Here is a 144,179-nt window from a genome sequence, read left to right on the forward strand (position 1 = left end):
TGGAACTCCAGATCCTCCTTTTGCTCTTCACATGTGGCATTAGTTCTACAGCAGAGTCTAAAATGCATGATGTTTTTGGTGCTGCTAGACAGCCAGTCAGTACATTTAACAAAAGTGCAGCTGCAGCCTCTAAGTAGCTCCGACTACCCACCCTTCTTTCGCACCATTCTCCAATGTGTCGGCCCTGAGAAATAGGTTGGTTTCATACCAAGAGCTCTCTATTGCACAAAATCAAGACCAACCTGGAAGTTACTGCAAAGATGGCTCAACACAGGCGGCAAAAAAACTGTTTTGTTCTGTTCCTGTGTGCTTTGTTCTTAAAGTAGAAAATCAACTCGACTGAGAATTCCTGCAATGCTTGAGTGCAAAAACTGTTGTGCAACAGTAGGTTTCCTTTCCTTTTTTAAAGAGATACATGAGACTGCAGAGTTTGTGTTTTGTTCAATCTACTGTCTTTATGAGAGATGTAAGTACTGAATCTGGGAAGGAAATCTGCCAAAGTCCTAAAAGCAGTGAAGATAAGATGAATTTACCAAGAGATTTTCAATAAAGGCAGGTAGTGAACAAAGACAAAACAAAACTTAAAGCAAACAAAACAGGAGGTGAAAATTAAGTTAATTCAAGTGTCATGCTCAATGATAAAGGCAGAATATGTTGAACTAAACAAGCAGTGTGCTCATGATGTGATATTTTCCAGAACCAATTTTTCCACTTAATATAATGGGGCATATCAAGAAATAAGATTTATAGATAGTGTAAAATAAGCTGCATGGGAATGTGGTGAGATGTTTTAGAAAACAATAGACCAGCAAGCAGCTTTATTTGGTGAGTAGTTTAATTGCTATCAATATTCTAATGACAAAGCTTGGATCATCTTTAAGACTGGCTGCAGTTTGACCTGGATTCTACATTCCTGAATTCTATATTCTAGTTGGTTGCAAATTCCAAATTGTAACTATGATGAAAAAAAAACCTTGGAAGTTGATTTTACAACTGCACCAATTTGGATACATAGCAGAGTACTCTGACAAGAATCTATATTGGCCCTTTTTGCTGACTACATCCCTCCCTATGCAACATGTTACTGTCAGCTTCCTGCCTGTCAACCTTATAGGCAATTAATGCTGGCCTAGCCAGTGACGTTCACATCCTATGTATGAATTTTAAAAAAGCCTCTTCCATTAAATCTAAACAAGTTTAAAATAGTTTACTCATGAGATGTATGAAGTATACATAACATCAGGTAGTTAGAGGAGCTCCGCAAAACCATCTGTATAGATTCAATTTATTAGTTCCGCCCTTTCACTGGCATCCAAGCATACTTCATGTTCCAGTCATTACTGAACAGTATTTCCCAATGATTTGCTGTTGTAACAAAGAACAATGGGTCTTTCAATTTTGTTCCTACTTTAAGTTCTAATGATCTTATCTTACCCCTCAGCATGTCCTGTGACTGATAGAAGAATCCAGTGGAATAAAGCGTCATCATGTCGTTGGGAGATGAGAGCGCCTGCAAACCATTTGCTGGAAATTACTATTCAAAAATATTTTATGAATGATGATTGTGGCCTGAATTACATTGCACTTTATGACTCATTGGTACCTGGAAAAAAGAAACTAATCATAAGGTAAGGAAAGGCGGGTCATTGGGTAGGAAATCTACTTCACAGAAACTGTTTGATTTATGTAGCTGGAGATGTGGGTACCAGAAATTATATACCAGAAACATAAGCAAATAAGGGCATTAGGATGCAAGCCTTGATTTTCCTGTGAAGGTTCTGCCCAGTGTTGCTCTCCCATTTAAAGTGGGTAGTAAAGAGCAATATGGTTATCACCTGGATGGAAGGAAATTCTTGAAGATACAGTGACAGATTTGAAAATGATCATGCTTTTTCAAGATACAGTAGTTACTTTCAAAGTGCCCCTATTACAGGATTTTGTGTAAGAGGATGAAGAATATCAAAAGAGGTGTGTCAGGGAGATCAAGCCGGACTGCGTGGACCTGCTGTTCAGTTACATATATGTGGCATCTGTTACTAGCAATCCTCCATCCCATTGTGATCACAACACTGGCAGTTGCAGTCATGGTCATTCCCTCTCTCACCATTTTTGCCTCATTCCAGATGGCTAGTGAAATCATCTGCAATGTCATCAAGTTTGCTGCTTAACAAATGGCTGGGCAGTACTTCCACCACCTTTCCCACTAACGTGTCATATGGATCCCCAATTTCAGTAGAATGTTTGACTTTGCAAAATAGAAGGAGCCATTGATGGCATTCATGTAGCCATTTGGCCTCTCTTGCGCACTTGTGACCTGCGCTATTTGCATCTTTTGGTCTTGATTGCAACTTTGCTGAGAGTGGTGAGAAATAGAACTTGCATTTATATAGCACATTTCACAAACTCAGGACATCCCATAGTGTTCTACACATAATGAATATGCTGGCTGTAACCCCACATTATTGAGTACTGGTGTGAACCTTTATCTACTTCCTTTCTATGCACATGAAATTGTGGTCGGTGACTTGAATTTCAATATATTTATTTTTAATCAAAGTATTTTATTTGTACGGTGTTAGTCACAGCAAGTATCTCAGCTTTAAGAATAGCAGTGAGCTGTCACAAAGAAAAAAATATAGTAGTTAAATCCAAGAGGTCAAATCATCAGGAATCGAGACAAAATTTGGATGATGTGTCCACTAGTTAAGGTAGGCATCTTGCAAATGAACAGGCACAGCATGTGTCATAGTTCACCTGGGGATGAATTCTGCTCAAAAGATGGACAAGCAGTTTGAAGAAATCTGCTCACTGATCCCAAACATTCTGCACTTGTGGATTTTTTTTTTCAAGGTTAGAGTTGAGCTTTTGTTTTGGTAAATTTTGTACTGATCAAGATAGGGATGTTAATACATTTCCATTTCAGTGCATTAAGTATTCTCATGTCAGATATAGCATGATTGATCTCTGTTACAAACTGCACCCACTAGCCGCTGACTCCTTTCCCCAGCAACTGACGTTTTTGACCCCAAGATGAGCTTCCAATCACATTTCTACTCCATCAGTCAGACTGCCTATTTCCACCTCTGTAACATTGCACCAATTCCAGCTCATCTGCTGCAGAAAACCATCATCCATACCTTTGCTACTGCTGGACCATGACTGTCCCAATGCAATCCTCCCCACATTCTACCTCTTTAAATTGAAGCTATCAAACTGCAGCCTGTGTCCTAACTTGCATCAAGTCTTGTTCACCCAAGAGCTCTCTGCTAGCTGACCCACATTTGTTCCGGGTTAAGCAACACCTCAATTGTTTTCAAATTCCTCCAAGGCCTTGCCCCTCTTTGTTTCTGTAATCTGCACCCTCTATCTCTGTAATTTCTTCCAGCCCCACAACTGTCCAAGATATCTACATTGCCCTAGTTCAAGATTCTTGAGCATCCTGATTTTAATCGCTTCATCATTGGTGGTCACATCTTCAGTTGCCTAGGTATTAAACTGTGGAATTCCCGCTTTAAAACTTTCTGCCTCTCTGCCTCTCTACCTCTCATTCCTCCTTTAAGATGCTTCCTAAAACCTGCTTCTTTGACCAAGCTTTTGGCCATCTGCTCTATATCATTTTATGTGGCTTAATGTCACATTTATTTTACTTTGTAATCCTCCTGATAAATGCCTTGACATGTTTTCTTACATTGAAGATGCCATATAAATACATGTTGTTGTTGTGATTAGTAATGATTCCTCTTTATTCTTCCTCAACAATGTATCCCAGCCCCAAGTCAGAGCACCCTTCACTGCAGTATGCCATTTTTTTTTCCATTCACAGCATCAGTTACCCTGTGGCCTGAGTGAGATTGTCAGTTTAGTGCCAATCAGTGGTAGTGTTGAGCTGTCGACCTATGCCTATTAGGAATTAGATTGAGACTGCCCCCAGCCACATTTCTTGTAGGTTCCTGAAAGCTACAACACAGAGTACAATGCCAACAATCAGTCTGGGCTCATCTGGTTGTGCCATAGGTAAACTAGTAGGTTCTGACATTCACAGAATCACAGATTCACACAGTGCAGAAGAGACCCTTCGGCCCATCGAGTCTGCACCGATACGTGAGAAACACCTGACCTACCTACCTAATCCCATTTACCAGCACTTGGCCCATAGCCTTGAATGTTATGACGTGCCAAGTGCTCATCCAGGTACCTTTTAAAGGATGTGAGGCAACCCGCCTCCACCACCTTCCCAGGCAGCGCATTCCAGTCCGTCACCACCCTCTGGGTAAAAAAGCTTTTCCTCACATCCCCCCTAAACCTCCTGCCCCTCACCTTGAACTTATGTCCCCTCTTGACTGACCCTTCAACTAAGGGGAAAGCTGCTCCCTATCCACCCTGTCCATGCCCCTCATAATCTTGTACACCTCGATCAGGTCACCCCCTCAGTCTTCTCTGCTCCAACGAAAACAACCCAAGTCTATCCAACCTCTCTTCATAACTTAAATGTTTCATCCCAGGCAACATCCTGGTGAATCTCCTCTGCACCCCCTCCAGTGCAATCACATCCTTCCTATAATGTGGTGACCAGAACTGCATACAGTACTCCAGCTGTGGCCTCACCAAGGTTCTATACAACTCCAACATGACCTCCCTACTTTTGTAATCTATGCCTCGATTGATAAAGGCAAGTGTCCCATATGCCTTTTTCACCACCCTACTAACATGCCCCTCCGCCTTCAGAGATCTATGGGCATACATGCCAAGGTCCCTTTGTTCCTCAGAACTTCCTAGTGCCATGCTGTTCATTGAATACTTCCTTGTCAAATTACTCCTTCCAAAGTGTATCACCTCTCGCTTTACAGGGTTAAATTCCATCTGCCACTTATCTGCCCATTTGACCATCCCGTCTATATCTTCCTGTAGCCCAAGACACTCAACCTCACTGTTAACCACCCGGCCAATCTTTGTGTCATCCGCAAACTTACTAATCCTACCCCCCACGTAGTCACCTATGTCCTTTATATAAATGACGAATAATAGGGGACCCAGCACAGATCCCGGTGCTACGCCACTGGACACTGGCTTCCAGTCACTAAAACATCCTTCTGTCATCACCCTCTGTATCCTCTAATTAAGCCAATTTTGAATCCACCCCATTATGGTATCCTGTATCCCATGTGCATTTGCCTTCTTTATAAGTCTCCCATGTGGGACCTTGTCAAAGGCTTTGCTGAAATCCATATAAACTACATCAACTGCACTACCCTCATCTACACACCTGGTCACCTCCTCAAAAAATTTAATCAAATTTGTTAAGCATGACCTCCCTCTGACAAAGCCAAGCTGTCTATCCCTGATCAAACCTTGCCTCTCCAAGTGGAGATAGATTCTCTCCTTTAGAATTTTCTCCAAAAGTTTCCCTACCACTGACGTGAGACTCACTGGCCTGTAGTTCCCTGGCTTCTCTCTACAACCCTTCTTAAATAGCGGAACCACATTAGCTGTTCTCCAGTCCTCTGGCACCTCCCCTGTGGCCAGAGAGGAATTAAAAATTTGTGTCAGAGCTCCTGTGATCTCCTCCCTTGCATTCCTCGGCAGCCTGGGACACAAGTCATCCGGACTTGGAGATTTGTCCACTTTTAAGCCTGCCAGCACCTCCAATACCTTGTCACTCCCTATATCAATTTGCTCAAAAACCTCGCAGTCTCTCTCCCCGAGTTCTATACCTTCATCCTCATTCTCTTGGGTGAAGATGGAAGTGAAGTATTCGATCAACACTCTACCGATGTCCTCTGGCTCCACCCTTAGATTGCCCCCTTGGTCCCTCATGGGCCCTACTCTTTCCCTGGTTATCCTCTTCCCATTGATATACTTATAGAATATCTTGGGATTTTCCCTACTTTTACCAGCCAGAGCATTCTCATATCCCCTCTTTGCTCTCCTAATTGCTTTCTTAAGCTCCACCCTGCACTTTCTGTACTTCACTAATGCCTCCGCTGATTTGCTCACCTTGTACCTGCTAAAAGTCTCTCTTTTCCTTCTCATCGTATCCTGAATATCTCTGGTCATCCATGGTTCTCTGGGCTTGTTACTCCTTCCTATCACCCTAGAGGGAACATGTTGAGCCTGTACCGTCCCCATTTCCTTTTTGAACGGCCCCCACTGCTCCTCTGTAGATTCCCCCACAAGTAGCCGTTCCCAGTCTACTTTGGCCAGATCCTGCCTTATCTTACTAAAATCCGCTCTCCTCCAATCCAAAACATTTTTTTGCAACTTGTCTATTTCTTTGTCCATAACAAGCTTAAATTGTACCATGTTGTGGTCACTATCACTAAAATGCTCCCCCACCACCACTTCAGTCACCTGTCCGGCTTCATTCCCCAGAATTAGGTCCAGCACTGCGCTGTCCCTTGTTGGACTCTCTACATGTTGACCTAAAAAGTTCTCCCGTACACATTTCAAGAAATTTCAACATTGGATGCAAAGAGTGGACAGATAATCTATTTCTCAGCACCTCACCTCAAACCTCGCACTGATGTGTATAAAATAAACTAAAATTGACGCTTAATTGAAATGAGAGGAAGATGACAGCATCATGTGTAAATAAAGGAAGGACTGATGCATTGTTTATGAGAGTTTTGCAAGTTGTTGTTAATAATGTTTTTTCTTCATTATAAGTAGAGTGCTGGCACCAAAGCTCACAGATATGTGATTGATGCCTGTGAATATGTGTTAGTTACACAGGCAAGCTATTTGGGTGAAATAAAAATGAATTGTATTTTGTTAATGGCCTAATACTTTCTGCAGTGATGTAAGTATGTGATAAGAATTGTTCTGGAACAGCTTGTCTATAACCCAAAGCAATTCCATTTTTATTAAACAAATCGAATCCAACAAAATAAAAGAAGCTCAGAGCAACATAGCTATGTTCAGGATACTATTTTAACCCGCAACTATTTTCAGTGTTTAACATAAATTTTGTGTCTTAAAATACATGCTGATAAATGCACAGGTCCTCATTCAGTATTTGACCTACCTGAATGTAGACTTATAAGTCTCAAAAGTCAGGAAGTCTTTTTATGTTGTTGAACCGAAAAAACATCAGTGATTTTTAACTTTACATAAAATTAGTAAAAATGCCCATACGGTAGCTGTACAGCCTCACCATTCTGATTTTAATAGCAGTGAAATTATTGTACTTTGCTCTAATATTGAGGAGAATTTATCAAAGTCTATGAGTCTGAAAGTGTCTAATGGTTTTGTACATTAAATGGGTAAAAGGGCACCTGCAAAAAGTGTTTAACAAACCATTTTTATTCACTGCTGATGTGAAGTAAATCTTGTTGAATTGTCGGTTACAAATGCAAAATAAGCTGTTTTAACAGAAATTAATGTGAAAGGACAGCTATGTTGCATCAAAATACAAGAATACATGACATGTATGTATATATATATATCAAACATGAGTGGTGCACTAGTGACAAAAATGATGTATGCCTTTTTTAGCTTCTTGCCTCTCAAGTAAACAAGCGCCTGGAAAAATCCCCCTTTAAATGTAGAGATAAAAACAAAAAACTACTACAGATGCTGGAAATCCAAAACAAAAACAGAATTACCTGGAAAAACTCAGCAGGTCTGGCAGCATCAGTGGAGAAGAAAAGAGTCAACGTTTCTACAACCACCCCACCCTCAACTTCTCTCCCCCCGCCCCCCCCCACCTTAAACCAGCTTATATTTCACCCCTCTCCTAACTATACTTCAGTTCTGTTGAAGGGTCGTGTGGACCTGAAACGTCGACTCTTTTCTTCTGCACCGATGCTGCCAGACCTGCTGAGTTTTTCCAGGTAATTCTGTTCCCCTTTAAATGTTACAGGTCATAATCTGAGAATACCTACTGGGTGTAGGCAGACCATGTTCATTGACCATGAAAGCATTAGCCTGTGGGCTCATTCAGCAGTAGGTTATTCAAAAACTAGATTTGACTGGTTTTTCATTCTTCTTCTGTGGAAATAGAAGCAATTATTAAGGCTTACTTAATGAACTTCACCTGACCTTTTGTATAGTCTTTCCAAATCCAAATCTTGTTAACATACAAGTCTAGTTTTTTTCTCTATCGCTCAGTAAAGACTGCAGATTTCTTGCAGTTTTGACTGTATGTATTTGAGCAGTTGGAAAAGTAGTTTTTTTTTTTAAACAAGAGCTTTTATTGCAATGGAGTTTATAAGCAATCATAGCTGCAGAAACATCGCATTCTGAGAACTTTAACAGTGGCCCTAAAGTTCTTGCATTGAGAAGTGTTCTAAGTACCCCTTGCTGCTGGGAGGAGGGATGGGGGAGGGGCTGGCAATATGCACCTGAACTCTCCTCTTCTGGGATTCTGCCCCAATTAAATCCAATCTTCAAATTCTGGTCAGGGAGGCTGTGTCCTGCCCCCACCCTCTATGCCAAACCAGCTTGTGGAGGAGGTGGTTAGGTTGCTGGGGGTGGGGGAGGTGGGTTGAAAGTCCATGTATATCCCCAAGAATCCACACACCCCCCAGCCCCAATCACACGCTGAAGGGATTTGGTGGAACCCAAGACATGAATCGACTTGAAGCCTCCCAAAGTCCCTGAACCTTTTTCAGAATAACATTTCCAAACAAAAGGGGATGGATTGCCTTCAGGCATATTGGTTCTTGTGGAAGCTGAAATATTTAACCAAACAAAAATTGGTCTGGCCTACCTGGGTCTCAGTGGGAATTCAGGTGGAGTGGAAAGGCACTGCTCTGCCTTTGAAGAATGCATTTGGGTGGGAGTCATTGATGCTTCCTTTGTAGGCATTCACCCCACGTGAATTCCCACTGAGACCCAGCAGCAAGGGGTACTCAGAACACCTCTCAGCGCAAGAACTTTAGGGCCACTGTTACAGTTCTCAGGATGCGACATTTCTACAGCTATGATTGCTTATAAACTCCACTGAAATAAAAGCTCTTGTTTTAAAAAAAAAAGATTTAGAACAGCATTGGACAAGTGCACCTGGAGCTTCTGGCCCGCCATGGTTATGCTAGTGGAGCAAGGCCCAAAGAATTTCTAGATCAGTATGTCTGCACTCTAGTGGAATTAGGTATAGAAAATGTTTATACTTCAGAGGATGAACTCTTGTTTATCAATATGAGGGGAAACAATTCCCATATCTGCTTTGCAAGGGTAGCATCAAATACAGCATGATTTTTTTCTTTGTTCATGGGAGGTGAGTGTTGCTAGCAAGGCCAGCATTTGTTGCCCATCCCTAACTGCCCTGGAAAAGGTGGAAGTGAGCCGCCGCCTTGAACCACTGCAGGCCAAGTGCTACAGGTGCACCCATAGCGTGGTTAAGCAGAGAATCCCAGATTTTGACTCAGCGACAGTGAAGGAACAGCAATATAGTCCCAAGTCAGGATGGTATGTGATTTGGAAAGAAAATTGCTGGTGGTGGTGTTCCCAGACACCTGCTGCCCTGCTCTTCTAAGTGGTAGAGGTCATGGGTTTGGAAGGCATTGTCGAAGAGCCTTCATGAGTTATTTCAGTACATCTTGTAGATGGTACACACTGCTGCAGTGGTGCATAGGTAATGGAGGGAGTGAATGTTTAAAATGATGGATGGGACCCTAATTATGCGGCCTGCTGCTTCCTAGATGATGTCAAGTTCCTTGAGTGTTGAGGAATGAATTTTCATACTGAAGTGGTGGTTGGCTGGGAGATTGCCATGATGGGAAAATCATGCTGCTGAGTGGCATGCCTGTTTCCTGACATGTTCTCGCCTCCCAGCAATTTTGGTGGAGTTGTCTTCTTGGGGGGTTGCGACAAGTGGGTAACCAACTGAAGTGGTCAATGAGCCATTGAAGAGCTCGCATTGCATGGTTGATTTAGATTTTTGAGGCGATGCATGGGAAACACGCTGGGTCGGTAGCATGTCCAAGGAGGTGAGATGGTTGCGCAGCGGGCCGCCATTCAGGGAAGAGGAGGCCATTCCTGAATCTGCATAAATAGTTGAAAAGTGAAAGGAGCTCATGCATTGGAACACAGTGGCTGTTGCATCTCCTGTTGCTGCTCCTAAAGACCTGCCTTATGTGTAACCCACAAGGCTTTGCATCTCTGCCCAGCTGAGCTTCCTGGAGCTGCCCTCCATTCTCTGAGGGGCACTGCACACAGCTGTGTCTGCTTCTGTAACCTCCTCCTGTTCAGTGTGAGGTACTGATCACCTTGTGCTACCTGTTCTAAACTCATTTGAGGCTCCACCAAGGTGAGTGTATCTGCACTGGTGGAGGGTGCACTTGACTGCTGTGATGGTGATGCCTCAGATGAATCTCCCTCCTCTGACGTTGCTGTGACAGACCTTTCCTTTTGTTCTCACTACCCCCCACCCCACTCACCATTGTTGAGAACCTATTGCATTTCTAACTTTTCCCAGTTCTGATCAAAGGTCATCAACCTGAAACGTTAACCCTGTTTCTCTCTCCACAGATGTGGAGAGTGCCAGACAATGACCATCTCCAACAAGAGAGAATCCAGCCATCTCCCCTTGACATTCAAAGGCATTACCATCACTGAATCCCCCATTATTACCATCCTTGGGGGTTACCAATGACCAGAAACTGAACTGGACCAGCCATATATATACTGTGGCTACAAAAGCAGGTCAGAGGCTGGTAATTCTGTGGTGAGTAACTCACCTCCTGACTCCCCAAAGCTGGTCCACCATCTAAAAGGCACAAGTCAGAAGCATGTTGGGATATTGTCCACTTGCCTGGATGAGTGCAGCTCCCACAACACTCAAGAAGCTTAGCACCATCCAGGACAGAGCAGACCACTTGATTGGCACCCCATCCACCACCTTCAACATTCACTCCCTCCACCACCGCTGCACAGTAGCAGCAATGTGTACCATCTACAAGATGCACTGCAGCAACTCACCATCGATCCTTTGGCAGCACCTTCTAAACCTGCGACCTCCACCACCTAGAAGGGCAAGGGCAGCAGACACATGGGAACACCACCACCTGCAAATTCCCATCCAAGACACACACCATCCTGACTTCACTGTCACTGGGTCAAAATCCTGGAATTCCCTTCCCAGCAGCACTGTGGGTGTACCTACACCACATGGACTGTAGCGGTTCAAGAAGGCAGCTCACCACTACCTCTCAAGGGCAATTAGGGATGGGCAATAAATGCTGCCCTAGCCAGTGATGCTCACATCTTGTGAAAGAATTTTTAAAAACGCTCCTGCTTGACCTGCTGAGTACTTATAGCATTTTCTGTTTTTTTATTTCAGACTTTCAATAACCACAACATTTTCTTTAGGACATGTTTGTTATCCTGTCCATTGCAATGTAACTTAGCTCTTTACCCTTAAACTTCTGTTAAAACAGTTTGTCTTGCTTCCTTTTAAAATGGATTGTCAAGTAGATTCAAGCTTATGAAGCTATTATGCCTGTAGATATATATTCATGCGTTTTAAATAATTTTGATATTCTTATTTAAAACACTATTCATGGCTGAGAAGAAAGTTTTGTATCTTTGTCATCCATTTAATGAGATCTGGAAAATGTTCTTACTTATTTCAGTTGTTTTAAAAGAATTTATTCACCTATTTCATGCTCAAGGTGGAGAATTATCTTAATCCCTTATTACCAAGTGATGCATTCATATTCTGTTGCACAGATTCACAATAGACATTCAGATCTTTCCAAATGACTATGTCATTGAAGCAACATCAGATCCATACTAGCTGATCATTTAGTTGCATGACTATTGAAACAGGTAAATAGGATGCTTGAGAATAAATGGATCAATAAGGGATCAGAGGAGAATTAAATTTGGGGTGTGGGATCAGATAATCTGGATCTGTGATGTCAGACTGAACAGTAATGCAACTTAAACAAAATCAAAAATTGCTGGAAAAACTCAGCGGGTCTGATAGCATCTGTGGAGAGGAAGACGGAGTTAACATTTTGAGTCTGTATGACTCTTCATCAGAACTAAAGAGAAATAGAAATGTGGTGAAATATAAGCTGTTTAAGGGGGGTGGGACAGGTGGAGCTGGATAGAAGGCCAGTGATAGGTGGAGGCAAAGAAGAGATTGCCAAAGATGTCATAAACAAAAGGTCAAAGGAGTGTTGATGGTGGTGATACTGGCTAAAGGATGTGCTAATGGTGACATTAAGGGTAGAAAGCAGGATGAGCAAGTGACAGATAGCCCTAGTTGGGGTGGGGTGGGGGGAAGGGATCGAAATAGCCTAAAAGGTAGAGATAAAACAATGGATGGAAATAAATTTTAAAACTAAAAATAGAAATAGGTGGGTAAAGAAAAATATATTTATTTTTCTTTTTCCACCTATTTCTATTATAACTTTTAAAATTTATTCCCAACCATTGTTGTATCACCACCTTTTAGCCTATTTCAACCCCTTCCCCAGCCCCCACTAGGGCCATCTGTCACATCCTGCTTTCTACCCTTAATGTCACCATTAGCACATCCTTTAGCCAGTATCACCACCGTCAACACCCCTTTGACCTTTAGTATATGACATCTTTGGCAATCTCTCCTTTTCCTCTACCTATCACTGGCCTTCTATCCAGTTCCACCTGCCCCACCCCCCTTAAACAGCTTATATTTCACCACATTTCTATTTCTCTTTAGTTCTGATGAAGAGTCATACGGACTCGAAACATTAACTCTGTCTTCCTCTATACAGATGCTGTCAGACCTGCTGAGTTTTTCTAGCAATTTTTGTTTTTGTTTCAGATTTCCAGCATCTGCAGAATTTTGCTTTTATCTTAGTAATGCAACTTAATTTGCTTTATCTTATGCTGAGATCGTTTTGAAAATTTTGTACAATTGCTGCAGTGTTTTGCTTTGCTAAAATACAAAGCTGTCTTCCAATGCAAATGATTTGTTGGCCATAAAGACCAAAGCAATCAATTACTTTTGAAACAGAACATTGCTTTCTGCTGAAGCCTTAGGTATTTGCTGCCCCCATCTTTCATCAAAGGGTAGTATAAGTCTCAGTGTAACTTCTGAACATATTCTTTGTAGTATAGTTTTGAAATGACACTAGTTGACTATTCTCATGCATTGTAGGATTTGGTATATTGCCATTCCTGCTTAAGAAATGCCAATTGAATAAATTAGAATTATTTTGAAAAACCAGTTCTTAATTTTTAACTGTATATGAAACCAGCTTTACACAATATTCAAATAGCTGTATCTTCACTTGACAGGATATGCTCCAGCAGCCAACTCTTTCCTTTGCAGACCTTCACTGTGACATCATCAGGGAATGTAATGTTGGCCATATTCTTTTCACAATCCCAGCATATGAATCAGTTTGAAGCAACAGTGCAATACATCAAGACAATAAGTGAGTCTACCTTACAATGTTTCCAGCTGTTTAGTTTTATAAGAGATTTAAGCACATGAGCATGCCAATGAAGTGAGTAACCTTTCCCAGATATCTTTGATTTCATACATACATGAAAATGTATGTATACTTCATACAAAATTCTGGAGGCATTTGCAATCCTGCATGAATATAAAAAATATACCAGCAGACTGGTAGCTGGCTGATGCAACCTAATTAACAGAACAATAAGCTGAATAACTACAGACTAGTTAGTCTAATGTTAGTTGTACGTAAACTCTTACAACTCATAATTCTGGGTCAAATTAATAAGCATATGGAATGCAACAAAGGGCAAAGCATTACAGATTTGCTGTAAGCAAGCTGTGTTTGATAAATTCAGTGGAGTTTTTTTTTAAATAAATGAGTTTATCGATAAAAGAAATGCAGTGTGTTTGGATTTTAAGAAAGTGCTCAGTAAGATTTGTTACAGGAGCCTTATAAAAATTCAGGTACAAGATACAGGGCGGGATTTTCCTTTCTGGAGACTAAGGGCAGTGGTGGGCGGGAAACTCGGCGTGATTCCCGCTGGGCAGTGGGATGGATTTTTGCGCCCGATTTTCTGTTACTCAGCTCATTAAGTATGCATCAACAAGGAGCTCATTGAATCTCATGGTGCAGCAGGCAGTGAGTTGCCCGCCCTGCCATTCTTTTTTTTAAAATTAATTCCTGGGATCTTTTTTCATTCATTCATGGGATGTGGGCGTCACTGGTTTGTCCATCAAGGGATTAATTGGTTCTCAAGAGCAAATTATCTCTGATCCTCCACCAACTTTTGTTCTTTTTTAAAATTTATTCTTTCAAGGGATGTGGGCTCCGCTGTCTGGGCCAACATTTATTGCCCATCCCTAGTTGCCCTTGAGAAGGTGGCGGTGAGCTGCCTCCTTGAACCGCTGCAGTCCATGTGGTGTAGGTACACCCACAGTGCTGTTAGGGAGGGAGTTCCAGGATTTTGGCCCAGCGACAGTGAAGGAACGGCAATATATTTCCAAATCAGGATGGTGAGTGACTTGGAGGGGACTTCCAGGTGGTGGTGTTCCCATCTATCTGCTGCTCTTGTCCTTCTCGATGGTAATGGTTGTGGATTTAGAAGGTGCTGCCTAAGGACCTTTGGTGAGTTGCTGCAGTGCATCTTGTAGATGGTACTCACTGCTGCTACTGCTGGTGGAGGGAGTGAATGTTTGTGGATGGGGTGCCAATCAAGTGGGCTGCTTTGTCTCAAATGGTGTCAAGCTTGTTGAGTGTTGTTGGAGCTGCACTCATCCAGGCAAGTGGAGAATATTCCATCACACTGCTGACCTGTGCCTTGTAGATGGTGGACTTGCTTTGGGAAGTCAGGAAATGAGTTACTCACCGCAGGATTCCTAGCCTCTGACCTGATTTTGTAGCCACAGTTTTTATATGGCTGGTCTAGTTCAGTTTCTGGTTGATGGTTACCCCCAGGGATGTTCATAGTGGGTGATTCAGTGATGGTAATGCCATTGAATATCAAGGGTCGATAGTTAGATTCTCTCTTGTTGGAGATGGTCATTGCCTGGCACTTGTGTGGCGCGAATGTTACTTGCCTCTTGTCAGCCCAAGCCTGGATATTATCCAGATCTTGCTGCATTTGGACTTGGACTGCTTCATTATTTGAGGACTTGTGAACAGTGCTGAACATTATGCAATCATCAGTGAACATCCCCACTTCTGGCCTTATGAAGGAAGGAAGGTCATTGATGAAGCTCATGAAGATGGTTGGGCCTAGGACAATACTCTGAGAACTCCTGCAGTGATGTCCTGGAGCTGAGATGATGAACCTCCAATAACCAGAACCATCTTCCTTTGCATTAGGTATGACTCCAACCAGTGGAGAGTTTCCCCCATGATTTCTATTGACTCCAGTTTTGCTAGGGCTCCTTGATGCCACACTCAGTCAAATGCTGCCTTGGTGTCAAGGGCAGTCAATCTCACCCCACCTCTGGAGTTCAGCTCTTTTGTCAATGTTTGAACCAAGATTGTAATGAGGTCAGGTGCTGAGTGGCCCTGGTGGAACCCAAACTGGGCGTCAGTGAGCAGGTTATTGCTAAGCAAGTGCTGCTTGATAGCACTGTTGATGACCCCTTCCATTACTTTACTGATGATCGAGAGTAGACTGATGGGAGGTAATTGGCTGGGTTGGTTTTGTCCTGTTTTTGTGGACAGGACATATCTGGGCAATTTTCCACATTGCTAGGTAGATGCCAGTGCTGTAGCTGTACTGGAACAGCTTAGCGAGGGGCAAGGCAAGTTCTAGAGCACAAGTCTTCAGTACTATTGACAGAATATTGTCAGGGCCCATAGCTTTTGCACTATCCAGTGCCTTCAGCCATTTCTCGACATCATGTGGGGTGAATCTAATTGGCTGAAGACTGGCATCTGTGATGCTGGGGACCTCTGAAGGAGGCTGAGATGGGTCATCCATTCAGCACTCTTGGCTGAAAATTGTAGCAAATGCTTCAGCCTTATCTTTTGCACTGATATGCTGGTCTCCCCATCATTGAGGATGGGTATATTTGTGGAGCCTCCTCCTCCACTGAGTTGTTTAATTGTCCACCACCATTCCCGACTGGATGTGGCAGGATTGCAGAGTTAGATCTGATCCGTTGGACATATCATGGGGTTTGAAGATCCTGGCGCTATATTTAAATAGCACCCACTGTACAGCAGGTGTGGGCTGAATGCCTGCATTACCATGACTACCAAGCACAACAAACCCTCGGCTCCACAGTTCAGCAAGGCCTCCATTGTAATTCTCCTTCAGGCTGTCCAGGAAAGACAGGAGGTCCTCTTTCCTTAGGACGGGAGCTAAAGGTCCTCACACATGACCACACCGGCCTGGGAGGAGGTCACCAGGGAAGTTACTGCCTGTGGCCAACAGAAAAGGATCACCCCGCAGTGCAGGAAATAAATGAATGATCTGATTGACTCTGCCAGAGCAAATGAAACTTCTACTCACTTCAAACTCACACTCTCATAAGGGCATCAGGCAGCCTAAGAGTTAGAGTCCACAGGGATGTCACACTACCAGCAGATGGGACAGACATCAGCATTTAAGGTCTGCCAGCCACTTTAAGATCACCATCTCATGTAAAATCCTGCACAAATAATCCCTTCCTGGAGAAGGGTCAGCACACACAACAGGCGTCTGAAATGCTCTTTCATCCATAGCACACAGTTAATTCACCTGTCTTTATGCAGGACAAGATCGCCCACAACTGATGGGAGCAAGCAAAGACTGGAGGGCAGACCCCAGGGCTCAGGACACTCTCCTCTCATGAGCAACAAGCAGCAGAGCTCGCCGGAGAGGATAGAGATCATTCCTGCGCTGAAGGTGAGATCGGCCTCCCCCAACAAGCCAGTGTGGGCCCATCCAGTATACATTGGCCAAACGCAGACAATGAATGTGAGTTATAGTAGAGGAGAATGCCTAGTCAATCATTAATTGTCTATCCTGCCTATTCCAGACACCAGCAGGAAAAGTCAGAGGAAGATGCCATGCAAGTGCCTCAGCCCCAGACACCAGACCACCTCAGATGGGGATTCTGAGGAAGCATCTGATGAAGACCCGTCACTGCATTCACCGGCACCTCCACCAGCTCAGATACACACACCTCGGTGGGCCCTAGTTCTAGCGCAGGCTTGGGGTCACATTCTAGTGATCACCTCGTGTCCACAGGCAGAGGCAGTGACAACCGAGGTCTCTGACACTCGGAGAACTGCTACAGACCAGGCCCCTGCTGAGTCCAAATCTGATGACGAGCCTCTGCAATCGGCCCGGAGAGGAATGTTGGAGATGCAAAGAGAGGTGGGGGAACACCAGGCAGAGTTGTCAGGAGCCGTCACCAGACTGGAACGAAGGATGGAGGAGTCCGTCAATGTTCTGTCTGATGTTGTGGCTCTGGCCTGTGAATGCATTAAGCCTCCATGGGCAGGGTTGCAGTGGCTTTGGGAGAACCAGGCCCAGCAATTTCTGTTGAATTTGAATCAGAGCTGCACACCATCACTCTAGCCATGGGTGTGTTCTAGCAGTGGCTAGGCGAGAAGGGGACTGGACATGACCTCCCTTTAGGTTCCCCTTCTCCTCAAGGAGTTAGGTAGGTGCCCCTGGACACCCAATAGGAGGGGAATCCCCGCCAGACACTCCAGGGGCATCCACCCAGGACACTCCGAGGGCGGCCTACTGCTCCAAATCCCCGCTGCCTGTGCTCCGCTCTACTCCAGCAGGTCAGGCCGAGGGGGGTGCACCTGCCACAGAGCAGGAGGCCCTTAGTAAGCTGGGCTATGAAGGCTTCAGGCGTCCAAAGTCATCTCAGACAACAGGGCATAGCAGTCTGCCTCTACCACTGCTGTGGATGTCAGGGCTGCACCTAAATGTAGAGTTAGCAAATCTAAGTTTTGGATGGTGGCATGGGTGTTCGTTGACTGTACGTAATATGTACCGTTGTAAGTATATTTTGCGTTTATCCCGCTCCAAGTCTGAAGTTTTGAATGGCTAATCAATGTGATGAAAGGTTCTACGTTCATTCCACCCCCACAGTTATTTCCCATCTTGTCAGTTTCATTTGGTATCACCCAATCTCATCATGGTGCCTTTAGTTCCACAGCTGTGACATGAACAAAGGCATTTTCTATATCAAAATGATGGCTGGACAAGACACATGTAACCCTTGCATCTTAGGCAGGCATTAAGTGACCTCATGGGAATTGTTCATCAAGGTTAGTGATTATCCTGATACTGCCACACTGAAGTGTGCAGTCTGTGGATGTTATATGTATTTGTTGTGACCAACATTGAAGTTTTTTCACCCAAATGGAATGCAATGGTATTTATTTTATGACTGTGAAGTTTTGGTATTATTCATCATCGAGCACCACAGCCTTTCATGCCTCCCTGCAGTGTAATTTTGTCTCAGTGTTTAAGCTGCCATACCTGCAGATTATTTCCAGAATCTTCTGTTTTTATTTCATATTGCCAGCATATGTAGCATTTTGCTTTAGTGTAGGAAATGTTGCAGCATGGATAGAAAATTGAAAACAATGGGCAGAAATGGCATTGAGCGGGCGGCCGTGTGCCAGACCCGCTCGAGCATAAAATGACACGCGATGATGTCGGGCGAGCGTCCTGACGTCATCACGCGATATTTCGGTTGGCGGGCGCACGCGGGAGTCGGTGTATGCACCACCAACAATTAACAGGCCTATTAAGCCCATTAACGTTCTAATTGAATGAAATTGTTCGCTGCCCGTCCAACCTTACGGTTGGCGGGATGAGGTTTCCAGCAACAATTAAAAATTAAACAAAAATTTTTCAAATTCATTCATAACATGTCCCTGCTCGTGTGACAGAGTTACATGAGGGGGCATGTTGTTAACATTGCTAACTTTTTTATTTTTAATGTTATAAATCTTCAGCTCCCCGAGGCAGCTCTGTGCCTCAGGAAGCTTGCGCGCGCTTGCGCGAACTTCTGTGCTCTCACTCCTCCCGCCCCCATCCCGACAGCGCTGAGCGTTGCAGCGTGCAGTTCACACTGGCCGTTAATTAACCAGCCAGCATGAAATCAGTGTTGGGGCCCGATCGCGGGCAGTGGTCAGCTTCGTGATCGTTCCTGGGCCTGCCCGCCACGCCCACCCGACAAGGTAATAATGCTGGCCAGTGGATTTGGACTTTAACTTTTTGATCAGCTGGCAGTGAGGGAGCCTGGCAACATGTGGAGAACCCAGATGTTTCAGCAGCATCTTGTTCAGCAGCTTTTTAACCCAGCCACTGCATTTGCATCTGACTTGCGGGATCCCTGACTAATTAGTGTGAGTGGGTGTGATGCCGAACTGCGTCAGCCTATTTCATCTCAACTATTTAAAGGGGCCTTGCTTGAATGAGATTTGAAGCATCGTGCAAGGGTTTCTGCAGGTGCAGAAAATGCAACAATAGACTCTTAGAATCTTGCTTCGCAGATGCCTCCCTAGAGATGACACTGCAGGCTGCCGGTCCACAGAGAGATTCTATCCTTTGCTAATGGGAGGAAGAGGCCTGCCACAGAGAACAAAAAGGCATGATTGGAAATGGCTGAAGTGGTCAGCAGCAGGATTGTGCTGCCACACTCCTGGATACAATACTGGAAGAAGTTTAATGATCTAATCTGGGCAGGAAAGGTGAGTGGCATTAGCACATACAACTATATCCTGATATGGGTCTAACCCCAAACCCCTTACTCTGTCTTCCCAAGCCTACTCCTGCACATCACTCCTCATTCCAGCTTATCTTACAGTGCACACATCCCCCTCTGTCTAGGACCTCCTCACATTCCCATCTGACCATCTACCACAGACGGTCCCCGTTATCTTAATGCAATATCATGTCTTTATTCATGGTCACCCTCCACAGATGTTGTTCATCCATTCACACTCATCAGCCTCTTCTTTCCCTTCTTGCAGGAGAAGAGAGCACAGAGCGCAGGGAGAGGCAGAGCATCAGAGGTGGCCCCACAGCCATTTCCATACAGACAGCTGCAGAGGAGGAGGTGTTAAGTGGAATATCGACATATCTGGCCACCAGAGATGAAGAAATGGGAGTCTCTCATCTGCCTGCTGATAGAATTAAATATCACACGGATACGTAGCACTGAAGAAGTCATACGGCCTCGAAACATTAACTCTGTTTCTCTCTTCACAGATGCTGCCAAACATGCTGAGTTTTTCTAGCATTTTTTGTTTTTATTTCAGATTTCCAGCACCTGCAGCATTTTGCTTTTATCTTACATGGCATACAAAACTGACTCTTGTTGACTTGATGTCAGTGGCCATTGAAATATGATTGTGCACAATGATGACTTAGCACCTTCTCATCTTGACTGTTCTAATTCATGCCTTTCAGCTCCCACAGGCCTTTGAAGCCTCCAGCAGGGGGTGGTGCAGGAGGGATCCTCAGGGGAAGTCACTCATTTTGAGAACGTACTGTCACAGGACTCATGCACATTTTTCACCAGTTCAGATACGCACACCTAGGTGGGACTAGCAAGTTGTCATGTGGTGTCTCCTGCATCATAAGTGAGCAGGAGCAGCTGTTGGGGATAGGGAGAGCGGTGGAGAGTCCCTGTCAAGGCTCAGAATGCTCAGAGCTCTGAATGCACAACAAAATAAATCAAATCTGAAGCAACAGCAGAAAATGTTAGATTCTGTCAGCCTCCATGCACACTGCATTGGAACGGGATTGGAGAAGATTGTCTCTAACATAAATGCCATGATGATGTAGGCCTTCAAGGCTGATATCTATGTTTATGGAAAAAATGACCACCTTTATGGTTGACCAAGTGCATGCTGGCCCCCAGCAATTGCCTTCACTCTCAGAATGTTACCTTAAACGGGATTGATAAAAACCTTGACCTTTCAGAGCCTCACTGATTTGCAGCAAATCAGCCTCTCCAACCTGTTGCTAGCAGGAAGGTGTGGATGACCCATGAGAGGGAAGATGGAGAAAAGGGACATGGAAGTGGGGACTCTGCTCAAAGGGCTTCCATTTCTGTTTCTCCCACCTCCCTTAGTCAGAGATCCACATGTTGCTCGCTGTCCTGATGGCTGAGTCAACCCCTGCACAGATTCAGGCGGAGCATTCTTTGGTGGGGCTCTCGCAGGTTCCAAAGCCCAGAAGATATCAGCCAAGAGCATCAGAGCAGTCAGTGCATGGACCTGATTAGCCTGCCTCCAGCTCTGTTGAAGCATAGTTGGAGAAAGGAGAGTAAGGGAATGTGGTTGCATAAGGATATGCACATGGGTGTTTAATACAGTGTTAGATTGTTAAATATCTGTTTAATTTTACTATATGATTAAAATCGTTTGCTTCACTTTCTATATTGCCCATTTTTACCTGCTGTCTGCCAAGTGGCCTTCTCACTTGTGATGAATTGTAAGACAAGAGTTAATGATGAGCAATTGGTGTCTGTTAATTGTATGTATATATGATTGTGGGATTACTTTGTGCTCAGGGTTAGATGGACCAAATGGGTTCTGAATTTGGCTGTTAGGTGGATGCGCTGCCTCATTCAGTGAGTGAACTCTGCCAGGATCAGGCTAACCTAGGCATCCTGGGCACTTAGGTGCGTGCCTATCAGTGCACGTGCCACATTATGTTCCTGCTTCTCCTGTTGCTCTTCACCCTCCTCCCACCCCTCCAAAGAGACAATGCTCTCAGTACCTTCTTCCTCCTGGAGCTGTAGACTGCATTGCTGCTGTATGTTGTAGGATGCAGCAAACCACTATAGTTTTAGATACCAAGTTCGTGCATACTGAAGGGTACCCCCTAGATCTGCCCAATTACCTGAATCGCATTGTTAGCATCTTGATTACTTGCTTCATTGGCAGCTTTAGTGATCCGTTGGCTTCTTTTGTATCTCCTTGGGCATTGTTTGGTCTCCTAATGGATGTTATCAGCCAGGTTTTTAGTGGATAGCCCTTGTCTCTCAAGAAGGCAGCCACCAACTCTGCTTTTAGGTGTGAAGATCAAAGAGGCTTGACTGGCACAGGATGAAAGTATTGTGACAGCTCCCTGGGAATCTTGCACAAACATGCATGCTGATCTTTTTGTAGTTATATATAAGCTGCACATTGTTAGAGTGGAAGCCTGTTGGGTTGATCAGGTGATCTGCCACGTGTGTGCTGTTGCTGACTCTCTGGACCTGTGAGAGGCCAGCCAGAGTGGTGAAGCCGAGCAGCTGCTCATTCTGACTGGCCTCATTGATTGAAAAGGACACCTAAGGCCTGGCCCTGGCAAACACGGCATTGGTCCTGCACCTGTGAGATGCACATGTGGGCAGTAGATTGCGAATTTCTGCAAATGTCTCTTGCAGATCCCCAGAAGGAGACAGAGGCAAATATATTAAGGGCTGTGTGACTTTGACCGCCAATAACAAAGCATGCCTTCTTGGCAGGAGGTCCACTTGGCACGAGGACTTTCTCCAGGTGCCTTCAAATGTCAGTGAACTTCTCACAAAATCCTCAGCCCCCTGAGAAACTACTGCTCAGCCATATACAGGATGCTTATTCTCTGTCTGAATACACTATGTTGGGTGTATCGCCCCCTGTGAACTGGACCTCTCCACAGCGCTTCACTCTTATGAAGATGAGAAGGCTGGTGTTGCTGCTGCAGCTGCTGCTGCCAGCGTTGTTGCTTCTGCTGCTGGTGTTGTTGCTGCTGGTGTTGTTGTTTCTGCTGCTGGCGTTGTTGCTTCTGCTGCTGGCGTTGTTGCTGCTGGCGTTGTTGCTGCTGCTGCCGGCGTTGTTGCTTCTGCTACTGGCGCGTTGCTTCTGCTGCTGGTGTTGCTGCCTCTGCTGCTGGCATTGTTGCTGCTGCTGCCGGTGTTGTTGCTTCTGCTGCTGGCATTATTGCTGCTGGCATTCTTGCTTCTGCTGCTGGCGTTGTTGCTTCTGCTGCTGGCGTTGCTGCTGCTGGTGTTGTTGCTTCTGCTGCTGGCGTTGTTGCTTCTGCTGCTGGCATTGTTGCTGCTGGCGTTGTTGCTGCTGCTGCCGGCGTTGTTGCTTCTGCTACTGGCGCGTTGCTTCTGCTGCTGGTGTTGCTGCCTCTGCTGCTGACGTTGTTGCTGCTGGTGTTGTTGCTGCTGGTGTTGTTGCTGCTGGTGTTGTTGCTGCTGGTGTTGTTGCTGCTGGTGTTGTTGCTGCTGACGTTGTTGCTGCTGGTGTTGTTGCTGCTGGTGTTGTTGCTGCTGGTGTTGTTGCTGCTGGTGTTTCTGCTGCTTGTGTTGCTGCTGCTGGTGTTGTTGCTGCTGGCATTGCTGCTTCTGCTGCTGGTGTTGTTGCTTCTGCTGCTGGGGTTGTTGCTGCTTCTGCTGCTGGTGTTGCTGCCTCTGCTGCAGGTGTTGCTGCTTCTGCTGCTGGTGGTGGTGTTGCTTCTGCTGCTGGTGTTGCTGCTTCTGCTGCTGGTGTTGCTGCCACTGCTGCTGGTGTTGCTGCTTCTGCTGCTGGTGATGGTGTTGCTTCTGCTGCTGGTGTTGCTGTTTCTGCTGCTGGTGTTGCAACTTCTGCTGCTGGTGTTGCTGCTTCTGCTGCTGCTGCCGGTGGTGTTGCTGCTGCAGCTGGTGGTGTTGTTGCTGCCGGTGTTGCTGCTGCTGCCTGTGTTGCTGCTGCTGCCGCTGGTGTTGCTGCTGCTGACTGTGTTGCTGCTGCTGTCTGTGTTGCTGCAGCTGCATGTGTTGCTGCTGCCGCTGGTGTTGCTGCTGCCTGTGTTGCTGCTGCTGTCTGTGTTGCTGCAGCTGCCTGTGTTGCTGCTGCTGCAGGTGTTGTTGCTGCTGGTGTTGTTGCTGCTGGTGTTGTTGTTGTTGGTGTTGCTGCTGGTGTGGTTGCTGCTGCTGGTGTTGTTGCTGCTGGCATTGCTGCTTCTGCTGCTGGTGGTGTTGCTTCTGCTGCTGGGGTTGTTGCTGCTTCTGCTACCGGTGTTCCTGCCTCTGCTGCTTGTGTTGCTGCCTCTGCTGCTGGTGGTGGTGTTGCTGCTGCTGCCGGTGTTGCTGCTGCTGCCGGTGTTGCTGCTGCTGCCTGTGTTTCTGCTGCTTCCTGTGTTTCTGCTTCTGCTGGTGTTGCTGCTGCTGCTGGTATTGCTGCTGCCGCCGGTGTTTCTGCTGCCAGTGTTGCTGCTGCTGCCGGTGGTGCTGCTGCTGCCGGTGGTGTTGCTGCTGTCGGTGTTGCTTCTGTTGCTGGTGGTGCTGCTGCCGGTGTTGCTACTGCCGGTGTTGCTGCTGCTGCCGGTGGTGTTGCAGCTGCCATTGTTGTTGCTGGTGGTGGTGGTGTTGCTGCTGCCGGTGTTGCTGCTGCCGCCGGTGTTGCTGCCGCCGGTGTTGCTGCCGCTGGTGTTGCTGCTGCTGGTGTTGCTGCTGCTGGTGTTTCTGCTGCCGGTGTTTCTGCTGTCGGTGTTTCTGCTGCCGGTGTTTCTGCTGCTGGTGTTGCTACTGTGGTGTTGCTGCTGGTGGTGTTGCTGCTGCTGGTGTTGCTGCTTCTGCTGGTGGTGCTGCTGCCGGTGTTGCTGCTGCCGCCGGTGTTGCTGCTGCCGCCGGTGGTGCTGCTGCTGGTGTTGCTGCTGCTGCCTGTGTTGCTGCTGCCGCTGGTATTACTGCTGCCGGTGTTGCTGCTGCTGCCGGTGGTGCTGTTGCTGCTGGTGTTCCTGCTGCTGCCGGTGTTGCTGCTGCCGCTGGTATTGCTGCTGCCGGTGTTGCTGCAGCTGCCGGTGGTGCTGCTGCTGCCGGTGTTGCTGCTGCTGCCGGTGTTGCTGCTGCTGCCGGTGTTGCTGCTGCTGCCGGTGGTGTTGCTGCTGTCGGTAGTGTTGCTGCTGCCGGTGTTGCTGCTGCTGTCGGTGTTGCTGCTGCTGTCGGTGTTGCTGCTGCTGCCGGTGTTGCTGCTGCTGCCGGTGTTGCTGCTGCTGCTGGTGTTGTTGCTGCTGCCAGTAGTGTTGCTGCTGCTGCCGATGGTGCTGTTGCTGCCGGTGTTGCTGCTGCTGCCGGTGTTGCTGCTGCTGCCGGTGTTGTTGCTGCTGCTGCTAGTGTTGCTGCTGCTGCCGATGGTGTTGCTGCTGGTGGTGTTGCTGCTGCTGGTGTTGCTGCTTCCGCCGGTGGTGCTGCTGCCGGTGTTGCTGCTGCTGCCGGTGTTGCTGCTGCCGCTGGTATTGCTGCTGCCAGTGTTGCTGCTGCTGCCGATGGTGCTGTTGCTGCCGGTGTTGCTGCTGCTGCCGGTGTTGCTGCTGCTGCCGGTGTTGTTGCTGCTGCCGGTGTTGCTGCTGCTGCCGGTGTTGCTGCTGCTGCCGGTGTTGTTGCTGCTGCCAGTAGTGTTGCTGCTGCTGCCGATGGTGCTGTTGCTGCCGGTGTTGCTGCTGCTGCCGGTGTTGCTGCTGCTGCCGATGGTGTTGCTGCTGGTGCCATTGGTGTTGTTGCTGCTGGTGTTGCTTCTGCTGCCATTGGCGTTGCTGCTGCTGCTGGTGTTACTGCTGCTACTGGGGTTGCTGCTGCTGCCGGTGACGCTGCTGCCGGTGACGCTGATGCTGGTGTTGCCGCTGCTGGTGTTGCTGTTGCCGCCGGTGTTGCTGCTGCTGCCGGTGGTGCTGCTGCTGCCTGTGTTGCTGCTGCTGCCTGTGTTGCTGCTGCTGCTGGTGTTGCTGCTGCTACCGGTGGTGTTGCTGCTACCGGTGGTGTTGCTGCTGCCGGTGGTGTTGCTGCTGCCGGTGGTGTTGCTGCTGCTGGTGGTGTTGCTGCTGCTGCCGGTGTTGCTGCTGCTGCCGGTGGTGTTGCTGCTGCAGCCGGTGGTGTTGTTGCTGCCTGTGGTGTTGCTGCTGCTGCTGCTGGTGTTGCTGCTGCCTGTGTTGCTGCTGCTGCCGATGGTGCTGTTGCTGCCGGTGTTGCTGCTGCTGCCGGTGTTGTTGCTGCTGCCGGTGTTGCTGCTGCTGCCGGTGTTGCTGCTGCTGCCGGTGTTGTTGCTGCTGCCAGTAGTGTTGCTGCTGCTGCCGATGGTGCTGTTGCTGCCGGTGTTGCTGCTGCTGCCGGTGTTGCTGCTGCTGCCGATGGTGTTGCTGCTGGTGCCGTTGGTGTTGTTGCTGCTGGTGTTGCTTCTGCTGCCATTGGCGTTGCTGCTGCTGCTGGTGTTACTGCTGCTACTGGGGTTGCTGCTGCTGCCGGTGACGCTGCTGCCGGTGACGCTGATGCTGGTGTTGCCGCTGCTGGTGTTGCTGTTGCCGCCGGTGTTGCTGCTGCTGCCGGTGGTGCTGCTGCTGCCTGTGTTGCTGCTGCTGCCTGTGTTGCTGCTGCTGCTGGTGTTGCTGCTGCTACCGGTGGTGTTGCTGCTACCGGTGGTGTTGCTGCTGCCGGTGGTGTTGCTGCTGCCGGTGGTGTTGCTGCTGCTGGTGGTGTTGCTGCTGCTGCCGGTGTTGCTGCTGCTGCCGGTGGTGTTGCTGCTGCAGCCGGTGGTGTTGTTGCTGCCTGTGGTGTTGCTGCTGCTGCTGCTGGTGTTGCTGCTGCCTGTGTTGCTGCTGCTGCCGGTGGTGTTGCTGCTGCCGGTGTTGCTGCTGTTGCCGGTGTTGCTGCTGTTGCCGGTGGTGTTGCTGCTGCCAGTGTTGCTACTGCTGCCAGTATCGTTGCTGCTGCCGGTGTTGCTGCTGCTGCCTGTGTTGCTGCTGCTGCAGGTGGTGTTGCTGCTGCCGGTGGTGTTGCTGCTGCTGCCGATGGTGCGGTTGCTGCCAGTGTTGCTTCTGCTGCCAGTGGTGTTGCTGCTGCCGGTGTCATTGCTGCTGCTGGTGGTGTTCCTGCTGCCTGTGTTGTTGCTGCTGCTGCCGGTGTTGGTACTGCTGCCAGTGTTGCTGCTGCTGGTGTTGCTGCTGCCGCCGGTGGTGCTGCTGCCGCCGGTGGTGCTGCTGCCGGTGGTGTTACTGCTGTCGGTGTTGTTGCTGCTGCTGGTGTTGCTGCTGCTGCTACCGGTGTTGCTGCTGCTGGTGTTGCTGCTGCTGCCGATGGTGTTCCTGCTGGTGCCGTTGGTGTTGCTGCTGGTGTTGTTGCTGCTGCCGGTGGTGTTGCTGCTGCTGCCGTTGGTGTTGCTGCTGCTGGTGTTGCTGCTGCCGGTGTTGCTGCTGCCCGTGTTGCTGCTGCTGCCGGTAGTTTTGCAGCTTCTGCTGCTGGTGTTGTTGCTGCTGGTGTTGTTGCTGCTGCTGGTGTTGCTGCTGCTGGTGTTGCTGCTGCTGCTACCGGTGTTGCTGCTGCTGCCGGTGGTGCTGCTGCCAGTGTTATTGCTGCTGCCAGTGTTGTTGCTGCTGCTGCTGGTGTTGTTGCTGCTGCCAGTGACGCTGCTGCTGCTGTTGTTGCTGCTGCTGGTGTTGCTGTTGCTGGTGTTACTGCTGCTGGTGTTGCTGCTGCTGCTACCGGCGTTGCTGCTGCTGCCGGTATTGCTGCTGCTGCCGATGGTGTTGCTGCTGGTGCCGTTGGTGTTGCTGCTGGTGTTGCTGCTGCTGGTGTTGCTGCTGCTGCCGGTGGTGTTGCTGCTGCTGCCGATGGTGTTGCTGCTGCTGCTGGTGTTGTTGCTGCTGCCGGTGTTGCTGCTGCCGGTGTTGCTGCTGCTGCCGGTGTTGCTGCTGCTGCCTGAGGTGCTGCTGCTGCCGGTGTTGCTGCTGCTGCCGGTGTTGCTGCTGCTGCCGGTGTTGCTGCTGCTGGTGGTGTTGCTGCTGCTGCCGGTGTTGCTGCTGCTGCCAGTGTTGTTGCTGCTGCCGGTGCTGCTGCTGCTGGTGGTGTTGCTGCTGCTGCCGGTGCTGCTGCTGCTGCCGGTGTTGCTGCTGCTGCCGGTGTTGCTGCTGCTGGTGGTGTTGCTGCTGCTGGTGGTGTTGCTGCTGCTGCCGGTGCTGCTGCTGCTGCCGGTGCTGCTGCTGCTGCCGGTGTTGCTGCTGCTGCCGGTGTTGCTGCTGCTGCCGGTGTTGCTGCTGCTGGTGGTGTTGCTGCTGCTGCCGGTGTTGCTGCTGCTGCCAGTGTTATTGCTGCTGCCGGTGTTGTCGCTGCTGCTGGTGTTGCTGCTGCTGACTGTGTTGTTGCTGCTGCCGGTGTTGCTGCTGCCGCCGGTTTTGCTGCTGCTGCCAGTGTTGCTGCTGCTGACTGTGTTGCTGCTGCTGCCGGTAGTGCTGCTGCTGACTGTGTTGCTGCTGCTGCCGGTGTTGTTGCTGCTGCTGCTGATGGTGCCGTTGCTGCCGGTGTTGCTTCTGCTGCCGGTGGTTTTGCTGGTGTTGCTGCTGCTGCTGGTGTTGTTGCTGCTGCCGTTGGTGTTGCTGCTGCCGGTGTTGTTGCTGCTGCTGCTGGTGGTGCTGCTGCCGGTGGTGTTGCTGCTGCCCGTGGTTTTGCTGCTTCTGCTGCTGGTGTTGCTGCTCCTGCTGCTGGTGTTGCTGCTTCTGCCGGTGTTACTACTGCTGGTGTTGATGCTGCTGCCGATGTTGCTGCTGGTGTTGCTGATCTTGTTCCTCATCTGAGGTCCAAGGTAAAACTCCATAAGTGACTCCCATGCTGATCTGAGGTTGATAGCTGGGAAGTTTGGATCAAATGCACTAAACTCTAAAAGTAGTAAAAGTGACCTCCAAAGTAATTTAAATCAATCCCAAAGCAGTGAAAGCACATTCTCAGAACAAGTGCCATGAGCAAAAGCTTTTCACCTAAGCAAGGAAGCAGCTGTGAGTGCTCAATATTTAGAGGAATTTGGGTGTTGATCAGATTAGAGAAAGATTGTAATTTGTGTGCCTCAGGCTAAGGCTGGATGTAGATTTTTTTTTGATATACATATTATAATAGTAGATACCTCATAGCAAATATTTTCTTTTACTATGAAGACATCAGGACTAGTCATTTACAGTCACTGAATGAGTTACATTTGTTTTTTGTTAAATGGCATTCTGGAAATTGTATTAGCGCTTTGGGATTTAAGTTCCACGAGTATTATTCTGTGAAAACCATAAATGCTTATCCTTTATTACCTTTTTTTTTATATTTCGATATTTAATTCTAGTTCCTTATCAGTTGTAAATTGGAGAATACACAGAAGATAATATACAAAATATACTAGTTGGAGCTAGATTCAGTCCAGGATAGAGGGAGTGGGGTTTGGTAGTGTGGGGGAAAGTTCCTTGCTTTTTCTCCAGTGTGAAAGACTTTAAAATTAGCAGCAGAAACTTGGATTGGAGTGTTGGAGGCAAACTGCTAATTAAACACCAAGGTGTCAGAGGAACAAGAACTAATCAGAATGCTTTCTGGGACAGACACGATCCAAAAAAATTGTTTGTTATTTTTAACTGACAGGTTTTTGTTTCTGGGGTTTTTCTAACATCTTGGAAATGCACCTTTTATCTTGAACTTATTTCCACACTGGGATGGTAGGGGGCAATTTCCTCTGTGCACTTCGCTATTGTGAATTTATAAACACCTTCTCCATAAATGGGTTTAAAATTTCACGGCCAAGGACACAGAAAATGTTGCGCCCCCCAGGCTTGTTCAGACTTTTAAGTTGTGTAGTTCAGAGAAGCTAGAATATCTTCAGTCAGTGACTTTTAATTGTAGTAAGATTTGGAAATTTGGATGTACTCTGCAAGAAATATCCATAAATCATTTTGCAAGTCAGTGTGATTGAAATGTATTTATTTATTCCTGTGCTTTTGATTTTCAGCCTGTGGTGGAACTATCACTGCTTATAATGGATCACTGGTCTCTCCATCTTATCCCAGGAACTACCCTCCAAATATCAATTGTCTTTGGACAATTACAGTAAGTAAAATAAAGATTACCAAATATCTATGTATAGGTTATACATAATTGGAACCTCACCATATGATGGTGTGGTTGTTTGCAGTTTATTTTGCTTCAACAGTAATGATGAGTGTCTTCACTGGCAGCGTGCCTATTTTATGTGGGTTTTTTTTCACATAATTCCTATCTTTCATTCTCCTGCTTTGTTATAATTGGATCAAAATATGAATTTGTTCTGTCTGCCTAACACTAGCTGTTTTCTTCATTGCCTAAAAGCTTTGCTGGATTTTCACCAAACTACCTCTCATCTAACTTTGTTCCTTTTAGTGTTGACAAACTGCAACATATACCCTTGTAGGTTCATGCGCCAAGAAACATGGAGTTGAAAACACAGCGGTTTTAACTTATCATTTACACCTATTCATTAGATAATTAATTTATTATATTTAAATGACTGTCCCTCAAGTGTTGTGTGGGTGCAGTCCACTCTGCATGGTTTGACCACTTTAACTCTTGAAATGTTGCAATGATTATGTGGCATGCCAAAAAATATCAAATGGCAGATTTTATGAATTAGCCCTCCCAGCACATGACATCAACAGAAAATTGTACAGGGTTTGCTGATCTCTACCCCAACCCAATTCAGAGCCATGCAATTAGGATCACCAAAGTGTTCATTGAGACAGATGTGAAATGTGCTGTAGTGCAAATGACCATGATTTTCAAATTTAACATTAAAATAATTAATTTACCGCAAGATTGGATTATGGCATGATGGTGTCAGTGCTTTATCAATCATTGTTACACAGGTTATTACAAACATAGGGGATTTGTTTTCTTTTAACAGAGTGTTGGTACCTCTTTAAAAATAGCGCCAAAAGCACAAATATATTTGTCAAAAAAGTTAAAATCATTTTTTCCATTACTCTCGTTGAGGTAAAATGATCCCTGGTAACTACCAAGGTTGTTCTCAATAGGTTAATGACACTTACTGTTTAGATTTGTGTTGAACCTAACCACTTAGCCAAAGTACCAATGAGACATGGATCAGAGAAAATTGACAGAGCAATCAAATTGAAGCATCTTCTGTTTGACAAACTCATTTGCTTGTAAACACACAACCCATTGCTATAAGTGGTGTTGAAAAACATTCCCTAAGGAAAAAACGATTGGTTCAGTTGTTTAATTATTGGTCTTTCTCCCAGAGGGGTGAGGTTCAAAACCAATCTAGGCTACTAGGATAAATGTCTTCTGGTTAGTGGTATATGTAAGAGTTCTTTCTATCTAAAGTTAGCTTTTGCTCTCTAAATCAGTTTTTCTTTTATTCATTCATGGGATGTGAGCATTGCTGGCAAAGTCAGCATTTATTGCCCATCTGTAATTGCCCCTTGAGAAGGTGATGGGGACTGCCACCTTGAACTGCTACAGTCCATATGCTCTAGGTACACCCACAATGCTGTTAGGGATGGACTTCCAGGATTTAACCCAGTGACAATGAAGGAATGACATTATAATTCCAAGTCAGAATGGTGTGTGATTTTCAAGGTAACTTGCAGGTAGTGGTGTTCTCATACACCTGCTACCTTATTCTTTAAGTGGTAAAGCTTGTGGGTTTGGAAGGTGCTTTCAAAGGAGGCTAGGTGAATTGTAGGTTGCATATGTTGCTACCACTGTGCGCTGATGGTGGAAGGTGTGAATATTTAATATGATGGATTGGCTGATCAAGTGGGCTTTTTTGTCATGGATAAAGTTGAGAACTTTGGGTATTGTTGGAGCTGCACTCATCCAGGTAAATGAAGAGTATTCCATCACACTCCTGAATTGTGCCTTGTAAATGGTAGACAGACTTTGTGCGAGTCAGGAGATGAGTTACTTGCTGCAAAATTCCCATCCTCTGACCTCCTCTTGTAGCCACATTATTTATATGACTGGTCCAGTTCAGTTTCTGGTCAATGGTAACTCCCAGGATTCAGCGATGATAATGCAATTGAATGTCAAGGGGAGATAGTTAGTTTCTCTGTTGTTGGAGATGGTCATTTCCCGGCACTTGTGTGGCACGACTGTTATGTGTCACTTATCAGTCCAAGCCTGAATGTTGTCCAGGTCTTGTTGCATATGGACACTGACTGCTTCAGCATCTGAGGAGTCTCAGATACCCTAAACATTGTGCAATCATCAGTGAATAGCCCCACTTCTGACCTTATGATGGAGGGAAAGTTACTGATGAAGCAGCTGAAGATGGTTGGGCCTTGAACACTACCCAGAGGAACTCCTGCAGCACTATCCTAATGTGCGTGGATTTATGGAACAAAACTGCACTTAATTCAGAGCTAGTTAACAAATGTGAGGATTGATGCTGAGTATGCTCTTCTGCAGTAGGGGCTTGAAGAATGTCACTGGGCACAGTGGAAAGTTTATTCCTCTGCATCTGGCTGTTCCAAAGCACACCCTACCTGGGAATGCTTGATGCTATCACTGGAGTACGAAAGTATTCCATTCCACAATATGAACTTTTCCAACATTGCCAAGCTAAAGGAAATGGCAATATCAAGATTTTGGCACATGGCTCACTATGACGTGTGGGTCTTCTCTTCTCCTTCCCTGAACTGAAGACAATAGCTTTTTAAAAGGGGAAGCTAAATCTGAGGGTTAAAACCAGGGGCAGAATGATTCCATATTTGCAGAAAGTGCAGTGGTGGGCAAGAGAAAGGACATTTACCCGTTGGCTGCAAAGGTGGTTTTTTGCGCCGTATCATCCCCCTCCTGCCTTATTAATAACGCATTCCTGGGAACCCCGCTGGGTCGCTGGCGGGGCAGCCTCTGATTCACCGGCCCCACCGTCACCTCAGGCCTTCAGTAAACCAGGCGCCACATTTAATGGCTGCCCCTGCACAGAGCTAGCACTCTTGAAGGGATAGGAAGCTGCTGGCTGCCAAAAGGAGGAAATATGCTGCTCCCAAATTTTGTGACGCCTCCCTCAAACAACTACAGGATGCAGTGGAGGCCTGTTGCAAAGTCCTCGACCCCCGCTCTGGGTGAAGACCAGCAAGCAAGGTCACCAATCCAGCATGGGAGACGGTGTTAGCGGTGGTCAGTGCCAACGCCCTGCAAAAGAGAACAGCCATCCAGTGTTGAAAGAGGATGAATGATCTCCTCAGTTTGGCCAGGCTGAGACACTCTTCTCATCACTCTCAACTCACACATTCACAAACCCATCACACATCCACAGGAATCTCACTCACTGCCAGTTCAAGGGACATCACCATTCAGTCTCTCTCACACAATTTCGTCTGCCCTGCGGATCATGTCCTCAGCCCATCCACCGCTCACCACCCACACATGCCTAACATCCTTATTACCTGGCCTGGCAGGCGTCCTGCTCACATTCTCCATATGTATTCATGCAGGACAACCTGGTACACAACAAAAGGGAGAGGTCGCAGACCAGTGAAGGAATACCTGACATCATGGTCCTAACAGACTTTGAAAATAGAGTCATCCCGCTGGCCGACAACGATCTGGACCATTCCTGTGCTGAAGGTGCTCTACCAAGTGAGGATCCAGCAGTGCAACATCCACCAGACAACCATACTGTGAGCCAGTAATACACTAATTATCTCTCCTTGCTTTTGTAGGCATATCTGGGAAGCAGCCAAGGTCCACGACCTGAAGACATCTCGAAAGAAGAAAGTGATGACACCCTCATTGAAGATCCACCACAGCACTCATCCACACCCTCCACCAGTGCAGAGACACACACCTCAGTGGGACCTAGCTTTAGAGTAGTCTTGCAGTTACAGTCTGAGCACATTGCACTGTCTGATCCACAGCAGGGAATTCCCAGATCCCTGGGACTTGGAGGACAGCTGGAGGACAGAAATCTGCTGAGTCTGAGTCAGTTGCTGGAGCTGCAAAGGCTCCAGCAGAGTTAAGAGTCAACCACATTGACTGTGGTTGTTGTGGGTCTGGAATCACATGTAGGCCAGACCATGTAAGGACAGCAGATTTCCTTCCTTTAAAGGAGGAATGTCTAGATGGGTTTTCACGACAATCAGCAATGGTTTCACAGTCATCACCAGACTTTTAATTCCAGATTTTTTCACCATCTGCCATGGTGGGATTTGAACCCTGGTCCCTAGAGCACCCTGGGTCACTGGAATACTAGTCCAATGACAATACCACTACACCACTGCCTCCCCTGTGTCTGCCTTCAGTCTGAGGTGATAGTGCTGGCATGCCAGCGCACTGAGGTCAACACTGGTAGGATGGAGGCTGCCATGGAGACCTTTGTCTAGGACCCCACTCCTGCACTGCTGCACAGGCTGAACTCCATCACTGACGCCATAGTTGATCTCCCACAGTGTGTATGCAAAAGGGGTGCGGGGCAGCTTGATCTCACTCCAGCTTCCTCTTCACCTCAAGGAGTCAGCCAGGGACCTTCAGGCACCCATAGGGTGGAGGATCAGCTGATGCACACCCCTGGGGCCATCCACCCAGGTGACTCTGGGAGTGCCTGGCTCACATGAATTCCCTCTTCCTGTGACCTCAGCAGCTGTAGCTCCACAGGCCAAAGAGGGTGCCACTGCCACACAACAGGACCCTGAAAGCAGGCTGGGGCCCTCCAGGTCTCGGCCCTCCAGAGGACGCCCTCCAAGGTCATCACAGACAGGGTGTAGGAGTCAGCAGGCTACCTCCACCTCCACTGACTATGTCGGGGGAGCACCAAGCTATAGCGGCAGGGTTAGGAAGGTTAAGTAAATGTAATTTCACCACATGGGTACAGGTGTAAATCACTTGTACATACTGTTAGCTATTGTAAATAAACTCCTAACAATGTCACCCTGTCTATGGCTCCTTGTTATGATGAGCAGTGTTCGTGTCAGTCTGAAGTGAAAGTTTGGTTCCTACAAAAGATAAAGGCAGGTGTCTCAGTCCAGGGCCTCCTCCCTATGCTTTGTATAACCTTCCCAGCATGCTGATGGTGCGCCTTCAGAGTCATTGGTTACATCAGTCATGCCTGCACCTAGATGGGGCTTATTATTGCTGCCAGACTGTCCTGGGCCAGCGGCACAGAGTTGTGTCATTCTCTCTCTATACTCTCAGCACCTGTGAGACTCCGTCTCATCAGCATCTGTGTCTGGTGATAGTGAGTTCATGAAGGGTTCAGTTCACCAAGAATACCATAGGATCAGGAAAAGTTAAAGTTTCCCTGCTGCATCTCCATGATATGACCCTGTTTGCAGAGTGCAAGCAAAGTGCTGTCAGCCAGACAGGAGTCACACATTCACATAAGCTATGTGAGGATCCATGGAGTGCCCCCACTGCATGCCATCATCATCCTCCTGTAATGTAGGGACTATGGGCATCCGTTGCTTCTCCGTGACAGGAGTCTTATCACAGAGGGCATGTGCGCTGTCATCAGCCAGATAGGAGTCAAACATTCACAGATGCAATGTGAGGAGTGTCCTCGCAACATGTCGTCATCATCCTCTACGAATCAAGCGGCTAGGAGGGCCTCCCGAGTGCACTTGCCTTGTCTGGACAATGTGATGGCCTCATTGCCATCATCCTGGATTTTGAGAACCTCCTCACCCTCAACCCTGTTGGTGCCCTCCTCATCAAAGGAGACGTGCAGCTCCTCCATCTCCTCTTCCGGCAGCTCCTTCCCCGATGCAGCGCCAGCTTGTAAAGGGCGCAGCAGGCGGCAACGATGATGTGTGACACTCTCTGTGGACTGTATTGCTGGGCTCCACCAGACCGGCCCAGGCACCGGAATCTCATCTTCAACTTCCCAATGGTTTGCTCCACCAATGTGCAAGTTGCAGCTTCAGCCTCGTTGTACCTACTCTCTGCTGCAGTCTGAGGCCACCGCATGGGTGTCATCAGCCACGTCCTCTGCAGGTAGCCCTTGTCCCCGAGGAGCCATCCCTGTGGATCTTGGAAGACGTCAGGGATCTGAGACCGACTGAGAATGTAGGAGCCATAGACATTCCCAGGGAATCATGCACAGACCTGCAGGATGTGTTTGCTGTGGTTGCAGACCAGCTGAACATTCAGCGAGTGGAAGCCCTTGCAGTTGATGTAGTTGACTGCCTGTTACCAAAGTGATCTAAGTGTCATGAGAGTGCAGTTGATGGAACCCTCCACCTGTGAAAAACCAGAGGTTTGCACAAATCCCAGCGCTCTTGCTTCCTGGCTTGCCTGATCCCAGGCGAAATGCACAAAGTTGTGTGCCTTTGCAAATATGGCGTCTATGACCTCCTGGATGCACTTGTGTACTGAGGCTTGTGAGAACCCGCAGAGGTCACCTGTGGTGCCCCGGAAGGAGCTACTGGCGTAAAAATTGAGCAACATGGTCACTTTCATGGCCACTGGCACCGGATGCCCTCCATGTCCCCATGGTGCCAAATCCTGCAGCACATGGCATATGTGACTGACCAGTTCCCTAGACATGCGCAGTCTTCGGCAACACTGGTTCTCAGTCATCTGCAGGAATGACAAGTGCCATCTTTAGACTCTGGGTCTGACAAGGCACCTATAAGCGACGGCTCTCTGTGGCTTTTCAGCATCGTAAACAAGTGCCCCAGTCACCCATTCTTCTTGAGGGTGCTGCTCCTCCCTCTGCACATCCAGGCACCTCTGTTGCTCTCTTCTCCTTTGTCTCCACTCCCTGTAAGCCATAAGGCATACAGCTAGGTCACCAGGCTCCACGCTCCTGATGTACCCCCCCTGCAGCATGCAAGAGAGAGACATGTGGGTTAGCATGGGTGTACTAAGAACCTCTCTTCGTCAAGCCTGAAGACCCCTTAACACATCCTGGAGAGTGCTGGCATTGACTTGGATGGCCAGAGTTTAGCACGCTGCATGGCTGCCCGAAACGCCACCCAACTCTGCCCCATTCCACCTGACCGATTGGCAGTAGCTTCACCCGCTGGATTGCATGCTGTGCTCTCAGCTCAGGCACAGGCATTCTCCTAACCCGCACTGCAAGGCTGTGCTGTTAGCTTGAACCATGGGGGAGACTGGTCCAAACCTGAATGAAGACATTACAAGGGGCTGTGAGCTCCTCCACCAGTGATTGCTCCACGGTCACTTTCACGAGGAGGTTGTACAACGTGCTCTGTCGTCCAATTGTTCTGTAGCCCCTAAAATGCTTATTAATTTGCAGTCTGTGCCCAAGGGGTGAAAAGTTCAGGAGCATTTGGTGGCACTTTCATCCCTCTGCGTTGCTTGAGTGGGCAGATAACGTAGAGGCCCAACTCCAAGCATGTCAATGTAGCAGTGCATGAACTCTCAGCTGCAGAAGAATGCTGACTTTATGCAAGGTTTCCCTAATGTGTGGCCACTTCCCTCCCCTCCCCCACATGTGGTTGTGCACTACCATCAGATCGTGCTGCCTTGCCGCTGCCGCCGTCTCCACCCCCCAACTCCTCCTCGCCCGAACCGCAGGGCAACCCTTGCCCCGGCACCGCACTGTCAGCCAGTCTGGAAAAAGCAACTTGCCTGTGCCGTCGTCTGAATGTGCGACACCTCTTCCTTGAAGTTGCACAGGCAACCCTCGCGATCGCTGCGCAAAGGCAGTGTGCACTCACCGCCTAGTTCCCCTCGAAGTTCAACTCACCAGGTGCACGCCTTTTAAATGCTGTTGTGAAACACGTTGGCATGACCAGATGATCCAGCATGGGGGGAATGATTCCGGCCGCCAGGAAAGATGATGAGATGCAAATGCATTGAAATTAGGTTTCCGACGTTGGACAGCGGGACAGGCAGGGTCATTGACAGACAGAGCGGACGATTGCAAACTGGTTCCTTAATGGCGTAAAACTGATTTTTGGCCTTCTCGCCATATTGTCCACTCACACCCGCCATGACGCCCGACGCCAACAGGAGCGGAAAATTCCGGTCCATGACTGGTAATTAGCTATACAGCTACAGTTTCAGAAGAGATATTTTCGTTAAAAGCCTCAAAACAACGGAGCTATTCCAAGGAGCTCTGTAAATCCTGTATGCCCATTTTCCTAAGCCCTACGTGGTGTGGACATGCTACAGTCATATAGGACAGAGAGGTCACAGTTCCTTTAAAAATCAAGCATGAATGTAATTTTCTCTTAGTCGCCTTGATGTATTTTTAAAGTAGTTTTGCAACAAAACCTGTATATCGAAAAACTGTCTTAAAAACCTGCCAAGCAGCATTTCTAAATCTACTTAGCTGTTTCATGTGGTTGACTGTGAACACTGCCAAAGACCCTCCTCAGTCTGTTGATGCATAGGGATTAGAAATTTAATACATCAAGGGTTTTTTTTAATCTCTTGTGGATTTCCTAAATGGAATTAATTTTCTTTTAGTAGCTGTAATTTGACTAATGCACTATAACCTGTAATGCAGTTTTAGTCTCAGATACTTAATACATTAAGGGCTCAATTTGGAGACCCTGGTGATGAATTGTTTTTCAAACCATGCAAAAAAACTCCCAACTAAAACTAGTTTTCATTCTAGATTTTTATAACATAAATATTTTTCTCAATATTTAAGAAGGTTGTTACAAAATATTAGCTTTGTATTCTGTGTCTGATTTGACACATTACTGTTACAAATGTAATGGTGCCAAAAATCTGAATTTCACCCAGCTACTGCTACAGTAAACTCAGTGAAAGAGTGGTGCAAAGGCCAGAAATTAGACAGCACGCAGATGCACTTAGTCCCATGCTGCCATAACTCTGTGCATGCCAAACAAGGTCACCTGTGCCTGAGTGATATGGCTGAGGAAGAGGCTTCCCAGGTATTTCCAGATTGGTACACCCAGTGATAAGAGTGTCTGCCAGCTGGCAGTAATGGAGCCAACCGCAGGGTCTAAGTCTGGGACTCGACCTGGACCGATGAGCTGCAATTTACAAGTTTCTAGGCTGGGAGTTCTGAAGGATTTAGGAGTTTCCCCTCACCTGTGAGCACCTAGGATACACTCCTAGTGGTGTGGGTACCTATCTAGGTTGTTGGAGAAAACTTTCCCCGCCCTCAGGAAATCTGCAATTTAGAAGCAGAGTTTTCCACCAGGTGCATCCAGGCACTTAAGCTGGGAAGTTGCCTGCATGTTATCAGAGCCAGGAAAATAATTCTAAATCAACATATGTATCGTCTCTGACATTCCACCTTCTCTTTTATTCAAAACCAATGCAACAAAAAACAACTGACTGGCAATATTTTGGAAAGTTTCTGGCCTACGGGACCAGACTTGGTGCTGCAGTTCCAACATGTGCCCAAATGGAACTGGTTCATGGACCTGATCAACATGCTCAATGTGACCTGCTTACATTGGTCATGTCTCCACAGGCAGCCATCAGTGTCACCGAGATGATCCTGGGAGGTGGGTTTGGAGTGGGCTGCAGGGAGCTGGTGGGAAAGCGGGGGTGAACTGTGACTCTGCTGGAGTTGGGTGAGCATTCCTTCTTCTTCTGGCTCCAAAGGATGAGGTTTTTAAAATATTTAAAAAAAATCCTTGCAGCTGGAGGCCACGGGCGATGCTGGAGAATCCTGAGCCTGGATATTATCGCTCGACCAGGATGCCTAAAAGAAGGTGCTATGAATTAAGCAGTGGGATCAACACTTGCAAAGTTTGAGCACAGACTGTCCCACTGCTAGATTGTTGTGCTTCGTGCTGCACTTGGCTTGACAACAGAATTGCATTGCATTACAAATCACTTTAGAATATGCTGGCCAGCTACATTCCAAAACCTGCTTCTTTCATCCGGTACACCCAGTAGAAATAAAGCTGGATCAAATATTCTGACTCAATAATTTTACTTTTTACATACAAGAATTAAGAAAGTGCAAATTATAGAAGGGCATTTGACTGATCATACCTACCACAATGTACATGCAATCTATCTTGTGAACCCTACTTCACTTATTTAATCTCTTAAAGAAAAGTCCTGTGTAAGTATTTTCAATGCTAATCAAAGGAAATACAGAACTATCCATCTTCCTGTCACCCCTGAACTATTTACCATCCAATTTGACAATTGTTGGTTGTGTAGCACTATTGCTTAGTTTCTTCCATTGGATAGCTTCATCATTTATGCCTTATTGGCAATCTTCAATTGCATTTTATGTAGCTTTAGATTTAAGCATCCCTCTAAGATCCATCTCAAGGGCATTTATAAAACTGAGCTACTCTACCTTAAATAGATCATGGTCGAGCAAGATCTCTGAATATTGTGTGCACTTTTAGCAAACTAAGCTCAAAAGGACATTAAAATATTGTAGAGAATTCAGGTTGAGCACTCTGCTGGGACACTGGCACCATGTGATGAAGAGTTTGTCAGAGCATATCTTATTTTTTCAGAAACAGAAAATTTAGGGTAAACATAATCTGAATAATATTGATGTATAGAGAACAGTAGCATAAAGGGTCCAGGAGTTTAGTGGTAATGTTACTGGACTAGTAATCCAGAGGCCCAGACTAAGGCTTTGGAGATGCAAGTTCAAATCCCATCACGGCTGTTGGTGAAATTTAATTTCAATTAATTAATAAATTTGGGGAAAAGTTAGTCTCAGTAATAGTGATGATGAAACTACCAGATTGTGGTAAAATCTAGTTCACTAATGTCCTATAGGGAATGAAATTTGCTGTCCTTACCCAGTCTGGCCTACATGTGACTCCAGACTCACAGCAATGAGGTTGACTCTTAATTATCCTCTGAAATGGCCTAGCAAACCACTCAATTGCATCAAACCACTACAGAAAAGTAAAAAAGTATAGGACCACCCAGCATTGACATAGTCAGCAGGTATGACAAAGGCACACCCTGCCCAGTCAACCCTGGCCCTCCTCACTAATCCTCCTCCAAAGTCTTCCTCACTAATCTGACAACTTGTGCCAAAATTGGAAGAGTTATCCCACAGAGTAATCAAACAACCGCCTGAAAGAGTCAAACTCACTGAATCTACCCTGCCAATGTCTAGATTCCTCTATCATCATCTGTGGGTAAGTCCTGTTCCACCAGCAGGACAGGGCCATTGTATGTGGTGGGACAATAGTGTACAGTAATGAGGAAGTGACCATGGGAGTCCTCAACATTGACTCTAGGCCCCATGAAGTCTCGTGACATTAGGCCAAACAGGGGAAGGGAATCCTCCTGCTGATTACCACCTTCTGCGCCCCCTCGGCTGATGAATTCAGGTGAACAGCGCTTGGAAGAAGCACTGTTGGTGGCAAAGGCACAGAATGTACTCTGGGTGGGGGACTTCAATGTTCATCACCAAGAGTGGATTGATAGCACCAGTACTGACTGAACTGGTCAAGCCCCGAAAGATGTATTTGTCAGACTGGCCATGCAGCAGGTGGTAAGAGAACCAACCAATCAAGTAGAAAAATCCTACTTGACCTCACCATTGTCAATCTACTTGTCAAAGCTGCAACTGTCCATGCTAGTATTGGTAGGAGTGACCACCACACAGTCTTTGTGGGGACAAAGTTCCACTTTCTGGCGTGTTGTGTGGTACTATAGCTGTGCTAAATGGGATAGATTCAGAACAGATCTAGCAGCTCAAAACTGGGCAACAATGAGGCACTGTGGGCCAGCAGCAGCAGAATTGTATTCAATCACAATATGTAATCTCATGGCTTCGGCTTTCACAATTTAGAGATTAAAAAGAAATAAACTCTGAAATTAAGCATGCACCAATGGGATATTTAGGTTTATGCCACTCTAGCACGTTAACTTTAGTTTAACTGCTGAAATAGAGGCTGTGCATGTTTATTAAATACTCTTGAATTAAGTATTTTCTATGATTTCTAATTTGTGTTTAGGTACCAGACCCAAACCTGAGGTTACGAATCCAGTTTCCAACTCTGAAGTTGGAAGGCATGCAGCCAAACTGCAAGAAAGATTGGATTTCTATCGATGGTACACGGTATGTGAGCATAAGAGTCGCAATGCATTTTTTCCATAGGAGCAGGAGTAGGCCATTCAGCCCATTGAGCCTGCTCCGCCTTTCAATTAGATGGCTAATCATCTACCTCAATGCCACTTTGCCACGTATAATATCCATATCCCTTGATGCCATTAGCCTCCATATCGATTTCTGTCTTGAACATGCTTAATGGTTGGAGCTTCCACAGCTCTTTGGGATAGAGAATTCCAACGATTCACCATCCGCTGAGTGAAGAAATTCCTCCTCATCTCAGTCTTAAATGGCCTACCCCTTATCCTGAGATTAGGTCTCCTGGTTCTAGACTCACCCGCCAGGGGAAACATCCTATCTACATCCACCCTGTCACGCCCTGTAAGAATTTTGTAAGTTTCAATGAGATCACCTCTCATTCTTTGAAACTCTAGAAAATACAGGCCCAGTTTCCTCAATCTCTCCTCATAAGACAATCCTACCATCCCAGGGGTTAGTCTGGTGAATCTCCATTGTAATCCCTCTATGGCAAGTATATCCTTCCTTGGATAAGCATGCCAAAACTGTATACAATACTCTAGTTTTGATGAAGAGTCATACGGACTCGAAACGTTAACTCTGTCTTCCTCTCCACAGATGCTGTCAGACCTGCTGACTTTTTCCAGCAATTTTTTGTTTTTGTTTTTGTTTCAGATTTCCAGCATCTGCAGTATTTTGCTTTTATTTTACAATACTCTAGGTGTGGTTTCACCAAGGCCCTATTTAATTGCAGCAAAACAGCTTTGTTTCTGTACTCAAATCCCCTTGCAATGAAGGCCAACATACTATTTGTTTTCCTAATTGCTTCCTGCATCTGTATGCTAGCTTTTAGTGACTCATGAGCAAGGTCGCCCAGGTCCCTTTGGACACCAACACTTCCCAACCTCTCACCATTTAAGAAATATTCTGACTTTCTGTTATTTCTGTCAAAGTGGATAACTTTACACTAATCCACATTATATTCCATCTGCCATGTTCTTGCCCATTCATTTAGCCTGTCTCAGGCCGCTTGAGGCCTCCTCATAACTTACGTTCCCACCTAGTTTTGTTTCATCAGCACATCTGGAAATATTACATCTGGTCCCCACGTCCAACTCATTTATATAGATTGTGAACAGCTGTGGACCTAGCACAGATCCTTGTGGTTACCTTACGGGTAATAGCCTGCCGCCCTGACAATGACCTGTTTATTCCTACTCTCTGCTTCCTGTCTGTTAACCAATTCTCACTCCAGACCAGTATATTAGCCCCAATCCCATGGGCTCTAATTTTGTTTACTAACCTCCTGTGTGGGACCTTATTTAATAATATATGCTTTTAAAATTTTTTGCTGAACAAATCAGTGTGACTAAGTGTGACTTTTGCTAAGGCTAATTCTTTTCTGGATACAGTTAGCCTTTTGCTTCTCCCTGCTATGATTAAGTTTCAAATTTTCAGGCTGAGAAATACTATAGAGGGAGAAATTATATTTGCATCAGTTATAAATGAGTTAATTTAATGATGGATGATCCATCTTGGCCTCCTCCTAATGTCTCCACTATAGGTCTTCATTGTTATCACACGATAGAGCGCACTTGAATCAGCAAAGGTTTTTTTAATTATTCATTCATGGGATGTAGGTGTCACTATAGTAGGACCAGCATTTATTTACCATCCTTAAATACCCTTGAGAAGGAATTGGTAAGCTGCCTTCTTGAACATAGTCCATGTGGTGTAGGTGTATGCAAAGTGCTATTAGGGAGGGAGTTCCCAGATTTTGGTCCAGCAAAAACATTATATTTCCAAGTAAGGATGGTGTGTGACCTGGAGGGAAGCATGCATTTAGCATCCCCATGCACCTACTGCCCTTATTCTTCTAAGAGATAGAGGTCGCAGATTTGGGAGCTACTGTCAAAGAAGATTTGGCACTGCAGTGTATTTTGTAGATAGTACACCCTGCAACCATGATGTGCTGGTGATGAAGAGAGGGAATGTTTAACATAGTGAATGGGGCTGTTTTGCACTAGATAGTGTTGAGCTTTTTTAATATTATTGATAATGCATTCATCCAGAGAACCGGGGAGAATGCCATCACACTCCTGACTTGTGCCTTGTAAGTGATAGAAAGGCTTTGGGTGTCAGGAGGTGAGGAAGTCAGGCCCCAGAATTCCCAGTTTCTCACCTGATTTTGTGGCCACTGCATTTATATGCTGGTTGAGATAGGTTTTTGGTCAATGGTTACCCACAGGATGTTGATGCTGGGGGATTCAATGATGATGGTGCATTAAATGCCAAGAGAAGGTGGTTAAACTCTTTAGGCAGAATTTTCCACTCCTGCCAGCAGTGGGACTCATGGCGGGTGGAGGTACAAAATTGGAGTGAGGGCAAGAGTTAGTTTCCCACCAGTGGGGAATTAGTTTGGAATTTTGTTCTCCTGATTTTCAGGGCGGGTCGGGTTGGGTTTCCTGCTGATCCATGTCGGGAACCACAGTTACATCCCTTTGCAACTCATGAATGTTTGCTAAAAATGCAATGCGCTGGAATCACGTTCTCCCTTCCAAATTTAAATGCCCTGCCAGCAGATAATTAGAAAGGTCTGCTTCATGACTGTATATAAGTGGCATGCACCTGGCGCCCTTCACTCCACTAGCAGCTTTGAGGTACGTAGATGATTCTTTTGTCTGCCTTTCACAGTGGTGCTGCGAGATCTCGGTGCTTCCAAGAAGCTGCGCCAAGGCTGCTGCGTGGGAGGCAATACTAGCATGGAGGGCGAAGGAAGAGGCATGACTTGGGGTGGTGGTGGGGGTGGGGTGGGGGGGGTGGGGGGTAGGGCCACGGGGTAGGCTGGCAGGTGGGCCAGGCGGTGGGGGGTAGAGTGAGTGGAGCAAGGGGGGCAATGGGGAAGGCAGAGACATGACTCCGCAGTAGAGGGAGGGGTGTGAGTGGAGCACAAGAGGGAAGAATGGAACACAGATGCATGACTTGGGGGGAAGAGGTGGGGGGTGTTGTGAAAGGTACAGAGGGTGGTAGATTCAGAAGACAGTCCTGGGGCTGAGGCCACGCTGTTGGAAGCAGATTCAGAAGACAGCTCCTGGGGCTGAGTGGGCCATGCTAGAGGACTCTGCATAGCACACATGTCTTGGTCCCAGTCCTGAGAGGGGAAGGCCTCTATGGATAGTGACAGTCAGGCACCGCATGCCATACAGGTCGTGGTCAATGTGCTACAGTGGTTGGTCCTGGAGGTTGGAGGATCTGGCGGGAAGCAGCTGGCGTATTCGGTCAGGGGAGGCATCTGCATCCGGTTAAGTGAGAGCTGGTAAGTCATGGATGGGTATTGGAAGGTCTTTTGGTGGGGGCGGGGTTGGGGGTTGATGATCCCAGAAAATTGTAGTACGTGTGGCCTCGAGAAGTGGGGGGAGGCAGACATCAGCAGAAAAGAGTTCAAGGGGGAAGACAGGAAAATCACTGACAACCACGATTGGCTCCGGGGTGACAAGGGAAAGCAGGAGAGTGATTGGAGGAAGGGGAATTTGGATGTGGTGAGGATGGAGGAGGATAGGAGGGACTTGGAGGGTAAGAGCGGGAGGCTGGAATATGGTCTCAAATAGAAACTGCAGCACCACCATTGCCCAGGGAGTGTAGGAGGGGTAACAACTGCAATTTTGAGCCGATTGAAGGAGCACCCTAATTTTCAGCTCATGTCATGCAGATCATGGCTCAGCTGAGGTCTGTTAACATGTGTCTAAAGTCAGTTGAAGCAATTTGGCACCTTAACTCATGGAGTGCATTCATAAGAGAAGCTGTTAATGATTGGGGAACTATTTGGTCTAATTGCCCACATTTCAGTAAGGGAGGCATGTAAATAGGGAAGGAGGATCAACCAATTAAGAGGAGACAGCTGCTGCACATAAGCAACAAGCTCTAGACCAGGCTTTACATTATCACTTGAATGGTCATGGCTTACAGGTCACCATGCTTGCAGTCATGATGTTGGTGCAAGGCTGGGCCAGTGTCTAAGCTAAACGAGGCAGGCTGACAGTAGCCTCACTGAGGGTGCGAGCACATGGCTGTCCTCAGCCTGTTCAAAGCCCTTTAGTGAACACGTAGCCGTGATGGAGGGGGATGCCCAGCTACCTGTGAACCTTCAGGATGTGCTTCAGCTGTAAGAGGTGGCCGAGGGATGACACGTCAGGAATGAGGGCAGGTTTATGGATACACACTGGCTTCATGGCATTCCAGGTAAGGTGCTATCATCTCTCCATTTTACTTGTCCACAGATACAAGGAGAAATGCAGATTGCAGGCAACTCTGCCTTCTTGATAGCTCTGGTGCCAGTCAGGAGAAGATGGGCCCATCGCTGTAGGGCACAGCTCAGGAGGAGGGACCACATCTATGGAGGCATTTGGCATGACCAAGGTCCTACAGAAGACGCTGTCATACATGGAGATGAGCGAGAGACGGTGCTGTAGACTCCTGCAATTGTCAAGGGATGTGGTGGATCATATCTGCCACATCCTCCGTGAGGACCTCACTCCGCATGGACTGGGAGGCCATCCAGTGCCGTTCGCACTGAAGGTAATTGCTGCTCTCAAATTTTTTGCCAGCGGATTGTTCCAGGGCTCCCCTGGGGACCTCTGCGGAATATCACAATCGTCCACTCATAAAGCATAAGGGAGGTGACCGATGCCCTTTTCAATAAGGTAACAATTACGTCCAGTTCTCCGTGGATGAAGCCAGCCAGGCTGCCAGAGCAAAGGGATTTGCAGTGATCTCCAGCTTCCCACAAGTACAGGACGCCATCACCTGCACACATGTGGCCTTGAGAGCTCCCTGGCAGCAACTAGTATGATTTACCAGTAGGAAAAGCTTCCACTCTCTCAACATGCAGCTGACCTGTGATCACTGAAAGCAGATAATACGGGTTTGTGCGAGGTACCCCGGGATCAGGTGCCACAAATCTTCGAGGGCCCTCAGCGCATTCAGGGTTGGCTCATCGATGATAAAGGATACCCCCAAAAGATGTGGCTAAAGACACCTGTTCAGCAGCCACAGAGTGCATCAGAGGAGAGGTACAATGCAGCACATTCTGTAACATGGTTCTTAATTGAGCAGACCATTGGTATGTTGAAGATGCGTTTCAGATGTCTGGACTGATTAGGGGACACTTTCCAGTACTCTCCACAGAGGGTGTCCTGCATCATTGTGGTTTGCTGCACCCTACACAACCTGGCGCTGCAAAGCGGGGATGAGTTGCCACATGGAGAGATGGAGGAGGTCCACGTCTCCACAAATGAGGAGGACGGGGAAAGGGATAAAATCGAAGAGAGCGAGGATGATGTTGCCCCACAGGGAGAGGCTACTGCACAGGTACGACATCCAGATATACCTGTGAGACCCTCATAGCGACAAGGTTCCAGGGCGATGAAAATGAAGTCTAGCTCATATGAGTGCATTTCTCCTATCCCTTCAATGCAGGGTAGATATTAAGACCTTCTTTGTAATCCTCAACATTTCAATGACAGGAGCATCTCTCCAAATGCCATCTCTCCTGCATGATTAATAGTCAGGCATCATCTTGATGCTGAGCCCCCAGGATGACATCGGTCTTCAGGACGCTGTGATCTGTCACTCTGCAGCATGGAAGCGAGCCTCTGAATTAGGTTACCTTTGTGTGTGCAGAGAGTGCTTTGGCAGGACTATCTATCATGTGATCATTGACAAGCAATCATGGCCCTGCATTTGTCAGGAGCTTCCCAAGTTTGCGTTCAGCATTGCCTTGACATCTGGGAGAGTCGTGGCCCAGTCAGTCTCGACGCAGCATTTAAGGATAACTTAATGCCATTGTTAATACTAAGGACCACTCAGGAAATGTACAGGAGCTTCGCTTTCATCCCATTACTCCTCCACATTTTCATTCTAATGGAGCCTAAGACACAGATGGCATTACCATGTTCAGAGATCCATGTCGATTGCCCTTATGATAGCTAGCACAGGGGTGTCATCAAGACACACCAACCCAACCTTCAGGTACAAATTAGCAAAATCACAGGCAGAATTTTACACCTCGCTGGTTGGGCGTAAAATAGCGCGAGTAGACGTTGGGCGAGCGTCCCGATGTCATCCCGCATGCGCGTAATCTTCAGGTCAGCAGGTGCGTGTGGGTGTCTGAGCTGTGCCCATCATCAATTAAAAGGCCACTTAAGGCCATTAAAGACCCAACTGAACCCAATTTTACATTGCCTCTGTGATTTCATACTCATCACATGGGCAAAATGGGCAGGCGGGCAGCCCACATTTTGCAAAACCTCATCCAAGGGCAGGATAAAAAGGGTCAGCAGCATTGCCATTGTGACTAGTGTGGAGTTTAGGAAATAGTTTGCTGTTGTTTGTTTATTTGAACTTGACAGTTTCATCTCTGTTCTGGGCTTCATTCTTAGCATTTCTAGGCTTCATTTCAGGACTCGTTGGTGTCTCCATGGCCCCTGGAGGATTCAGGCCATGTGGACCCTTCCAGGTATCAGACAGCCTCTGTTACCCTGGCAGTGGGGATTGTGGTCTCCGCTGGAGGCACCTCCTCTGAGGAGGAAGAGAGGGGCAGAAGGGAGAGGAGGCCAGGTGTCCCAATGCAGCTTCCAGGAGGGTGACCTGTGGGAGGAGAGGTGTAGGCACAAGGGGCATAGGGCCAGTAGGGAGTCCAAGGCGGAAGGGGCCGCAGAAGACGCCACATCCTTCTGCCAGGGTTTTCAGGAAGTGATGCAGCTACCTCAATATGTCTGAGGTGCAATGCCAAAGGAAGCTCTGTCTCTCCAGGAGACCATGACCTCCATTTGTCATATGATTGGGCCTGAAGTCATCTCCAACTGTTTGGGTGGACACCCCATGCCAATGGCTCTGAAGGTCACAGTGGCCCTCAACCTATGCCTCCAGCTCTTTCCAGGGGTCAGTGGGAGATCTTTGTGGAGTGTCCCAATCAGCTGTCCACAGTTGCATCAAGCTGGTGACAGAAGCTCTGTTCAGGTGGTAATGACATTTATTCATTTGCGTATGGATGAGGCCAGCCAGGCTGAGTGAGCCAGCAGGTTTGCAGCGATTGCTGGCTTCCCCCGTGTCCAGGGTGCTATAGACTGCACACATGTGGCCATTAAGGTGCCAGCAGGTGAGCCCGGTGCCTTCGTCAAGAGGAAGGGCTTCCACTCCATGAACGTGCAGATAGTGTGTGATCACAGGATGCAGATTCTACAAGTTTGTGCAAGGTACCCAGGCATCTCCCAAGACGCCTACATCCTCAGACACTCACGGATGCCGAGGCTCTTCAGTGCTCCAGCCCAACTGGATGGATGGCTGCTGAGTGTCCAGGGCTATCCATTGAAAAGGTGGCTTATGGCACCTCTGCACCACCCAAGAACAGGCGCAGGGCAAAGTTATAATAGTAGTCATGCCTTTACAAGGGTGGTGATAGAGAGGACCATAGGTCTTCTGATGATACACTTCCAATGCCTGGACCGTTCAGGGGGAGCACTGTAATACCCCCCAGAGCTGGTGTCACTGATAGTGGTTGCATGCTATACTTTCTATAATCTGGCACTGGTGAGGGGGGACCCACTGGAGGAAGAGGATCTTGACGCAGCTTCACAGAGGATGAATCCAGTAGTGAGTCAGAAGAGGAGCACGTTGAGGAGAGCACTGAGGGCATGGAGGCAGACCTTTGTATCCTTCAGGGAGGCAGGGATACCAGGGATGCCTTGATCCAACACTCCTTCAGCTAGGCTGCCAAAGATCTGCTTCCACCTCATGCCAGTGCTGCTGCCTCCACCCCGGATGTCTGAAATGACCCTTTCATTTGAACCCAAAGTCCACTCAGTGATTGTGTAATAAAGTTTAGAGCCTCTCACGTCCAGTATTACATACTGGTGTACCCTGCACCAAAAAAAAATAAAAAGGTGATGCATACTCAGGCCATTAAGACAAAAGCAAAACTTAAGTCATTTGCACAATCCAAACAAATGAACATAATGTTCTCTGGTCTTCATTCCCAGACCTGTAAACATAAACAAAACATTACAGAACGGAAGATTACCCATGACCCTTCTTGTGCTCATGGTGCCTTAAACTTACGTTTACGAGTACTACGTCTTGGTGCCTCCTCCCCTCGCTGGCACCGGCATTGGAGACAGCCTGCTCACTCTGGTATCGTGTTGGCCTTGATGACTTGGCGGTCGCCCTCTGGCCAGTGGAGCCTGTGCTGGCCCTGCCTGGGAAGGCGAGGCCAGTGCCACAACTAGCATCTCCCCAGTCACCGCAGCCTCATCAGATGCCACAGTCATTGGCAGAGGAGCTGCTACCATCATCCTGAGCACCCTGAGAGGAGCCTGCAGCGACGACATGCAACTTGTGTGCCAACGTGAGGTCGCTCTGGACCTCACTGCTTGCCATTGATGGGTGGCCACCTAGCTGGGATACTGGGTGCCTCATCCATCTCCCACACTGGCACTGACCACCTAATGTCATTGCCTGTGTGAGAACTTGCAGGTCCGAGCGCAACCCCAGGAATCCCTCATTCTGTTCCTGGAGCTGCCTGGAGCTGAGTGAGTGTGGAGTGCCCTCACCGCTGCGCTCCGACATTCTAGCCGAAGATCTAACGCCCACCAAGGTGCTGGTATCTGCGCTGGTGCCTGGTTCAGAGAGCAGGTGTGGCTCAAGGGTGCAGCTGAAGCCCGGGGTCCTCTGGTGTCAGGGGTGGCTTTTCGGGACCCTGAGAATGAGTGCGTGCTGGAGAATTTAAGGCAGAACAACAACATGGCATTAGTTTAAGTCATCACACTGTCACTGTGCATGCCAGGCACCCTGGTGAGACAATGGAGATCTGCATCATGGTGCCATCATCTTTCAATGATCAATGGGACTTCGGTTTTGAGGCTCCAATTAATGAAGAGACTACACAAGAATGTTTGCACCATCCAAAACTCTCACCTCTGTGCACTGCATTCGTACCTTCGTCTGACATCCCAGCCTCTCCACGACCGGCTGAATGAGGAGTGTGGCACCTCTTCAGCTCCAAGGCGTCCTGCTCAAATCTTGTAAGGATTAAGAGGCTTGGGGGTTCTCTGTCTGTCCCCGACCTCTCGATGTTGTTACAGCTCATCTTCTCCGGAAAGGACAGAGGGGCATTGATTGGTCCAGTCTCTACCTGCAGCGCTACTGCAGCCTGGCCAACCCCACCTGAGGAACATCTTGCAGGGCACATCTGAGTCTTGGCCCTCGAGCCAGAAGGCACTCAGTCCAAGCAGCCAGGGCTCACCCCCATGGCCAGCTCCGGCGTCATTTACAGTTGGCGCTCAGACTCTAACACCCCTGAGCTCCACGGGGGGTCGGCCAGACACTTCACCACACTGATCCATGCCAACACAGTATTCACCCTTGCCGAGCGCAGCAGATCGTTGAACCTTTTGCAGCACTGCACCCATGTGTGCTGCACAACGTCGTGGCTGCTGACCTGGGCTGCCACCTCCTCCCAAGCTCTTTTTGACAGGTACAGTGGCCTCCTCCTTCTCTGGGGATGAGGGTGTCCTTCCTGGCAGCCACCTCCTCCAGGAGAACCACGAAAACCGGGGGGGGCCCAAGTGCCCACCTGCCCTGCCCTCCAGCCTGGTGTCTCCAGCCACATTTGAGGCTATAGCTTTGGCACGTAGAAGATATGTTCTTCCCTGGCAGCCTTCAAGGAGCTGCCTGTCCCGTTTTTAAAACGCACACCGGGTCACCATTGGACCCAGAGCCTGACAGGCCCCCGCCCCCTTCCGGCCCTTCCCAACCATTGGGAAGATGCGTTTCACACTGGGTGGGCCTAAATTGGCCAGCCAATGTAAAATCACGGTCGGGGGCTGATCGCAGGTGGAGGCCTGTTGAGGGCCTGCCGAACGCACCCGCCTGCCAAGGGTAAAATTCAGACCCACATGTAATAGGATCATGAGGCTAGGCACACACCTATAAGGTTGCATTCTCATGGCCATCTAAGAGACATTTCAAGAGTCACCAAGTGCAAATGATTTTCATTGCTCTGCATCATGCGTGTGGAGAGCGGGAACTAATATGAAGGTAATGTTCAGCCGTAAATGTGGTTACAAGTTAATGCTGCAGGCCGGTAGCAAAGGCTAAGGTCCTCAATGATTAATTAAGCCATAACCCAGACCTGACAGTCATTGCATGGAGGCAATTGGAAAGTGCACTTGGTTGGAATGACTCCAAGACAGGTCGTGTTGAAAATCTATAACATACACAGAGAACAAACTTCAGTGCAGCTGCATCAGGATAATAAATAAACTGGCAAGATGTATACTCATAAGGCCACATTATATGAGCCTCTGATGCAAGGCTTGTCTATGGATTGTCCAGCCACCATGTTCATATAGGAGCTGGCTTTGTTCATGTCGCTTATGTGGACATAAAGGCGACTGACTGAGCTGAGATTGAGCGAGACAACATAGACCTGAGGGACACAAAGGGAGATACCTGGGGGTTGGGCAGCATCTGTTACACTTGGATGGCCGTGGAATATTGCATCATATGGAAGAGTCATTCACTACCTGAGATTTTGAGGCAGAAAAGCAAAATATATTTATAAAGGTGCAAAGTATATACAAAGACTGAACACACATGCCATCATTGTGCCCTTAATACATCTTAATTGTTCTTACCCTAGTGCTACATCTAGGAGCATCCTCAACATCCGCAGCAGAGGTGGAGGCAGCCTGCTGGCTGCTATGATCTGTTGTCTGAGATGACCTTGGCGGGCATCCCTTGGAGGCCCAAGGCCTGGAGGACCCCGGCCTGATAAGGGTCTCCTGCTTTGGGGCCGGTGCACCCTCCTTGGCCTGACCTGCTGAAGTGGATGGGATCACAGGCAGAGGGGATTTGGAGCACTGGAAACCCTTGGAGATTCCTGTGTTGATGTCCGGCTGAAGCTCCTCTTCCCTGTGGGTGCCCGAAGACCCCCCGCCGACTCCTTGAGGGGAAGGGGCACCTCAAGGTGCCCTGTCCCCCTCTCGCCCAGCCACTACTGGAACGCACTCATGGCTAGAGCAATGGTGTGCAAATCCAGCAGAAACGGAGTGTTCTATGGGCCAAGGTCTCCACCCTTCCAGTGGTGGCATTGATGTGCTTGCATGCCAGAACCATGACATCAGACAGAAAGTGAGTGGACTCCTACACCCTTTGTTCCAACATGTTGACGGTTTCTGACAACCCTGCCTGATGCTCCCCTGCCTGTTTTTCAGCTCCAACATTTCTCTGAGGGCCGATTCCAGAGGCTCATCATCGGATTGCGACTCAGCAGAGGCCTGGTCTCTAGCAGTCCTCCCAGTGTCAGAGACCTTGGCTGGCACTGCCTCTGTCTGCTGTGGACCCATACCTGTGAGATGATCAGCAGATAGTAACCCTGAGCTTGCTCCAGAACTGAGACCCACCGAGATGTATTTATGTGCACTAGTGGAGCATGCAGGTGAACACAGTGACGGATCTTCATCCGATGGACCCTCTAACTGCTCATCGAAAGCGCTCTAGGGGCTGGGGCTGATGAGCTGGTTGGTGTTCTTCCTCCACCTTTTCTTCCTAGTGGCTGTAATAGAGAACGGTCATTGGCTAAACAGGCACCAACATTATAGGTCACTCACAGTCAATGTCTGCGTATGGCTGATGTCTACTCCATGGACCCTCACTGGCTTCATGGGGGACACCTATCTCACCTTCTGTGCAGGAACGATCTCTATCCTTGTCAGCCAGCTCTGCTGCCTGCTCCTTGTAGGGGGTGAGTGACCTCAACTCTGACATCCTCCTCCGGTCATCAATATCTCCCTCTTGTTTTGGGAGTTCTTGTCCTGCATAAACTTGTCCTGCATAAATCTTGTCTGGCAGAGATTTAAGGTAAGAGGTAGTAGGCTAAGAGGGGAGTTGAGGAGAATTTTTTCACCCAGAGGGTGGTGGGAGTCTGGAACTCACTGCCTGAAAGGGTGGTTGAGTCAGAAACTCTCGTAACATTTTAGAAGTATTTAGATATTCACTTGTGTTGCCATAGCCTCCAGGGCTTTGGTCCAAGCGCTAGAAAATGGGATTAGCGTAGTCAGATCTTTGTTGATCAACGTGGACACAATGGGCCAAATGGCCTCCTTCTGTGCTGTAGACGTCTTTGAGTCTATAAAGACAGATGGATTCACTATGAACACCCCGGATGAAAAAGAAGATCAGAAGTATGCATACCTGCTGCGTGTGCTGAGTCCTCCCAGTAAGAGATGAAGACGCCATTTGTGCAGGATGTTATATGAGATGGTGATGTTAAGGTCTGTCAGTCATTCAGTGCTGATATACTTCCTGCTGGTAATGCGTAAGATCCCTGTGCACTTTTAGACTGCCTGATGGCCTTATATAATGTGAGTTTGGAGCGAGGAGAAGATTGACTTACTCTAGCGGAGTGGGTGAGATCATTCACCCTCTTCCTGCACTGAAGGCAATCCTCTTCTGGGATCCACATGCACTGACCTCCTTGGTGACCTCCTGCCAGGCTGGCATGGTTAAGTTGGTGGACCCTTGGCTCCTATCCCGAAGATAGAAGACCTCTGAAGAAGAGTCATATGTACTCGAAATGTTAACTCTGTTTCTCTCTCCACAGATGCTGCCAGACCTGCTGAGTTTTTCTATTTTTATTTCAGATTTCCAGCATCCACAGTATTTTACTTTTACATTATAGACGGAACAGATGTGCAGAGTATTTCCTAAATGGTAAGAGATTAGAAAGTGTAGATGTACAAAGGGACCTGGGTGTCCTTGTCCATAAGTCACAGAAAGCTAACATGCAGGTGCAGCAGGCAATTAGGAAGGCTAATGGAATGTTAGCCTTTATCGCAAGAGGATTTGAGTATGGAGTAGTGAAGTCTTGCTTCAATTGTATAGCAGCTTGGTTAGACCGCACCTGGAGTACTGTGTGCAGTTTTGGTCCCCTTACCTCAGAAAGGATATTATTGCCATAGAGGGAGTGCAACAAAGGTTCACCGGACTTGTTCCAGGGATGGCGGAACTGCCTTATGAAGAGAGATTGGAGAAACTGGGCCTGTATTCTCAAGAGTTTCGAAGAATGAGAGGTGATCTCATTGAAACTACAAAATACTTAAAGGAATAGACAGGGTAGATGCAGGTAAGATGTTTCCCCTGGTTGGGGAGTCTAAAACCAGGGGGCACAATTTCAAAATAAGGGGAAAGCCACTTAGTACTGAGGTGAGGAGAAATTTCTTTACTCAGAGGGTTGTGAATTTTTAGAATTCTCTACCCCAGAGAGCCACGGAAGCTCAGTCATTGAGTATGTTTAAGGTAGAGATTGATAGATTTCTGATTAACAATAACATAAAGGGTTATGGGGATAGTGTGGGTAAAAGGCATTGAAGTGTTTGATCAGCCATGATCGTATTGAATGGTGGTGCAGGCTCGACGGGCTAAATGGCCTTCTCCTGTTCCTATGTTCCTAAGACCTCCCACTGGTCCTGGACTGCCTTGAGCAGTCACCATGGAGGTGTTGCTGAACTGTGGAGCTGAGGTTTTGGTCCTTTTGGGTGCCATTTTTTAATTCGCCACACCAACATCTGGGCTACAGAGAGTGAATGTGTGTGTGGGTGCCGTTTAAATATGGCAGCGCCAAGACCTTCGATCCCATGAGGTAACAGCAGGGTGGATGAATCCCTGCCTGCCCCGCCACGAGATTCGACAAACTCCTTGCTGATGCATTGCTAATGAGTTGAAAAGCAGACGATCTAGTGTGAGAACCCACCCAGCAGGAGTCACACCAACTTTCCTGCCTGTCACCACATTTAGTCTCCAGAATGGAAAATTATGCCCTTTCTTGTTGGAGATGATGATTGTCTGGCACTTGTGTAGCACAAATGTTTCTTGCCACTAATCAGCCCAACAACAAAATTGAAGTCAGTGAGAATTGGGGGCAAGCTCTCCAACTGACTGGAGTCATAGCTAGCATAAAGGAAGATGGTTCTGGTTGTTGGAGGCCAATCATCTCAGCCCTAAAACATCACTGCAGGAGTTCCTCAGGGTAGTGTCCTAGGCCCAACCATCTTCAATTGCTTTATCAATGACCATCTCTCCAACATAAGGTTAGAAGTGACGATGTGCAATCATTAGCGAACAATGTTCAGTTATTCCTCAAATAAGAAACAGTTGGTGCCCACATGCAGCAAGACTTGGACAGCATTTGGGCATGCACAGCCTGTTTGTTCCCTGCATGGTACATTCTGCATTGCTGCATGGCCACGCACCTGCACAGCTCAGAGGCAACATTGATCTCAAGTCGAAGTTAATTCCCAGCCCTCCGCATTGAACACAAAATAGGTGCAATGATTCTCTCCCTGCATTCTGTTTAACAGTGATGGCCACAATATATTCCAGGAAATCTGTTCATACATGTGCACACACTGAATTTTAGACAACCTACCATTCATTCTTTGAAGTAGATACATGCAGATTCAAGTGACTCTTCTACACGCAGCAAGTACTACTGCATTCTTCAGGCTATACAATGCATCTGTTATCAGCCTATTGAGGCATTTAAGTAAGCTGTGCTTTCATTCTACATTTACTGGTATAAGACACTCTTCTGTTCCCTGAGAATCATCCTACTCTGCTATACCAAGTTGTGCCTCAACCCCTCATCACATGCCAATCTTTGAATGTCCCACATGGGCTGGTGATTCCAGGAAAGCTCAGTGGAATGCTGTTTGCTCTGACAAAGTATTGTGTTCCAAAGATCTTTGCTGCACACCACTGCCTTTTTCAGGATCTGAAAATAGATAGGAGGATATTTATCAGCATATAGAGACATTGTACTAGTGCAGTATAATAGCTGATGTGTGGTGTTATATTCATGTGGGCATGTTTTTATATTTATAAATTTAGCAGGTAGCTTGGATTCTGTACAAATCAACCAGAGACAGGTTACGAATTCTTGGAACCCAGGGCACCAAACACATTCTAGATATCTTCTTAACCCCACCCGGTGAGTCCCCCTCCCCAGCACCCTCACCAATCCATAAAAGCACAAAAATGTAGTGAAATGCAGGAAGAAAAAGGGTAATTGAAAGTTTACACACAGCATGAGTACTAAATCATATCACAATACTGTGTTAAATAAAACTGATCCAGTGGTTGAATGCAACTTTTCTACATCTTGATGAGTTTTATTGGGTGTTCCATATTTGGCTCGGGGCCCCTGGACATAAATCCCATTGGTCTGTATGTTAATCTACTTTGGTTACCAACTGGTACGTGCATTACTCCATATTTATAAAGGGGTGTGCAGGTGATAGACTCACATGTAGTAAATGTCATCCCCTTTTGCTTAAGTATGTGCCACTGCACACTGTGTGAGCAGTTTTTGCCTAGCAACAATATCAGTATATATTGAGACAAAATAATTTCAGCCAGGCTAACATCATCTTTCACTGGCTACATTGTACTATCTATCATGTAATTTTATATGCAGTCAATACAAGAGCAGTGCTTTTTAACCTGCTGCATCTCTAGAACCAGGCAGCTGGCTCAAATGTAGAAGATGGAAGATGCAAAAGCAGTTCCAATTTGACTACTTTGTAACATGTGAAATAGACTGTCCATGAAAGTAGGTAACATGGAACATTTTAAGGGAGACCTGGATAGATAGTTAAGGTATTGGCCACTTTTTTGTTGTTAGTTTTTGGTATTTGCTATATGAACTATAAAATCTGATCCAATCTATAATTAATACAGATTTTATACGGACGTATAGATATACGTTCCTACTGAAGTTATGAAAGCAGCCATCTCTCCTTCCAGTCAGCTCATATATAGGGATGGGTTTTATGCAGCCGGATGGGAACCCTGGCGACTGGGCCCTGTGAATCATGGGAGAGGCCCCGTGTCAGCCTCCCGGTGGCGGGAAAACCTCCCCCCTCCCCAATTAAGTCAGATGACGGAAAGAACTGATGTGGGATTCCTGGCCGCCAGTGGCAGGATGTCAATTAGGCTCATTAACTACTGCAATTTAGTGGTAGCTCAGGTTCTAAATGGAGGTTGCACGAGTCTCCCACGGCCTCAGAGGTCACCCAGCAAAATTTGCTGCGTTAGCCAATGGCTTCCCAGGAGGCAGTGGGGGGAGGGTGCAGGGTGGTCCCTCATTTTCAGGCACCCCACCCTATCCCACCTCATGACCCCACCACACGACCCCCATCCTGCCTTCATTCACCTATGGCCTGGGGTCCTTCCATGATCCTGGGCCTTGGGTGGTTGCAGTACCACCAGCAGCCACTGCTCCCACTGGCACTGGAGCAATGGCGAGCTGCTGACTTCTGATTGGCTGGCAGCTTTCTGTAAGCGGGACTTCTGCCGGTACCTCAATCATAGGAAAGGCCCAACAGCAACCAGTTAAGTGCCTGAAGGGCACTTGATTCCGTTGGGCCTCCTCCATGGAACTGACAGGGGTCCCTGCCAGTTCTCCAGTCAGTGAGCGAGATCCCCGTTGGCCCGATAAAATCCCGGCCATAATATTGACCAGGGTCTTTGTACATAGATAGTTTGTTTAATTTTAAATATATCATGGCTAATGATATAAATAAAACAAATAATCATAATTCATGACATAGGAATGGGCAATCATTAAAAGAAAACTAAAGTATAAAACGATAAAAGGATTGCACAATTAAGATAATTTCAGCATGCAAATAATTACAATATGCTGCAAAATGCAGGACTCCTTAATTTACACAATGGAAATAAAAGATCTACTGCACTCTGCATTTTGTAGGTAAGTCCATAGATCATATGTTGTCAGGCTGAGTTCATTTAACTCTCAATCCTTTACATGTTATTTCTGAGTTTTATAGAGGATTGGGCTGTCTTGCAGTCTATTCATTCTATATCTTATTTGTGGAAAGGTGTCTTCTTTCCTTAATTCCATCGTACTTTTACTTTCGTGTGGTTGTGGAGATAGTGGCAATGGGAGATGAGATACAAGAGTTTTCTGTCCAGACAGAGATTGTTAGTTTCTGAACACTTTTGAGCTTATTCACATGCACTTTGGTATGTCATTCCAAACCGGCACAGCTATTCAACAATGGGTGTTGTGTAACTATTAAATACAGTGAATAGGTCAATTTGAGATACGTTGTGATGCTTGAGAATACGTGTAAAGTCTTCCATTTGCTCTCTTAAGCATTTTCACATACTTGGTATTCCCATTTGAGATCACTTTGAATGTAGATTCCTAAAAGTTTAATGCATGCTTGTTGCATAATCTCAGCATTGTCTAAGTTGATGAGAGGGTTCAGGCAGATTGCACATGAAACACAATTCCATAGTGTGGCACTTTTCAGAGTTCCGTCTCATGTGATTCGCTGTTGCCCAAAAGAAATCACTTAACAAAGTGATTGTCCCTTCCATGTGAGATGTGTCACCTTGATTACGAAACTCCAAGAGGGTCAGGTCATCCACATATTTGCAGTGATGAATAGGTGTGGTGATATCAACACAGACATTGTTTATAATGGCTAAAAATAAAATAGGGCCTAATTTGGTTCCTTGTGGGATCCCAGTGTGTATTGTTATCCAACTGGAAGTACCCGATTTGTATCTGAACACATTGTTTTTGACTGTTGAGAAAATGCCTATGATGGACTCACTCCTAATTGAAGGAGATTGTTGATTATGATGATATGATCTACATGGTCAAACACTCTGCTGTTGAAGTTTTCTGTTTGTCAGCACCAAGGTACAGCTGATTGAAGAAACAATCAACTCTGGATAATCCCTTCCTGTTACTGATGATGGTCTAAATGTTTCATGATATCACTCATCGTCCACTTTGAAATGAAGATTGTGGCTCCTAAGCCAATGAACTGCTTCCTCCTTTCTTTACAAGTTCTTCTTGGGGTGGATTGGGCAGTGGACACTGATACTTCCCCTGATCACTTTCCAGACAGTAATGTTTCTTGACATTGTTTAATTTATTTCTCCTGCTCTTATTTTTTTTACAGATATTATGTTGTAATATTTCAAACTTTATCAGTGAAGCAAACTTCCATCTGCAGTATTAAAGCATTATATTACAGGTCTCCTTTCATTGGGAAAATATTGGAGAAACGCTATTTGGCCCACCTTTGTCATCTAGAGCGATCATACAGTGTTCTTACCACAGCATGAAACTGTTCTTTAACTGAGCTAACCTCAGAACACAGAGGGCGGAATTTTACAGCCACATCGTGGTGGGAGCGGGACCATAAAATGCAATGTGCCATTCAAAAGTGCATTGACATCGGCAGGACTGCAATGTCTCCCCGACAGGAGAGGCCGTAAAATTCCACCCATGGAGTTAGAGGACAAGTATCAAAATGGATATCAAGCTGGCTACAGAATTGAAAACAAATGCTAGATTTTAAAGGTTGCTGCTCAGACTGGCAAAATGTAGGAAGTGGTGATCTACAGGGAATCTGTGCTGCCGTCACTGTTGATCTTGATTTGCAGAAATTATTTTGACTCAGGAATCAGGAATACGATGTCAGAATTTGCTGACAATGCCAAATTTGTGGGGCATAGAGGGTGGGTATATTTAATACAGTGAAGGGTTGCAACAAAGTGCAGGAAGACATCAGTAAACTTGCAGAGTGAGCATGTAATTGCAAATGAATTTCAATTTAGGTACGTGTGAGATAGTATATTTTAGCAGGAAGAGTAAGGAGGCCAAATATTTCTTGGAAAATAAGTATTGAAACAGGGTGGAGAAGTAGAAGGATCAGACGTTACAGATACCCCACTCAGTAAAAGTAGCAATGTTGGTTAAAGGGCCATAAAATAAAATCAAACAATTAAGCGCTGGGGTTAATTCTAAATGGATGTAGCTGAAAAGCAGAGAAATTGTGTTAAATTTATATACTACTTTGGTTAGACCACACTTGGAGTACTGTGAAGAGTTCTGGCGCCCATAGCAAAAAAAGATACGAGGCACTGGAGAGGTGCAAAAGAGATTTAAAAGGATACTAGAACTGAGAATTGCATCTACCAGGAAAGATTGAACAAGATGGGGCACTTTTCTGTAGATAATAGAAGACTGGGGGAGGAACTGATAAAGGCCAAGTAAAATTATAAAAGGGTTTGATAGAGTAGTCTGGAGAAGATGCAGGAGACAGAACTAGGGGCCATAAATATAAGATGGTCATTAATAAATCCAAAAGGAAATTCAGGAAAAACATCTTTAGCTATAGAATGGTTACAGTGAGGAACTTAGTACCACACGGAGTAGTTGAGGTGACTAGCATAGATACACTTAGAGGAACGTAATATTCATATAAAGGAGAAAAGGATCAAAGAACATATATCGCTGGTGTTAGATGAAGCATTGAGGGAGGAGGTTGTGTGGAGCATAAATACCTGTATGGACCTGCTGGGTCAAATAACTTGTTACTGTGCTGTAAATGCTGCATAATACTATGTACAGTAACCAGAAGTCATTCCATGTGTCAATCGTCCTTTGTGTAAAAACAACTTCTTGACATCAGTCACAAATGTGTCTTCTAATAATTAGAAGCTGCATTTCTTTTTATTACCCTGATAGCTTACTTCGAAATAGTGTACCATATTCATCTTTTCTATACAATTCACTGTGTTATAAATCTTTATAGGACCACTTCTCAATCACCTGCATGCAAAACTGAAAAAGCCCAGGGGCTAGATTTAACGCAGCCTGTCACGGCTGGAAACTTGGCAACCAGGCCCACTTAATTGTGGGAGAAGCCAGGTCTGACTCCGGTGCCGGTAAAACCTCCCCATGGTTAAGTCAGAGCGCATGAGGAGCTGCCAGCCTGTGTTTGGCCAGAACCTCTTGGCTGGTGGGAGGTCCACCACCAGGAACCTCAATCACAGGGAAGGCCTGATGGTGGCCACTTAAGCGCCTGAAAGACATGTGATTACATCAGGCCTCCCCTACAGAACTGACAGAGGTTCCCTGCTGGTTCTCTGACCGGTGGGGCAGACCCCTGTCAGCCTGACAGAATCCCCGTCTAGGTTTCTTAAGTCTTTCTTCATAACTCAGTCCACAGGTGCAAGGGGTCAGTTAAGCTGGTGCACAGGGAGGAAATCACGGTCAAGCACAGTTCTTCTTGACATTGGGCACAGGGCTTGAATGCTGCCCTTGCATCCCCAGTTGACAACCATTTTCATGTTGCGCAAGCAGTCAACTTTTTGATGTATCTGTGCAACTCTAAAACCACCCCACAACACATTGCGCATATTAAGCTGAGAATAGCACAAGGTTTTGTTTGGTGCCTTTCAAAATAAAACTGATGAGAGAGCAACCTATGATCCAGGTAAGATTATTGCCCAGATATGTTAGCTACATTCAAGAGCCTAGTTACTCCTTTGCTCATACATGTATATTTAAGTGTTGTTTATGGTGGTTCCTTCTTGATTTTATTCTAGTCCAGTGGAAAAGTGCCAATGTTGATTAGTTTGTTGTTTATCATATAGTTTTGCAACATATACTCTGAATATTTCCATTAGCTGTGGCCTGAAGCCACTGTAAATGCTGCATCCAATTCTAACTGCTGAGATACCAACTATCATTGCCAACTATCCATGTTCAGAGTGAACAAATCCCTTCTTCACCCTCCATCTGCTCTGATCATATAGTGAGCTAGATCTTGACTTTCTTTGTAAAATGTGTGATAGTGAATTAGTGGCCTCTTGGGTTCAATGGAAATAAAAGTCAGGAGAGATGTAAAATGGGCTTCTATCTCACAAAGTCAGGAGCTATACAAGTAATTCCTAAAGCAGCAGTTCTGACCAACACTCTATAACATCTGTAATTTATTGCTTCATCCCCATTTGCATGCAACAGACCCCAAATGTTTTGGAGTGAGAGTTGGTTGCAGCTAAAAACGCTGTTTAATAAACCAGCAGAGCATAAGGGGTCGGCAGGTATGAAGTTTCATATTTCATTTTGTGCTGCTCCCAGATTTTGTAAATCACAATGCCATCCTAGCTGATCAGGCATGCTGCTCATCAGAGTAAAAGACAAGTACTGCAGATGCTGGAAATCTGAAATAGAAACAGAAAATGCTGGAGAAACTCAGCAGGTCTGGCAGCATCTGTGGAGAAAGGAAAATAGAGTTATTTTGAGATGAATGACTCTTTGGAAGTTCTATGAGGGTATGAGGGGCCATGGGGGGTTGTTAGAGGGGCAGGGAGGGTATGAGGGGCAATGGGGGATAGTGGGTGGGGGCATAAGTTGGCATGGATAGAGCATGGGGAGTAGGTGGGGTAGTGAGATGGTGTGAGGGGTGTTTTTTGTTATACTGTTTTTATTACAACTGAGACAATGTCCCTCGGTGCCGAGGTGGGCCTTTTAAACAACCTGCCTTGGCTCTTGCACCCCTGTGGCTGCCTCTGGACTGTTTCTGGAGGTGGCAGGCCCAACTCCAGAATCCACCCGATCGTCCCGGAATGAAGATCCTGTTATTCAGGCTGTTTCCCCCAAGGTGGGTGTGCCGAGCCGGGAATCCAGGTCATATAGGTGACTAGTAATGACGGAATTGAACAGCATTTTAATGTTCATAAACCTTTTCAATTTTTTCACCTGATTGTTAACAAATCATTTACCTCAGGTCATTTTGAGTTTGTTTTTTCTACTCAGTCAATATGTTTAACTGGTAACACATGAAAAATAAAATGTAGCAAGCATCAGATGATCATGTACTCAGAGCATAATGTACTATAGCAAGTCTACACCAATATCTTCTGTATGTTTTATTATCTCTATCATTTACATTATTTGTAATGATATGTTAGATATCTATATAGATGTTAGTTTGTAGTTTATGATTGCACTCACTGCTTCTCTTTGTATAGATACTGTGGTGAACACTCCAGGTCGTTGGTGGTGCCTAGTGCTTCTAATGTCCTAACAGTTCAGTTTCATTCAGACTTTTATAACAATAATCTTGGCTTTCGTGCTGAATACAGCAGCTTCAATCCTGAAGATGGTGAGCACTTTCAGCTAACTCAGTAAATCATGGAAAATGGTGCTTAAAGCCTTGTACTTCATGTTTGATAACAGCGTGGTTTTCTCAACCCCTTTTGCTAGTTATGAAATTTTATAAAAATGGATTCAGTTCTACAGCAAGTCAGTTATTAAATCCAGTCATTTAATTATTCTATATTTAATTATTCAGCTTCAAGTAAAAGCTTGAAAGATGGTAAATCATAAATTTAAAATGGGCAGGTCATGTTTGTGTCTGGTTTGAGTCAAAACCTGCAACTACACATCAGGTATTTGCAATTGCCATGCTCATTAAAGAATGCAATAACCACTTGAACCTCACCTTTGAGAGATTCAAGTCAGAAGACAAAACTACACTACCAATAGGGATTGTCAGGTGAAAAGTGACTGAGGAAATATAGAGGCATTCTTTATCCAGACCTGTCAACACACCCTCTTTTGGAGTGAAATTTACTGATCTTAGTTTTAAAATATAACTTGTTTTAATGTATCTGATGTCATAGTGTGAAATGCAGCATTCCTGTGTCTTTATCCTGCATTGGCACATGCCTTTCACTTACACACTCACAAACACAGATTTAGGTCCTGGAGTTAGCTGGCTGTGGTTTGAAAAGCTACCTTTATTTGGTAATATAAGTTGTTTTATCATAGACAGATTAATACTGCCAACTACAAAGTCAAATAAGCAGACTGCGTATTAGAATTGGCATTTTCTCACCAAAAGTCATAGCTATGTGTATAATAAAAATCTACATTTCTCTGAGTTGTATTAGATAAACGAAAGGACATGAATCAGTTTACATTGTACTTTAACCATACTTTTTCAATTTTAGGCACATCTTTAAGTATTAACATTCTAGATTTCCTTCACGGTTAGAGGTAAAGGATAAGTAAAGTAGTCTTGATTTTAATATTGTTTTCCCGACAAGAATAGTGCAGGTGGATGGTTAATTTGGTAGGCATAAATTGCTGCATTCTTACTGTGTCCCCACATTGAAATGTCAGAGTTTGATGGCTTCATTTGGATCCCACTGCCAATTTAACATTACAGTTTCCAAAGCACCAGCAAAAGCTGACAGCAAGCAACACTGAGCCATAAAAGCCCCAGGTAATTCATTTGTTTAACTTCTGTAAAGTTCCTTGTGGCCCAGGAGCAGCAGAAATGGCCCATGGCCCAACTAGGAGACCTTTGCCCTGGGCCAGTCTCCTTCTGCCATCTATCAGCCTAGCCCAGAACCCCAGCAACCTTGATGTCTCTCCCTCCTGTTTTGGGTAAGAGAGAGATTTGTACTATTTAAATGAGGCTCAGGAGTTAAAGCAGCCCAGGCTTTAGACAGAGGAATTTGTAGGTTATTCCATCCTACACTCCACCCTTCAAGTCATGTTTTGAGCACAAATAGTATAAGTTATAATTCCTTTCATAGTTTAAAGAGCATATGAAATTCAGCAGGTTCCATCTCCAATTTGGAATTAGAACACTGGGTGTTTTCCAATTTAGCCATCACAACTACACCAATGAGACACAGAAAACCCAGGCAATGGTGTAACTTGGATTTGCATCACCATTTTCCCAGTGTTTTCACAGCTCTTCTGCCAAAAATTTGGTAGACAAGTGGAAGAGTCCCGTTCACCCTGTTAGGCTGGGGTTTTTATAACCAGTGCCAAAAGTTATAAAAATTTAGGATTAAATTAATTTGCATATTCCTCTCTGCCAAGTCTCTGAAGTGTTACCAAAAAAGTCCTGCTGTTAGAACTTGTTTAAATTTAGTGCTTTCATTTAGAACACCCTCTCCAAACTTTATGTAATGCTGCAATACTTTAAAATTTCTATCCTTAAATTAACCATCACATACATTTAAAGTAAGTTACTTTTACTCACATTTAAATACATACATACTATACTTGGCTTACATACTTGTGATGTTACACACCCTGTTTCATGAATGCATTTACAAAATAATAAATTAACATTCAAGGGTGTCATTACAAAAATTATAGGAAATAATTAAACAAGTAATTCTTTAAAAACTTAGCATATTATTATTTTGTAATTATCAAAACTAATAGCTAATTGCTAAAGTTTATAGGGTGAAAACCATTAGGCCTATTGAAGTGGAAACCCCTCTGGGTGGATTATTTGGGACACGGGTACAGCCTGCAGTACCCTCTTTGGAGCATGGAGGCTCTGGCTCCAATGACCGCCTGGCCTCATTTAAGGAGGCTGCCTAACTTTCATGGTGGTTTCTGCACGCAGTTGGGGCAATGGGTGGTTGGGGGGGTAGGGGGGTTGTTGGGGAGGAGTCGCCTTGCTGGCAACAAAGAATGGCATGGCCGCAAATTTGGACCTAATTTAGACCAGAACTGGCTGTCTCCAGCCCTCTTCATCTTCAAGCCCGCCATCACGGGGTCAGGAAAATTCAACCCCATTTACCCCCCCCATTCAGGCTGCGCACTTCCCTCCATTCCCAGGTCATGCTGGCATTCTCCATCTGTCCCATCCCAAACACCTTTTCCAGCTTCTACCCTATCCCTGCCATTGCCATCCATTCCCTTCCCCTTTATTGCCAGCCTTGCATTGTTGAATGGTAAGGTGTGATTAATTTCCCCATAATCTCAACTGGCTTATTGTTTATTCAGAAGGGGAAACCAGAAGATCAGTATCCTGGAACTCCCTCACTAACAGCACTGTGGATGCACCTGCACCACATGGACTGCAGCGGTTCAAGAAGGCTGCTCACCACCACCTTCTCAAGTGCAACTAGGGATGGGCAATAGAAATGCTGGCCTAGCCAGTGACGCCCACATCCCGTGAAAGAATTTTTAAAAAAAAGATTTAACCTGAACTCAGCCACCTTGCAGCTTCTGGTTTCAAAGTGGCACAGGTAAAGTACTTGGCAAAGGTAAAGTACTTGAGATTTAGGCAACAACTTATGGGCAGCAAGGGCAGAAAATATGTGAACAGCAGCCGTCCCCTTATTTTGCTTAATAAAACGCTGAACTACATTATGTTACAGAATGCCGAGGAATGCACGTATGTGGAGATGGAAAATGTGAGCTCATGAGCAACATGTGTGATGGTTGGATTCATTGCAAAGATAAAAGTGATGAGACGAATTGTGGTAAGTATAAGAGAAAATATCGATAAATCACTTTGCTTATTTTAGATGGAGTTGCAGTTTAAACACACAAAAAAGTGGATTCCTGATTAATCCTAACTGCAATCCAAGTACCAAAAAAAAAATTCAATTTGGAGCACCAAATTTAGGTGATGTATAGCCTCTTTGGTCTATGAGATTCTCTTGTACAATTATTTACGAAATGAATATACCAATCAACCAAGGCAAGTTACTTTTGCTTCTTTGTAGGAAGTTCTGCTTTTTATAGATTTAGCATCATTATTAATTATTCAAAATTGTATTTATAATTTTGCGGTAAAGTCAAACAAAAACTGTTCTTTCCTCTATATATTTAAAGAGATGCTTAACAAATGTATTGGTGCCAACAAGTTCCAACATTGATAAGATTTGGCTTCAACCTGTGGCTGCAATTACACACGTTCACAGCATAAGGATTAAACCATAATTTGATTCTGTTCATAAATATATATTTACATGTGTCAATGTATTTCAGACATTTATCATTAAATTTGAAAGTTAACTGAAAACTATGGTTACTAAAGACACTGACTAATCCTGTTTTGTACCAACCATCAGCTGTTCTCTGATGCTACCCATGAGTCGTCGTTTGCTGATGAAATTCTGCCATTTTTAGTTCCTCAAGTAATGCTTTAGGCTGAATTGTGGAAGAGACTATTGAATAGTAACTGGGAAAAGCAGCAGGAAATGGTGGGTAGCAACTTGGATCAGGAAGAGAATGGTTACATATATCCATGGCTTTAAGGTTTTTTCTGCTGTCCCCCGCCAGATAAACATCAGTGTGGGATTTAAACTTCCCATGTTGTGCCGAGGTGACCCCATGATGCATGACAGCCAAGTTCTTCAGGCCACATGTGATCGTGTTGAGAACTCATGCACTTTTTCTTCTCAGCAACTGTCTCAGGCAGGAGTGGGGGAACATCATTTGTTGGTTTACATAAGATATCATGGTAGAGCCCTGCTTCAGTAAGTTTAATGTACATACTACTGAGTATTATTTCTAAATTATAAAGGATATTAATCTAGCTGTTCCACAACAGTTGAAAGCTGAATGCTACAGAATACAAAGCCTCTAACAGAATAGAATAAGAGCTTATGGTGGCAGCAGAGGGTTCAGGATTTCTGGCTTCACATCGTGTGGGATTGGAGGGCATCCAGATACAGCTTTCACAAGGATAAGATGGGGATGTCTGGGCACAGTCTTTACAATACAGATGTAGGGGTGAAGCTTGCAGTGAGTGATGGTGAGAGCACCTGCTGAACTGTGAGGAGAGAGCATTTGGTTTAAGTTTATGTGCATTGAGATCACAATGAAAGGGAAATATGTGAAAGCATTCCATATGGCAGGAGCTCTGGTGCAGGGGTTAGTGTCACTGCCTCTAAGTCAGGTGTTCTGGGTTCAAGTCTCCAGGTTTGACTTGATGACCATGAAAGGTGTGTTCATAATGTTGCTAAACAGGTTTTTTGTCAGGCTGCTTGAAGTAGAGCGGTGCCCTCTGGTGACAGGCTAGCAATCAGTTCCAGGAAAAACTAGCTCCAGAAACAGGTGTAAGCACGTGCTTCATCTGCTTTATGCATCTCTAGGGGCAGAGTTTTACCTCCCGCGGGCAGGTGAGCGCCCAACCCAATCGGGCGTAAAATAGCACGTGATGGCATTGGGCGAGTATCCCGACGTCATCACACACTCACACACACACTTTAATGTGTCCCTGTTCATGTGACAATCATATGTGGGGACATGTTTCTCTTTAAAATCTTTATTTTTGTTTCTACAATTCTTCAGCTCCTTGAGGCAGCTCTGTGCCTTCAGGGAGCTTTCAGTGTGCGCTCCCCAACACATGCGCAGCCTTCAGTGCTCGCCCTCCTCCTGCACCCCCCTCCGGCAGTGCTGAGCCTTTTCAGCACGCTGCTAATTGGCCAACCAGTGTGAAATCACGGTCGCTGGCCAATCGCAGGCGGCGGACCGTTTCCTGGCCGCGCCTGGCCTGCCCGCCGCGCCCGCCCGACAACCGGAAAACCCTGCCCTAGGTGTGGAAATAGAATCAAGAAGACGACTCCATGTGGCACTGAGCTGATTTCTTCAGCTGTTATTGTTGAGTGAGCAAGAGGTGCGTTTGGTTGGGATGGTAGAGAAATATGGAAACAGTGAGTGGGAAATGGTGAACTAAACTGCAAGGCTTCACATGAGGCTGGAGTAGTTAAGAGATTTGGACAGGCTAGCAGCAGAGGGAAGAAGAAATTCAACATTGAAATTTTGAGCTGTCAGCCTATTTGAAGCTGGTTGTCGGTATTTCCCAGTTCTGTACATTGACATTTGTGTTACTTCAAAATATAAAATCTGAAAAAATATAAAACCGAAGAAACATTGCGGTGAATTTTAAACCCAAACGTTAATGCATTGGGATGAGATGTAAAAATTAAAAAAAAACTCCAACCCACCCTTTTCTGGGTTTAATGGTGGTGGTACCAGGAACAAGAGAGGCAACACATGTTGCCCATGTGATTAATTTAATGAGGCTGGCAGCTTCAGATTTAACCTGCTTAAACAGGTTTTACTCTGGCCAGTCAGTTGTCCCAGGTCTCAGGAAACCTGGCAGCTCAAGGGAGGTGAGGACAGCTTTGGGGCGCGGGGGTTGGAGGGGGGTGGTGGGCAGCAGGAGGTGTTAGTAAGTGCCTTTATGGCATCGCTTATGGGCCATGGGGAGCAGGAATGCTTCCCTCCGTTCCTCCAAGCTCACCTTCTTCCCTTGGAATGTGCCTCCCACCAACACCCAAATCACCTAATTCCCCCAAAGCTCCCACTAGTAGCTGCAGGGTCCTTACCTGGGGCTGAAACCTGCTCCATAGTGTTCTCTGCCCAGCTGGAAGCCAAGTCTGTTAATGAGGCAGGGAACCTTTTTTCTTTATTCATTTACAGGATGTGGGCTTTGCTGGCTGGGCCAGTATTTATTGCCCATCCCTAGTTGAGAAGGTGGTGGTGAGCTGCCTTCTTGAACCACTGCAGTCCATGTGGTGTAGGTACACCCACAGAGCTGTTAGGAAGGGAGTTCCAGGATTTTGACCCAGCAACAGTGAAGGAACGGCGATATATTTCCAAGTCAGGATGGTGAATGACTTGGAGGGGAATTTCCAGGTGGTGGTGTTCCCATTTATCTGCTACCCTTGTCCTTCTAGGTGATAGTGGTCATGGGTTTGGAAGGTGTTATCTAAGGAGCCTTGGTGAATTCCTGCAGTGTATCTTTTAGATGGTACACACTGCTGCTTTTGTGCGTTGGTAGTGGAGGGAGTGAATGTTTGTGGATGTGGTGCCAATCAAGCGTGCTGCTTTGTCCTGGACCGTGTCCAGCTTCTTCAGTGTTGTAGGAGCTGCACTCATCCATGCAACTGGGGAGAATTCCATCACATTCCTGACTTGTGCCTTGTAGATGGTGGACAGGCTTTGGGGAGTCAGGAGGTGAGTTAATCGTCGCATGATCCCTAGCCTTTGACCTGCTCTTGTAGCCACAGTATTTATATGGCTAGTCCTTGATGCCACACTCGGTCAAATGCTGCCTTGAAGTCAAGGGCAGTCACTCTTCAGTTTCTGGTCAATGGTAACCCCCCAGGATGTTGATAGTAGGGGATTCAGTGATGGTAATGCCATTGAACATCAAGGGGTGATGGTTGGATTCTCTCTTATTGGAGATGGTCATCGCCTGAAACTCGTGTGGCGCGAATGTTACTTGCCACTTATCAGCTCAAGCTTAGATATTGTCCAGGTCTTGCTGCATTTGGACATGGACTGCTTCAGTATCTGAGGAGTTGCAAATGGTGCTGAACATCACCGCAATCATCAGCGAACATCCTCACTTCTGACCTTATAATGCAAGGAAGGTCATTGATGAAGCAGCTGAAGATGGTTGGGCCTAGGACACTATCCTGAGGAACTCCTGCAGTGATGTCCTGGAGCTGAGATGACTGACCTCCAACAACCACAACCATCTTCCTTTATGCTAGGTATGACTCCAACCAGTGGAGAGTTTTCCCCCTGATTCCCATTGACTTCAGTTTTGCTAGGGCTCCTTGATGCCACACTCGGTCAAATGCTGCCTTGAAGTCAAGGGCAGTCACTCTCACCTCACCTCGGTAGTTCAGCTCTTTTGTCCATGTTTGAACCAAGGCTGTAATGAGGTCAGGAGCTCAGTGGCTCTGGTGGAACCGAATCTGGGCATCAGTGAGCAGGTTATTGCTAAGCAAGTGCCACTTGATAGCACTGTTGATGACCCCTTCCATTACTTTACTGATGAAGGAGAATAGACTGTTGGGGCGGTAATTGGCCGGGTTGGATTTGTCCTGCATTTTGTGAGCAGGACATATCTGGGCAATTTTGCACATAGCCGGGTAGATGCCAGTGTTGTAGCTGTATTGGAACAGCTTGGCTAGGGGCGAGGCAAGTTTTGGAGCACAAGTCTTCAGTACTATTGCCGGAATATTATCAGGGCCCAAAGCCTTTGCAGTATCCAGTGCCTTCAGCCATTTCTTGATATCACGTGGAGTGAATCGAATTGGCTGTAGACTGGCATCTGTGATGCTGGGGACCTCTGGAGGAGACCGAGATGGATCATCCACTCGGCACTTCTGGCTGAAGATTGTTGCGAATGCTTCAGCCTTATCTTTTGCACTGCTGTGCTGGGCTCCTCCATCGTTGAAGATGGGGATATCTGTGGAGCCACCTCCTCCAGTGAGTTGTTTAATTGTCCACCATCATTCACAACTGGATGTGGCAGGACTGCAGAGCTTAGATCTGATTGGTTGGTTGTAGGATCGCTTAGGTCTGATGATTACTTGCTGCTTATGCTGTTTGGCATGCAAGCTGTCCTGTTTTAGAGCTTCACCAGGTTGACACCTCATTTTTAGGTATGCCTGTTGCTGCTCCTGGCATGCCCTCCTTCACTCTTCATTGAACCAGGCTTAATCCCCTCGCTTAATAGTAATAGTAGGTAGAGTGGGGGATATACTGGGCCATGAGGTTACAGATTGTGTTCGAGTACAATTCTGCTGCCGCTGATGGCCCACAGTGCCTCATGGATGCTCAGTCTTGAGTTGCTATATCTGTTCAAAATCTATCCCATTTAGCACAGCGATAGTGCTACACAACATGACGGAGGGTATCTTCAATGTGAAGGCGGGACTTCATGTCCACAATGACTGTGCAGTGGTCACTTCTACCAATACTGTCATGGACAGATGCATCTGTGGCAGGCAGGTTGGTGAAGATGAGGTCACATATGTTTTTCCCTCTTGTTGGTTCCCTCACCATCTGCTGCAGGCCCAGTCTAGCAGCTGTCATTTAGGGCTCGGTCAGTAGTGGTGCTACTGAGACATTCAAGTCCCCCACCCAGAGTAGGTTCTGCGCCCTTGCCACCCTCAGTGCTTCCTCCAAGTGATGTTCAACATTGAGGAGCACTGATTCATCAGCTGAGGGAGGGCGGTACGTGGTAATCAGCAGGAGGTTTCCTTGCCCATGTTTGACCTGATGCCATGAGACTTCATGGGGTCTGGAGTTGATGTTGAGGACTCCCAGGGCAACTCCCTTCTGACTGTATACCACTGTGCTGCCACCTCTGTTGGGGTTGTCCTGCCGGTGGGACAGGGCATATTCAGGGAAGGTGATGGCGGAGTCTGGGACATTATCTGTAAGGTATGATTCCGTAAAGATGACTATGTCAGGCTGTTGCTTGTCTAGTCTGTGAGACAGCTGTCTCAATTTTGGCGCTAGCCCCTAGATGTTAGTAAGGAGGACTTTGCAGGGTCGATAGGGCTACGATTGCCGTTTTTGTTTCCGGTGCCTAGGTTGATGCCGGGTGGTCCGTCCAGTTTCATTCCTTTTTTGTGTCTTTGTAGCAGTTTGTTACAACTGAGTGTCTTGCTCAGCCATTTCAGAGGGCATTTAAGAGCAATCGAGAACTAATTCTTCTCTTCCACTCTCTCTCCTCCTAGTCCTGTCTTTTCCTCTACTTCAAATATTCATTCAAATTTTCCCTTTAAAAATACTATGGTCTCTGCACCATCAGCCCCTGGTGACAAATTAATCCATGCCCAACAATCCTCTAAGTAAAGAAATTTCTCCTAGCTTCTCTCATAACTCAGTGACAATTTTTTTGAGATCACTCTATCAAAACTCTTTCATAATTTTAAAACTGCTATTAAAACTTTTCTTAGCCTTCACTAGTCCAGTGAAGATAATCTCAGTATATTTAGCCTCTCCTTATATCTGTAGTTTCCCAGCCTTAGCATTATCCTGGTGAGTCTACGTTTTCTATACCATTAGTGCTCTTTTTATAATAAGGCACCTGCACATAGCACTGCAACTGTGGCCGATCAAATGTTTTGTAAAGTGCATTCCAACTTTACTTTGTAATGTATGCCTTCATTTACAGAACTCAAAGCGGCGCTAACCTTCATGTGGCTTTATCCTCCAACTAAACATTGGGAAGACCACAGCCGTTACCTTTCACCTCTACTGTAAACTCCATTCCCTAGCCACTGGCTGCATTCCCCTCCCTGCCAACTGTCTGAGACCGCTCGCAACCTTGGAGTCGTATACGACCCCAAGATCAGCTTCTGACCACATATCCATTTCATCACCAAGACTGCCTACTTCTGCTTCTCTAACATCACCTGAGTGCACTCCTGCCTCAGTTCATCTGCTGCTGAAACTCTCACCCATGCCTTAGTTATCTATGAACCTGATCATTCCAATGCACTTCTGCTTGGCCTCTCATCTTCTACCTTCTCATAAACTTGAGGTCATCCAACATTCTCCTGCCTTATCCTCACTCCTACCAAGTTCTATTCACCTATCGCCTGTGTGTTTGCTGACTTACATTAGCTTCCATTCAAACAGCATCACAATTTTAAAATTCTCATCCTTGTTTACAAATCTTTCCTTGGTCTCAGCCCGCCCTCTGCCTGTGACCTCCTGCAGCCCTATAACCCCCAGATCTCTGCACTCCTCCAATTCTGTCCTCTTGAGCATCTCTGATTTTAATTGCAGCACCACGAGCAGCATGTTTTCAGTGCCTAGACACTCAATTCTGGAATTCCCTCCCTAAACCTCTGCTTCTCTCACCCATCACGATACTCATTAAAATCTATATCTTTGACCAAACTTTTGGCCTTTGGTCTCAATATATCCTTCTGTGGCTCAGAGTCAAATTTTGTTTGATAATGCTCCTGTGAAGCATCATGAGGTGTTTTAGAACATTAAAGACACTATTTCAATACAAGGTGTTGTTATCTACCTCTAATTACACTTCCAGAGACTTAAGTATTTATAACTATGTAAGTATATCCATATACTTTAAATCATTTCATTGTGATCATTCCTCATTTTTTCTCCCAAAATGTTTTAGCCTACATTATCCAAATAAATTGCATCTTCCACCTTTCTGCTCATTCTGCTAACCTGTCTGCGACTTACAGAAGTCATTTATTCCTCCTTGTCATTTGCCTAACCGCTAATTTGGAATCATTAACAAATTTCAAGATTGTGTTTTCCAAGTTTATTGAATGTACGCATAGCAAGAGTAAAACTGGACCCAGCATTAGATCCTGGGATATACCGTTATTGATTATTTTCCATTCCAAATGGCACAGATTTACTTTAACTCTGTTCTATCTGTCAACCAATCTTCCACCAGTGCTGCCAAATTTTCTCATGGCTTAGTCCTAAGTTTTTCTAAAAAGCCTTTTGTGAAAGGCCTTATTGTGTCCTTCCTGAAATTCTAAGTATACTATATTCTCTTTATTTTCCAAAAGAAGGTCTTCTTGGTTTGTTTAATTCTGGTTTGAAATGAAAAAATCACATGTGTACGTGGTTGGCAGTATAGAACAATATTGAGATAACAAGTTATAATTAATCTGTCTTCATTTCTGCACCACAGGATTTAGTCATAGGAAATCTAAGGGCTGGATTTTATGTGCCCCCACTGGGTGTGTTTTCAATGTGAGGGGGTCACGTAAAATAGGGTGGTGCCAACCCCACCATCTTCCCGTCCACCCCTGAGCTCACCCCCTTAAGACAGTAGTGGGCGAATGCCAAAATCAGCAGCCTGCCGCCGCCTTGTGAAAATAAATAATCAAGGGTCAATTGAGCTTGTTTAGGAGCCAATTGACCCTAACAATATACTGTCCATACCATAATATGGTTGGCATGGGCAGTTGGGCAGCAGTGGGCAAGCTGTTCTTTAAAAAAGCTAAGTGGGAGTACTATCTTCAGGGGAGCCCTTTGTGCATTCGGGGGCAGCAGCCCCCCCCCCGCAAGATAGTGTCCCCCTTCCTACCCACCTCCTCACCAAAACCCACCATCCTACCCTCCCGCCCTAAACTGGCCGAACCCTCCCCCCGCCCAATACCCCATAATTACCTTGGTCCGGGATCCATTGGGCCTCCTTCCTGGGACTGGTTGCAGTCCTGGCAGTCCCCACTAGACACTCCTGGTGCTGCTGGGACTGCTAAAACTGCCGTCAATTGGATTGACCAGCAGCTCCCCAAGGTGGGACTTCCTCACCAGCGAGGGGTGGAAGTCTCACAGTGATGCAACGTAGCCCGCCCACAGCACGTTATGGCTGCGGGGCTGACTGGCGTGGAGCGTTCGGCTTCCCGCTGACTTTCCTTCCACAGGGGCGAGCCGTCCACCCCCTTCCCCCTCCCTCACCCCACCCCCTCCATAATCTGCAGCCCTGAGTTTTGCTATGGAATAAAACATTCACCCAATTCTCATTTAACTCTTTTTCATTTATTCTTTATTTATTTCTAGTGTGTACATCAGACCAGTTTAAGTGCCACAACGATATGTGTAAACCCATGACCTGGGTCTGTGATGGGGTTGATGACTGTGAAGATATGAGCGATGAAGCCAACTGTGGTAAGAAACTTGCTTTTTGATTATGGAAAATCTATGGCATAAAATTGGTGATAGATAGCTTTTCCAACATTATCTCACACACTTTCTTTGAAAGTTATTCAGTCAAGTATGAATGAAGTTCCTTAAGCAATGCAGTCCTCTGGTATCTTGTCCAAATGGCTATTCTTCATGTGCAAGCTTCAGCTCAAGGCAGGCAAGAACAACTTCGGTTTGGTGGGGGGAGGTGGTGGTGGGAGGGAGAGTTAGGAAGCGCCTTTAAAGCATTGTTTATGGGCCATGAGGAGCAAGAGTACTTCCTTCCACTCCCTCCAAGCTTACCTCTTCCCTGGATGTACTTCCCAATGACAAAATTCTACAATTAAGAAGCAGACCCACTCTTACTCTTCAGGTGCAAGCCTAAATCATGACTATTAACAGGCTATTAAAGTTTAGATGGGAGGGGTTGGAGGAGTCAACTTGATCCATTTCTCATGAAACACATGCACACATAATTTTCTGGCAGGAACCATGAGGTTACAATCAGGAGGAGTTAACAGTGACTGACAATTTAAACTCCCTTGTTCGGGGACGCAGTGCCCAACCATGGCATTCTTATTTAAAAGCAAAAAACTGCAGATGCTGGAAATCCAAAACAAAAACAAAAATACCTGGAAAAACTCAGCAGGTCTGACAGCATCTGCGGAGAGGAACACAGTTAACTTTTCGAGTCCGTATGACCCTTCAACAGAACTAAGGAAAAATAGAAAAGAGGTGAAAAAAAAGCTGGTTTAAAGGGGGGTGGGACAGGTAGAGCTGGATAGAGGGCATTCTTATCACTGGTCTAATTGCAATCAGTTTTCTCTGGGCAAGGCAAGGATTGTACTAGGAGGTTCTACTCTTGCTTGCGTCAGTACCTCACAAGTGGACATTTACCCATAAAATCTAGCATCTCACCTGTGTACAGTGATCCACGGAGACATCCGTGAAGTTGCTATGTGGACAGGGGTGGGGAATGGGGGAAATAACTCTTTACATTTCTAGTTCAACTTTTTGTAAGTCTTAATTTTGCAGTACAAAGTGATCAATATTTTTCTGTGAAAATGGATTCAAACCGAGATGTCAACTACAACATTGGGGCACTCTGCCACACCACACACTCTTGAAACTCGATGTGACAATCAAGTAAAGCACATCAGTTGCGTTGTCTTCAACTTGTTTTAGAGTATCTCATGAGAAATTATTACATCTTTTCTGTTCCATTTCCAGATTGCCCTGCTGGGTTCTTCAGCTGCCAGAAAGATAATTGTTTGTCCATTAATACCTTATGTAATGGAATTACAGACTGTCCTGATGGCAGTGATGAGGCCAACTGTGATAAAACAGGTAGGTGCAACCTGCTTTGTCCTCCTAATATTATTTTCAGTACATGTACTGAAATCAAAATTTTAAAACATTGTTCTTTTAAATGTCCTTGTTGGTAAAAGTTATATTGGTGCCTTACAAAACAGAGAATCATCAACAGCAAAGCCCACTTTCCTTTATTTTAAACCAAAATTTTGTGCTGATATATAGAATACTATAAATTGTGAGAAATTGACACTTTTTATCTTGTCTGTGAAAAAGATTTATTTATGATCCAAAAAAGAAATCTGTAGAGTGGATAAAAAGCTATATCAATCTTAGCCTGTGAGCTGTGGCTCAGTTGGTAGCACCCAAGTCTCCAAGTTAAAAGCTTCTGGGTTCAAATCCCACTCCAGGATTTTAGTATGAAAATTCAGGCTGACATTCCAGGGCAGTATGGCTACACTATTTAGTGCCGTCTTTTGGATGAAATGTTAGACCAAGGCCTGTCTGCTCTCCCAGGGGGGCATCGGAAATCCCATGGAGTTATTTGAAGAAGAGCAGAGGGGTTTATCCCCAATGTTTCTCCCTCAATCAACATCACAAAAAACAGATTATCTGGTCATTATCACATTGCTATCTGTGGGAGTTTGCTGTGCACAAATTGGCTGCCATGTCCCCCACAACAGTGACCACATTTCAAAAGTACTTATTTGGCTGTAAATCACCTTGTGACGTCCAGTGATCATGAAAAGCACTGTATAAATGTAAATCTTTTTCTTTTTTAGAAAACACTATTGGCAATGTCAGATGAGCCCACAATGTATTTCCAAACATTCCTCTGTCCACTGTTTTAGTGGACATCGTAACCAATTCAAACGGGCTGAGCCTGCTGCTAATAAACCAGTCAAGGGAATGTGAACCCATTAGCCATTTATCAGCTAACATTTCCAACCAATGAGGCTTTATTTATTGGTAGTAAATTTGTTAGTTTGAATTTCACTAGGATCATTCAATATCTTTAAACCACACTGTTACTAATCCTATTTTTCCTGCCTTTATATTTGTTAGACATCAAATGTACTTCCATCAGCTACATGTGTGACGATGGAAAATGCATCGTCAAGCCCAATGCAGAATGTGATGGTATGATCGATTGTTTAGATGGTAGTGATGAATCCCATTGTGGTAAGTTCAAGAAAAGTAGAGAGAAACTTTTGACCTGATAGCATTTTTTGATCTGGATTTATAGATAATACAAAGGAAGAGATACAGAAGTTACAGTTATTTGAAGCCAGGAATTATTTTATGTATGCATTAAAAATGCCAGTTTTGGCTTTGCATGTACATTGTGATAATCACATTACGAGTTTCACTTAGTCTATTGAATATTAATCAGGTAAAAAATCATTTATCAATAGCTTCTATTTTGTATAGTTAGACGTTTAACAGTATTTTGACATCAATGAAATCATCTCTTTTTGCAACATTCTCTGTAATACCTAATACAAAAGAAACAAGATGACTCTATATATTATTTTTCATTACTATTGTTGATGCTTCCCTATTCTGTTAATTTTTCATTACTGTATTCAGAAGACGCTATGGACTAAAGTTTGGTCTGCCTGATTTTTGTGGGTAGGGATTGTAATTCACGGCTTTCTCATACCCCTTTAAATCAAGCTGGGCAGGTTTTTGTCTACCTACCCCATTTGAACAGTGGTAGCGTTGGGCTGAGTGCTTCACATATTGCTTGGTTGTTCTTCATGCTGCCTGTGGCCTCTGTGCACAGCAGGGGTCCAGCAGCATTGGCTGGAATTTTCCAGCCCCTCATGTTGGCAGGATCTTCCAGTCCCACCAATGTGAATGGAGACTTCAAGGGCTCGTTGGCCCCGCTGGAGGGGTGCTGGAAAATTCAGGCCATAGTTTTGCAATCATGTGCTCCTGGCAGCCTGCTCCTCTTAAAGGCTGTCTGCCTATTAAAGGGAGGCAGCAGATATAAAATTATAGCTGATGGAAAATCATTTTGAAACATTGGAAGGATGTTATAGCAGGTAAGAGAGAGGGCTTCCTGGTTTAGTAACACTGCACTGGGTGCTCTGGTCACCGAGGTGGACTCCAGGAGGGAGACAATGTTTCTCCGAGTAGAAAAGAAGCTATCAAGAAGCAGCCTGAAGAGGGAATGGAAGTACATTTCCTGGTGAATGGATGCCTGTAATCTGGTGCCACAGATATGGTAGCACTGGAGGAAAAAATACAATGGTCTCACAAGGATGGTTAAGGTGAGTGAATGCATCCTCACAGTATATCCACCACCTCAACAATGATTCACTCTGCTCAATATACCACACTCCTTTCACTTGCCCAACAGCACTCCCTGGCATTCAGGATACATGCCTAATATTCTCATACTCCATCCCATCCACACACATCTTCCAATGCTGCCAGCATTACAACCACCTCTGCCTACCTTCACAAGCCTCCAGCTATTCAAATAAGCCATGCACATCACCCAAGGACAGTGCCATGTTGTCAATTACACTCCTTCTCTCTTGCAGAAGGTTGCCCATAACCATGAGGAAGAGGCAGTGATTGGGGGTAGAGTTGGGGTGGGGAAGAGGGGAGGTATGTGGGGGAGTCCACAAATCTATCCTGAAGCCTATGGACAAGATAGCCTTATACATCATGGGGCCAGAGAAAATGTAGCCCTTGCATCTGGTGGAGCACAGGCTGCCTAGGATGATGGTCTGCCTTATGCCACTTTTCAACTCCCTTGTCACCCTTGAACTGAGATGTGGCATCAAGTGGAAGCTGAAGACGTGTGACCATGGAGCTCCTGCTTTCCTTCCCACCCGCTTCCCTCACCACAATCCTCCCCTCCTTGTTTGTATTCCCATTTTCAGAGACAGAAGAGCTGCTGCCTGGAGAGCCTCAGCCGACACACGAAGAAGGGAAAAAGCTACCCCATGGAAATGGTGGAAATGCATTGTCGCTTGATCTTCTATTTAGCACAGCTACCAACTCAGATACTGGTTATGTGTGGGCCTTAGTGAAAGTGTGATGTACAAAACATCATAAGTCACAGGCACAAATGGGCTGCAGCCTGGCCAGCTGAAAAGGTTAGTTCATGTGTCAGCTCCCTGGAGGGTGAGTTCACAGATGGGTTCCTCAGTAGGGAACTCAGATGAGGACATTGATGGGGCAGTGTACAGGATAACAAATGACAATGCACATTGCGATGCTTGGTGAATTGGCAGACCTGGCAGACAGCCACCTATCAATGTCTAGGAGCATGAAGAGTCTAGCTCCGATGTGGCAGAGGCCATTGTTCAGAGCATGAAGTCAGTCGTTTCTACTGTGGAAGTGGTGGCCAACTCCATGTGAGCACTGGTGGCTTGGACCATAAAGGAGTATCTATTCGGTGGCCACTGTCTCAGCTTCCATTGAAGCACAAGTGGAATCATCCCAATGCCTTAGTGCTGCAGTGGAAGCTAAGACGGAGGTCACAAGATCTATGGTTGCTGCCATACAGACTCAGCTTGCTGCCATCATAGGTTTGGATCTCAGTGTTCAATGGGGCATGCAGGTTCTCAAAGCACTTGAGCAATTTGTGCTCCGGCACAAATGCTGAAGTGCTGACTTGTAGGAGCAGTGAAGAGGGTAATTCTCACCATTTGTGAAATGGCAGTTCGGTGGCTATATTACTGGACTACTAATCCAGATGCTTGGACAAACGATCTAGAGATGGGAGTTCAAATTCCACCATGGAAACTGGGATATTTAAATTCAATTAATTAAATAAGCCTGGAATAAAAAGCTAGCTTAGAAATGATGATCATGAAACCAGATTATTGTTAAAACTATTGGTTCGCTAATGTCCTTTAGGAAGAAAATCTGCCAACCTTACTCCATATAGCCAACAAGTGATTTAGACCCACAGCAATTTGGTTTACTCTTAACTGTCCTCTGAAATGCCTTCACAAGACACTCAGTGGTATTAAACAACTGTGTTAAAAAAAGGTTGAATAAGAATAAACCAATTGGACCACCTGGCATTGACCTCTGCGCCAGGAACAACAAAGGCACAGCCTGTCCAGTTGACCCTGTAAAGTCCTCCTCACTAACGTCTGGGGAGTTGTGCCAAAATTGAGAGAGCTGTCCTACAGACTCATCCAGCAACAGCCTGACATAATCATATTCAATGAATCATACTTTTCAGCCAATGTCCCTGACTCCTCTGTCACCATCCCTGGATATATCCTGTCCCATTGGCAGGATCAACCTGCCAGAGGTGCAGAACAGTGATATACAGTTGCGAGGGAGTGGTCTTGCAAGTTGTCAATATTGACTCCAGACCACATGAAGTCTCATGGCATCAGGTCAAACATGGGCAAGGTACCCTCCTGTTAATTATGACCTTCCAACCTCCTTCAATTAACAAATCAATACTCTCCCATGTTGAACATCACTTGGAGAAAGTATTAAGGGTGGCAAGGGCACAAAATGTACTTTGGGTTGGGGCCACTTTAATGTCCATAACCAAGAGTGGCTCTATAGCACAATTACTGGCTGAGTCCTGAAGACACAGCTGCCAGACTTGGCGTAAGGCTGGTAAGCAACCATTACGAGGGAGGGTGCTACTTGACTTCATCCTCAACACTACCTTTCACAGATGCTTCTGTCCATGACAGTTTTGGTCGAAGTGACCAGCGCACAATTCTTGTGGAGATAAAGTCCTCTCTGCTCACTGAGGACACCCTCCATGCTAAATGGGATTGATTAAGAACAGATCTAGCTGCTCAAACCTGGGCCTTCATAAGTGAGCAGACTAAGAAGGACTAATGGAATACAAAGACAGATTTAGGATGCATCTATGTAAATGTATGAAGTGTGGTGAATAAGGTTGATGAGCTAAGCGCAGATAGCCATGCGGGAATGTGAGTCCCAGTACATCTATACAGGGATTCCTCAGGGTAATGTCCTAAGCCCAGCCATCTTCAGCTGCTTCATCAATGACCTTCCCTCCATCATAAGATAAGAAGCAGTGATGATTGCACAATATTCAGCATCATTCATGATTCCTCAGATATTGAAGCAGCCTGTGTTCATATTCAGGCTTGGGCTGACAAATGGCAAGTAATATTTGCGCCACACAAGTGCCAGACAATGACCATTTCCAACAAGAGAGAGTCTAACATCTCCTCTTGCCATTCAATGGCATTACCATTGGTGAATTCCCCACTATCAACATCCTGGGGCTACCATTGATCAGAAACTGAACTGGACCAGCCATATAAATACCATGGCTACACAAGCAGGTCAGAGGCTAGGAATCCTGTGGTGAGTAACTCACCTCCTGACTCCCCAAAGCCTGTCCACCATCTACAAAGCACAAGTGAGGAGTGTGATGGAATACACTCCACCTGTCTGGATGAGTGCAGCTCCAACAACACTCAAGCTCAACACCATCCAGAACAAAGCAGCCCACTTGGCACCCCATCCACCACCTTCAACAGTCACTGCCTCAACCACCAATGCATAGTGGCAGCAGTGTGTACCATCTACAAGATACACTGCAGCAACTCACCAAGTAGCACTGATAGCACCTTCTGAGCCCATGACCATGACCATTGAGAAGGGCAAGGGTAGCAGACACATGGGAACACCACCACCTGGAAGTCTCCCTCCAAGCCACTTGCCATCCTTACTTGGAAATATATTGCCGTTCCTTTGCTGTCTTTGGGTCAAAATCCTGGAACTCCCTTCTTAACAGCACTTTGGGTGTACTCACGCCACATGGACTACAGCGGTTCAAGAAGGTGGCTCACCATCACCTCTCAAGGGCAATTAAGGATGAACAATAAATGCTGGCCTAGCCAGCGACACACAAATCCCTCGAAAGGATAAATTTAAAAATAGATCAAAAGTTGGTGGAGGGTCAAAGATAATTTGCTCTTGAAAACCAATTAATCCCTTGAGATAATTGATTGGTTTATTGGGGTTATCATTTACAGTCAGTATCCTTTTCCTTCTTCACTGTATGACTCAGCTGCAAAAAGTACTGAGATACAATTGTCTTTCATTAGTCATCTGTAGTTGAAAGGAATGACTTAGCTGAGAAGGCCATATTTGGGTTTTCAGTCACCATGTGAGTTTCTCTGTTACAGAATACACAATGGTCATTCTGTTTGCTGTTTGTATGTAGGCCAATCTTCAGCTTGGAACAAGAACAAGAATTTGCTATGTTTCTAAGATGTGCATTAGGAGAAGAGCTTTGACACTGACTCCAAGTTATTCTTATTCAGAAAAGGTTCAGAAATTTATCGGGTGCAAGTATGTTACCTTCTGATGAGGAGATGCAGCCTCTTTCATCTCATTGCAGTTTCCCCATCCAGATTATGCACCTGCATAGTTAGAGAGAACTGGTAACCTGCTGCCAGCCAAAGTCACTTACCCAGCCACAGGGAGATGCAGAAGCATGGCACAGTAGAGACAAACTGGCATATTTTGCATCACTCAGTGGGAAAATGTTCAGTTTACCTGTTCTGCTTCCTCCATGGAGTGGGGCAATGCACTGTACCCTCCACTTCATGGCACTGGACAATAATAACCCATATTCATAGAACCATTTTATTACCAAACAAATGTATTGATATGTAGAGGTGTAAGTTTTTATGAATTTGCATCCCAGTATGGAGCTTTGTGTATATCAAGGACTGACACAAAATGGTTGAGGAAGCACATGTGGGGAAAAATGGGTGCGAGAGGACATAACACAATCATGAGAATCCTGACGTCAATAGTTACAGCTTAAAATGGGCAGGTACCCATTGAAAATCACATTCTATCTTTACAGTAAATCAAACCCACGACTGCTACCATCTAGGAGGACAAGGGCAGCAAACACATGGGAACACCACCACCCACAAGTTTCTCTCCAAGCCACTCACCACCCTGACTTGGAAATATATTGCTGTTCCTTCACTGTCGCTGGACCAAAATCCTGGAACTCCCTCCTTAACATCACTGTGGGTGTACCTATACCACATGGACTGCAGCTGTTCAAGAAGGCAGCTCACCACCACCTTTTCAAGGGCATTTAGGGATGGGCAATAAATGTTGGCCTAGCCAGTGACACCCACATCCCATGAATGAATAAAAAGAACTTTGTGGGCTTAAAGATACAGGTCCACTTTAGCAGCAGAATAATTTATTGTATGTCATATGTGTTATAATATTCTATAATTATATAAAAAAAAGTATCAAATCATCTGACTTATCCAATGTCATGTGAATGGTGATCCACTAATGCATATTCTTTGTGTGCATTCTAGATCACATGTTCAACACTTGTATTGATTACATTTATACCTACAGAACTGTGAACACTTAATTTTGACCATTGAAGGTTAAGATTCAAGTAAATATTTTTGCACAGTTGTAAAATATAATTTTTTTACATTGTGGCATTTACAAAGAACTGGATTGAAGTTGTCTTAAGTGGTTTAACTGCATTCAGCGCTCACGAGGGGGTGGAGGTATTCCTCATGTGATCTATATCTGATTCCAGGTTACAAGGATAGGGGAGAATCTGGCAGCCAGTTCTCCTTTATTTGAATCTCAGTGGATCCTAATATTCTGGCAGCGCACCAGCAATAACCTTTCCCATTCTACACTCAGTTTCATCCTGATCATGGCATTCCTGTACTACTCAAAGAGTGCTTTAATTGCAGTAGGGAGATAATTTCTAGTAGCTCATTTGAGCAAATCACTGGATTAATTTCAACTGATCAATACTTTTATTCTCAAATATGGTGCCATAGCAGTTATTTGTAGATTACTGCCATGGCAGTGCCTTTTTGTTAAACTGTAGTAGGTGCACAATTTGCATTACCTTGACTTTAGGCAATTTTATCCGGTACCATTCCTCACTACAACTTGACACCTGTGTCTAATGATGCTATGTTTAAAATTATTCCAAGATACTTTTCAATAATATTGATCTACTCCTTAATTCTAGGAAATGCCTAATACATCCCTACATTTGTAGTGAAATTGCAATGAGTGGTGACATAAAATTACAGTTCTGTTGAAGTTGTCAACTATTCCCACTGGCAGAATAGCAAATCCTATAGAACAGTGCCCATAATAAACCGAAATTCTGCACTGGTAACCCCAGATTAGCTGAACTTGTCTAAGTTTGTCATATGACAACGCCAACCAATCAGAGTTAGGCCACATAAAAGCATGGAGTGCTGGGCAAGCCATTGTTTGACATCAAGATCTCCCTGTGAAAGGATGTGCAAAACCTGCGAGTATGGCTAAACCTGTAATAATGTTGTCAATCGGAGAGAAGGCGAAGCTGATACAGCAAGTGGAAAACCGTAACGCAAAGCCGAAAGCGGACATTGCGAAGGAGTGGGAGATTCCACCACTTATTTTGCCCATCATTATGAAACAGAAGTGAACATCTTGGAACAGTTCAACAAGCAGGCATTCTTTCCAGCAAGGAAGAAGATGAGAAGGGTTGATTGCATTGACGACATGGTGGACTGTATTGCACATGTCCGAAGACCGCACGCTAAGCAGAAAAAGATTACGGAGATTTTCCCAAGCTAACTCCTGACATTTTTCAATTCAAAGCTCCGGCCTTTTACAAGGCCAGGCCATTGTAAGGTGTGAACAAATTGATTAAAGACTTTTTCCCACATTTACTGCTTTACTGTGTTTTCATTTAACATTTGAATCAGTTGTTTTTGACATAGACCACATTTATCGGGTTACATAGAGATGCATTCATGTGGCAATGGGGCCTCCTCGGCTATCACAAAACTCCACTTAGCACAAAATTGTGGGCAGATCCCCTGGGATTCAACTCATCGGGATTTTACTGTAAGCCATGATGATAGGTTGAACGCGTGGAAATGATCAGCTTTTAAAATAATTATCAGTTTAGTCACACTGTGTGCAGTTCAGGCAGTCCACCAGTAAACAAACACTTGTATGCTAGAATCACAAAAATGTTTCTATCTGATCACGTTTAAAGTTTTGGAACAGTTCATGTAACTTCATACAACAAAGAGCTTCTCTTTTTACACAGACTGTGGAAACCGACCCTTCCTTAAAAGTCGAATCATCAATGGTGATAATGCGGAGCTTGGTGAGTGGCCCTGGCAAGTCAGCCTCCACTTTGATACCATAGGCCATACTTGTGCTGCAACGTTGGTAAATAATTGGTGGCTTCTAACTGTCTCACATTGCTTCCAGGATGTTTATCCCTTCAAGTAAGTGACAATCTAGATACCGCCAGAAAAAGAAAAAAATCTGCACCTTATCTTAGCAAGTTATGTTTCGCTTGTTTAAAACTAAAAAAAATTTCAATTCGTTTCTGAAATTTGTTTATAAAATTTGTAAGATCTCTTACTCAAAGGTACTGTTTTTTTAAATTTTATTTTAAGTGTGCTTATCCTTTTGCAAAAGACATTTTCTTTTTTTTAAAGAAAACATTAACATGTTGCTGATCATGCCTTATGAATTCATTTAACTCTGCCAGGCTCCATGTACCTGCTTCTAGGTTTATCCTGTACCACTGAGTAAAGGGAATGTGATCTGATTGTCAAATGGAAGGAAAGAGGGCAGAGTCTCACATCTGCAGCTTCCCACATTAGTATACATCAAAAATGGTAGTCCTGGCAAAGAATGGGGAGCTCCAGAAGTTTTACCACACCCCTGATAATTAAGTTAGCATGTAGTAATTAATAACAATACCATGGTCTTGGCATAAGCTTTCACAGATTGGCTACATAAGCAATATTTGTGTGAAATAGGAGTACTTAGTGTTGAAATGGGTTAACCTGCAGCCATTAAGGTTTAGCATTCAGTTATTCTATTTTGGTTTGAGAGGGCTGGGGAGTTCCACTTGGCCTTTTGCAAATGTTTAATACCTAGCCACCATTCTTGAACATCATGAAGAACAGGAGTATCAAACACATTTGATGTGATGGGTCTGATCCAATAACCTGGCACCTGGCAGAGGGCAGAGGTCACCTTCAGTAAAAGTTATTAAGACAGAAATAGATAAAGAGAAACCATATTGGCATTTACACCCAGTTAGATTTTATTTCCTACTTGTGTTGACCACAGTTCAGAAGTACTTTGTCTGTACAGAGCTTTGGGATACTCTGAGGTTTGAAAGGTCCTAGATATAAAATTTAAAAGAAGTTCTATTTATTGTCATCCAATAACTAGTGACTGTGGTACATATGAATGCATGTGCTGAATAGAAAACTATACTGGCTGAACAAGCCTTTTAATCAGAATATTGAACAGATATTGTTGATGTGTATTTTATCAATTCTTCCTTCATTTATAAAGAAAGCTCATTCTTTGGAGTCTTCAACAATGAGTTGTTTATCACAATGAACAGAATAAAAGAAGTCCTCATTTTTGAACAACTCACTCTTTAAGGGGATACGGTGAAATCAGAGGAGGAGTCAGTTGGTTTCTTCCATGCATATCACAGCCACAGTGCTTTCTATTGATGTTAATGCTAAGGAGCAGCTTATATAGTTTATATAAAGGGGAGTTTTGGAAAGGTGTTACAAATCATAAACACAATGAAAATTCACCCCATACCCCACTACTAATGCAAGCCTATTTGTGTTTTCAAATTAAATTCAAGCATTGGGATGATAAATCATACAGTATCTTAGGCTTTATTAATAGGGGCATTGAATACAAGAGTAAGGAGGTCATGTTGAACTTGTATAAGACACTAGTTAGGCCCCATCTGGTGTACTGAGTCCAATTCTGGGTGCCATACTTGAGGAAGGATGTGAAGACATTGGAGAGAGTACAGAGGAGATTCACAAGAATGATTCCCAGGATGAAAAACTTTAGCTATGAGGATAGATTGGAGAGGTTAGGACTCTTTTCCTTGGAGAAAAGAAGGCTGAAAGGAGACTTGATATGGGTATTCAAGATCATAAGGGGTATGGACAGGGTAAATAGTGAGAAACTGTTCCCATTCAAGAGAATATCAAAAACTAGAGGGCACAGATTCAAAATAATTGGCAAAAGGAATAAATGTGATGTGAGGATAAATTTTTTCACCCAGAGGGCGGTTGGAGTCTGGAACAAACTTCCTGAAAGGGTGGTGGAGGCAGGTTCGATCGAGGTATTCAAAAGGGAATTGGATTGCTACCTGAAAAGAGAGAATACGCAAGTTTGCGAGGGTAAGGCAGGGGAGTGGGACTAGGACTTTCAGAGAGCCAGTACAGACTCAATGGGCTGAATGGCCTCCTTCTGCACTGTAAAGATACTGTGATAATGATGTCATAAACTTTACGCAAAAACTCTTTCCAGATTGGCCATTGCCCTAATAAATAGCAGCAAAAAACTTGCAGTTCTGTGTTAGTTGTCATGAAATCCAGGGGCAGAATTTTACGTCCCATGGACGGGCATGTGCCTGACCTGACTGAGTGTAAAATCGCGCGAGATGACGTTGGGCAAGTGTCCCAACATCATCGCGCACTCGCAAAAGTCGGAAGTGTGCCCACTGAAAATTAAGTGGGCAATTAAGCCCATTAACAGCGCAATTGACTGCGATTTTTCTTGGCCCGTCCGACCATACGGTTGGTGGACGAGTGGGTCGGCCGGGCGGCCTTTTACATTTTTCATGAAACCCCATCCAAGGGCGGGACGAAATCTCTGTTAGGAAATAAAATATTAAGAAATATCTGGGGACAGCATTTTTATGAGGTATGTTTTCAAGTGCTTGATTGTGATGCATGGACATTTTCTTTGCAGCTTTTTAGTGCTTCATTTCATTGTTTGCAGGTCTGCAGCTCTCTGAGGCAGCTGTCTGCCTTCAGGGAGCTCTCTCGAAGCGCACACGCACACCCGCGGTGACGTTGTTGCCCACCCTCTTGCCTCCCCGACCCAGGCAGCGCTGAGCTTTTCAGCGCATGTTTCACACTGACTGGCTGTTAATTGGCCACCCAGCGTGAAATCGCGATCGGGGGCTGATCTCCGTTTGGGGCCCGTTTCCTCGCCGCTCCCGGGCCCGCCGATCGCATGCGCCCGACGAGGGAGAAACTCCGGCCTTGGAGTACTCCAGTAAATATAAGCTTCGGCTCTGTCAGTCTGTGCCTAGCCCTTCTGGACTTCCAGTGCTCGGCTGTGATCCACTGGGACAGAATTGTCACTCTACATCCAGAAATTCAGTTTGTGTGACTTTTTTTCCAGTTACTAGTAATTTATCTTCGGTTCTAATGAACAAAGGTCTTAATTTTTGAAGAAATGTGCTTGTTTACTTCAAAAAGGGTTAAAACAACTCGATTCAGTTGGAAATGCAATGCAAGAAGTATCCATTTTTAACATGTTTGTGAACTGAAATGGATGCCTACTAGCTATAGAATAACTTTATTATAAGCAGAGAAATTAAGAGGCTTGGATGGAGAACTGAAGTTAGAAAGGAGGATTTTTAATCAGGGTTTTGAAAATAGGGAGTGATGTGGCAACATGGAGGGAAATGAATAGAGAATTCCAGAGGCCAGACTGCATTGCTTTAGCGATTGACCATCATTGGTGGAACAAAGGGAATGAGATGTTAAAAGAAATCTAGTGCTGGAGGAGTGATCTAAGGCAGGGCGCCATCACTAAAGTAAGCTGTAGTGAAGACCATATACTGATTTGGGAATTTTGAAAATCACACTGGTGCATGTCAGACCTGTGAAACTTGGAGACGATGGGAATAATAGGAGTTTGGGATTTACTGTGGATGAGGATGTGAACATTGTGTGGCCTGTTGGATGAGTTAATATGCGTGGAAGCCAGGTAGACATTGGAGAAATAAAGCATTGATGCAAGGAAAGTGTTGTAGAATATTGGGCATAGTTTGGTGGATCTTATTAAGTTATTCGTAATCTTAGATAGTTCGATAGTATTTATTAACTACTAGAAACTATATACATAGGTACAGTAAAGGCCCAAGCTAGGAACTATCTCCATGCTTGCTTCTACACACAGCTCTGTTCAACACTACACTGACCCCTAGATGCGGGTCATGTGTTCTCTTACTTCACTGTGTAGATGGTACTGTGCTCTGTCCCATATTAACCCTTTATGTGCCAGAACATTATATTACAACTCCCCCAAGTCTTTATCCAAGGTATTTACAAGTTATCCCACTTTACCCCATGTGCTACGTTACAACTACCCCATTTCACCTCCCCAAGTCTCTGAGTTCATGGGCCGAATTATACGGGTTGGGGAGGATGCAGACGGCTCGCCAAAACCGCAGCGCCCCCCCCCCCCCCCCCCCCCCCCCCACTGCAGAGGCAAAGTCAACATGGAGCCAATATGCTTCATGCCAACTCGCCCCACCCTATTTTACATGCCCCCTGCCCAAAACACACCTGGCAGGGGCACATAAAATACAGCCCCATAGGTTCAGGCAGTCGGAAGGCCTTATAACCCTTCCACATCTTGTTCTCACAACTACCGGAGGAGTGGTAGGCACTGTTGCTGCAGGTAAACTTTGTTAAACCGGAGGTTGTTCTGGCATCTGGGTGTCTTTTCATCCTCTTTTTCCGTTCTTTGGCTTTTAATCGCTTTTTGACAATTCCCCAATTGTAGTGATAGAAGGTGGTTTATCCCGCTTTTTATGGCGTGGACAAACTCTGGGGCTTGTCTCTATTTTTTTTCCCTTCTTCCTTCATGCAGCTCGCCGTCACACATGTTGGAATGGAAGATGGCTTTTCCTATTGTGAAGGTGTGACTTGATAGTAAGCTCACCTTTGCATTTGGCTGTGTGTGTTGTCATCAATGGATGGCTGCGACTTGGTTCCAGCATCATTTGTGGCACTGTCATGCTGGCTGGGGATCGCAGCATCTGCTCTGTGGTCTTAGGGTTTATCTCTCCAACTGGCGTTGGGCTGGAGGTTGAGGCTCTTCTCGTTGCTGGTTCCTCTCTTGACTGTCATCTACTCGAGGTGTCATCATAACAATCTGAGAGAGAGAAGACAACTCAGAGCTGAAGAGTCGAGAGAATCTTTCTTGTTGGAACTCTCTGAAATTTGCAGTTCTGTATAATTTATGACAGTGGTTGTCTTGACATCTTCTGCTGCTTTGAGGATATTCAGGCCTACACAGGCATCTCTGCTCAAGAGGGAAAAAGACTGGTTACAGATCACGTACATCAGCTCAAAGGCTTTTTTGCTGCCTTACCTTAATGGTTGTAGAATCATGTCTATGATGGGAAGTCAGCTTCCTCCGGACCCATGAAGTGATGTGTCTGTTGTTCGAAGCCAGAGATCTCTCAGTCACGGTTCTTTGTCCGATAGGGCATTGGCTCCCGTGTCCAATTTAAAGTTTGTGAGATGGCCAATAATTGAGATGTCCGCATTGCAGAATGAAAATCCAGGATCTTTGACCTCATTCAAGGAGCATGGTTGTGTGTCCTCTTGGTGTGCTGTCTTGACCTTGTGAGTCCTCTTGGGATCTCTGTGCATTTTGGTGTTTTGGCTTTGCACAGCTTCCTGAAGTGTCCTATTTGGTTACTTGAAAATATTGGGCTGAAATTGCCAGACATTGATCATGCCTGCAGGGGCGTTTTGCTCCACAGTGCTGGCAGGGTGTTGCTTCCCTTGGCTTGGAGTGCTCTTGTTTCTGCTGTTTCGCTAACTGGGCAGTGGGGTTTACTTTGTACTACAGTTTGCTTTCTCCCTTTATTATGGATCCATGCTGCAAGTGGATTTCAGACTGCCTAACAATCTGGATAACTTTCTCAGGGGTTAGATCTTCCTTCGTTTGAAGCATGTCTGAGAGTGCATCGTCCGCCACCTCTACGACTATTCTTTCCATGATTAGCTCAGATTTCAGGTCACCAAAATCACAGCCTTCAGCCATTCTATACAGCTGATCACTGAAGGAGTTGTTAGCCCTTTCAAGGATTTTGTCAATTCTGAGGTTAAAATAAGTGTTGAATAATTTTAAAACTTCATCATTCATATTTTCAAATTCATATTTTTCAACGATTTGCTGATTCCTTGTCTAGCTCGAATAAAGCAGTGTGTTAACTTGTACAACTTCTGTTTTTTTTATCCAGACCTGAAGCAATCATATATCTAAGGAATCTCTTTCTCCAGAGTCCCCAACTTTGTGATTGATCTGGGCCTTGGATAAGTCCAAATTGACCAAATTGATCTGGAAGAATGGATTTCTGATCCATGGTTAAAATTTTTAAATTGCAGGTTCAGCTTCAAGAGGTTTCTGAAAATCCAAGATGGTGGCACCATAAGCTTCTGCACAAAGAGTTTACCCATGCTTACCAGTTTTAGCAGGCCCCTGCAATAATGATGTTCGCAACATTAACATTTAAGGTTTATCAGCAATGGCTGCCTGGACCTACTAATTAGAGTCTTCGCTGCTTTATTGGGATGTTCTTGGGTCTTGTAAGCATCAAATCTGGGCTTGTTCTGGGTTCTTAAAGCTGCCTACTCAGTCGTGATTAATTTTGAATTAATTATTACTTTTTCCTTTGTTTGGAGCGAGCTCGGCTGCCACATGTTCAGGCACCAGCTCGGAAATCAGGTTTCTTGGACTGCTTTAAACAGCAATTCCTGACCACTGCAATATTTAACAATTTTCAGGACTTGTGTTGTCCAGGAATTTTAATTTTTTAGCTCATCCCTACTAGGATGCCTACTCTTCACAACCTGGGTATTGAAGGTGAACCTCCATGGGATTCAGTGGAGTTTCCTGCTGTAGTGAGGAATTTAATTTCTGTCTTCAGCTTCCAAGCCTTTCCTTGGAGCTTTTCTCTGGTAATTTCCTTCTGTGCCTTCACTTCTTGAGCTTTTCTTCAGGTCAGGATACTTCTTTGACCTATGTTTTGGTCAGAATGCTTCTTTGGTTTTTTTTCTTCAGTATTAGTGGATTTTAATTTTCTTCTGCAGTTCTCTGCGAGATTTTGAGTTGTTCCATCTCTACCACCATGTTGTAAGGTGTCGGGCATAGTTCGGTAGGTCTTATTAAGGTATTCGTAATCTTAGGTAGTTCAACAGTAAATATTTATTAACTACTAGAAACTATACACATAGGAACAGTAAAGGTTCAACCTAGGAACTCTCTCCATGTTTGCTTTTACACATGGCTCTGTCCAACACTGCACTCTCCCCGAGGTGTCTTCTCATATATCACTGTGAGGGCGGTCCTATTCGCAGTCCCACATTAACGCTTTATGTGCCAGACTCTCATACTACAGAAGGTGTGAACCAGAGTTTCAATAGCAGAAGGAATGAGATGAGGAGAAGGGTAAAAAAAAAGCAAGCTGAATTACTGAGGTGGAACTTTTGGCAACAGGTTTGAGTGAAGAAACAACCCCCAATGCTTCACACTTTCTGACTCAGCTGGATATGGCAGTCACGGGAGATTGATAGAGGGTGGCCAGCTACACACTTGGGAGCTGAAGAGGATGACCTCATTTTTGCTAACATTCAGTAGGAAGAAAATTTAGCTCGCGCAGGACCAAGAAAAAGAGTGATTTTTGTGCAATTCTTGAAAAATTAATGGATTATTAGCAAAGATAGTATGATAAATTTCGTCCACTGATGACCATTATTTTTAAAATTTGTTTTGAATGCTTATGGGATTGATGATGAAATTGTTACTAACTTGTTAACGTACAAACAAGGAGCAGGATTAGGCCATTCAGCCCCTCGAGCCTACACTGCCATTTATTAAGATCATGGCTGATCTGATAGTAACCTGAAATCTGCAACCCACCTACCCCCGATAACCTATCACCCCCCTTGCTTACCAAGAATCTATCCACCTCTGCCTTAAAAATTTTCAAAGACTCTGCTTCCACCACCTTTTCAGGAAGAGAGTTCCAAAGACTCACGGCTTTCTGAGTGAAAAAAATTTGTACCATCTCTGTTTTAAATGGGCGACCTCTTATTTTTAAACAGTGATCCCGAGTTCTAGATTGTCCCACAAGAGGAAACATCCTCTCCACATCCACCCTGCCAAGACCCCTCAGGATCTTATATGTTTCAATCAAGTTGCCTCTTACTCTTCTAAACTTCAGCAGATACAAGCCTAGTCTATTCAATCTTTCCTCATAAGACAACGAACCCATTCCAGGTATTAATCTGGTAAACCTTCTGTGAACTGCTTCCGACGCATTTACATCCTTCCTTAAATAAGGTGTCCAAGACTGGACACAGTACTCCAAATGTGGTCTCACTAGTGCCCTGTATAACTGAAGCATAACCTCCCTACTTTTGTATTCAATTCCCCTCACAATAAATGATACCATTCTATTAGCTTTCCTAATTACTTTCTGTACCTGCATACTAGCCTTTTGTGATTCATGCACTAGGATACCCAGATCCCTCTGCATCTCCGAGCTATGCAATCTCTCACCATTTAGATAACATGCTTCCCATTTATTCTTCCTGCCAAAATGGACAATTTCACATTTTCCCACATTATACTCCATTTTCCAGATCTTTGCTCACTCATTTAACCTATCGATATCTTTTTGTAGCCTCCTTATGTACCCTTCACAACTTACTTTCCTACCTATCTTTGTGTCATCAGCAAATTTGGCAACCATCCCATCCATCCCTTCATCCAAGTAATTTATATAAATTGTAAACAGCTGAGGTCCCAGCACTGCTCCCTGTGGCACACTACTCGTTACATCTTGCCAACCTGGAAAAGACCCATTTATGCCTACTCTCTGTTTCCTGTTAGCCAGCTAATCTTCTATCCATGCCAATATGTTACCCCCTATACCATGAGCTTTTATTTTCCATAATAACCCTTGATGTGGCACTTTATCAAATGCCTTCTGGAAATCTAAGTACAGTACATCCACTGGTTCCCCTTTATCCACAGTACCTGTTACTTCTTCAAAGAACGCCAATAAGTCGATTAAACATGATTTCCCTTTCACAAAACCATGTTGACCCTGCTTGGTGACCGTAAGCTTGTCCAAATGCCCTGCTATAACTTCTTTAATAATAGCTTCTAACATTTTCCCTATGACAGGTGTTAAGTTAACTGGCCTGTATTTTCCCACTTCTGTCTCCTTCCCTTTTTGAATAATGGAGTTACGTTTTGCTATTTTCCAATCTAATGGGACCTTCCCCAAACCTAGGGAGTTTTGAAAAATTAAAACCAATGCATCAACTATCTCACTAGACGCTTCTTTTATGACCCTAGGATAAAGTCCATCAGGACCCAAGCTCTTGTCAACCCACAGCTCCAACAATTTGCTCAGTACCACTTCTCTGGTGATTGTAATTTTCCTGAGTTCCTCCCTCCCTCCCATTTCCTGATTTATAGCTGCTTCTGGGATGTTATTTGGATCACGTATAGTGAAAACTGATGCAAAATACCTGTTCAATTCATCTGCCATCTCCTTGTTTGCCATTATCAATTCTCCAGACTCACTTTCTATAGAACCAAATCTCACTTTGTTAACTCATTTCTTTTTGAAATATTTATAAAAACTTTTACTTTCAGTTTTTATATTTCTGGATCATTTTCTCTCATACTCTAATTTTTCCCTCCTTATTAGTCTTTTAGTCATTCTTTGCTGTTCCTTTTATTCTGTCCAATCTTCTGACCTGCCACCTGTCTTTGCACAATTATATGATTTTTCTTTAAGTTTGACACTATCTTTAACCTTTCTAGTTAACCACGGATTGAGTGTCCATCCCTTGGACTTTTTCTTACTCGTTGGAATTTATCTATTCTGTGCATTCTGAAATATCCCCATGCATCTCTATTGACCTAACCCTTAACCTAATTTGCCAATTCATTTTACCCAGCTCAGCTTTCATGCCCTCATATTTGCCCTTATTTAAGTTTTAAAAGATAGCCTCATACCCACTCCTCTCTCCCTCAAACTGAATGTAAAATTCAATCATATTGTGGTCGCTGTCTTCACTATGAGATCATTAATTACTCCCATCTCATTGCACAATACCAGGTCTAGTATAGCCTGCTCTCTGGTTGGCTCCAGAATATACTGTTCTAAGAAACTATCCTGAAAACATTCAATGTACTCCCCATCTAGGCTATCTTTGCCCATCTGACTTTTCCAGTCTATATGTAAATTAAAATCTCCCATGATTATTGCCGTGCCTTTCTGACAAGCTCCCATTATTTCTTCCTTTATGCTCCACCCTACCATGTGGTTACTTTTAGGGGGCCTGTACACAACTCCCACAAGTCACTTCTTGCCTTTCCCATTTCCCATTTCTACCCAAACCGTTTCTACATCCTAGTTTCCTGAACTTAGGTCATCCCTCTCTATTGTGCTAATACCATCATTAACTAACAGAGTCACCCCTCCACCTTTTCCTCACTCCCTGTCCTTCCCAAATATCCTGTATCCATTAATATCCAGGTCCCAATCCATGTCCTCTTACAGCCATGTTTCCATAATGGCTATCAAATTGTAATTATTTATTTCTATGGGTGCTCTCCGTTTTGTTTGAAATGCTACAAATATTCATTAATTTACGTGTTTTTAAGAATGATGAGGTTTGAAGCCAGTAAGATAGATGCACCCTTTAAACCCCAAAATATCATTACAATTATTTATGCTTGAATAGCCTCAGATTAACCCATTGGATTTCTAAGTGTTACATAGAATTGCACTGACTTATTTCCATGTTATAATTTCATTCAGCCCAATCAATCTGTGTTGGCGTTTATCCTTCATATGAACTGTAGTCATGCTTCCATTTGCCTAGCCTGTTTTCCTACTTTCTGCACAAATCTTTTACATTTAGTCTGATAAATGTCCCCTTGTTTTAGGCTCCTCAAACATGAAAAACAATCCATTTTAATTACCATTTATACTCGTGTAAAAGTCGAATTTTTAAGATCCATTTTTAGGCAAAAAATTTAGGGGTCGACTTTTACACGGGTAATGTTTTCAAGGGTCCTACTTTAAACCAGATGCAGACACTTGTGGCTCACACAGACAGCTGGTTACTCCACACAGATATCTTTTGGGCTGATGTATAACTTTTACGAAAGTTCTCCATTATCTCAGTGGACAAATTGCCCTCTTGCAATCTTGCACTGATGTAGAAAGATCAAAAAAACTCCTGATACAAATCCTGTGTTACACTGAATGTAGAGTGGGGCAATAGGCTTAGTCAAAGTGGAGTGTCCTTGGAAAGTTGGGGTCGACTTTTACACAAGGCATATGAAAAATTAAGGAACTTTTTTTGGCCAAAAGTCAGGAGTCGACCTTTATATGAGATCAACTATTACTCGAGTATGTACAGTATTCTATTCCATTTCTTCCAAATTTTAAATGCCTTTATCAATTCAACCCTTACAGTCCTAAAGCCCCAATTTCTCAGGTCTTTCTCTGTATCTGTATTTCCTCATGCCAGTCAGCATCTGACTAAATTTGCGCAGCGCCCTCACTTTTGTGTCAATGGGTGGGATTTTCCCAGAATTGCACTAAGTGCAGTAGTGGGTGGGTAAAATGGAGTCCTATCCGCCGACGAAAATGGCAGGTTTTCACGCCACACCATCCTGAGCCCACCTCATTATTTATTCACTCCCGTGAAATACATTTCCATGGCGAGCAGGCTGTCATTCACCTGCCTGCCTTCACCCCGCTGTTGCATCATGCAGGCCGCCATCTTTAAAAGGCAGCCACCAGCAAAGCACTCATCACCACCAGCTCACCACTGCTGCCCAGGAGACATGGCCAGCAAAGGCAAAAAAACTGCAGCCGCCCGCTTCAACGACAGGTCCTTCGAGTGACTGCTGGATGCCATGGAGACCTGCCAGGATTTGCTGTATCCCTGCTCTGGCCACAGGATGGGCAGCAAAGTCACCAACCTGGTTTGGGAGGCGGTGGCAGCAGTAGTCAGCACAAACGCCCTGCAGAGGAGGACAGCCACTCAGTGCCGCAGAAGGATGAATGATCTCCGTTCCGCCAGGGTAAGTCACCCTTTTCATTACTCCCAACTCCCACACTCATCAACCCATCACACATCCACAGTGCCCTCACTCACTGCCAGTACAAGGGACATCATCATTCACTCTTTCTATCACACACACTGTCATTGTCCTCATCCCATCCATTGGACCACTCACCACCCACACAGGCCAGGCATACTTATCATTTGGCCCGGCAGGCATCCTGATACACTCTCCCCATCTCTATCCATGCAGCACAAACTAGCTCACAACAGGAGGGAAAGGTCGCAGGCAAGTGGGGGGATTCCAGAGACCAGAGTTCTGACAGAATTCGAAAACAGAGCCATTCAGCTGGCCGACGATGACCGGGATCAGTCCTGTGCTGATGGTGAGGTCGGCACTGCTCTACCAGCAGTGCAACATCCATCAGACAACCATGCCGTGAGTGATGTGTCCTGTTTCACAGGCCACTACCATGCACTAATTATCTCCCCTTGCTTTTGCAGGCACATCTGCCAAACAGCCAACAGAGTACATGACCCAGGGCCTCCAATCAAGCCCCAAAGAAACCTCTGAAGAGGAACCTGAAAGCACCCTCCCTGAAGTCCCATCACAGCTCTCACCCACACCCTCCACCAGCACAGAGACACACATCTTGGTGGGACCTAGCTGTAGAGTAGCCTGTGGACTTGAAACGTCGACTCTTTTCTTCTCCACCGATGCTGCCAGACCTGCTGAGTTTTTCCAGGTAATTCTGTTTTTGTTTTGGGTTTCCAGCATCCGCAGTAGTTTTTTGTTTTTATCTCTGTGTTTATTTGACTGTCACCTCTCTTCAAGAAATGCCTTCCTTGAAGAAGTATTGCTCTGTTCTCCGACAGGATTTCCGCCTGTCTACACTCAGTTCTGTTGAAGGGTCATGTGGACTCGAAACGTCGACTCTTTTCTTCTCCACCGATGCTGCCAGACCTGCTGAGTTTTTCCAGGTAATTCTGTTTTTCTTCGGGATCACAGTCTGGTGAGCACATCACACTTTCTGATCCATAGCAGGCGGAGGCAGGGACTTCCCAGGTCCCCGGCACTCGGAGGACTGCTGGAGGCCAGAACGTTGCTGAGTCCAAGTCAGATGATGAGCCTCTGGATTCAGTCATTTCACAGTTGCTGGAGCTGCAAAGACAAGCTCGGGAACATCTGGAAGGGATGTCTGCTGCACTCTTCAGATTGCAAGGCACAATGGAGGAGTCTGTCTGTTGTCAAGCTGAAGTGATAGCGCCGGCATTGCAACACACCAAAGTCAACACTGGTGGGCTGAGTGGACGATCGCAATCTGCCTTCACGCCATCATGAAGCAGGTTGCACCATATTTTCCACGCAAGCCACCTATCACGCCCACCACCTGCAGGCTCGAAAAATTCCTTCCAACATCTTTCCTACTGTGTGGAGCCCTAAACTGCAACTATGATCTTATTAGGTTCATATAGAAAGCGATTTTCCAGTCCCATCACGGTGGGACCTGCCGTGGGAGATTCGGCGGCCGAGTCAAATGTCCATTAACTTTCGGAAGGACAGGATGGTGGTGGGTGGGAGCAGAATATCTGCTCATGGAATCACCATATATCTGAACATGTTTGCCATGAAACTCAGCATTCCTTTAGTTTTTTTTGATGGCTTGATTGACTTGAAGAGTAGCTTTTAACACCTTGTGAACCTGAAACCCCCAATTCTTTCAGCTGTTGCACATCAACCTGTCTTCTCCCTTTCAAAACTTAATTACTGCTCTTTTTAAGTAAAAATATAACACACACTACTGGCAGTGTAATTTATTTGCCTCTTTTATCCATTCCAGCATCTCATCACATTTATCTTTCCATTTGTAGTACAATCCCACTAATACGACAATCGCTTTTTTTTTTAAAAAACTAACGATATTGAATTTTCTTAACTTGTTTTCTTAACTTGTTTTATGTACATCAGTCTTCTCTGCACGTAATCCCTCCTTGAACAATATCCCAAGTTAATTCCTGCTCTCTTCTGTTGCTATGTACTTCCAATGTTTCTTCATTAAGGCATCTTCCTGAATACAGCTGAAATTAAAATGAATGCTGAAAATCTTACATAAAACCAAAAAGGCACATTAGTCACCACAAAGGAAAATGCTTTTTTGAACACTTCACGAAACCTAGACAAGCCTGAAGAATACTTGTGCTTAATATGTTAAGTTCTTTCCTCTTTTCAGATTTTTTTTTAACTTGCTGTATAACTCCAGTATTTTCTGTATTTTCCCACGCTCTCTCCTCCAGAGTTCATTATCAGAATACTGTTGCTGAGAAATCTGAATATTCGGAAACAGGCCTTTACCTGCCAGGGCTGATGTTAGCAGTGGCTAACTGATATGGCAATAAGCCAACTGAATTGCCACTCCAAAAGTATCCTCCTTTCAGCTGCTTTTCTTTTAATGGATGACAACCACCACCTAGTGGTTAATAAATAAGTGGAAGTAAATGACTACAACCAATGACTTTTCATTATGGGGTGAAGATCATGACAGAACAATTAGTTTGGCATCATTAGTTTATTAATTAATTTTAATAATTAAATTTAATTAATTCATTTATCAGTATCTCTCCATAGGGTGAGTTGTTTGTTTATTTAAGTTTTCATGTTTCATTCACTCAAAAAATATTCTTTGTGATTTAATAACTCTAAATTCAGGAATCTTCAAAGAGTACATTTTCATGTGTAGAGGATATCTCAGAGGTTTGTAGAAAGACTTTGAACCACCGATTAGAGGAAAGAACAGAATAATCTCCCTTTTGTTACCTTACTTAAAGTGAAGTTCTCCTCTACTACTTCTGACTGAAAAGCTATGGCAGCAGACTACTGAATTTAAAACCTAAACAGACCCTCTGTTTCCAATTAAAAATAAGGCAACATGAAAAGGAAGATTTGGAGAACATAACAGCTGAAATCTCAAAAGAACCCCTCCCCAACTTCCACCAATTAGAATCAGGAATTTAGAAACAATGAGATAAAAACAAAAAGCTAAAAGCTACTGCAGATGCTGGAAATCCAAAACAAAAACAGAATTACCTGGAAAAACTCAGCAGGTCTGGCAGCATCGGTGGAGAAGAAATCAGTCAACGTTTCGAGTCTTCATGACCCTTAGGCAGAACTTCTGCCGAAGGGTCATGAAGTCTCGAAACGTTGACTGATTTCTTCTCCACTGATGCTGCCAGACCTGCTGAGTTTTTCCAGGTAATTCTGTTTTTGAATTTAGAAACAATAGCTACTTTTATCATTCCAGATCAGATACAGAGCCAGGAGAACCTGCAAGAAAACATTTGCTTTATTAAAAAATGTTATTGGCAATGTTGGTTGTATTGTGCTCGTGTTCTATAGTACAGTGTGTTGTGTTGATAACCCAAGGCTCCTTTGCTCTTTTAGCAATTGCCTCCTTAAACCCCTTTAACCTGCCTCTCTACCTTTACCTCTAACAAGAGTGAAGAGCTCGTTGACTTCTTCATCATTAAGATCAAACTCATTGTTCATTGATCCAAGTTTTCCCAGTCTCCTGCCTCCCCTAACCCTGAAAAGTTTCTTCTCCTATCCGCATTCTAAGTTCCTCACATCCATGGACTCACCTCCTATTTTCTCAACCCAATACCCATTAAACTCCTGAATACCCACCATTCTATTCCTGACCCTCATGGTAATTAAAATATGGTGTGCTCTTCTCAAGTAGTGTCTTCTTTCCTGTCATCACCATCCCTCCTTAGAAACCTGCCCTTAACCTTTCTATCCTAGCTATTAACTGCCTTTTCTTTCAAAGTCCTTGAATACATTGTCACCTCCCAGCTCCATGAAAGATTTCGGTCACACCTCTTGATTGGTCCTTCATTAGCTCAGCAGCCATTTTTCCTTATGTCACTGTAAAGTGTTTTGGGATGTTTAGCTGTGTTAAAAGGTACTATATAAATGAAAGTTAATATGTTTCAACCACCTTGGAAGATGTAAACTCACAGGCACAGAGTGCATAAAAATTAAGTGTTAAATTAGATGGTTCACAGCCTGTACCTTTTTCAAGATGCACTGCAGCAACACACCAAGGCTTCTTTGACAGCACCTCCCAAACCCGTGACCTCTAGTGCCTAGAAGGACAAGCAGGGGCTTGAGAACACAGCAGTTCATGTCTAAATGCAGCAAGATCTGGACAATATCCAGGCTTGGGCTGACAAGTGACAAGTTACATTCGCGCCACACAAGTGCCAGGCAATGACCATCTCCAACAAGAGAGAATCTAACCACTGCCCCTTGACATTCAATGGCATTACTATCTCTGAATCCCCCACTATCAACGTCCTGGGGTGACCATTGACCAGAAACTGAACTGGCTGAACTGGACTAGTCATATAAATACTGTGGCTACATGAGCAGGTCAGAGTCTAGGAAACCTGCAGCAAGTAACTCACCTCCTGACTCCCCAAAGCCTGTCCACCATCTACAAAGCACAAGTCAGGAATGTGATGGAATACTCCCCAGTTGCCTAGATGAGTGCAGCTCCTATAACACTGAAGAAGCTGGACACCGTCCAGGACAAAGCAGCCCGCTTGATTGGCTGCAGAAACTCACCAAGGCTCCTTAGACAGCACCTTCCAAACCCACAACCACTACCATCTGGAAGGACAAGGGCAGCAGATACATGGGAACACCACCACCTGGAAGTTCCTGTCCTAGCTACTCACTATCCTGACTTACAAATATATCATCGTTCCTTCACTGTCGCTAGGTCAAAATCCTGGAACCCCCTCCCTACAGCACTACACAACATGTACCTACACAACATGGGCTGCCGTGGTTCAAGAAGGCAACTCACCACTAAATTCTCAAGGGGAATTAGGGATGGACGATTAATGCTGGCCTAGCCAATGATGCCCACATGCTATGAATGAATTAAAAAAAGTTTGCCTCCAAGTCACACACCATCTTGACTTGAAAATATGTTGCCATTCCTTCATTACTACTGAGTCAAAATCCTAACCTTCCCTACCTGACAGCAATGTGGGAATACCTTCACCTTGTAGGCTGCCATGGTTCAGGAAGGTGCTCACCATCACCACCTTCTCAAGGACAATTGGGGATCGGCAATAACAGCAACACTGACATCCTGTGAATGAATAAAATAAAATCCAGATCACCTTCATTCTAGTAGTCACACAAATAACTTATATTCACTATGAAGTTACCATTTTCAAATAAGAAATATATTTTCTTCCTCTTTTACTTACATACTGACTGATGCTGACATAATAACTGTTATCTTTTAGGAAGATCTTTGCCAGAATCTGTAATACTACTACCTTTAGGTTACTTCTAAAATTTCAGTTGCTGCTAATTGCTTAACTTCATTGTGTTGCAAACAAAGGAAGGAACTGCCATTTCCCAATGCTATTGAAACATGCTGAAACATTACAATGGGTTATTTTCTCCTAGGAAAGTAGTCATTGAACACTCACTTTGGAGGATCTGAGATTTAAATTCATTGTTGCATCTGTGTTTCCGACACGTAGGGTGCAGAAATTACAAATTTGACAGCCCACTGCTAAATTCATCCTGAAATGGATTTTAGGTCCATATGAAGCACAACATTGATTTAAATATTAAAATAAGGTTCATGCACTTTAATAAAGACTTGTTTCCTAAATTGGAAGCATCTAATTCACTGGGTCTTAACCTTGACAGGAAGTCATTGTCATAGCAGTCGGGAAGTATGCTGCAGAAGGTCTATTTAGTGGGATACTCACCTTCATTAAGGTAAGTCTCTGTTTGGACTTGAAAGGCTATTGGAGAATGTTTTGCGTATTTTTGAATACTGTTTCATTGAGCTGAGTCCAGTGAGTAATTTTTGTGAGGTCCTGCTCTGTATCCTCCAGGGTGAAGGAATGATGAAAAAAGTAGGCCTTACACCATGATGGTGTACACCAGCTATCTTACCTATATAGATATCAACTTTGCAGAAGAGCAGTGCATCAGGCAACTTTGGTTCTCCAGAAAGGTAGTGATTGAGTTCTGCCACCAAGAAGAGCAGGCCAACATCAGGGTATCCACAGCGCTGCCTGTGGCTGTGAAAGTCACTTTGGCCTCAGCCTTTATGCAATGGGCTTCAACCTCTAACTGGTGACCTCAGTTACGTCTCTCAGTTTGATGTGTACAATCAAGGATGTTACAATGTACTGTTGCTAGACACGAGGAATTTAGCACCTTCCCAAAGGAGGCTACTAAGCAAGGGAAGGCAGCATTGTGATTTATGGACTGAATCGGCGTGCCTCGGCTCGCCGGGGCCGTGCCGTCGGATGGGGCTTCCCGTCGAAATGTCGGGGAGCGTTCGGCGCGGTCCGGGTTCGGCATCCTCGCGGGATGCAGCAGCAGCGGGCTTTACAAAAGTTGCTGGATTTTCTCGGGTATGAAGTCCTCTGTTACACCCATGTGGCTCTGCGTGATCCTATATAAAGCTCTTTATTCTATTCCTTAAACATGCAGGTCAGCAGCGACCATTGCTGTTGAATTCTGCAGCTGTGTGCCTGGAATCCTGGCAGTAGTCATGATGACTTCATCCTATGTCAGTCCTCAGTAACTGGTCTCTTCCACCCAGGCCATTGGGCTAGTGGCTGGCTGGCTGTTTGGGGACAAGGACTAACCCCTGAATAACTGGCTCATGACTCCTGCTGGGAATGTGAACACTGACGTACAATGACACCAGACCTGGGCTCTCATGGAAATAGTTGTTAAGCTTTTCAAGCAAAAATTCCAACCATTCAAAGAAGCTATAACAGCATGCTTCAAGAGAGCCTAGAATAATTGTCAAGGTGTTTCATTGTGTGCTTGTTAACTTTTTGTTTCAAAACCATGGAGGAAAGTTACTGAACAGATTCATAGGAGTCTGCTGATGAACTTTTAATAAAAAGAATAAAATATTTATTAAAACAAAAAAAAATGAATTATATTAACCAGACAAAAAGGTTGGAAGATCTCAATACAAACACAAGAAGATTATTCAAATTCCCACTGTTCCTTTACCCTAGCAATATCTTTGCAGACACACAAACCAGTGAGGAGTTACCACTAGCTTGACACAAAGGCTTCTCGCTTGGAACTGGCACAGTTGCAAATTGTTTTCTTCCAGTGAATTCCTGAGCAATCAGTTGATGCTTCTCACCCAACTTGTACCACTCCCTGAGACACCCAAAACCACACTCTAAACTCCCTGTTTCTTCGACAGCAGAGCAAATAAATAAGTTCCCTAAACTCAGTCTTCTAGTAGCACCTCTGCTAAACTGGTCACTTTACTGAGTCCTAAAACTGATTATTCAGTTAACTACTGTCCCAATAGCCTTGTTGTGTTACTTCTCAGAAAGCTTAAAACCCCTGTCTTCCCTCTCTGACACACATACACTGCACTCCCTCTCTCCACTCCTGTCTTTCTTTGCCTCTGTCACTGGACCACTGCTGCTAGGCAACAGTAAAGCTTTTCTACTTTGTTTTTTTCCCAGAATCACTGAACTTTCAACCCTTTTTAACCCATCTCTTTAACTTTAGGGGTTGTAATGCCTCTTTAAAATATATATACAAACAACCCCAAAGACCTGAAACCTTTTAGCCACAAGTCCATCCAGACTCCCAGGCTCCAAGGTTCAAAGACAAAGCCTAAATGAAACTGAAACCATTTTTATCTTTCTCGACACACAAATATATATATATATATAAATTCAACTTAAAATTATACATTGTTCATAATATGCTGCACAACTTTTATCAATGAAGAGGGCAAGTGTTAGAGCTGCAAAGGAGGAAGAAGTTGAGGAAAAACAATAAGGCAGATTCAGAAGCTGAGGTTGCAGATAAAAGAGCATGGCCCAGCAATGCTGCCAGAGCTCTCTTCCCCTCCCCAATGCACTACAGTCCCTCCATCCACCTAACAGCCACTATCTGAATGCCCTCATACATTCTAACTTCATAGGTGTTGCCCTTAGGTGGTTAAGAATAATGAACCAAAAGCAATTCAAGAAAAAAACTTGTTTACTACACAAAGATAGTTCATTGGTCTTTACTTGACATTGCTTATACTGAAACAAAATCACCAAGTGAAAGCACTTGAATCTATCATGTGTGTTTGCTCACCTGTTGTAGTGCTGCTGCATGACCCTTTTGCCTACAGCAAGGGAGACGAAAAGCTTCTGAACTTGCATTGAGGATTCCTAAGATGAGCTTGGTGGATGGCCTTAAATAGCTCTGGCTGTAAGGTCGAGCTGCAGACAGCAGAATCTCAACAGCAGCAGGAGCAGCCAGCCCAACTGGCTACTTGGCATCAACAAAGGCACTGATTGAAAGTTTGGGGGAGGAGCGGGCATGCATCACCTGACAGCATCTGCATCTCACATGGAGCCAATGCCACCTTCATGGGGCTGTACTTCAACCTCCCTCCACCCCCTTGCTAATGCTGTGTGTGAGGATTGAGTATATGAATAATGGGATGCTCTCAAAGCCCCTATTAATGCCATCCTTCATTGCTCTAAGGATGTCTGGAGTCCAGAACCAAGATGGTTCCAGTCTGAGGCTCCGTCATTACGGTTCCCAATGCAGTGTTCATAGAGCTGACCACTCAGTCCATGTTCTGAATACCATGTGTGAAGACTGCGTACGAATTGGAGTTGGGACATTTATAAGGGCTTTGTCATTGTGCGGAAGCTCACTGATAGGCTGTCCAGTGCACTTGGAATTTGTGCTATATTGCAAACAGTTCTCTTCTGTAGGCTAGGTCATGGTTGTTTTCATTTCTGCCCTACAGAGCTTGGATATAAGGTCTCTCTCTGACAACATGGGGCGGAATTTTTTATTCCGGAGGCTAAGTGCGGTGGCAGGCGGGAAAGTCGGAGTGATTCCCGTTGGGCAGTGGGGATGGATTTTCACGCCAGATCTTCCTCTTTTCAGCTCATTAGTTATGCAGCAGCGAGGAGCTCATCAAATTTCATGGCAGGGCGGGTGGGGATTCATTCACCCCATTGTTACCTCATGGAGTCGAAGATCCTGGCGCCATATTTAAACGGCATCCACACATACATTCACTCACTGCAGTCCAGATGTGTTGTGAACTTCTGCTTCTCAATGGCAACCAAAAGAACAAAACCCTCCTCTGCACGGTTCAGCGAGGCCTCACTGGAGATTCTCCTCCAGACCATATAGGAAAGGCGGGAGATCCTCCTTCTGAGGGACGGGGGAAAGAGGTCCACCTCACCATGCCGGCCTTGGGGGAGGTCACCAGAGAGATCAGCGCCTGGACCACTGAAAAAAGGACTGCCTTTCAGTGCTCCCTCAAGCCTCAGGCCTTCCCCTCTCGTAAAGCCTCGGACCTCTTACACCCCTTCATAAGCCCTGGGCCTCTCCCCCACAAGCCTCAACCCCCGCAATCCTCTCCCATCTCAAGCCTCTCCCTCTCACCCAAGCCTCTCTCCCCTGCCAAGCCTCTCTTCCACCTCCTCAAACCTCTCCCCATCCCCCACCCCTCGGGCCTCTCTCTCTATCTCTCTCTCCCCCCAACACCCCTTCCCTCCCGCTGCCTCTGGCCTCCCAATCTCCCCAAGCTGACATCTATCTTCCTCCTGCTTCCACCACTGGTCTCATGCTGGCAGGAAAGTTGCAGAACCGGCCCCAATTTCACCTCCCATTCTAGCTGGCCCTGTGACCTGAGCTTTTGTGTGGGAGATTAGGGGAGGTGTGTGGGTCAGGTGGAAGGGGGTAGGTATCAGGGCAGAGGGGGGTATCAGGAGGGAGGGGTATCAGGAGGGAAGGGTAGGAGTCAGGAGGGGTTGGGGGGGTGGTGTCAGGGGCTCAGAATGGCTGGGGGGTCAGGGGAATCAGGAAGGGTGGGGGTCAGGAGGGGATGGAGGTTCAATGGGGGGTCAGGTGAGGTTGGGGTGGATGGGGGGTAAGGAGGGGACAGGGTAAGGAGGGAACATGGGGTCAGCGGGGGAGTCAGGAGCGGTTGGAGGTGTCAGGAGGGTTCTGGGCCTTGATGGGGTCAGTGTGGGCCTGGTGGGTCAGCGGGGGTCAGGAGGGATTGAGGTTAAGGGAGGGTTGGGTGGTCAGTGGGGATAGCCTGGGGGGATGGTCAGAGGGGGCTCCAGTACTGGGTTTGGGGTGTCAGTTCAGTAGTTACCCAGGAGTTAGAAGTGGTTATAGTCCTTCTAACTTTTCCTGGGTAACTATTCTGCTAAGAACATAAAAGCAAAATACTGCAGATGCTGGAAATCTGAAAGAAAAACAGAAAATGCTGGAAAACCTAAGTAGGTCAATTCCAAAGAAGAGTCAGATTGGGCTCAAAATGTTAACTCTCTTTCTCTCTCCACAGATGCTGCCAGATCTGCTGAGTTTTTCCAGCATTTTCTGTTTTTATTCTGCAGAGTTGGAACCATCCAGAGTTTCAGAGAGTTCCAGGTGCAGGGTAATTGCCCGTCAGAAGTCTAAACTTCCCGGGCTATTCCCATGCAGTCCTTTCCTGGCAGACTTCCGGGGTGACCCTAGCGCTTCTTCCAGGATATCTCGGGGTACATGTCCCGATTAATTTTAAAATCTGTTACTGTGTCCTGATTCAACGTACCTTTTGTATTACAATACTGATTTCACTTTACTTTACCCTTCAGGATGAAATCACCTGAAAATTGGGAGGTGAACATGCTTGCACCCCCATAATAATCAGTACAATAAATGCGCACTGATCTTAAGCAATTTACACATTGGAAACTTAGAAAAATATGTTGTCTGTTAACTGTGATTGTTAACAGTTCCCACGACCAACTTTAAGGTGTCAGTGAATGCTCTTGTTGATGCCATTGATGTTGTTTGGGCTTTATTCCATTTCAGTTAAACACCAGTGATGTCAGTTAAATGCTTCTAATAACTTTGAAGGTTAGCAATTTGAGCGCTGTGTGATTTCATTTCAGGTCAATGATTTCACTTGATTGCAATGAGATGTCGAATGATGCCTGAAAGATCACTTTGGAACACAGATCATCACAAATACGTGCAAATGAACACTGTTGCATTCAGAATGTTGTCAAAATTTTTGGGTGGGAGAATTTGGGCATTCGAATGTGCATTTACAACAAGAATGTTCATTAGGGACCCATGAGACTTAAGTCCTAGGACCCACAGTCAACCTTGTGTTGGTTGTCCTCCAGTCACCTTTACAACTCTAGATACCCAGTCCTTGCACTTCTGTCCTGACTGCAAATATGGGGCAGAACTTTTCCGTCGGTGAGTTGGGGGCGAGGCCCGCTCGCCAACGCAAAAATGATGCAGGATGACGTCGGGCGGAACCCCCAAAGTCATCCCGCCCAATTTAAATATTCAGGAAGGCAGGGGGACAGCGCGATCAGCTGTCCACCCGCCGACCTGTCAATGGCCAATTGAGACCATTGACAGGGTAGTTAAAACAATTAAAGGCCCTGCCCGTTCAACCTTAAGGTTGGCGGGCAGGCCAGGAGCCCCGGCGGGGAATAGAAAAAACAAGAAACCTCATCCACCGGCGGGATGAGGTTTCACGTCGGTTTTAAAAACTTTAATAAAGTTTCTGTGATATTTATTAACATGCCCCATCTTGTGTGACATTGTCACATGAGGGGGACATGTCAATGATTTTTTTATTTTTCTACTTTTAAAGTTTCAAAAATTTTCAGTGATCTCCCTGAGGCAGCACTTAACTCTCAGGGAGATATGCGTTCTTTCGTGCACATGTGCGAAAGAGCGCACTCTCACATTTGGGGAATCCCCCCCCAACTGCACAGGAATTAATTGGCCGGCCCACTTAAAATGGCGGCGGGGCCCGTTTCGGCGGCGGGGATCGGCTGCCCACCTGCCGCCAAGTCTACTCTAGCCTCTAAACTTTCCAGGATGCCTATCTTGGAACTGTTTCTTTTGTTCTTTCATGGGATGTGGGTGTAAGTGGCAAGGCTGGCACTTATTGCCCATCTCTAATTGCACTTGAAAAGGAGGTGGGGCTTACTTATGTAAGGCTGAACAACACTGCAAGTCCTGGAAGAATTTCTACCTCTGCTGTGTCATCAAGAGTTTCAGGCTCTGTAAGGAAAGAAAGGGACAAAGGTTAGCAGTTACAGACAAGGATAAGCAGAGACAGATGTGTGACTGCCTAATGTTTGTGAGTGAGAATTTAATGAGAAGGGAAATAAGGTGAGCTAAAAATCTTCAGGACTTTTCCTCCAGTTCTCCAGAAGCCATATTCCTGACAAGTCACTTGCCCACAATTTCCACGACAGTCTCTTCCAGAATGACAGGGAGTGTACAAATGCCTGCCTCCTGAGGCTGCAAGCCCCTGTTATCATGTGTCAACTACATTGACAAAATGAAAGGGATTGTGTTAGTGTTAGCATAGTGAGATGTTTTGAGGATGTGCATGTCATGATAGCATAGTATGGATGGCGCGTGAACAATGATATGATCTGTAATGAGGTGAGGGCAGTAACAGTGTCACAGTTCTGCAGTAACAGCAGAAGGAGGTGGTGAAGTGGCTGATCAGAGGAGAATGGTGGGAAGTGGAGAAGGAATGATTGTGATTGCTGAGCATTGCAGGACTCAGTAGAGAGGAATGAGACATGGGTTAAGAATCTTATCTTAGTAGCCCTTAACCTTTTTTCTACATTGCACCCAGGTCCTTGAAGGAATGTTCCTGGTGCCATTTTGCTGTGTTACTGCTTCCCACTGTTAAAGTTAGCCAGGATACCTTATGCCAATGGGTGGATAGATGACGTTCCTCCTCCTGTTGATCTATCCCACTAGCATCTCCAAAGTTGCAGCAGTGGGGAGACCTTCAAGTATCTCTTCTGTCTGCCAATTCAGTGATTGAAGGGAGTTGATTGTAGTCACAGTGCTCCTCCCCTAAGGAAAAAAATCCTTGTGTCAAATAGAATATAGTGAAAATTATGAGGGGCACTGACATTTTGTTTATTTCATGTTAAGCTGGCAGAGGGACAAATTTAGTATGATCTCCAAGCCCATGGGAGCAGGAAGGCAATCTGTTCAGCAACCACTTAGCCCCTGTTTTCAACATACACAAAGTAGCACCTCAACTTTTGATTAGTCTCTTTACAATCTTCTGGACTCAACATGGAGTTCGGTATTTTCAGATCATAACCTTTGCCCCATTTTTCGAACAACAGCTATTTGGTGAAGATTCTGCTATTTCTGATTTACACCCACTCCCTGACCCATATTTTGTTTCTTTACTTATCCCATTCCCATCTCCTTTTGTCTTAAACTATCACACCTTTTGTCATTTAATCTTGCCTACCTTCCACCATATCACTGACTTTCCTTTTGTTCTGCCCCATCCCCTATCAACGGCAGATAACAAATCTCATTTCTACTCTCCTTCAGTTCTGAAGAAGTCATATTTAACTCAAAACGTTAACTCTGTTGCTCTCTCCACAGATGCTGCCAGATCTCCTGAGTATTTCCAGCACTTCTTGTTTTTATTTCAGTGAGATTGCTCATGCTTTGTTCCACTCTTAACCAAGTATCTCCTCCAAAGTCTTCACTTACCAACACATACCATCACCTTGGGAGCCTCTCCAATTGATCCACCTTTGGCTGCATCCTCTCCTTCATCTGTATGATGTCCCTTGGCAACATCATCCACAGACACTGCTTCAACTTCATCTGTATCCCTCCTTCACTTGAGCCCCACGACTGGCAGTCATGGCTGAAGTCATCTAAGCCACACATTATGGAATTCTGTCCCTAAACTTCTCTGCCTCTCCAACTCCCTCCCTTCTTTTAAATAATCCTTAAAACCCAACTGTTTTACCAAATATTTAGTTACCCTTATAATATCTCCTCCTTTAGCTTACATCAGTAATTTACCTCTGAGGCATATTAGTGTGTTTTCCAACGTTAAAAATGCAATATAATATAAGTTGGTGTTTTTATATAATCAAAATAGATCAGCAGGAAGGCAAATGTGCCTTGATTAGTGATCATAATAGTACAGGTAAACCAAGGAAATTTCTTTCATTTTAAAAAATTTTTGCATTAATTCTATTTTCAATTTTTTTTTAAGTTTAGATTTATGCATTAAAACTCTACTGTCATCCCAATGTGTCAGTTAAGGATTAGCGGCAGGGTTTTGAATACCAGTCATGTGTTTCTACTAATTTGTTCATAATTTCTTTTATAAAATTGTCATACTATTATAGAACATATGAAACATTTGTTTCTAAAAACGCAAAATACTTATGTATTTTAGTACCGCACCCAAGAACTTATTTTAGGGTTCACAATCAAATAACTTTTGCTCTTTTGTGCCAGGTACTCTGATCGACTATTATGGAAAGTGTATGTTGGACTGCATTCCCAAAGTTTTTCAGACACTGGTATAGAAATGCGACTAATCAAACGGGTGATAATTCATGAGCAATTCAATAATGTCAGCATGGATTATGATATAGCCTTGATTGAACTTTCAGAACCTGTAGCATACAATAATTACATACAACCAGTGTGTCTTCCATCAGCATTGCATGTGTTTCCTGCAAATCGAAAATGCTACATTACTGGTTGGGGCTTACTGCAGGAAAAAGGTAAGTTAGTTATCCTTAAAGCTATTTCTAGTTATTAATTTTCATTAGGCTAAAATACTTTGTGTTGCTAACTATATTTATAGTTAAAATGAATTAGGGGATAGATTGGTTTGGTCAATTATTTAGTGCTACTAGAAAAATCACATGAAGAACTCTTAGGATGATTGAGTGTGCGCATATTCACATGCCACACATGCACAAATACATTTAATAATATTCCTGATAATTGGAATAAAAGATCATTTTTAAGAAATTAAATTCTGCATTATTAGATTGATAGATCCATGGCTTTTCTTGATCTATATTAATGACCTAGGGCGGGATTTTCCAACCCCGACACTGACGGGTATCATCACGGGCAGGACGGGAACATTTGGAGAGCCATTAAAAGTCAGTGTCAGGGCCGGAAGATCCCAGCCCTACACTCGGGTGTGCAGTGCAAAAATCCAAAATTTGCAGATGATATAAAATTTGGAAGTATTGTGAATTGTGAGGAGGACAATGATAGATTTCAAAAAGACATAGCCAGACTGGTGGCATAGGTAGGCATGTAGCAGATGAAGTTTAATGTAGAGAAGTGTGAAGTGATATATTTTGGTAGGAAGAATGAGGAAAGGCAATGTAAAAAATAAAGGATAGAATTTTAAAGGGGGTGCAGGGTCAGAGGAACCTGGAGCTATAATTGCACAAATTGTTGAAGTTGGCAGGGCAGGTTGAGAAAGTGGTAAAAAAAGGCAAATGGGACCCTGGGATTTATCAATAGTGGCACAGAGTACAAAAGCAAGGATGTTCTGGTGAACCTTTATAAAACATTGGTTCGGTCTCAACTGGAGTATTGTGTCCAATTCTGGGCACCATACTTCAGGAAGGATGTCAGGGAAGTGAGAGAGTGCGGAAAAGATTTATGAAAATGGTTTTGGGGTGAGGAATTTCAGTTACTTGGATAGAGTGGAGAAGCTGGGGCCGTTTGTTTAGACAAGAGAAGGTTGAGAGGGGATTTGATAGAGGTGTTAAAAATCATGAGGGGTTTGCACAGAGTAGATAGGGTGTAATTGTTCCTACTGGTGGAAGGGTCAAGAACCAGAGGACACCGATATAAAATGATTGACAAAAGAACCAGAGGTGATATGAGGAAAAACCTTCTAGGCAGCAAGTTGTTAGAATTTAGAATGCACTTCCTGAGAGTGTGATGTAGGCAGATTCAATCATGTCTTTCAAAAGAGAATTGAATAAATATCTACAGGGAAAAGGCAGGGGAATGGAACTAGTTGAATTAATGTCACAGAGAGCCAGCATGGACATGATTAGCTGAATGGCCTCCTGTGCCCTAACCATTCTATGTTTCTATGATTCTTTATATATCCCTGCTATTAAATTTCCCATATCCCTTATTTAATGGTCAACAAAATTGTCCTCTCATTGTAGAGGCCACGGGGAGGAGTTCTAAACTGGAGGAGCACGTGGGCTAGGGTGTGGGGAATAGTTTAAACCGACAAAAATGTTAGCATGTCAGCAAGCCAGCTTCAACTCACTGACTACCGCATTTCAGTGGCAACTTACACTTTAGACAACAGAAAGGAACGTTACCCTTTTATACTTATAAGACCCCATTGCACTCTCCATGGAATTCCAACCTTCATACCAAACAGTCCACAGTTGTTCCCAGCTTCCAATGGGTTCACTTTTTATATTTCACCAAGTAGTAACTTTGAGTGACCGCCTCCAGGGATTTCCCTTTGTTTTCAGAGCTTCCTTAAATCCACTACCAGCATTAGAGCCTGTCTTGATGATCCTTCCCCACTGCCATGCCAGAACAAATCTCCCAGAACCCTTAGATTTCTGCGGGATGCATATCTTTTAACTAGAGACCATCTCCCTCCTGAATCTGGCTATGGTAGATTGCAAAGCCAAGCAGCGTCTTCTGTCTGCTGACCACATAAAATTGCTGTCTATCTGTGATATGCATTGATTTGTAGGGAAGCCTGCAACTTGATCTCAGAAATGGAATTCTTACACATGGCAAGGTAAAACACATTAGCCTTGCATCCAGGTAGAAATGCTGATTAGCTATTCTTGACTGCAGCTCTCATCGTAGAAGTAAATGGGCAGTTTATAGCACAACTGTTTACAATCTAATACTTTCAATGCCTTTCTAGGACTTTGGGAGACTCAGAGTCTAACCATTGTGAACTCAGAGACTGCTACCATTGTTTCCAGCCCTGAACATCTTACACCATCACCCTAGTAATGCAATCTGGGCCTCCCTTTGATCTTTAACTGCCCAGGTATGTCGTCAAGCAGACCTTAGAACAGGTCACATTATCCCCTCTGTTTTATCTTAAATCAAAGACGTAGTTCCAAAACATAACAATCATCTGAACTTTATAATTGTAAGAAAAAGCCGTTGACAGACATGCTGAACTTTCTTCAGAGTTCCCTGTGCAATATCGGACAACCCTACTCCCAAAGCGTCTCTGAGTTAGTATTGGGGCCAATCTCTCCTGCAACCTGAACCCACCAAAACAAATTCAAGATATCCAGAAATTTTTAAGATATTCCATGGTATGTGATCAAGAAACAAAATCTCAAGATATGTAGTTTCACTAGAGCTAATAAGTACAATTGCCCAGTTATTGATGAAGATGAAGTTTACTTTTATATACACAATTACAAGAAGTTGGGAACTGTTCACAGCCATGGTGTTATATTTGATCCCAAGATGCGCCTCTGACACAAATTTGCACTGGTTACGAACACCACATCTTCCCAACTCTGTAACATCGCTGGACTCTGCCACTGTCTCAGCTACATAGCCTCCTGGTTAAGCAATGCCTTGATTTTAAATTTCTCAACCTTGTTTTCAAATTTCTCATCCTTGTTTTCAAATTCCTGCATGGTCTCACCCATCTCTTTAATCTCCTCGAGCCCCAATCCCTCTTGGATATCCATGTGCATCTAATTCTGATCACTTCAGTGCTTCAGATTTTAATTGTCCCACTATTGTTGTTTGTACCATCAGCTGCTTAGGCTATAGGCTCTGGAATTCCCTCCCTTATCCTCTCCACCGCTCAACCTCGCTTGCCTTAAGAGGCTCCTTGAAAAGAAAGACTTGCATTTATAAAGCACTTTTTAATGATCATTGGACTCAAAGCTCTTTACAGCCAATGAAGTACTTTTGAAGTGTACTCACTGTTAAAATGTATGAAATAAGGCAGCTGATTTGTGCACACTCCCACAAACAACAATGTGAAAATGACCAGATAATCTGTTTTTGTGAGTGAGGAAAGGACATTGGCCAGGACACTGAGGATAACTCTTCTTTACATACACAACTTCAGTTTAATATCTCATCAGAAAGATAGTACATTTGACAGTGTAGCACTCCTTCAGCGCTTCACTGGAAGCATCAGTCTTGATTTTTGTACTCAAGCCCTGGAGTGGGAGTTGAACCCAGAACCTTATGCTACAGAGGCTAGATTGCTACCAGTTGAACCACAGCCAACAACTGCCACTTAAAGCATCTCTGATTGACCAAGCCTTTGTCCATCTGCCCTAAATCACTTCATTTGGCTAGGTGTTAAATTTTGCTTGTAATGCTCCAGTGAATTGCCTTGGGATGTTTTATTACATCAAAGGTGCTGGTGCTATATAAATAAAGTTGTCGTTTTTGTTTGAGAAGAAAGGCTTCATATAAAAAAGATCACAGTATAGAGCCACCTGTGGCTGGAACTTGCACTGCATCAATGCTGTTGACAGCAATTGTGATTGGGAATTGTTAACAGAAAAATAAGAAAGGAAATACTAATATTATTGAAAAGGAAATGTACACTCTATGCACAATGTTTAATGAAATATATAGACATAGGCAATGTAGCAGACGTTTTTTAAGTGAAGACCTCCAATACAGGCATATAGATGGTCCAAAGATTAGTGACAAGTCATATGTAACCATAATTTTTTTAACAAAATCCTCATGACTAAATCCAATATATATGTAAATGTAGCAGTTTTGATAATATATATATCCAAGAGAACAGTTATGATTTTATATTTTATTAAGAGGTAATCTGCACCATTGCTTTTTTGCACCAATCTAGTTGTGAAGAATAAGAGATTGCTTTATTAGGCGCATAATGGTCCTGGATCATTTATGTGTCTGTTCTGCTCCTGTACAAGCATTACAGGAGCGATGAGCACAGTTAAGATTTGACCAAGCAATGCATGTTATTTACAGTAGAGCTTCACTTGAAAAGAGAAGTTTGTAACCAGTTCTAAACTAAACAGAAAATGCTCCTTGTTTCACAGGTCAACTTCCTATAATCCTTCAAAAGGGTGAAGTAAAAATCATTAATCAAACAACATGCATTAACTTTATGGGAAATATAGTATCATCACGAATGCTTTGTGCAGGATACCTTACTGGACAAGTCGACGGCTGTGAAGTATGGATAGTTACATTTCCATTGAAACTTAGCACAACTGACAATTGTAGCTTTCACAGGTTTATGGTGCGGTAACTTTGTTCATCAGTTTTTTTAATAAACAGAATAACACAATACAATCAATATTGTATCAGCAGCAAGTACCTTAAACTTATAATTCTGTCATTAAAAGCATTAATGTAAATTTGGATAGAGAAAGGCCCATACAGAAGGTCAATACAGAAACTCGCAGCTTCCCCAGCCGTGATTAGCTAACTCATCACTGCTGGGGATCTACAATTTGCATCAGTGGCCCCAGGCTTATTAGGAAAGAAAACTCAGCAAGTTATCCCTCCTCCTGATTACGATCCGGGGGTGCCTACTGGAAAGGATAAGATATCCCCTATGGGAAATATCTGTTCACATATGAAGGATAGTTACTTGGATAAGATGTCAGGGCTGTGGAACCGGAACCGTGCTTATCATGAGACATACCTTCAAAGAGGAATGGGGCAAAACGGAAGGAAAGTTTTGGGATGGGATACCGTACTGATACAGTTCTAAATTCTAGATTTCTATCAACTAATAGTCTAATATTTGTAGTAACAGTCATGGAACTGTAGCAGAAAGCACCATTCTCAAGTCTTTTATGATTGGCGGAGTCAAAGCAAGGGTAGTGAACAAGAGTTAACTTTTTTATAATAGCTACATTACATCTGCTAGGGAGTTACACAACTAAACATTTATAAATATCTTCCACAAAAGAGACAATTAAAAAGAACCCAGAATTCTCTTCTTTAAAAAAAGAGTATTTGAATACCGGTAAACACAGATCAGTTAAGAAAGACTGGTTGATATTTTGGCCAGACCTGACCCTTCTTAATTGTTGAGAATTGCTTGTTCAATAACTATTAAATGCATTTTAAAATAATTTTTATTGTAATTATTACTTTACTGATGACATTTACTTTTTAAACGGTATAGAAACAGAATGTAAAGAACAGAGGATGGATGTTTTGGAAACCTTGCTTGAGTAATTATCACATAGGAATACTAAACTCAGTTTGATAGAGTTACACATCTGTGTTACTTTTTTTTTGCTCTCTGCAGGGTGATTCTGGAGGACCACTGACCTGTGAAGAAACATCAGGAAAGTGGTTTCTAGCAGGAATTGTGAGCTGGGGGCAAGGATGTGGTCGATATGGGTACCCTGGAGTTTACACACGAGTCACAAAGTTCCGAGACTGGATTCAGAGGAACATGAGAATCATTGGCAAATGATCAAAATTATTGTATGGCAAAAAGAAAATCTTAATTTAATTCAAGCAGTGGTTCCTGCTATTTTCTGTAATGCTTATATCACTACACCAATAGAACACTGAAAACACTTAATTATCAATTCCTTTCCATTATTTACCTGACACAAATAGAGCTTATAGATATCAAGATTGGATGAAATGAAGTTAAGCACTGCTTCCTTTTTATTGTTTCTATTTGGTAGTCCACTGAATGTCACAGAGTCATTGTGGCACAGAAAGAGGCCATTCGACCTATCAAATCCATGTGGCTCTCTGTAGAGCACTCCAGTCAGTCCCACTCCCTTGCTTTACCCCTGGGGCCCTTTAAGCTTATTTCCCTCAAGTGTCCATTCAATTTCCTTTTGAAATCATTCATCTGTGTTTTCTTCCACCACACCCCTCCCAATAGGCAGTCAATCCTTGGGCATTACCACTTGCTGTGTAAAATAATTCTTCCTCACATCTCCCTGCATCTTTTGCCAAAATCTTAAATCTAGAGCTAATGGGAACAGCTTTTCTTTGTCTACCTTATTTAAATCTGGCATAATCTCTATCAAACCTTCCCTCAATCTCATTTGCTGTAGGGAGGGCAACCTAATCTTGTAGCTATGATCCCTCATCTTGGAACCTCTGCACCCTCTCATGTCCTTCCTAAAGTGTGCTGGCCAGAACCGGAAACAATACGCTAGTTATGACCTAACCAGTACTTTATAAAAGTTAAGCATAACTTCCTTGCTTTAGTATTCAATTGCTCAACAAATAAAGTTGAAGAACACACATGGGGAAAACATTTCACCCCCGTCGGGGTGATTGTGCGAGGGCGGGTGTGAACCCGATTGGCGCCCCGATCGGGGCCGTGCGCCATTTTACGTGGGTGGGCCAATTAAGGCCCACCCAGCGTGACACTTGCCCAGAAGTGCTGTGAGGGCGGGGGGGGGGGGTGGGGGTGGGGTGGGGATTCCCTGAGTCGTTTCCTGCGCTCTTTCGCACATGCGCACGGAAGAGCAGAGGTGCCTCAGGGAGATTAGTTTGACTTGTGTAAATTTAAATAAAGGAGTAAAAAAACTTTTAAAACATGTCCCCTCATGTGACACTGTCACATGAACTGGGATATGTCAAAAAATTAATGTAAAATTTTTTATTAGATTTTAAAACACTTCATGAAACCTCATCCCACCCGTGGATGAGGTTTCATGAAAAATGTGAAGGCCGCCTGGGCTCTTCGCCTGCCCCCCCGCTAACCTTAAGGTTGGATGGGCAGCTCATTTAATTGAGTTAATTAGGTTTTAAATGGCCTTAATAGGCCTTTGACAGTTTGGCAGACGCTCGCCGAACTGAAAATCTTAATGGCGTGCGGTGACATTTGCTTCATCAACATTCTCTGTTGTTTCAACAAAAAAATCAATTAGATTAATCAAATATGAGCTTCCTTATACAAATCCGTGCTGACTCTCCATAATTAACTCAAACCTCTCCAAGTGCCTGTTGAGTTTTTCCCTGATTATTGTATCTAAAACCTTACCCACTACTGAGGTTAAACCAACTGACCTGAAGTTACTAGGAATGGTCTCATACCCTTTCTTCAGTAAGATTGCCACATTGGCCATTCTCCAATCCTCTGGCACCTCTCCAGCATCAAAGGAAGATTGGAAGATTATGGCAAGCCCTTCCACTATCTTCACCCCCACTTCCTTTACTGACCTGAGATATAAGACATCCGAACAGGTGACTTAACCACTCTAAACATAGCCAGCCTTTCCAGTACATCCTGCCTACAACTTTCACCCCATCCATTACCTCTACCATCTCTGCTTCTGCTGAATTTTTGTCAGCATCCTTTTCCTTAGTAAATAGTAAATGCCAATACAAGTATTCTATTGCACCTCCAAGCATATATCACCCTCTCTGTCCCTTATAGGACCCCAGTCCATTTCTTACTCCCTGCTTGCTATTTATATGCTGGTAGAAGACTTTTGAGTTCCTTTTAATCTTAGCTGCTATTTTATTCTCTCATTCTCTCTTTGCAAGTCTTATTTTCCTCTTCACTCCCCCTCTCAACTTATTGTACATGGCCTGGTTCCCACTTGAAGAATTCATCTGATGTGCATCACACATTCCCTGTTTTTTTTATCATATATTCTATCACCCTACTCATACTGTAATCCCTGGTTTTGGTTCCTCTACCTTTTGCCCTTGTTGGAATGTACTTAGTCTGTATCTGAAACATCGTCTCCTTAAAGAAACCATTGTTTCACTACAGTTTTGCCTGTCAGTCTTTGGCTCATTCCTGGCCTAACTAGATCTCTTAGCCCATTGAAGTTAGCCCACTTTCAATTTAGAAGTTCTACTTTAGATTGTTCCATACTTTTTTTCCATTACCAATCTAAACCTTGTGACGAGATGATCACTCTTCCAAAGTGTTCCCCCACTGATACTTGGCCCACCTCATTCCCCAGCACTAGATCCAGCAATGCCTCCTTCCTAGCTGGATCAAGGACAATACTGGTCAAGGAAGTTCTCCTCAGCACATTTCAGAAATTTCTCCCCCTCCTTACTCTTTACTCTAACATTACCCCAATCATTATTTGGGTACTTAAAAGTCCCCCAGTATCAGCCCTCTATAGTAATTGCACATCTCTGTGATTTTCCTGCAGATATGCTCCTCTATCTTTCCCTCTCTCACTACTTGGAGGCCCAGTAGCATGATCCTTGAAGCACCTAGTCCTCACCATTTTTAAGCCAGGTTTCCGTTATTGCCAGCACATCATATTCCCACAAAGCTGTCGGTGCATGTAGATCACTAACTTTATTCACCACACTTTGTCTGATTATGTCATTTAATTTAAACACTCCCCAAGCACACTAATGAACCTTCCCGTGAGTCCTATTAAGAACAAAGATAAGTACAGCACAGGAACAGGCCCTTCGGCGCTCCAAGCCTGCACCGATCATATTGCCTGTCAAACTAAAACATTTTGCACTTCCGGGGTCCATATCCCTCTATTCCCAACCTATTCATGTATTTGTCAAGCTGCCTCTTAAACACCGCTATCGTACCTGCTTCCACCACCTCCTCTGGCAGCGAATTCCAGACACTCACTACCCTCAGCGTAAAAAACTTGCCCCGCACATCTCCTCTAAAGTTTTCTCCTCTCACCTTAAATCTATGTCCCCTAGTAATTGACTCTTCCACCCTGGGAAAAAGCTTCTGACTATCTACTCTGTCCACGCCACTCATAATTTTGTAAACTTCTATCAAGTCGCCCCTCAATCTCCGTCGCACTGGTGAGAACAATCCGAGTTTCTCCAACCTCTCCTCATAGCTAATAACCTACAGACCAGGCAGCGTCCTGGTAAACCTCCTCTGCACCCTCTCCAACACCTCTATATCCTTCTGGTAATGTGGCGACCAGAATTGCATGCAATATTCCATGTTTGGCCTAACCAAAGTTCTATACAGCTGCAGCATGACTTCCCAGCTTTTATAATCAATACCCCTGCCGATGAAGGCAAGCATGCCATATGCCTTCCTGACTACCTTATCCACCTGCGTTGCCACTTTCAGTGACCTGTGGACCTGTACACCCAGATCCCTCTGCCCGTCGATGCACTTAAGGATTCTGCCATTTACTGTATAATTCCTACCTGTATTAGACCTTCCAAAATGCATTACCTCGCATTTGTCTGGATTAAACTCCATCTGCCATTTCTCTGCCCAAGTCTCCAACCGATCTATATCCCATTGTATCCTTTGACAATCCTCTTCACTATCTGCAACTCCTCCAATCTTGGTGTCGTCTGCAAACTTACTAATTAGCCCAGTTACATTTTCCTCCAAATCATTTACGTATACTACAAACAGCAAAGATCCCAGCACTGATCCCTGCTGAACAACACTAGTCACAGCTCTCCATTTAGAAAAGCACCCTTCTACTGCTACCCTCTGTCTTCTATGACCAAGCCAATTCTGTATCCATCTTGCCAGCTCACCTCTGATCCCGTGCGATTTTGCTTTCTATACCAGTCTGCCATGAGGGACCTTGTCAAAGGCCTTACTGAAATTCATGTAGATAACATCCACTACCCTTCCATTGTCGATCATCTTCGTCAATTCCTCGAAAAACTCGATCAAGTTAGTGAGACACGACCTCCCCTTCACAAAACCATGCTGCCTCTCACTAATACGCCCATTTGCTTCCAAATGGCGGTAAATCCTGTCACGAAAAATCTTCTCCAATAATTTCCCTACCACTGACGTAAGGCTCACCGGCCTGTAATTTCCTGGATTATCCCTTCTACCCTTCTTAAACAATGGAACAACATTGGCCATTCTCCAGTCCTCTGGGTCCTCACCCGTAGCCAGTGAGGATGCAAATATTTCTGTCAAGGCCCCAGCAATCTCCTAAAGTGAAACCTGTTCCTTTTGAGTAGGTCCACCTGCCCCATTAGTGGTCCCAATGCCCCAAGAGGTTGAAACTTTTTTTCCTGCACCATGCCTAGTGACATGCACTGATCCTCCCTATCTTTCTCTTTTTACTCTTGCTGATGCATGGGACTAGGAATAATCCAGAGATTACCTTTCAGGCAGGTCCTATTTTTTCACTTCCCCCTAGCACCTGAAGATCTGACTATAAGTCCTCAATACTTGCCCCTCTCTGTCATTGGTACCAACATATACCACAACTTCTGGCTTACATGCTTCCCCCTGCAGAATATTCTGTACCCTCTCCATGATATATTTTACCCTGGCACTAGGAAGGCAACACAGCCTGTGCGACTCACAATGACAGTTACAGAAATGCCTGTCTCCCCCCTAAATATGGAATTCCCTATAGCAACCACATTCCTACACTTTGATGTTCCCTCCTGTGCAGTCCCTTGCCCATTGGTACCATGATCTGGACTGCACCCCTTCAAAGTGTTGTCACTCCCAGTAGTCTCCAATGCTGAGTAATGGTTTGAGAGTGGTATATACTCCCAAGAATCCTGTACTTCTTGCCTTTTCCTATTCTTCTGGGTGGCCACTCATCTATTATCCTGAACTCTTATTGCCTCCTCTTGGAACATGCTATCTAGGAAACACTCATTCTCCCTGATGCTCCATAGTGAGAGAATGAACCAAATTTTAGATTAAAAAATAGGATTGTCATATAGTATAGATGTGCATTTTACAGCCTTCCTTTTTTTAAATCTGCACTGCATTAAAATCCTGATTGAGTAAGTCATTGGCGGCTTCATTAATGCAATTCAGAATGCATTTTCTAGAATATGTTTGCACTGAAATTACCAGTCCAAGAGTAGTAGCCACTGCTTGGGTTTCACACAGACAGTAGCTATTCAGTAGTTATTTTACGCTATTTAGACGAAACTTCAAATTTGCTTTCCTGTATGCAGAACTCTTCTCCTTGGAGTTTAGAACATTCGGTGGCAGCATCTAGATTTATTCAAATTAACTGCAAATTGGTGTAAAATGTGCTTAGGAGATCCAAGCGGCCCCCAAAGATTTTTTTACACCTGGTTTGACCTCACACCAGATTAACAGTCCATGTGGTATCAAATGGAAAAAAGCAAGAATTTGTCAGTCAGAGAGTACTCGTGCTGTTTTGTTCTGGAGTCTGGTTGGGCTGCAATTCTAAAGTTACACCAGAGCAGAAATTACACCAACGCTAAAGTTGTCATGTGATAAGATCTTAAGAGACATTTGCTGCAAGCGACCACATTGTAGAGTTCAGCTCAGCATCCACTTTTCAAATGAAATCAATATAAATATTTTCAACAGAAGGAGAAAAAAAGGTTTTCCTTTAACAGTAAAAAGACCCGATATGCCTATATTGGTATAAGTACCTTTACTTTAGGTAATGGGTGTGGACTCAGAAGTCTAATAATACTTTTCCATGAGATTAATTTGATTAATGTTGACTGCAGCATGGTAGGGTTGATTTTAACCCCCAACCTACCAACTGAAACCTGCACTGTTCCTACCTGATGACATTTTATCTTTGCCAACTTTGAAGTGAGCCGATGCTCCAGCTGGAAGTAGGCAGGATCCTAATTTTAAATCTAAATGTCTCAACCTACTGATGTCATTGGTGGCACAACAGCATTTTAGTTTTGGCATTAAGGAGATCTGTACAGAGCCAGCCCTGTGAGTCATGTGGCATCTTTGTGGGATAGGAAGAATCCTTGCTCCACCAGGAATCCTTGGATCTGCGCATCACTAGTCTTCCTTCTCCATTCCTCAGCCTGCATTGGCTTAGCAAACCCCTCCATCCAACTCCCACCCCCATTCCAGCACTTACCTTATACCAGGGATCATTCCCTTGGGTCCCTGGTGACATTCTTTTTTGAATTCATTTAAGGGGTGTGGGCGACGCTGGCTAGGCCAGCATTTATTGTCCAAACCTAATTGCCCTTGAGAAGGTGGTGATGAGCTGCCTTCTTGAACCACTGCAGTCCCTATGGTGTAGGTACACCCACAGTGCTGTTAGGGAGGGAGTTCCAGGATTTTGACCCAGCGACAGTGAAGGAACGGTAATATATTTCCAAGTCAGGATGGGAAGTGGCTTGGAGGGGAACTTCCAGGTGGTGGTGTTCATATGTATCGGCTGCCCTTGTCCTTCCAGCTGACCCTGACATCAGGCCTATCAGCTTCAGGTGGGGGACAAATATAAAATGTTTAAATGAGGTACTGGAAGTTAAAATTGGAGAGGCCTTGTTGCGGGCCTTGTGTGATTCAAACCCCCGATGAACCATGTTAAAATCAATTCCATTGTATCACTATCACAGCTGTATGTCAATCCTAGTTGTTTGACTTGTTAGGTCAACTCATTGTTTAAACACCAAAACCCTTGTAGTGTCCACTTTGAACTGTGAACAGTCCTTACAAAAGCTGGAATTTTGTCTGTTTTATATATGAAATATGTTCATGTAAGTATTTCTGTATGATGGCATTTCACAAAATTTACAAGTTGTGGGGCATTTTCAAACTAGTTTATAGCAAAACATACAAAAACTGTTTTTAATCAGCATGATTAATTTTTTTGATTTTTGAGGCAAATTGTGTATTTCGATATATGGCATTGTCAATCAGCAAGATGATTTCTCTTACCCTAACAAGTTTCTGTCCAGGTGAAAACATTTTTGGTTTTAGATGTGGATACATTGAAGGCAAATGATCATCCTTTTAGATTTATTTAAAATTAAGCATCTGTATAACAGAATAGTATTTTAATCAGAAAGTCACATAGAAGTGCTGTAGTAAAGTATTCTATCATAGTTTACACCAGCATAGAAACAAATAGGTGTAGATTTGTCAATCGCTTGATGAAGGCAGCATCCCTTTCAAACAATGTAATAATCAGGGCAAAATGCTTGATTATTGTACAGTGCCAGGAGGAATTGAAGTTGCTTAAAATAGTTTACAACAATAAGCTGAAGTTGATTTTCTATATTGAATTTTGTTGATTTAAGAAATTTTATGTTTATTTGGAACAAAGATCATAAAAATTGTTTGTGTAATAAAGTTCTTTTAAAGATCAGTTCAAATTTGATCAATCCTTTTCAAATTTAAAAAAGAACATTTCCATTCATATAAGTTATTATTTAGCAACCACCAAACTCCTAAGTACTTTTACTGTCTAACAATGGATGATAATGTGAGATATTCCAAGATGTGTATAAAATCCAGGAAGATCTAGAGAGCCTTAGCAATTGAACAGATGAAACAAAGGTGGCATTTAATGCCGAATACATTACACACACACAGCCTGATTTCCTAAAAGTATTCTGGGACTGAAGCAAGGTTTTGGTGTTCAATTGTTAAGTGTTTCACTTGGCTTGACAATTTGCAGGCACTGCTAGATTGTTTCCTGTGGCAGAACTCAGGGTCAGTTGGAGATTAATTGCTTAAGAAGTATTTAGGATCTGGAATGCACTGCCTAAGAGTGTGGTGGAGGCAGGTTTAATCAAGACATTCAAAATCATTATCTGAAGAGGAAAAGCATGCAGGGCTATTGGGAAAAGGTGGGAGAGTGGCACAAGGTGATTTGCTCCTGCAAGGGGCCAGCAAGAACATGATGGGCTGAGTGGCTTCCTTCTGTACTGTAATCATTCTATCAATATTTTAAATGCATTTATGGGATGTACGCTTCACTGGCTAGGCCAGCATTTATTGCCCATCCCTTATTGCCTTTGAGAAAGTGGTGGTGAGCTGCCTTCTTGAACCACTGCAGTCCCTGTAGTATAGGTACACCCACAGTGCTGCTAGGGAGGGAGTTCCAGGATTTTGACCTAGCGACAGTGAAGGAATGGTGATACATTTCCAAGTCAGGATGTGAGTGGCTTGGAGGGGAACTTCCAGGTGGTGGTGTTCCCATCTATCTGCTGCCCTTGTCCTTCTAGATGGTAGTCGTCATGGGTTTGGAAGGTGCTGTCTAAGGAGCCTTGGTGAGCTCCTGCAGCGCATCTTGTAGATGGTACGCACTGCTGCTACTGTATGTTGATGGTGGAGGGAGTGAATGTTTGAGGAAGGGGTGCCAATCAAGTGGGCTGCTTTGTCCTGGATAGTGTCATGCTTCTTGAGTGTTGTGGGAGCTGCAGTCATCCAGGCAAGTGGAGAGTATTTCATCACAATCCTGACTTGTGCCTTGTAGATGGTGGACAGTCTTTGGGGAGTCAAGAGGTGAGTTACCTGTCGCAGGATTCCTAACCCCTGACCTGCTCTTGTAGTTACTGTATTTACATGGCAAGTTGAGTTCAGTGTCTGGTCAATGGTAACCCCCAGGATGTTGACAGTGGGGGATTCAGCGATGGTAATGTCATTCAATGAAGGAGCAGTGGTTAGATTCTCTCTTGTTGGAGATGGTCATTGCCAGGCACTTGTGTGGCGTGAATGTTACTTGCCACTTGTCAGCCCAATCCTGGATGTTGTCCAGGTTTTTCTGATTTATACATGGACTGCTTCAGTATCTGAGGGAGTCACGAATGGTGCTGACAGTGTTTAATCATCAGCGAACATCCCCACTTCTGACCTTATGATGGAAGAATGCTTTTGTAGATTGGCAACTGCTTATAAGATTTTGACTTTCTAAAAGAGAGAAACCAAATTATCAAGGTCAGAAAAATGGCCAGGAAGTGACTGGCTTTCTTTTTTGAGTATCTTTGGTATGTGATAGATGCATACCTGGCATAAGATATTTATTTGTCTTAAAAGGTTGTATCTAGACACATTATTGGTTAATCATTGAACATCAGTGTGCAGCAACTGTTTCAAAAGCAAATTGGACTAAGGGTCATACACAGAAAACAGACCTAAGTCAATGCTTGGGATACTTTGTAAAGCATTAGAGAAGATGTGCATGTGCCGAGGCTGGCTTTGTGTTTTTATATCCAAGTAGGTCCACTGCAGTTTGCAAAATATTGGAATAATAGAAAAGATTCAGCAAACAATATGCTTTGTGTTAGTTGTTCGACCGCTGAGTTGAAGAGATTCCAAGTTGGCAAAACAATATAAGACAATACACTAAGCATATTTGCTCATAGAGACTTAAAGGTCACTAACATAAACCAAAGACGTCATGTGGAAAACCTAGCCTACCTTCTCCATGTTTAGAAATTCAAATGTTTACAATGGTGCAGTGCAGGCAATTATCAAAAGGAAACCAGATCAGCTTTTCATTGAACAGAGTCTCACTAAGAAACTATAATGGTGGAGAGGATTACAAGGATGCCCCCAAACACGTCCTGGTTAAAATGCAAATAGGATCATTCATGACATGTTGGGGTCAGGTTTCACAGTTTTCACAATCTAACCATTTAACCCTGCTCCCGCCTGCCACCCCTTCCAGCCCCCAGCCCACCTAAAACAAGGGGCTAATATTCCACTTGTAATGTTCACAAGAGTTGTTAGTAGAGAGTGAGGGCAGAATTTTTACTGAACTGACCCACAGGGTGTGAGTCAGTCAGACAGTCAGGGGGTAACCCACAACTCAGGAATCCTGTCTCTGGCATCATGAATCAGTTCTCTGAGGCCCAACCTGATTGGGTTGGGTGAGGAGCCAGTCACTGATGGCCACAACAGCAGATAAATCTACCCTGGCAATGGAAGGGGAGAGAGGGTTGAGTTGGACGATTGAGTGGGGATTGCCAATTGTGGGGCGAATGATAGAGGCCTTCTGGTAGAGGAGAATCGGGGCCTGGTATTAGGGTGGGGGCTAGCATTGTTTTCTGGGCCTGATTTGAGGGGTTAATCAGAGCCTATTGGTGTATGCATCAGAGGCGTGGTGGTGGGATCAGCTCAAGGTGGATCAGGGTCAGGTGAGAGGCAGGGAAAGAGTCTTGGGGCCTGGCAGCGATGGGGAACAAGGCCTGGATGGAGGCAGGTATTGGGGCATGGCGGGGTGAGTGGGGGACGGTCTGGGGCTTGGTGGGGTGGGAGAATTGGAATCATGATGGGTGTATGTAGATCTCAGGGCTTTCTGAGGAAGGACTTGGAACCATGGAAAAGTTATGGCACAGAAAGAGGCCATTGAGCCCATCATATCTGTGCCAGCTTAAGAAAACAATTAGCCACCCATTCTAATCCTTCCAACACCTGGACCGGTTACAGCACTTTAGGTAAAGATCCAGATACCTTTTAAATGAGTTGGGGGTTTCTGCCTCAACCACCAATCCAGGCAGCAAATTCCAGACACCCACTACCCTCTGGGTGAAAAAGATTTTCCTCATGTCCCCTCTAATCCTTCTAATTGCCTTAAATCTGTGCCCCCTAGTAATTGACATCTCCACTAGGGGAAACAAGGTTTCCCTGTCTATTCCATCTAGATGCCTCATAATTTTGTACAACTCAATCAAGTCACCACTCAGCCTCCTTTGTTCTAAGACAAACAACCCTAGCCTATCTAATCTTTCCGCATAGCTGCAATTTTCCAGCCCTGGTAACATTCTTGTAAATCTCCTCTGCACTCTCTCCAGAGCAATTATGTCCTTCCTGTAATGTGGTGACCAGAACTGTACATAAAATTTCAGCTGTGGCCTAACCAACATTTTATACAGTTCCACCATTACATCCCTGCTTTTGTATTCAATACCTTGCCCAATAAAGGAAAGCATTCCATATGCCTTCTTTACCACCTTATCTAACTGTCCTGCCACTTTCAGGGACCTGTGGACATCCACTCCAATGTCTCTCACTTCCTCTACCCCTCTCAATATCCTCCAGTTTATTGAAAATTCCCTTGCTTTGTTTGCCCTCCCAAAATGCAAAACCTCACATTTCACATGTTGAATTCCATTTGATACTTTTCCACCCCCTCAACCAAACCATTGATATTCTGGAGTCCACAGCTATTCTCTTCACTATCAACTACCAATTTTTGCGTCATCTGCAAATTTCCCAATCATGCCTCCGGCATTTAAGTCCAAATCATTAATGTATACAACAAAAAGCAAGAGCCCTAACATTGAGCCCTGTGGAATGCCACTGGTAACCACTTTCTATTTGCAAAAACACTCATTGACCATTACCCTTTGTTTCCTGTCATTGAGCCAATTTTGGATCCAACTCCCCTGTATCCGTTGGGCTTTTACTTTTCTGACCAGTCTGCCATGCTGGACCTTGTCAAATGTCTTACTAAAATCCATGTAGACAACACCCACTACACTACCCTCATCAACCCTCACTGTTATTTCCTCAAGAAATTCAATTAAGTTAGTAAGACACAACTTTCCTTTAACAAAACCATACTGACTATCCCTGATTAATCTGTGCCTTTCTAAGTGACAGTTTATCCTATCTCTCAGAATTGATTCTAATAATCTTCCCACCACCAAAGTCAGGCTGGCCAGCTTATAATTATTTGGCCTATCCCTTGCACCCTTTTTAAAAAGTGGTACAACATTCGGAGGCCTCCAATCCTCTGGTACCTCACTCATATCTGGTGAGGATTGAAGATTGAGGATTGAATGATCCTCAGGGCATCTGCTATTTCCTCCCTGCCTTCCTTTAACAGCCTGGGATACAATCCACCCAGCCCTGGTGATTTATCCACCTTCAAGGATGTCAGTCCCTCCAGTATTTCCTCTCTTGTTATTCTTCTTGTATCCAAAATTTCACACTCCTCCTCATTAACTGGAATGTCTGCATCCTTTGTGAAGACAGAGACTAAGTATGGGGAAGACGGTGACATAGTGGTATTGTCATTGGACTGGTATTCCAAACACCCAGGGTAATGTTCTGGGGACCTGGGTTTGAATCCTGCCACAGCAGATGGTGAAATTTGAATTCAATAAAAACCTGGAATTAAAAGTCTACTGATGACCATGAAACCATTGTTGACTGTTGTAAAAATCCATCTGGTTCACTAATCCCTTTTAGGGAAGGGAATCTGCCATCCTTATCTGGTCTGGCCTACATGTGACTCCAGACCTACAGCAATGTGGTTGACTCTTAAAGTGCTCTCTGAGCAAAGGCAATTAGGGATGGGCAATAAATGCTGACCTAGCTTTTATTGGCAATAAATGACGCCCACATCCCATGAAGAAAAAAAAACACTGTCCACACCTTCCGTGTCAATGCATAAGCTACCTTGTACATCCTTGATCGACCCTACCCTTTCCTTAGTTATCCTCTTGCTCTTAATGTACTGATAAAACATCTTTGTGTTTTCCTTGAATTTACCTGGCAATATTTTTTCATATCCTCTTTTTGCTTCCCTGATTTCCTTTTTTACTTCACCTTTATATTTTCTATACTCCTCTAGGCTTTCTAGCTTATTAATTTTTTTGTGACTGCCATAAGCCTTTTCTGCTTTATCTTATCCTGTATGCTTCTAGATAATCAAGATGCTTTAGAGTTGGCAGTACCACCCTTTTTCTTTGTGGGTCATGGCTACACTGTGCCCCTAGAATTTCGCTACTGAGATCAGAAGCCTCAGTTGTGGGGGGATGGGGGTTGGGGAGGGAAACCAGGGATTGCTGTCCATAGCAGTAGAGGGGGGAGATCTGAAGGCATTTAACTCCTCAATCCAGTCTTCCTCAACTGAGTCTTCGCTTCATATAAGGTGCTGGGTTTCCCCAGGAATCCAGGCCGACAGCCATTAAATCCCATGAATGAATATAAAAAAGTCCTGGAGCCACTGGGCAGGATTTTTCGGAAGGTGAGGTTTCTCACCCTGCCACTCAAAGAGACAATGGGGAATACATTCCGCTGATACCAGCTACCCCGAAACCATTTAACACTCAGAGTTTATCAGCTAATGATGGGACTTCCACCCCCATCTAGGGAGGAGTTGCCGCCTTAGAGAGCTGTCAGCCAATCCAATTGCAGTCCCAGCAGCGCTAAGTTCAAGTGGTGACCACTGCTGGGACTATAGAAAGTCCCAGTAGAAGAGAAGCTAACTTCGACCAGACTTCGGGTATGTCTGGGGTATCAGTGGGGCCTGGCTGGCAGGCTTCAGTGAGGTGGATGAGGACCTAAGTTTGAGGATCTGGGAGGTGAGGGTTAAAGAGGGGTATGACCTTGTGGGGTGTGCCTCCAACAGGCACAGGGAGATCTCCCCAACCTGCCCGACACCAGCTCACCTAGTAAAAGCTGCAGGGTTATCCTCAACAGGCCCAAGGGCAGGCAAGCCGTTCTACACCTCCATCTCTACACCCCTGTGAAATGGGAGACAGGTCAGGGTGGGTGGGTAGGCAGCACACAGGCCACGCGCTGCATTTTCCGAGGCCTCACTGCCCCCCCACCGCCTTCAAACCCACCAGCAGGAAAGAGTAAAATGCCACCCATTGTTTTTTCCAGAAACTTTGTTCCCTAGTCATTGACTCCATCCCTCCCTCCCTCTGTCCCTGGCAACTGTCTGAGGCTCAAACTTGGTACTGTATTTGACCCCAAAATGAGAATCTAATCACGTATGCGCACTATCACTTAAGATTGCTTATTTCCTTCCCCATAATATTGCGTGAGTTTGCCCCTGCCTCAGCTCACCTGCTGCTGAAAACTTCATCCATGCCTTTCTTACTGAGACTTGAATATTCCAATGCACTCCAAGCCAGCTTCCAATCTTCTAACTTCTTCCAATCTTTCTAACCTCCATAAACCTAAGGTCATCAAAAACTCCGCTGCCCATATCCTTACTCGGACTTCTATGCTCATTGATCTGCATTGGCTCTCAGTTAAACAATAACTCCATTTGAAATCCTCATCTTTGTTTTCAAATCCCACAGTGGCCTTGCTCTTTCCCATTTCTGTACCTCCTCAGCCCTACAGTCCTTGATACCTCTGCTTCTCCAGTTCTGGCCTTTTATGCATTCTGATTTTAATCACCCTATTATTGATAGCCGTGCTTTAAGCTGCCTAGGCCTTAAGTTCTAGAACCCATCCCTCAACCTCTCAACCTCTTTTGCCTAATTTAAAATATTCGTTAAAACCTAACTCCTAATATCTACTTGTACATTCAGTGTCAAATTTTATTTGATAACACTCCTGTGAAGCACCTTGGGTTGTTTTACTACATTAAAGTTGCCATATAAATTCCTTAGATAGCACCTTCCAAATCCACAACCGCTATCATCTAGAAGGACAAGGGCAGCACAGACATGAGAGCACCACCACCTGGAAGTTCCCCTCCAAGCCACACGCCATCTTGACTTAGAAATATATCACCGTTCCTTCACTGTCGCTGGGTCAAAATCCTGGAGATTCCTCCCTAACAGCATTGTCGGTGTAACTACACTACAGGGACTGCAGCAGTTCAAGGAGGCAGCTCCCTACCACCTTCTCAAGAGCAATTAAGGATGGGCAATAAATGCTGGCTTAGCCAGCAATGTCCACATCCTATGAATGAATTTAAAAAATGCAAGTTGTTGTTATTGACTTACTGAAACATGACTACATAAAAAGAGAACTTGCTACTAAATATGGTAGCTTTATGTGCTAGAGATAACAACGGCTGTTAGAAAAATATAGAAGGTTTAAAACAGAATTCTTATGGGTTGAAATAAAAGATCAGAAGGGATTGGTAATGCTAATTGGGGTTTACTACAGACCATCTAATAGTGGAAAGGTGATAAAGCAAGAAATATGTAAGTGAACACGTAAAATGTGTAAAGGGCATAGAATAATAATCATGGGAGGATTCAGCTACTCCAACGTAAACTGACAAGAAGAGGTAGCAAAAAGGATACAGAGAGTGGAGTTTTTACAAAATGTGCAGCATTCCTTTCTTCCCCTAGAGTTAAAATGTCCAACAAGAACTGGAGCACTGCTGGATCTAGCAATGGGAAATGAATGAGAGTGAACCTAAAGAAAAACAGTGCTGGAGACCCTGGGCTGGATTGAGCTGGCCTGGCAGCAGTCTCATCCACCAGTTGGAGAACTGGCTGCTGCCAGCAATGCAAACACCAGAGGCCCAGGATCACTGAGACACCCCCTAGATCAAAGATGGTCGGTTAGCTCAGTTGGCTGGACGGCTGGTTTGTGATGCAGAGTGATGCATCAGGCTCAGCACAGGCTCAATTCCTGTACCCACTGAGGTCATCCATGAAGGCCCTGCCTTCTCAACCCCGCCCCTCACCTGAGGTGTGGTGATCCTCAGGTTAAACTCACCACCAGTCATCTCTCTCTAATGAGAGAGCAGCCTATTGCCTGCTGGAACTACGGTGACTTCTCTCCCTCTCTCTCTCTCTGTGAGGTCAAAGGTGAGTGAGGGTGGGATAAGAGACAGGGGTCAGAGGCAATGCCACAGGTGTGGCTTATAGTGGATCCCCCCCACCCCCCACCAAATTTGCCAATGACAGATCCCTTGATCGGGCACTGAATGCCTGATAACCCAACAGGGTTTGCTGGGTGTCGTTCGGGAGGCACAGAAAGCCATGCAGCTCCCCAGAGGGTAAAAACTGGGAAATAAGGGCACTGGTCTGATTGGTTTTTCCTACTGGGTCCCATTTAATCCCTGAGCCACCATTAAATTGCGGTGGTCTCAGTGACAATGGATGCCAATTGGCTCATTAATGAAGCTAATTGACATCCCGCCGCTGGTATCCGGGATTCCCGCGTCAGTCCCTTCTGTCCTCCTAGTAACTGAGTGAGATTTTGCCACTGACAGGAGATTGCCGCAGAGCCTCGCCTGTGATTAAGTAGGCCCAGCCACCATGTTTTCCACCATAATGGGCTGCATCAAATCAAGGCCCACAGATAAAAGCAGCAGTGGGGGAGTCAGTGGGAGTCAGAGAGACCATTGTGAGACCAAGTCAACGAAAAATCAAGAGCGACATTGCAAGCAGCAGGTAGGTGATTGGTTGTTTGGAGAGCCTGAATGTGAGGAATGTGTAGCTGAAAGAGCTCAGGGACAGAGCAGTAATGTGGAGTGAGTGTGAGTGTCATGGAATAAAATTAAAAAGAACTAAAAGTATTATCAGCACAAGGGAGGAGGCTGACTGGTGAGAATTGTTTTCTTTATAAATCCTTTCAAAAGTCTTTCTGTTAAGTTTAGTTAGTCCAATAAATAGAGGCATGGCAGGGATCCTTAGTCCTGTGGTGTGCAAATCCTGTAACATGTGGGAACTCCAGGACGCTTCAGGTTTTGGAGCTGGAGTGGCAGCTGGCATCACTAGAGTGCAACTGCAAGGTTGAGAGCTATATGGATAGTGCATTTCGGGATGCGCTTACTCCACAGCTTAAGGGTATGTAAGCCAGAGGGAATGTGTGACCATCAGGCTGGTAGTGCAAGAGCTTCCTCAGTGCATCTTGCTTTCCAATCAGTATTCAATATGAATACTGGTAAGAATGATGGTTCCTCTGGAGTGTGCAGCCAAGTCCAACAGCTGTACCGGGGTCAGGAGGAAGATTTGGAAAGCGATAGTGATAGGGAATTCTTTAGTGAGAGGAACAGACAGGCGTTTCTGTGGCTACATATGTGAATCCAGGATGATATGTTGCCTTGCTGGTGCCAGGGTTAAGATGTCACTGAGTGACTGCAGAGTACTCTGAAGGGGGATAGTGAACAGCCAAGTGCCAATGACATAGTGAGAAAAAGGGGTGAAGTTCTAGGGTCAAGTTTTAGGGAGCTTTAAAGAAATTAGCAAACAGGACTTCAAAGGTAGTAATCTCCAGATTACTCCCTGTGCCTGAGGGTAGTGAGTATGGAAATAGGAGGATGGAGAAGATGAATACAAAGTGGAGAAATGGTGCAAGAGGGAAGGCTTTAGATTCCTGGGATATTGGGATTGGTTCTGGGTGAGATGGAACTTGTACAGGCTGGATGGGTTGCACCCGGGCGAAGCCTGAACCAAAGTCCTTGTGGACCAGTTTGCTATTAGGGAGGTCTTGAGCTAACTTGGCCAGGGGAGGGGAACTTGGAGGTGACACTGGAGAGGAAAAATATGGTGCACAAAGAATTGGGAGACACAGATAGCACTGGAGTAAGAAATGGTAAGGTATTTTGTGGAGTCAGAGTAAGATAGAATGCTGTAATGGCTAACTTGGATTTACTGTGCATATACATGTCTGCAAGGAGTGCTGTAACTAAGGTTGGTGAGCTGTAGATGTAAGTAGCCACAAAGGAAAATGATGTTGAGGTGATACATAGCCACGGTTCAAAAAAAGGGTAGGAATGGGTAAGAAATATTCCTGGATACAATGTGCTCAGGAAAGATGGGGAAGGAATGAAGTGATAACAAATGGTAGCATTGATTAAGGATAATACTAGAGTGTTGAAGAGAGCATGTGGAGAGGGGTCAAGGACAGAATCTATTTGTTTAAAGCTAAGAAAGAATATAGGTACGATAACATTACTGGGTGTATTCTATAGGCCACCAACTAGTGGGAATTTATGGCGAAAGGTATTTGCAAGGAAATTACTGAGAGGTATAAAAACTATAGGGTAATTATAAAGGGGGACTTTAATTATCCTTATATAGACTAGGATCGTATTACTGTAAAGGGCAGAGAAGCGGAAGAGTTAATGAAGTGTGTTCAGGAGAATTTCCTACATCAGTACGTTTCCAGCCCAATGAGAAATGAGGCATTGCTGGATCTGATTCTGGAGAATGAGGTGGACCAAGTGAATCAAGCATCAGTTTAAAAACATTAAGGGATCAATAATCATAGCACAATAAGGTTTAGGTTATGGAAAAGAGAAAGCAATAATCCAAAGTAAAGATAATTAATTGAAAGTGGTCCAATTTGAATTGGGTGCGAATTGAGCTGGACCAGTTTAACTGGAACCAAAGACTGGCAGGCAAAACTATAATAGTACAATGAGCTGCCTTTAAGGAGGAGACAGTTTGGGTACAGTCAAAATTGATTGAGATATTTAAAATTATGAGGGGTCTGCATAGAGTAGACAGGGAGAAACAGCCCCTGTTGGTGAAACTGTTGAGAACCAGAAGACACTGATTTAAAACAATTGGCAAAAGAAGCAGATACAAAATGAGTAAAAATGTTTTTATGCAACAACCGGTTAGAATATGCATGGCCTGAGAGTATGGTGGAGGAAAAAAAAAGATCTGCATGGTTAGGGGAAAAGGCAGGGCAGTGGGACTAGTTCAGTTGTTCTTACAGAGAACTGGCATGGATACAACAGACCAAATGGCCTCCTTCTGTGCTGTAACATTCTATCATTCTATGAACCAGAATAGATGAGAGTAGTAAGTGTAAGGAAACATCTGAGCAATAGCAATCACAAGATAACAAGGTTATAGATACAGATTGAGAAGGAGCTAACTAACAAATTTAAGCTAGTCAGCCAAGCTCGTAATTTTGCGTTTGCTAGGAGATACATACATTCACATGCAGAGACCTGATCTCTGCAAACAAAAAGAATATGTTCAAGCCTCATGCCTTTTTGAATTACCCAGAAGCCTATGGAGCCTATAGTTCCCTGTTCCTTTTGCCATGACAGCGCCTCAGCTAATTAGAGTCACCTTGCCAACCAATCAGCACCCTTTTTTCCTGTAGTATAAATTGTTGTGATCATTTTGAAATTTGGCATTCTTCCATTTGTACTGATGAGTGCAAGATGAAAAGCTCTGGCTACATGTCTCTCTTTTCAGCAATATTCTAATATGTTTCAAAGCAGTTACAAATAAGCTCCTTCAGTGCCAAATTTGCCTCATTTAAACTGTGAGTGGATTAAGCAACATTGGAATGGCTGCATGGGTGTAAGGCACATACATTCACCGCCTCTAAGAAATTTAATTTGTTAGCCAAATGTTGCAAACATAATAATCATTCTGGTCAGGGCCCAGCATTGGAGGAGGGGGAGGAACATGTTATGTTGATAATGCTAAAAGTACATTGCTGTCATGGGAGGAGCTGTAGTAAACCTGACGATGTGGAATTAGTTTAATACAAGATATTAATATCTAATTCTAAAATCAGAATTAACCAACTCTCTAAATAGCATTTGTGGGATCTACAGAAGTTTATGTGGTAAAGTGAGGTACCTTGTCCCTTTAAGAATTGGAAGTGTACTGATCATGTGACAGCACTGACAAACCACTGTACAGCGCGGGCAACTGGGAACTGTAAATCTAGTTCTGGAGGTTTCTAAGTGTGATCTGGTGCTTTGCCCTATGTCTCAATAAACCATCACTGTTTATTCTTACATCAGTCTCTCCCTGTTACTGATTGCAAGCAGCAATTGATAAGATCATAGGAAGGCATGCAGTTAGAGCTCAATTGGCCAACGAGCTCATTTACCCAAGACACAAAAGTGGTGATGAAGATAAAGAACAAAAGAAAATAAATTTCAAGATGGGTGAGCAAAGCGTTGGAAAGAGCATCTGTGCTTAGCTTGTAAATATGCAACAGCTGGCAATCGAAGCAGAAAGCAGTGCGGCAGTTTAAAATTTTTTTAAAAACCCTACAGAATCACGATCGCGGGGATCCCACCAAAACTCGAAAAGAGCATGAAATCCAACAGAGAAAAGCCGACAGTTGCAGAGATAGAGTTAAAATAAAAAGTGACTGCTCTTAAAGCAGCAATGCATTTAAAAGGGTAAATACATGAAAATGGGTACAGACAGAAAATTATAAGAGACCCCAGGGAGAGGGTGACTCTGCGGTAAGCCAAACACCTAAATTCATCATTAGCTGGAAAGCCTATCGGAAGTGCAGTCCCCTCGCAGTCGTTCACGATGCCGCAGTTCAGGCATGTCAATCCATTCAATCCCATTGCAGGTGACTGGCCTCAGTATGTCGAACGCCTAGCATTCTTTTTTATCGCTAACAACATTGCAGGGAGGAGAAGAAGAGGGCGATCCTTTTGTCCTCATGCAGGAGCAAAACATAAAGGCTGATCTGCAGCCTTACGTCACCTAGTGCCCCAGACTCAAAGACTTTCGACAAGTTAATAGAAATTGTACAGAGCCACCTGAGACCAAAGCCCTCAGTTACTATGCAGCGCTTCAAGTTCAATTCAAGGAACAGGCTTCCAGAAGAGACAATAGCTGACTATGTGGCCATTTTAAAGGCATTAACTGAGCATTGCGAATTCAGAACGTCCATTAATGATATGCTGAGAGACCACCTGATATGCGGGATTGGAGATGATACTACTTAAAGGCGTTTGCTAGCCAAACCTAGTCTAGACTTCAATAAGGCATTAGAATTAGCTACTGCGATGGAGAGTGCTGTTAGAAATTCTGAAGTTATAAAAGAGACACAAAATGGCGTCGTCCATCTGGTCCAGCGGGACAATCCGGCGACAAAAGGCACAAAAACACGGAAATGTGGAAAACGGTCTCTAGCTCCAGGCCACTGAAAAACAACGATACTGCAGTGTAAACCCACAAAATGAATGAGAGAAATACATGCAGGCCTCCAGTGAGTGAACGACAACTCAAACAAGTCGAGCACTTTTTCTGCCACCGCTATGGCCACATAAGGCGGCACTGCAGAGAAAGGCTAAAACGATGCTATAAAGGTAGAAGGAAAAATTGTGAAATATGCCTCATGGAAGAGCCAGAAGAAATAGAATCAGACATCCATTCATTATATAACCTCAAAGTGGGTGGAACCGAGCCAATCCAAGTAGTCATTACAGTTAACGGACAACCCATTAAGCTGGGAGTTGATACGGGAGCGTTGATGTCCGTCATTGGAGAGCATATGTTTAGTTATCTGAGTAAAGGAACCCAGCCTTTGAAGTTAGAAGTTTCGGACACAAAGCTGAGGCCACACACGGACAAAGAAATAAATGTGAAAGGGGTATGTCAAGTCAAGGTGCAGAATGAGGAACAGTCTGCAAAATTAAATGCGTTTTCCGCCTTTCCGTGTTTTTGCGCCTTTTGTCACCAGATTGTCCCGCTCGACCAGATGGACGGCGCCATTTTGTGTCTCTTTTATACCTTCAGAATTTCTAACAGCACTCTCCATCGCAGCAGCTAATTCTAATGCCTTGTTAAAGTTTAGACTAGGTTTAGCTAGCAAATGTCTTTAGGTAGTATCATCTCCAATCCTGCATATTAGCCGGTCTCTCAACATATCACTAATGGACGTTCCGAATTCGCAATGCTCAGTTAATGCTTTTAAAATGGCCACACAGTCAGCTATTGTCTGTTCCTTGAATTAAACTTGAAGCGCTGCACAGTAACTGAGGGCTTTGGTCTCAGGTGGCTCTGTACAATTTTTATTAACTCATCGAAAGTCTTCGGGTTTGGGGTGCTAGGTGACATAAGGCTGTGGATCAGCCCTTTCATTTTGCTCCTGCATGAGGACAAAAGAATTGCTCTCTTCTCCTCCCACTACTTGCTGTGTCAGGCAGGGGATTGAGTCTCCTCAGAAGGAACTGGCTGGGAGAGATAAATCTTGAGGGCCCACTTAGTTCCCAATTCAAAACCAGAAGTGTTGCTGCAAGAAAAAATGAATACGCAAAGACCCAACGGGAGAAGCCTGTAGAATTGTTCCAGAGTTCAAACTGAAGTCAGCATCCTTCGAAAGGAATTGGGAAATCTATTAAAGGACTTTTGTGCGCTACAAAATTCAATCAACTCTCCATTAGTACCACAAGAAAGATATGAAGAAGAAAAGGAAAAGTTAAGCCTGTCTCTGGCCGATTTAAGGAACGAATTAGCTGAGAAGGGGCAACAATATGCGATTATCCAGGAAACTATCAATGAGAATAGGAAAGAATTGGAAGAGCTGAAGCAGCAGCTGCATATAAGCCCTGAGGTTTTAAAGCCAGAAGGCCCTGAATTCTCAGAAGAGCTGTCGGAAAACCCAACTACTGGGCTCATTCAAGTTCAGCTTGTGCCTGAGTCTAGTCCAGCCATCAGCAAAATTAAAGAAAAGACAGAGATACATGTCAGTGCTACCAAGAAAAGGACACGCAGGAAGAAAAAGATATTATTTACAGTCCTTAGAAAGAAAAGCAAAAATATTTTTTTTTCTTTTTCCTCTCCTCACACATCATGTAGCTCATCGCTGTATTGTTTTGCGCTTGTTGCCCTTTATCTGTTTCAGCTTGGAGAGGAGGGGCAGCAGGATTGAACATGGCTACACCTGGAAGATGGTGAAATCATCCACTGAGGACCTAGTGGGCAAATGCCCCTGAAAAGGAGGTCTCGGAAACACCAGCCAAGGTTGTTGAGCTACGACGCTCAACCCCTCAAAGAAGGTCTCCTGAGAGACTCGACCTGTAAATGGTTATTGTGTAAATAGTTAATGTCTTTTAAGCTTGTTAGCTTTTTAAGTAACTTTTAAGTAAAGGGGGAGGGATGTGGTAAAGTGAGGTGCCCTGTACCTTTCAGAGAATGCAAGTGTACTGATCATGCGACAGCACTGACGAATCACTGTACAGCGTTGGCAACTAGGAACTGTAAGTCTAGTCCTGGAGGTTTCCGAGTGAGCACGTATGATCTGATGCTCTGTCCTATGTCTCAATAAACCATCACTTTTTACTCTTACATTAGTCGCGCCCGTTATTGATTGCAAGCAGCAATTGCTGAGAACATAGGAAGGCATGCAGTTAGAGTTTGGTTGGCCAATGAACTCATTTACCCAAGGCATAAAAGTTTACCATACAGTTTGATATTTATAGATGTGTTTGGATGGTTTAAGGGAGACTTTATCATTGAACTGGTGGCCCTGGAGAGATACTGCTGCAGTTTAACTTGTCCAAAGAGCTCCTTGTAACAACACATGATAGCTAAACAAAAAAAACCTAAAAGAACCAAAAGCTCTCAATTTAGAGTTCAGAAGTCTTTCTTGTTTATGGGGGAGTGGCAAAGTAACAGTTGTCACCTTTTAACAGAGATTTACAGATTGCCATAGCAAAGCTGCCTCACATAATTTTTTGGCAGATTTAAAACAAGTGATTGATAATTATACAGGTGTGGGTACTGCTTACAGAACTCTATGCACCTCCATATGTATTATAGCAATGAGAAACAATAACTGTTAGACAGCAGAGAATTAAAGTTAAGGATATTTTCCTCTTCCCTTGAAAGAAGTCTAGCAAATAATTTGTTAGCTAATTTAAATCAGCAGAAATTACATAGGTTAACATTTTAATCCATTGGTGCTATCAGCTTTATTTACTATCTCATAAACAATCATGGTTTTTCAGAGAGAGAGAGAGAGCTTAAGTTTCCCCATTTTGTACTTATAGAAGAAGCAACTTCCATTTAAATGTTCATCCTTCATGATTTTAAAATAGTAAGAGTATCAAAGGTAAAAAGGTAAATTCAGGAAAGATTATAGAAACCTTGCTAAAAACAATTGAACTTGACTGGAGAACAAAACAGTTTCAACAGAACAGTTTTTTAAAAATTTATTTGTTCACTGAATGTGGCCACTGCCGACTAGGCCAGCATTTTTATTGCCCATCCCTAATTGCCCTTCTGAAGGTGGTGGTGAGCCGCTGCCTTGAACTGCTGCTGTCCATGTTATGTAGATACAACCATGTGCTGTTAGGAAGGGAGTTGCAAGATTTTGACCCAGCAACAGTGAAGGAACAGTGATATAGTTCCAAGTCAGGATAGTGCATGTCTTGGAGGGGAACTTGCAGATGGTCATGTTCACAATCATCTGGTGCCCTTGCTCATCTAGGTGGTAGAGATCATGGGTTTGGAAGGTATTGTTGAAGAAGCCTCGTTGAGTTGCCGTAGTGCATCTTGTAGATGGTACACACTGCTGTCACTGTGTGTCAGTGACGGAGGGAGTGAATGTTTAAGCTGGTGGATGGGGTGCCAGTCAAGCAGGCTGCTTTGCAGTGGATGGTGTTGATCTTCCTGAGTGTGGTTGGAGCTGCACTCATCCAGGCAAGTGGAGGCTATTCCATCACACTCCTGACTTGTGCCTTGTAGATGGTGGACAGGCTTTGGGAAGTCAGGAAGTGAGTTACTCACTGCAAAATTCCCAGCCTCTGACCTACTCTTTGTAGTCACAGTATTTATATGGCTAGTCCAGTTCAGTTTCTGATCAATGATATCCCTCAGGATGTCGATAGTGGGGGATTCAGTGTTGGTAATGCCATTGAATGTCAAGGGGAGATGGTTAGATTCCCTCTTGTTAGAAATGGTCATTGCCTGGCACTTGCGTAGCATGCATGTTAGTTCCCACTTTACAGCCCAAGCCTGGATATTGTCCAGGTCTTGCTGCATTTGGAATGGACTGCTTCTGTATCTGAAGAATTGCGAATGGTGCTGAACTTTGTGCAATCCTCAGCGAACATCACCACTTCTGACCTTGTGATGGAGGGAAGGTCATTGATGAACAGGCTTAAAATGGTTGGGCCAAGGACGCTACCCTGAGGAGCTCCTGCAACGATGTCCCAGGACTGAGATGACTGACCTTCAACAACCATAACCATCTTCCTTTGTGCTTTGGTATGACTCCAACCAATGGAGAGTTTTACCCTTGATTCCCATTCACTCCAGTTTTGCGAGGGCTCCTTGACGCCACACTCGGTCAAATGCTGCCTTGATGTCAAAGGCAGTGACTCTCACCTCACCTCTGAAGTTCAGGTCTTTTGTCCATGTTTAGATTAAGGCTATAATAAGGTCAGGAGCTGAATGACCCTGGCAAACCCCAAACTGAGCTTCAGTGAGAAGTTTATTGTTGAGTAAGCGCCTTTTGATAGCACTGTTGATGACACCTTCCATCACTTTGCTGATGATGGAGAGGAGACTGATGAGGCGGTAATTGGCCTGGTTGGATTTGTTCTGCTTTTTGTGGACAGGACTTAACTGGGCAATTTTCCACATTGCCGGGTAGATGCCAGTGTTGGGGCAGTACTGGAACAACTTGTCTAGGGGCTAGTTCTGGAGCACAAGTCTTTAGTACTATTGTCGGAATGTTGTAAGGGCCCATAGCCTTTGCAGTATCCAGTGGCTTCAGCTGTTTCTTGATATCACGTGGAGTGAATCAAATTGGCTGAAGACTGGCATCTGTGATGCTGGGGTCCTCAGGATGAGACTGAGATGGATCATCCACTCAGCACTTCTGGCTGAAGATGGTTGCAAATGCTTCAGCCTTGTCTTTTACACAGATATGCTGGGCTCCCTCATCATGGAGAATGGACGTATTTGTGGAGCCTCCTCCTACTTAGTTGCTTAATTTTCCACCACCTTTCATGACTGGATGTGATCCATTGGTTGTGGGATCGCTTAGCTCTGTCTATAACATGCAGCTTCTGCTGTTTGGCATGCACGTAGTCCTGTGTTGTAGCTTCACCAGGTTGACACCTCATTTTTAGGTATGCCTGGTGCTGCTCCTGGCATGCCCTCCTGCACTTTTCTTTGAACCAGGGTAGATGCCCAGGCTTGATGGCAATGGTAGAGCGGGAGATATGCCGGGCCATGATGTT

At 44.7% G+C, this 144,179-nt stretch overlaps 1 protein-coding gene across 1 annotated transcript; it reads left to right on the top strand.

Moving 5' to 3' along the window:
* The first annotated feature begins 1,445 nt into the window (after positions 1–1,445).
* On the top strand, positions 1,446–118,756 carry LOC144691683 (suppressor of tumorigenicity 14 protein homolog). The gene is made up of 13 exons (XM_078560014.1): positions 1,446–1,628; positions 13,228–13,367; positions 29,595–29,692; positions 41,482–41,585; positions 63,513–63,646; positions 66,678–66,782; positions 75,619–75,726; positions 76,972–77,088; positions 78,118–78,234; positions 86,147–86,330; positions 112,384–112,655; positions 116,961–117,097; positions 118,187–118,756. Exons 1-13 carry the CDS (start codon positions 1,501–1,503, stop codon positions 118,355–118,357), a joined length of 1,815 nt encoding a protein of 604 aa, XP_078416140.1. The 5' UTR covers positions 1,446–1,500; the 3' UTR covers positions 118,358–118,756.
* Positions 118,757–144,179: the final 25,423 nt, after the last annotated feature.

Source organism: Cetorhinus maximus, chromosome 16 (assembly GCF_964194155.1).
Source record: "Cetorhinus maximus chromosome 16, sCetMax3.hap1.1, whole genome shotgun sequence".
Classification (NCBI taxonomy): Eukaryota; Metazoa; Chordata; class Chondrichthyes; order Lamniformes; family Cetorhinidae; genus Cetorhinus; species Cetorhinus maximus.

What these genes read in the sequence shown, in the direction of transcription:
- LOC144691683 (XM_078560014.1), top strand. Translation starts at nt 1,501, where the DNA reads ATGAGAGCGCCTGCAAACCATTTGCTGGAAATTACTATTCAAAAATAT. An exon ending in TAGTGATGAATCCCATTGTG is followed by an intron (nt 78,235 to 86,146) that starts GTAAGTTCAAGA and finishes CTTTTTACACAG; the next exon opens with ACTGTGGAAACCGACCCTTC. An exon ending in GACAAGTCGACGGCTGTGAA is followed by an intron (nt 117,098 to 118,186) that starts GTATGGATAGTT and finishes TGCTCTCTGCAG; the next exon opens with GGTGATTCTGGAGGACCACT.